The 141,879-nt window shown below is 45.5% G+C and overlaps 4 protein-coding genes and 2 long non-coding RNA genes across 10 annotated transcripts in view; 3 read left to right on the top strand and 3 right to left on the bottom strand.

Moving 5' to 3' along the window:
* The window catches only part of EIF5 (eukaryotic translation initiation factor 5), a 7,296-nt gene extending 4,726 nt beyond the window's left edge, over positions 1-2,570 (bottom strand). The window contains exons 1-3 of the mRNA XM_015865659.1: positions 2,444-2,570; positions 2,072-2,265; positions 1-185 (exon numbers count right to left, since the gene is read on the bottom strand). The exon at positions 1-185 is cut by the window's left edge and continues 95 nt beyond it. The gene's annotated coding sequence lies outside the window, so the exon portion shown is untranslated. The remainder of the gene's footprint in view (positions 186-2,071; positions 2,266-2,443) is intronic.
* Positions 2,571-23,376: 20,806 nt separating this feature from the next.
* On the top strand, positions 23,377-42,833 carry LOC107315372 (exocyst complex component 3-like). Of its 5 annotated transcripts, none has more exons than XM_015865698.2 (13): positions 24,322-25,495; positions 26,349-26,657; positions 27,675-28,269; positions 29,235-29,343; positions 31,907-31,978; positions 32,853-32,953; positions 33,594-33,686; positions 34,808-34,940; positions 35,464-35,574; positions 36,724-36,879; positions 38,820-38,941; positions 39,812-39,994; positions 41,455-42,833. In XM_015865698.2, the coding sequence occupies exons 1-12, from the start codon at positions 25,363-25,365 to the stop codon at positions 39,987-39,989; spliced, it is 2,112 nt and encodes a 703-aa protein (XP_015721184.1). In that variant the 5' UTR covers positions 24,322-25,362; the 3' UTR covers positions 39,990-39,994; positions 41,455-42,833. The 5 variants fall into 5 exon arrangements, with proteins under 5 accessions (XP_015721186.1, XP_015721184.1, XP_015721183.1 ...); XM_015865697.2 differs by having other exon boundaries at positions 31,904-31,978; positions 41,459-42,833; XM_015865696.2 differs by having other exon boundaries at positions 24,325-25,495; positions 31,904-31,978.
* A 5,014-nt stretch (positions 42,834-47,847) lies between these two features.
* On the top strand, positions 47,848-54,642 carry LOC107315366. The gene is made up of 4 exons (XR_001555876.2): positions 47,848-48,401; positions 52,082-52,159; positions 52,509-52,856; positions 53,770-54,642. It is a non-coding gene; the product is annotated as an uncharacterized LOC107315366 (long non-coding RNA).
* Positions 54,643-55,134: 492 nt separating this feature from the next.
* Positions 55,135-70,982, bottom strand: TNFAIP2 (TNF alpha induced protein 2). The gene is made up of 12 exons (XM_015865684.2): positions 70,856-70,982; positions 65,334-65,679; positions 62,905-63,532; positions 62,180-62,294; positions 60,701-60,826; positions 60,304-60,404; positions 60,119-60,217; positions 59,862-59,985; positions 59,089-59,211; positions 58,358-58,513; positions 57,563-57,684; positions 55,135-57,070 (listed from the first exon to the last, which is right to left on the bottom strand). Exons 2-12 carry the CDS (start codon positions 65,665-65,667, stop codon positions 56,929-56,931), a joined length of 2,070 nt encoding a protein of 689 aa, XP_015721170.1. The 5' UTR covers positions 65,668-65,679; positions 70,856-70,982; the 3' UTR covers positions 55,135-56,928.
* Positions 70,983-78,153: 7,171 nt separating this feature from the next.
* Positions 78,154-98,102, bottom strand: EXOC3L4 (exocyst complex component 3 like 4). The gene is made up of 12 exons (XM_015865626.2): positions 97,768-98,102; positions 96,362-96,755; positions 91,541-92,192; positions 89,002-89,119; positions 87,265-87,390; positions 86,389-86,489; positions 85,078-85,173; positions 83,474-83,588; positions 82,156-82,278; positions 81,591-81,743; positions 80,741-80,862; positions 78,154-79,303 (listed from the first exon to the last, which is right to left on the bottom strand). Exons 2-12 carry the CDS (start codon positions 96,708-96,710, stop codon positions 79,138-79,140), a joined length of 2,121 nt encoding a protein of 706 aa, XP_015721112.1. The 5' UTR covers positions 96,711-96,755; positions 97,768-98,102; the 3' UTR covers positions 78,154-79,137.
* On the top strand, positions 79,266-139,402 carry LOC107315341. The gene is made up of 9 exons (XR_004307357.1): positions 79,266-79,361; positions 79,963-80,092; positions 109,062-109,240; positions 109,827-112,050; positions 125,573-125,780; positions 127,682-128,911; positions 132,273-133,178; positions 133,508-133,599; positions 136,803-139,402. It is a non-coding gene; the product is annotated as an uncharacterized LOC107315341 (long non-coding RNA).
* The last annotated feature ends 2,477 nt before the right edge of the window (positions 139,403-141,879 follow it).

Raw genomic sequence — 141,879 nt, 5'->3', positions numbered from 1 at the left:
AATAAGATGAAGAGATCTTTGATTGCAGTTTTTTGGTATCTTCTGTCTGGAGAAGACGGGATGACATAAACGACTGCAAGAGTTCTCGGTCTCTGACATGAAAAAATTTTCGCCACTGAGGCTGTAAGGTTCTTGCTTGTATGCTATGTTTCCCCAATACAGGTACCAGTGGCTGCGCAACAGCTCTGCAAACATCAACAGACAGAAAAGCAATAAGTTCATTGTAACATACACCAATAAAATCTTGCAATGCAGCTATACAAGGAACTATATTTATGGGTAGGGAAACTAAGTTCATTATTATATACCATTCTTCAGCCTGTGAAGCTGAAGACAATAGCCCTGAACTGCACTGCTGAATAGCTTTTCCTCACCTACACTACAGAACTTTAAGTTCTCTTCTACCTTACTCCCTAAAAAACAATGGGTAAATGAACAGTATTTTCTGTACAATTAACTCGCAAGACAGCTGTGATCAGTAAGAAAAGGAACACTGGCCGATTAATGAAGTCCAAGGGCTCTTACACTAAGGTCATGTGGTACGGTCCACGCTAAAGTGGAAAGGGAAGTGGGAGAAGAACACCAGACTCAATTTCTGCATCATCACATGAACCTATTAAATAAACTGCGGATTGTCAGAAAGCTGAGAAATATCCCTAAGTTGAAGCAGCAGCAATCCACAGTCCAATAGTACTATTACGTGGCTTACCAGTTTTCTGGCTCGGAGAGGAAAATTAGGTGATACTCCCTCTCACTTACAGGTTCTCATAGCAGCTTCTGTGGAGTTTTGACTTAATAATAAGCCTGATAAATCCTGACATAAACTGCTTCACTATAGAAAGCCTAGCAGCGCAGAGAGGTACAGAGCAGTGCAACAGCTTCTCCAGTTCATTTTTTTTCTCGGGGGAAGGAGGATGAATCCTGTTATTAAAGTTGCCTTAAGCAGTATTTACATATTTAAATAAACATGCGCCCCTGTAATCAGATCTAAGGTTACGTAAGCCACAACTGGTTGACTAGGCTGGCAGCCCAGCCTGCAGCGTGCTCACTTTGACACGTCACCGTGTTATCGTTAATGACACACGAGTGTTGACACATTAAAACAGACTCCTCCATGTTCCTGTGTAAGAGTGCCATTCTGTGCTCTGTTCAGGTTTACAAATCCTTCCACGAGGAGCAAACAGATTATGTGTACACTATGTATTATGTATTAGTCCCAACACAGCTTTACCCTTCTTCAGCACAAGCCGTCCTTCCTCAGAGTGGCTAAAAAAGAGCCCCCATGTGACCCGACCATGTGCCTGAGAAGCGCTGAGGAAGCAGTATGAGGAAGCAGTACCTCTGTGAGCTCGCAGAGCTAACGTGTCGCTTCCCCTCCTTCCAGCTCACGGCTTCTATCTGCGGGCTGCAGCTCCCTCCCCTGCTCCCTGGGACTCCTCCTCCCAAGCAAGCAACCCTCCCCCCCCCCAATATGCCGCACACAGAGTGGGGGAAAAAAAAAAAGAAGAGGGAGGGCAGAGCGCTCAGCAACACTCCCCGCCCCAATCGGGCCCGTGATGAGTCATAAATGCAGCAATTAAGCACTGACTCAGCCCCGGAATAGACCGGGGGGAACCTCCAACTGCGCATGCGTTCCCCAGCTCTAAAGTGGGGGGGGGGGGGATGCTCCTGTTGCTCTTCTCCCCCCATTTCCCCCCATTCCCCCCCGCTGTGGATCATTGTCCCCCTCCCCCCTCAGCCTGTATCTGCGCCACAGCTCCAACCCCCACAACCGCCCACAGCGCGGGGAGGCGCGGCCCGGCCGCCGCCATCTTGTCTCGTCGCATGGCGCAGGGGGGGGGGGGAAATATCGAGTGAAAAATAAAAAATAACGCTAAACAGCCACCGGGAACATCAAACCAACGATGGTAAGAGGTTAATGTGTCAACTCTTATCTCCTTCTCCTTCCTGGCGGGTCCCTGGTACGGCTCCTCACAGCCGCCCGTCCACCAACGGCCGCCCCAGCCCAGCCCAGCCCGCTCGCCCCTTCCCAAGGCCCAACCACCCGCTCCACCTCCACCCCCACACTCACCGTTTTCGTCCAATAAAGACATAAACCCAACGCTGCTCGCCCTGGGCTGCGATGAAGCCGAGTGTGCGATGAGAACGAGGCCGTGCGGCGCTTATAATCCGGCCGGGGGGAGGAGGCGGAGGCGGACGCCGCAGCCTCCGTGTCCGGGCGTCCTGTGACGGGCTTTATGAGCAGGGACAGCAATGCCGGACAATCTGAGGAGGAGACACAACCAGGGGCATCGTCAGCGCCGGATCCTGAGAGGAAAGGGAGGAGGAGGAGGAGGAAGGGGGAGAAGAGGGAAGGGGGGGGAGGGAGCTGCGGCGGCGGGCGCGCAGCTCGGGCAGAAGGGGGCGGTTGATGGGACCCCAGCAATGGCCGCCCCGTACTCACCTCTAGAATGTTCTCGCTCTGACTGAACAACGCCAAAGCTGGGATCAATCAGCCAGCGGCACGCCCCGCCTCCCCAGTCTTTCCATTGGCTCGCCGCTCGCCCTGGGATGAATCTATTGGCTCAGGGCCCTCCGTTCCTCTCTTTTATTGGTCAAAGCCGCTATCGATCAATCCACCCCTCGTCTCGCTTCCCTCCCCCCCCCACCCCCCCAGTGCCCCAAAGGACATCGCGTCTACAGCGGCCGGGTCTCGCGAGACTGCGCGGGATGGCGCTGCGGGGAGCGGCGGGCGCGGGGCTCAGTCAGGGCGGGGGGTCGGGGCTGAGGGGGGTGGCCGCTTCGCTCTCCTGCTGCTGAGGGGCCAACCCTGCCCTCAGCCCCTCTGCTGGGACCCTACCTGGCCTTGTGTATACCTCGAAGCTATGAGCTTTTGGGGCCTTCCCCTTTATTATTTTCCAGTCTTCTGCCTTCCCATACAATGAGAATTACGTATTTTGGATGGTTCCAAACATTCAAGGGGCAAAAAGCTTCTGAAAACTCAATCATTAAGGTTGGAAAAGGCCACTAAGATCATCTAAATCAGCCCTGCCCCATCACCTACTAAGTGTCCTTCACAACCAACCCTCCATCAGCTCTTAGTGCTTTAAGGACTGCCAGGCAGCGCCACAAGGCCCCAGTTCCTATGGCTGTGTCTTACAGCAGATATACAGCTGAGGAATATGATTTAGCCTGGAAGTATTGGTGATGGTTGGACTAGATGATCTTCTTTTCCAAACTTGATAATTCTGTGATTCTGTGATATTCTTCACCATCTTCCTACAAGACCCTCCTACATCATCTGCATCATCACTGCTGCCCTACTTATAGGTTTCCTTTCAGCCCATGCGATAGCACATCCTTGTAGGCAGGATGATGTCCTGTAAAACACTTTGTAAGCCTGGTTTGGACTTGGAGCTACTGAAAAATGTAACAGGTTATTTTAAATGCTTCCTTGAGAAACACACAGCAGCGCCTCTTTAAACATGAGAAAGAGGGTTAGTGCGAAACAAGGGAATAACTCTCCCAAGGATATGAGGTTTGGCAGTTATCACGAGGGGAAAAAATCATCATAAAGATGTGGGAGGCAAGAAAAGCACAGCAGGAACTCCTTAGCTGTAAAAATATGCAGCGTGCATAACTTACTAAATGCCTCCTTTCTGTGGCTTTACTGACATGCTACTACACCTCTGAGGTTAATAAATTGCAAGTGTTAAAGCATATTGCTGCCAACACCACTTTATTGAACAGCAGAAGGGAAACGAGCCCCTGGAACTGGTGCTGCTTGACACCATGAATAACTGAGCAGTTATGATTAGTAGCGTAAAGAGGGATTTCTACAATTTGATGGTGCATAATCTGACATCAAGTTAAGAGTTACCTTTTCAGATGGTATCCGTACTGCCAAAAGCAGAACCCATGCAGGAAAGTTAGAATATACTCTCTTGCATTATAGAAAACAGACTACAATGGTAGATTATTGTCTCCTTGGTACCTAGCTTTTCCTTCCTGTTTGAAGGAAGTTTTCAGCAGTGGATATTAATTAGAGTGTGTGTTTCCTTATCACAGAAATGCTTTGTTGTAGCTCAGTTCAGCCTTGAGCTATGCAAGTTTGTTCTGTGCTGCCTTAGGTTTTATTAAAAATAGCAGAGCATCAATGCCTGTGATACAGCAGAACCATGATTCTATCCAAGAATTAATATCGTTACATGGTTGGCTATAAGCATAGCCTCTTTTCAGTACTCACTTGGTAACCTTGATCATGAAGAATAAGAGAGAGACATAGCCATTATTTACTAGCAGTTATTTTTGTTACTTCTGTATCTATGCAGAAGCACTAAAATATCCCAGCGTTTGGGTCTGTAAAAGGGCTCAGTGTTGTTCAGCTGATAGCAGAAGGCAAGCTCTGCCCCACATCTGCTTTCATCATCTCAGAAAACACCACAAAGCTCCCACTGCCCTCCTTTCTTTTGCAGTGTGTCTGTCTGTAAGAGAAGCGCCTCAGGAAAGAGAAGCAACCAGCTTTCTGCACAGAATATAAACTAGTGATTGATAGCTGTACATTTTAAGGGAGCTGGATATATTTTATATTTCTCATGGTGTTTCCTATCAGTTTGCACTGAGGGGGGTGAGTACAAGCTGAATGCAGGGTAGGAGGTATTGCTAAGGGGTTGGATGTTGAGACATCCATGATGACAGTATGAGATCCATGTGTTGGGTTACCTGCAGAACCTTATGCAGAACTATCTAACAGCTCACTGTGATGTTTTGAAGAGTAGGGGCGGCTTCTGAGGGCGTTGTTCCATCCAAATCTAAGGTGGGCAGAGCATCCTAACTCCATCTTGTTTGCTTGCTGGGATGCTCTTTCCTAAGCAAAAGTTTTCTATGACATACTGATATATCTGGAAAAACTAGCAAGCTTCTGAAACAGATGAGCAATACTCATTCATGTGTACTGCGAGAAGGGCTAACGTCTATTACCATGTGGTGCTGTCAGATTCCTGACCAGTGAATGTTCCTCAGTGACAGCCTGTTTTAAGTATGAATATTCTAACAAACCACTGAGAAACTGTACAACTCTTTGGGGTTGGCAGCTCCCCCGTGTCATCAGGCACACGTCTCTGGGTTTTAAGCAGTGCATGTCTTCAGCAGTGCATTAGAAAAGTGGTCTCACTCTCTTTGCTGTCTGGAATAACGTGATATTTCACCATGGTGAAAATTTCAAGATACTTTTTAACATGAGTGTGTGATTTGCTTGTTATTTTCACTCTTCTTGATCTCTCAATACTGTACTTCTACTTTTGGCATGGCACTTGTTTGGTCTGTGGGAGAAGTCTGTTGGGAATTTTACAATTAGTAGTTGTTTGGATGGAAGGATAAAATAAAGTATTCTTTTGAGCAAATCAAACCAGACTGTCTGTGTTGAAATTGGCATATAAACAAAGGCCAACTCACATGAATGAAAAGTGCAAATGGGATGGAAGTTCAGTCAGGAGCTGAAATCAACACGGTTTGGAGGTCTGTGATAAAGAGGTGCCCCCAACTTGTTGAGCTTTCTTTGTGTGTCAGCAGTGTTGTGTGATAGGGATTGGAGAAACCAGGTACTCCCGGTTTGGCCACGTAGCAGCTTTGGCTGCAGGCATAACTGGCAAACACCGGCATTATCCAGCAGTTGCATGCTTGTGGTTGACAAATCTGGCTGCTGACAGAATTGGATGTGGAAGATAAGGAGTCCTTAAGGAAAAGAGCTGCCAGCTGAAAACATGCTGTCAGAGCTGCCTGCCTTGTTCACTGTGCCCAGTAGCAAGCACTGCGTTTATCTTTCTGTGCTACTTGTCACAGTCAGCCTGCAGACATCAAAATCTATGCATGTGAGTTAATTCTCTCTTCCAGTAGCATTTCGGTGATTTACACTTTCATTTCCATTTCATAAAAAGAATTGCCAGGTCCTCTCCAGATGTTGTGTGCTTTGCCAGCATCTCCATATACATATTGTTGGTTGTGCTTTTTTTTTGGCTTGTGAAGGTCTGACAACCAGTGCTGTGATTATCAGCAGATAGAATCATAGAATCATTAAGGATGGAAAAGACCTCTAAATTCATCTACTTCAACCCCAACCCATCCCCACCATGCCCACTGATCATGTCCATGTTCCACGTCTCCATCCATGGTTCTCGAACATCTCCATGGGTGGTGATTCCACCACCTCCCTGGGCAGCTGTACCAATGCATCACCACTCTTTCTGAGAAGTTGTTCCTAATATCCAACCTGAACCTCCCCTGGCACAACTTAAGGCTGTTACCTCTCACCCTATCGCTATTGCATGGGGGAAGAGGCTGACCCCCACCTCATTACAGCCTCCTGTCAAGGAGTTGTAGAGCATGATAAGGTCTCCTCTGACCCTGCTTTTCTCCAGACTGAACAATCCCAGTTCCCTCAGCCCCTCCCCATAAGACTTGTGCTCCAGGCCCATCACAGCTTTGTTGTTCCTCTCTGGATGCACTCCAGAGCTTTGATATCTTTCTTGTAGTGAGGGGCCCAAAATGTTGACTCTTAAGTAGCAAAGAAAATATAGAGTGTTTAGAGTTTCCTACTGGCTTTCCACCATTCCTTGGAGGTGTGTGTTGTTGCCTCTGATTTTCAGATTCTATCTCCAGAACATCTTTCTTTGGAGACCTTAAGGTTCTCAATTCCTTTCTCTTGTGTGCAAAAACATGTGGCTACTGAACTGTTTTTAGGGGTCTGCACTACAGCTAGCATCTTGCTTTGCTGATCTCTTCTTCTCATTCAAGCATGGAGGAGTGTCTTGAAAAACAACACGAGGACATTGCTGGGAGAGCTGGAGTTTGGAGGCAGCACTGTGGCCCTGCTAGTGATTGTGTGTGTGCTTTTGCTGACAGATCTAGCAGAGGAGGAGGTGTCCCTGGTGTTTGTGCTGTAAGCAAAAGAAGGTTCTGCTTTAAAGGCAAAGGAGAGCTTTACTTTCTAGAACCAAACCTTTTGTTTGGCAAGGGGAGCAGTCATGTATTTGGGAACAAACAGCTAGAGAGACATGACAGACATTTTTTGGTCTCCAATGTCTGATTTTATTTCCCTTAAAGATTTACGTGTATTGTAACGTCAAAGGTATTTGCAGGGCACTGCAGGCTGGATAATGCTGAATTTGTGGGTTGCAATTTAGAATTTGCTGTTTGTTTGGTGTGTTTTGCCTTGAGTTTGAGTACAGCTGGTGCAGCTGCTTAATAAAAATACAGGGATTACCTTTTGTCAGGGAGCAATTAATGCATGACTACCATGAGGTGCCAAAGTCTTGAATGCTCCAGTGGTTTGCAGCTCTAATATTTATATTATGAATGCACATTATTTGCCAAACAGAAAAAAAATAAGAAAAAAAGAAAAGAAAGAAAACAGAAGCAGAAACTTTGTTCTGCAGTTTGTACATGCCAAGTATTTTGTATGCCTGGGCTATTACATAAACTAGTAACAATACCAAAAGAGATGATAACACACACTGTCACCAACCGTGTCTCACCATGCCCAGCCACCCACGTCTCACATACCTGAGTGTTGCTGGACTTGGAAGTACCCAATGGCTTCAGGAACAGATAGATGGAACTGAAGGTGCTCACAGACATCTTGCTTGTTTAAGAAACCAGGCTGAAAATACCCTTGAATACCTACTTCAAACATGGTGTTGATTGTAGAGCTCAGTGTGATTTTATTAACATAATGTAGGTTTTTCTTTTTGAAAACAAGCCAGGGGACACACCGAAAGCAGGACTTTCATACGGGAATGATACTGCCTTGAACTGTTTTTCACAGTCAGGTTTGGAAAGCTCTTAGAACACTGTTACGTCAGTGAATGTTCAAATGCACAATATAAGTGGAATTTTGCCTTGAAGAAATAGGAAAATAAAAATAAAAATCTTGTCTATATTGCTCATTTGGGAGCTTTTAACCCCAAGTAGTTATAGGAAATGATCTTCCAAAACATTTCCTGAAATGGGTGTTCTCATTCTCACAGAGCTGAAGGGATATGAAATAAATGCTTGTTAAATGGTTTGAGATTTGTATCTTTGTCCACATTCACATCTAGGAAACTGTAGCATCAACAGCTCGGTTCGGGTCGGTGGTGACTGTGAACATTTTGGTGCTGTAATTCTATCAGGACCTGATTTTAGGATTCCAGAATCATTGTGCACATATTAGAGAGCTCATTAGAGTAAGGCATTATTCATCCCTAGGGAGTCTGGTTTATTCTCTCCCTAGTGCCCTTGATGTGCCAGCTAAGCATTTTTTGCATTAGTAGTTTTAAGCACAGTAATATTTCTGCATCAGTGCCTGACGTAGCCATGGAGCAATTGAATAAACTGTAATTTGCTGCTGTGCTGTTCTCCCTGGATTTCTGTATTTGTTACACCTTCCTTGCACTAGCCTTGGAAAATGGCATTTATGAAAGCCACCCACTCTACCTCCTGTAAATGAAGAGATGCTCAGGTGGAACACACTGGCTGTTTTCAGTGTTGTTTTGCTGCACTGCAACCGGAGTTTGTTTTTAATCATTCTCATGAATGATTTACCGCTCTCTTTCTATCATGTTACTTTTTCATTGTTGCCTCCAGCAGGCAAAAGGCTTTCAAAGTGTTCTTTGGGGCTTAATGTATTGTTTGTCCTAGATATTGGGCATGACTTATTCAGAAATGTGTAATAAATACACAGCTCCACTCGTTGCTGCTTGTTTGCTCAGTAGACAGATTAATGGATGACTCGGTGATGGCTGAATACTCAGCTCAGAATGGTTCCCCATTCTGGATTAAGTTGTGGAGTGTGTGTGAATTCAGGTGGGATCTCTAAGGTCAGTTATCAATGTGAGCTTTTTCAGGTCCACGGAGTTGAACTGGTTTATACCATGGGATGATTTCCCTATTTAACTCAGCGTTTTTACTAGCAGTCTCTTTGTTCACTCACCCTCATAAGATACAACTTTTGTATCTGAAGATAAATACTTGTGAATGCTTATTTTTACCTTGTGAGTGGCTAGTTCTCTTGGCTACTAGTGCCTGCTGTGGCTAAAGAAGGCTTTTATTTTCCCTGCCTATTTGTTTTCCTGGTGTGCTGAGACAAGGAGTGCAGTGACACGGAGTTTTGATAGTTCAGCCTATCTGCTGTGATGGCAACTGCCGGTGAGAATTTGCACTCTGGATAATGTTTAGTAGCATTCACTTGATAAAACTCCTTTCTGCTTTATAGATAACTAATGCTGAATCTCAGCAGCAGTGCTGTTCCCATAGAATCCTGCAGTGAGCAGCTGATTCATCCACATGAAGCTTCCAGTGCCATCCTTTGCAGATCCAACAGTCCCATTGCTTTCTCTGCAGAGCCCTGAGCAGCGAGTCCCGCTGCATTCTGTAACCTGGGACGTGTTCAGGTGGAACAAGTGTTCAGGAGTGAACAATTTGGCCCATGCAGCTGCTCTGACAGTGTGCTAATTCTGGTGCATGGTGCGGCATATGCTATGACGCGTGCAGACAGATCGCTCACAGTTTGCTCAATTCCTGGAGCAGCAGGGAAACAGGCAAAGTGGCAGTGGGTGCCAAGTCACAATCTGCTAGCTAGATTGCTTGAGAATCAGCCCAGACCTCCTTGTCCACTGCTACAGAGTGAACTGCTCTCTAACATTCTCTGTTTCCTTACCAAAGGTCCTAAAGAGGCAGCTCTGTAGCTTTGGGTTGTGCCAGATTTGCCTGCTGTGATCCAGATCCACGGTGTTGTGTTTTCTGTAGTGACTCTAACCTACACACAGCTGCTTAGAGGTCTTTGGAAAACATAGCACTGGGGAGGTCAGTCTCCGTGCATACATGGACTTCGGGCAGGACTATTGCACCACAGGCTGTGCAATATATTCTTCCAACAAAGCCGTTAACAAGAATGAGTGAAGCAAAGGAGAGCTATTAGTCATGGGTTTCCCATAGCAATCTCTTCAATGGGCTGTTGGCTGCTGCGTCGAAAGAAAGAAGGAAAAATATTTGATTAAATAAAGTCATTTTACTGAGCCTTTACTCAGAACCAGCTAAACATGATCCATTCACTCTTACTGCTTTGGAAAGCTTAGCATGCATCAGTTGTACAAAAGAGCTATGCCAGAGCTGTGAAAAACCCTGCATGTCTTAACTACTCTCCTTCTTGCACCCTTCTTATTTCCCACTTATGTTAATCGTCTCAATCTTTTTATTGGTTCTGTCAGTGCTCACAGTCCAGGCTAAAGCATTAAGGACAGACAGCAGGGTTCTGTTCTTAAATCCTGCTTTGAAAACCAAACCTCTTTATAATACAGCTCTGGAAGAAACCCCTCTGTTGTTTATTTTGATTTGCCTTTTGGCTGTCCCTGGATGTCCAGTCATTGGTCAGGACCTCACTGGCTGAGTCCCAGCACACAGCAATTTGCAGCTACGTGTAAGTGACTTCAGTTCATTTTGGCCATATCTCTGCAGCATTCCCCAGAGCCAGCCATCTGCGTTTCAGCTGATCAGGGTGCAAGCTGAACTCTGACTTGTCTAGCTGAGCCTGCCAAGAAAAGCATTAGCTAAGCAGAAACAGCGTGTAGCTGAGGGCAAAGGTGAGAATGTATTAAGTATTCACATCTTGACACAGAAAGGATGCAGCTACAATCAAAATAGGGGAAAGGGGACCGGGCATACGCACAGCCACCTTATGTGACCCAGGAGTGTGTGCCACACTGCTTACTGAGAAAGGCTTCTTTGTGTATTGCACCTGCCTGCTTTGGCTGAGATGCAGAACAAATGCAAGAAACCCATCTATGTGGCCTTGATGACATTTTTCTGCTTCTTGGCACTGCTTTGCTGTGCTCAGAAAGGCCTTGAATGTGTTAGATTACATGTACCTCTCTGCTCCAGCCAGAGATGTTTGTGCAGCTGACTTTGCAGTTCCCCTTTCCCCAGCATGTAGCCTAGAGGGTAGGGAGGGTGTCTGAATGCTGCAGCACCTTTCTGAAAAGAGAATTCACTGTCAAATCACAGCTGGGAAACAGAATAAAGGGGCTGAAATTCTTCAACTGTTTTTATGAAGGGCTGGGAAGCAGAGGTGGGAGGGAGACCGGCTGCCTGATTCCTTATCGGGTAGCCTGACACTCTTTTTCTTGCTGACCTCTTCCTTTTTAGATTAGAGTTTGGCCACATGACCTGCATTTCTGGATGCTACCTTGAACATCACTGATGCAAGCCTTGCTCAAGCAGAAATCCTGCTGTGTCCATGAGTAGCCCTGAAAGAGACAGGACATCATTTCTTATCAGTCTTACAGGGAATGGTCTTATCAGAGTTCTTCAACTTCAGCTGGATTTGCACAGTCATTTCCTGTTCTGATGAAGTTTTGCCACTTAGATATATTCTGATATATTCTGTCTATTGCATACCCCCTCAATGCACTCTGTGGGCTGTTCAAATGGTCTTGGCTTCCAGTAACAAATAGACTTCTTTTCATACTGTTTTTCATATCTGTTTCTGCAGTGGCAAAGTGATTGGACTACACTCCTTGAGGCTGTGGGTCTGAACATTAGAGATGGTACTGGTCCTACAGATCCTTACATTTTGACAGCATTGGAAAGACTGAATTTACAGCTTGACTTCTATATCTACCAAATGTCCATTGCACAAAGCAGTTTTCTGGAGTGACTGGCCCCGATTATTGATTCAGCTGTATTTGGTGGGGTTGTTTTGTGGGAAAAAGTCTCTTCCTGGTCCTGCAGTGAACACAGGTCCAGCCAGGAAACAGCTTGAGCTTTGGCATAAGGTACTGCAGTCCTTCAGCAGTCCTGGCTGCTGATAGCGAGAGACAGTTCTAGCAACAGAGACTATTTGGAGTATAATGTTTATTTCCTTTAGTTACCCCTTGCTTTGGCGTCTATCAAAGACAACATCTGAGCCTGCTGACATGGCAGTAGCTTTGGTCACTTGAAAATTTGGGACTCGGTGGGCTTAAAACAACTCCCTTTGCTTGGGAAGACTGAGATGAGCCCCATGTGTCAGCTCCAGTCCCTTGTCTTAGTGGTTCTGACTGCGGAGTTTTAAAAGTTAAACAAGTCTTTTCTCTTTAGATCCTCTTCTTTCTTTCTTTTTCTTTGCTATCACATTCATTCTCATTCCAGCTTCCTAAGGGGAAAACCAAATGCTATTTGCAGTTCACGGCTGCACACTACATTTATTTTCTCGGTGCTTTTTTTTCAGTCTATGAACCCAGCCAACTAACTTCTTATCAGTATGACAGGCTGGGACTGTTGTCCTGGTGACCAGACTAGTTGCACTATCATCACGTACAGAAGGCAGCATACCTGTGGGTGTAGCTGTGTGTGCACATGATATGATAGTAAAGTTACTTGGATACATGAAATAAGATCCAGGTTGTGGTTTATCTATGTGAAAGATGAAGCAAAACCAAAATGGAGAACCATGCAAAGTTAATAACTGCAAAAGATGAAATGAGAATGTGAGTAGGAGTTGCAAATGCTCAGTTCTTCTCGGCATCTGGTCTGTGTACCAGCCATGTAGTGCATTTGTATTTGAGAGCTGCTTGCCCGCCAGCCTGCTGTCTCTTTGCCTTTTTGTCTTTTTCTACCCCTCCCACATTTCTCTCATTTCTTAGGTTTATGGATGTGTAAAAGAATAATGCTAGTAACACCTCTGAGTCACGCTTTTCACCCAAGCACACTATTCTTAATCCATTCGTATACACATTCCTGAAGAACATCAACTCCAACTCACCAGTTACTGATCTAGGTGAGTTATCAGATTGATTTGGTGGTGCGCTGTCATAGATGAGCTCCTAGAGTGCTAGAAAAAAGACCTGCTTTGAATGGCATACAATCCAAATGGAAGACAGAGGACAACAGATGGAAGGAGACAGATAAGGGAGCACAAAGAGACAGTGAGACGTCATTACTCAGCACATAGGCAATGGTGTCAGCACACCAGCTGCCTCACAATTTGGAAAGTTTTGCAGGCTACGCAGCATGTTCTTGTATTAGTGTAGTGGTACCTTCTGGTTCACTTAGATACTGGCAGCTTTCAGTCTTCACAGATAATGTGGGTTGGGGCAACCAACATTAAACCAGGTTCTGGCTTGGAGCTTACTAGGGGATAAGAGCATGTTCAGGTCCTTTGCCTGCTGGTTTCTGTGCAAAGGAAGGGCAGCCTTGTTGGACTCCCAGGTGGGACTTGGCCTTGAGGCTCGTGCACCCTATGTTGTATGTCACTGTGTTGTAGCTGTGGTTGCTGCAGGGAGAAAGTTTCCAGTTAATCCCAAACCCAGTTAATCTCCCATGGCTAATTGAGAGCTGAATAGGGTTGGTTTACTGTAAAAGCTTGCCTTTCTGAATACTTATTACCAGGTATACCTCCACAGACGCCATCAGAGTCCCGCACTAAACCCAAGGGGTATGTTAGTCAACAACATGACTCAGCCCCATGGCAGGGCTCCCAGTGGGAGATAGCACATCTGCTGGCTGCAGGATCACAGCCCTGCTGACTAAAAGGGAGAGGTTTAAGGATGCTGTGGGATGGAGCTTCTGCCATGTAAAATTCACGGTGCTCGCGGGGCATCTTAAATAAAACATTACTCTCCCTGAAAAAGACATGAAGTCTTCATTTTGTGCTTTAAAAAAAAGCAAAGAGAGGATATTTAAAGAATGAGAAGAAGGGAATATAGGGCTGTCTTGTGTGTGTTCCAGTCTGACACGACCCTGAATCTGCTCTTACAATAATTCTGCACTGGAATGACCCACACATATTGCCCATGAGGAACTGTAGTAGCAAGGGCAGTGTTGCTTTGGCTTAGAAGAGGACTCATGCTTTCTGATGAGCAGAAAAAAATCAGCTGCATTTCTCACCTCTGCAGTAGTTACTTCTTCTGAAGTACCTCCTTGAACTTCAGTAGCATAGTGCATGGTGCTGCTGGGTAACAGAGCAGAAGTGGACCAGCTCTCTTGCCATGGGACAGCTGATAACATGGTTCACCTTACACTTCTGCTTTTTGTTTACCTGCCCGTCTATGCCCATTGCCCTGCACTCTTTAGTATTTCTTCTGTTACTCAAATCAGCAGTTTTCCTTGTGGTGCTCATAACTTCCCCAGGTATTGTGTATTACTGAAAGTTCAAAGGGACTTGTGAAATTCCTGTGTGCCTTGAGGTAGTAAGGCACGATGATATGGCCCTTCCTCTGTAACATGAGTTCTTCTTTTCATGCCAAGCCTGATTAAGAAGAAGCTATTGTTTGTTCTTGGTACAAAAGGCTCTTGAGATAAATGGGAATCTGGCATCAATAACAAGCTGCGTAATTTCAGGAGGGGAACTGAAATAACTGGAAAGCAGGTTTTGCTATTAATGAGAGCAATGAATAATTGTGGCCTGCAGTTCTTTTTCAAGGCAGGATTAATCCACTGGTTTTAACACTGAGGTATAAAGTAATGTGTTAGTGGCTGAAAAAGTACGTTTTCTTTTTGTACGTATTAATCCCAAAAGAGCAGAGTTACAGAAAATTCAATGCAACTTATGTTTGTATCCTGTAAGGTTATTGCCCGAATCACACAATTGCTCTGGCTAAGGAAGATAAGCATATGGCTTGAAGAAATAAAAGCTGAGTTTGTCAACTGATTGGTTTCATCTGGTGCACTGGCCAGTTTCAGACGCATTTGACAGGTGGAATAATATGAAATATGAAAGTTCTGAAAAAGTTTGTCAAAATTGGAAGAGAGAGAGACAATTCACTGCCCACAATTAGGAAATGCCTGATTCAGAAGACAGCAGCCAGCAAGCACTTCTGTTCTGCTCAGCCATTCAGCCTGCTCCTAGCTCCGCATCACATACAACATGTTACAGGTGATAGGTAGTGGAAGTGACCCACATGTGAGTCTTATGTGAGAGCGCAGGGAAAAGGAATGGAAAGTCTGATGTAAAAGAAGTCAAGTTTATGATTTTTATCCAAACCCATTGGTTTTCCTGGGATTAGTGTTAGAATGATATGGCATTGCAGCGTGATGCATAGACAGCCAACCAGCCAGCTTGTGCTGGCCAGGCCTTTTCAGCAAGTTTGCAGGATATGTCCCATGTTCTTAAAACACCCCAGAGCACCCTGCGTGTGATTCTTACTCACCACTCCTGAAACACAGATCTGAGTTCCCAAGCTGTGCTGTGCTCAGGATGGCATAGCCACACGTCTGCATTTTCTCATTCATCGTGTGGAGGGCGAAGCTTTTGCGACCTTATCTACAGTGCATGCCTAATGCTCCGTGACAGCTTGGTCTTTACTTGAGAAGGAAATGTTATTTGTAGTTTAGAATTTGAATTGGATCTGGCCCATTCATCTTTCATCCTACATCATTTCTTTTGAAGTTGTTTCTTTTTGGAGGAGTCACCACAACAGGACTGCCAGCTCGCTCAGGAAGGCAGGCTGCCTATGATGCAAGCACCAGAGCTTGGGATGAATTAGAAAGGACAGATGAAAGCAGTTTTTCCAAAGCTGAGTGTATGCAGCGTGTTGGTGGAAGTGTCTAACTGTGGGGCCTGCAGTACTCTGTTGGCTATGTTCATCATGTGGTTTCTGCCTTGTAGGCGTATGTGCCGACTGGTTGTTGCATGATGATTCCTCACTTAGAGAATCTGGGGAAATTCAGAGCTTTAATTTTGAAAGCAGTGTTGGAAACATCCTGGTAATAGAAATAGCTACCTGAATCCCCTCACTTTCATTCCAACACCAGGCAGTTTTTCTTATTTATTCTATGTTTCCATGAAAATTAGAGTGACTTTTGTTTCCAAGGAAGAAAGTAGTTTTGAATGCTTGTGGATGAATGGTCCAGCATATAATGCAAGAAGGCAGTGATTGATACCTGCCTCTGCAAGTCACTGCAGAGCAAGATGCCAGCCCTTGGGTCGCCATGTCTGTGGTGTCCCTGCCATGGAAACTTCCCATCTGAGCGACTGCTGCATGCAAAAATGACCTGGGCAGTTCTAAAAAGGTACACACAGGAATTTCCTAGTTCCAAACATGTCATAACCTTTCCTGTATTGTATTACTTTAGGCTGATGAAGAGGCACTGAAGTATGGCGGTTACATAAATGCAGGTGCTTATTATGGTTACAACATGTAAACAAGCTACATGTGAACAAAGGCCAGTGCACAGGACTGCATAGTCTTGATATTTTAATTAGCTGTTTTCCTGATGATGAAAACATGTTTGAGATGATTCAGGTGACAGGAAGACCTTTAAGTGTAAATAGGCATGAAAAGCAAGAGCTGACTCAGAATGTTTTAGTTTATAGTCAAAAAGCAACAAAGCTCAGGGAGGGTTGTGCTGATTTTAATTCAGTCAGGCTACGTGGAGTGAAAGCAGTAACAAAGAATAAAGCAAAAGCAAATTCTTATTCATAAAGAATAGGGAAAAAAAAAAAGAAAAAGATGTTAGTACTGAATATAAAGCAATTGCCCAAAGTGCGAAAGGTCAGAAAGTCAAGCCAAACCAAAAGACCTGCCAATAAATGTTTGGTCCATAGAATTAGGAGCAGCAAGGGTAATGGTCAAAGTATATTAGATTAGCAACGGCTCTGAGAAATGATAACATTTCCAGATATCATCACCAGATGGAACTGTCAATAGACATTTCAATACTGCAGGGAAAAAAAAACAACACACCCAAACCAAAAGTGTTAAATAAAACTTAATATTTCTTAATGAGAGAAAAATCGTAGACTCCCAGAGTCATAGAATCATTAAGGGTGGAAAAGACCTCCCAGCTCATCCAGTCCAACCCCAGCCCATCCCACCGTGCCCACTGACCACATCCCTCAGTGCCACATCTTCATGGTTCTTCAACACCTCCAGGGATGGTGACTCTACCACCTCCCTGGGCAGCCTGTGCCAATGCATTAAGAAAAAAGCCAGAGAACAGAGGCATATAGCAATGCACTAAAATCCTCTCCATCTAACAGCAGTTCAGGATATGCTAAATAATGCCTGCTAAAGCCAGATGCCTTAAATTAGCAATAATAATAGATTACATCAACAGTGTTTGGAAGACTAACCAGGTTTCTGAGCTGTTAAGCCAGGCGTTTTAAATGCCTTGAGACACTTGTAAATTGTGCAGGAGCTGGAGAATCCTTTTTAAAAGTATTGACAGGACACTGGGGTAATTTGGTGATTGATCTCAGATACAGCTAGACAGTCCATACAGACCTGATTAATAAAGAATTCAAGAGAATGTGAGAGAAGCAGTGCCAATTAATATAGGATTGCAAGGTTGGATGGTAAAGCAATCAGTAGGTTGGCACAAAAGACCTCCTGTTTCTGCTCCATCTCCTTGTCTCTCACTGCCTGCATCCCTCCCTTGCCTTTCGTAGCCTCTCAGTGCACTTGTCTGCTTTGCTTTGCTCATGTGCTTTGTTGCAGAGCCTGCTCAGGCACGTGAACTGCAAGGTCTCCTGATTTAGTCTGACTTTGCCTTTTAAAAAAGAGGCCAGAGATCTCAGCAACAAACCCAAAGAACAGCAAACCACTCCAAATATGACAGACAGGAAAACACACAGTGGACCTTTCGGTGCTTTCAGAAATAAAAGTCAGACGATCACATGGTCCTCTAAAAATAACACCCGTAGTGAGTGTTTCGGTAGGAATAATACTGACCTAGTTTGCATGTCAGCTGCGTGCGAAAAATAAGATGGGGAGGGAAACCGAATTGCCTCGTGATATTTGCAATTGTTGAACCAGATCTGATTGGAGAGGTGGTTAATTAGATGCTACATTCTCATCTCCATCGCTCCTCTGGGGTCTCTGGGAAGAGGGGGAAGGGGGTGTCTGCTGTCAGGATGGTCTGTCTGATGCTGATGATCCCTTAACATATCCACTATTTTTCCCTTCTCTCATGATGAGCGATACGTGAATTTCTGACTCTCTGAACAGCCTCAGTGCAGGAAAAGACTTCCATTCAAGCAGAGAATCTAGGTCAGCTGTTCATAAGAACAGATCAAGCCCTCACTGAGCAGAGTGGATGGGCCTTGAGCAGGACTTGCTTGGTTTCTGGGCTGCTTTTGTGCACAAGCAGCTCCTCACATTGACAGGCGTTTTGTGGGCAGCAGCTCTAGCTCCCTGTCAGCAAGTGAGGTGCAGGCAGGACTGATTCAGTGCACCACAGTGGAAAATCGATAGTATGAAATATTAATGGTGATATTAAAAAAAAACAACAATAAAAATCTAAGATGAGGTACTCAGTAATAAAGATCTGTACCCGTGTCCGAGAGGATCTGGCTTATGAGATAATGCATTACAAGGACTGGGCTTAAATTTGGTCCCTGATTCTGCACCTATAAATAACTGCTCTTACATATGGCATCTAATTACTCAATTGTATATGCAGATTAGATAGTCATTTACATGCTGTCGTCAGTGACAGCAACTAATAGCACTGGCAGTTATTTCCAGGCTCATATGGGAATGCCAAAGGTTTTAAATATCAGTTGGTACCTGCTATACATACCAATATCTCTCCCCATCTCTTCCCTTCAAATAGGTTGGAATAAATATCACAAGGTATATCTGTTCCCTAGAAGAAGTTGTACTGCTCTATTATGCTCTATATTTTGTGTATGAATACAGTCCAGCTTGGAATTCTGATACATCTGTATTATGTCTTCTCTGAAGCAGTGAAGCAAGAATAGAGAAGATGTTAATATGCCTTTTCTCAGTCATGCTAATACATGCAAAGGTGGGAGGCAATTGAATGCATGAAGGATTCATGTCCCACTTGCCTCTGTGCAGTGTGATTCACTGCTGTTTTGATCCAGAAGATATCCAACAGTGCTTTGGTTTTCCCTTTGTACAGATCTCAATGGCTGTACCCAGGGTAGGGTTAGTAGGAATCAGATCTAGGGCCCTGTTCATCTTCTCCCCACCAACAAATCAGTGCCATCTTCTTTTTCCTGATGTAAAACAGTTTCTGAGCATGAAAGCTTATATTTTGCTGGCATTTTGTCCACTGTTGTTATATTTAACTGTGAACAGTGTGGTAACAACCAAGGACACCTCAGTGAGCATGTAACCACTATTGGGCCTGGAACCTCAACATTAAAAACTTAGGAAGAAAATACCACTTAAACAACATTCATTCAAGCAAACAAGCTCCTCACATCTGCCTTAAAATGCAACGATTTTATGCTGCATCAAGATTGGGTGCATTAATTTCTTTAATGCAATTTCTGCAACTTTCAGATGTCAAAGGCTCTGAGATATTTATTGTTAATTGTTATGTAGCCATGGAGCACATAAACACCACTCCAGCTTGACTTCCTGCTCACCAAACAGATGGGCTAACAGGCAAAATTTTTTCTTTGAAACTAAAGGAAATGGTCATGTCCTTAAAATGCTTTGTTGGAATGCGGCCTTGATGCTGTTTTATTCACTGAATACCAGGAGTCCAATAACATGTGCTGGAGATCTAAGGTCACAGCACTACAGACTACATTTCTTCAGGATAGATTAAAAATGCTGATTCTTTTCAAAATGTTCTCGATAGTTTAGAAGGATCCTTGCAACTTATCAGACTGTGGTTCCTTGAGGACCCCTCTAGCAAGCAATGGATGCTGGTGGTGCTTTTGCAGTGAGTGCTGCTCGTGTGGGTTCGTGTTTATGGATCTTTATACTGCACTCTCTCTGCTTTGCTGAGAAGTAAGAAGCACAGAAGGATGGGATACACTCTGACACTGGCAGCATCATAAACGCCTTTCCTTTTCCTTTCCTGAGCCTGTATCTCCTGCCCCTTTCTGCCCCCAAATTCTTGCCCACCCCTTGTTGTGTCCGTATTTCTTTCTTTCCTGTGGGAGGAGAAGGGGTCAGAAAAAGTTGAGGACTCACAGAGGCTCCACCTCATGTAGCAATGCTGAATTTTCTAAGGCCGTGGCTCTAAATGCTTTTCTGTTTTTGGAAGGAACACTGTGGTGCAGTGTAAATGTTTTATCACAGTGCATTTGGGAGGCCTGCTTTATTCAGCCTGAACTCATGCTGATGAAAATTTAATGCTCCTCTTTGTGCTCATGCAGACTTCATCCACAGTGTATTTTACTGAAATGATATCAGAGGATGATTAGCTCTCTCTTAGGACCCTCATGGGCTTCTGCTGCCTTTGCAAACCCATTGCTATATCTTGCCTAAGTTCAGTAGCATAGAGCTGTAAGAAGAGATTGCAGAAATCTTTTAGAGCTGATGTTTTTGCAATGTGACATGCCATCTTGGTTGTTATGATGAGCTAGTAGATAAACAAGCTCTGTGCCCAGTGTGGGATAGGAATGGAATTCTTATACAGACTGCCCAGGAGGGGAAATGAGAAATGCTAGATGCTGAACAGCTCTGAAAACATGAAAATCAAACAACTCCTTTGGCAAGATAGAGACATCCATATTCTGTAGTCGGTGCAGGTGTGTGGGGTGTTCCTGTCTCTGCAGCCAGGGATGCTTGATGAATGTTAAGGATGGAGGAAGAGATGGATGAGATTTGATCCTGAGTTAATATGAAGTTGCGCACATCTCCTATGTGACAGGCTTCAGGATGTTCAGGAAACTAGTCTGTAGTTATGATTTTTAGCCTCCAGATGGTGTCTAACAGATGTTCCTGTGGAGCCGTGTCAGTGCAATGCTGGTGAAACACTGGAGTCTGGAAATAATAGAATCACTGGCCTCTTGTGGCAGCAGGAAAAACAGGCGAATGAGTTTGGAGTGTGGAAAGTGAATTTTCAGTCCCCAACCTCTGCTCATGCTGCTCTGCACAGGGCTGTGGGTGAGCATCCCTGAATCATTTACTGCTGGCGTGAATCTGTGGATCTATACAAAAAATGCACAGAGGAAGCCTGTCAGTCAAAGCCGAATAAAAAGGTTCAAATAAAGTCATTTTAGGATTGCTTCTGTCCAAATGGAGGCGGAATATTCATACTCCAAACTTCTAGAAAGAGAAACACCTCTGGATAGAATCATGGAAGTTATTGTGAGATTCTATAATAGACCACCCAGCCAGAATGTTGACACCAATGAATTATTCTTTAAGGAACTATGAGAGACATCTAGATCTACTCCCCTTATCCTTATGAAGGACTTCAACCCCTTAAGGGGGACTTGCTGGGTGTTAAATGGGAACATCACACAGCTGACACAAACAGGTCCAGGAGATTCCTAAAACACTCTGATGGCAACTTCCTGATAAAGGTACTAAGGGAGCCAACGAGGAAAGGTGCCCTCCTACATCCATTGCCTAGGAGCATCTGGTGTGTGGGGTGGCAATTGGTGGCCATCTTGGCCACAGTGACCATGAAGTGGTCAAATTTAACATCTTTGGTAATAGGAGAAAAACTGGCACCAAAACCTCAACCCTGGATATGAGGAGAGCAGATTTTAATCTGTTCAGGGAACAGCTGTAAGGTGGGAAACTGCTTTTGAAGGCATTTCTGTCAGTGCTGGTTGCTTTCTAAGTACCATCTTCTGAGAACACAGGAGCAATTCCAAAATGCTGAAAGCATAGACTGAAGTGTGTTTGTGCCCTTCAGGCTGATGCTAACACTGGCCTTCTCTGACCAGATCTGTTGGCCCTCTCCTCTCCCCACGTCCCTGCAGGTGTTGGTGCCACTCTAAGGGTGACAGCCTTCCATCTTTCCACGCTAGTAATGCAAAACCAGCCACTGGCCTCTGCACAAGAGGTGTAAGGGAACATGGAATCTGCACCACGCTCCTCCCTGTACCTGCTATTTCTGCACAGCCAAATATAACCAAACTGCAAACAGAGCCTGAAGGTCTGTCTTAGGGTAAGAAAGCTAGCAAGTTTGCTTTGAAATGTGCTGTTATCCCAGCATTTGTTTGAACCTAGGCACTCATTTCATGGTCTTCAGGAACAAACTGTTTTTAACCCAGCATTTATTCTGCCCTATGCATAAATCTTTCTCCTTCTTTCACTGAAGAAAAGCAAAAGGAAGTTGCAATCACTGCAGTGTTTTACTTCTTGCTGGAGTCTGTGGGGAAAAAGTCAGGGTATAAGAATTCCCAGCTTGGTACCAGTTTCTTTACTGAAAAGGAAATTAGCACCTCTGGAAGCACTGCTTTATTATTCTCCTGCTGTGTGCATTGGGTATTATTAATGCAGAGATTTTTAGGGTCCTAGACCTATTGCTAGGCTTTCTATAGTTCATCTTTAAAATCTGAAAGATTGTGAGATTTATCATTATATGTCAAAAGGGGAAACATCTTCCATAAAACAACACTTGTTTCATTCTAATAAAAAACAGAATGAGGCAAAATCCCCAGGAATTAGATGAAAATGTTTCAAATGAACTGCAAATGAGGTTACTAATTAAGTAAAAATCAAGGTCGGTTTGGAATCAAGTCCTCACCATAATGAGTAAAATACATGCAGTGCAAACTGTATGTCAAAAGTGTTTTATTTCAGTGTTATGGGCAGAGGAAAGTGCTGCTTTCAGTTCTCTGGGTTGAACTTATTCTCAGGCCCTCAACAGTTTTTCTTAAGAGCACAAAATTGCTGAGACCATGGAGCTTTCCTGTTTGCCAGTCAGTTCATCCATCTCTCCCCTCCTGACAAAATGAACACATCTAATTTCAGTCCAGTCTGAAGCCGGAGAGAATCTGCGACTGACTTCTGAAAAACGTGATGAAAATCAGTGGCTGAGCTGGGAAGAGAAATGCAGGTGGATGCCCTCAGTAAAAGGAAGGAAGAATGTTTGTCCTTTCCCTTTGACCAGCAGCTCTTCTGCTTCCTAGGGGTACCCCAAACCTCATGGAAGAAGGGGGTCCAGCCTGTGGGAAGGAAGCACTGCAGAAAGCAGCTTTGTTCCATCTGTTGCTATGGGGAAGGTTGCTTGTATTAAATATTTCCGTTGCTTTGTTTACTTGAGCATATATACAAGTTAGCTAGGGAGTAAACAGAGAATGTAGTGAGCAACCAAGTCAAGGAAACCATGGCCATGAACCTTCAGATGGAGCTGCTGGGTGGAGCCTCCGATGTCTTGTAAAGGCCGTGTCCATGATGTGCTTTTTTTCCTTAGCAGGATCATTAAGGGTATCTCCTCAGCCATGCGTTGTCAAGAAGGGTGTAAAGATGTGCTAGTTGTGCCAGCCACTCTCTCATTAGGTCGCATTCAGCATTGTTGCTGCTGAAATCAAAGATGCAGTGTGTGTGTGGTGGAGCACACTGTCGGGCTACAGCACCTTCAGGAAGTGCTTTTGCATGAATTTATGCCCTATGGAGCCACCATGTTTTTATTATCACCATTAATATTCTTTTGGGCCATCTTTAATGCCTTTGGTTTAGGATGGTGGACAGTACCAGCATATTCTGGAAACAAAGAGATGAAATCAGTTGGATTTCTCTCTCTCTCTCTTTCAATACTGCAGATCCAGCTTGCCTGTCAGGACTCAAGTGTACTTTATACAACAGATGCTACTGAGCACAAAGTTACCATTGTATTTGCCTCACTGAGGTCATGTGGAATCCTTACAAAGTGAGCAGGAACATCATTACATTGCTGGGACTGTGATAGGAATGTAACTCTTGCAAAGCAGTTTCACTTGAAGTGCTAATAGCCTGACTTCATCTGATCAGCTTATAGACCAAACAGCGATTGTTCAAATCAGGAACACAGACCACATATTATAAGGAAGTTGCATCTATATAGGCAAAAACAATGGGAAGCAGCAAGATAAGGAGCTAAGTCAACAGAGAAACTATGTAAGAGTTTATCTGAGATATTCACTTGTTTGGGGAAGGCTCCTGAAGACAAAAGAGTTACAGATCTTCCAAGATAGAAAGACTCACTAATGTGGGCTTTTCCAGGAACCCCACACAAAGGGGAGGAATCCTGAATACTGGGGACTTTTCCAGAGGACAAATTTGTTCTCTTTAACAGTGAGCAATGCAAGAGGAAGGGCAAGAGAATGACTCCTCTAGAGAACATCGTGCTGTGGATAAATAGAGGCACTGAGAACCTGGAACAAAGAAAGGGAGTGCTGGCTTTTGAGGAAGAAGAAGGTCACGTAGTGCACCTGACAAAGGAGATTGTTCAGAAGCAGAACTGTGCTAGTTACATCGCTGTGTCCTTGTGGTTTACTCTTCCCAGCCCTTCTGCTTTGAAGGCCTTCCCTTTGGTGGGCAGGTTAGATGCCCATGAAATAGAGAATGAAGGGAGAAGTGAAATGCAGAGTGCCTGGATTCCCTTGTCAAAAACAATTGCTTTGAACAGCAAGCAGTTTCTTTGCATTATGTTAACGCTTATTGAAAGACCTCTTGTTCCAGTGTTATGTTGACAAGTTTCAGCTCCTCTGCTGTAAACATGGAGCTTCCCCAAGGTTCTGCACTGTATTCACCATTTGTGCACTGCAGAGAATCATGCCTGCAGGACTGGCACTTTGACATTCAATTTCCTTCTATAAAGGAATCAAAGGCAACGATTTCTGTTAGAGCTGGTCCTGTTGGAAAAGGCCAGTGAAGTGGAAAATAAACACATTGTGTTGGAATTTTCATGGGAAAATATTGCTGAAGGGTTTCAGCATGCTTGGAATGCTTCTTTTCTGTACTAACACTGATTGCGTCTTGCGTTAGTATACATTGCAGCTCTAACATTACAAAGGAAACACTTTAACTTCATTGAAATAAAAAGCAAGATCCAAATGGAAAATGTCAAATCAGAATGTAGATAAAACTGCCAGTTTCTGACTTATTCACCATCAGGGAAACACTGCATTTTGCAACCTCGATATTTCCTACTGGCAACACTTCAAACGTATGACCACTACATGATTTTCTGTTTATTCTTCTAAATGAAGTATGTCTGTTTCCTCCTCCCTAATGCTGCTAATGACTCTGTGATAACATGCTGGTGGAATTAAGTGCTGACCAGAACAACATAATATTTACTTGGTTTCCAAGTAGAAAACTGGTAGAACTTTACAGTCATGAAAATGTAGAAAATCTTGGAAGAAGCTGCAGATGTTAAACCCAGAAGGACAGCTGCATATATTCTGATTCATCTGGATGCTGTGTGGAATATATAGCCCTTAAATTCACACCCTCCAAAAATCATTCTTGAGCAGTGTTTGGTTTCCACTGCAAACTGCTTGTAGTAGCTAAGACAAGACTCTGTCCTCAGCTAATGAAAATCTTCAAGTTCTCAGTTCCATTTTTACAATAATGGAATGGAAAAATAAAACCAATTTGCAATGATCTAGCAAACAGAGCGTGGGAAGGATAGCATTTCTGCTTACAGCTAAGTGTATTGTCTTTCACGCAGCAGTGCTGAGGCTTTTAAAAAGCTGTTTTGAACACGAACTCCTGGAGTTAAATGACCTTTTCCTTGCAGGAATTTGTTCTGAGGATTATGGATCAGAACCTCCAACAGCACAGGACCTGGCAATATGAACCTTGTAGTGAGCGGGCATATATCTGCTTTGTCTTCTCTGCAGGTTGCCATAATGGTATGCAAGTTATATCATAGAATCATTAAATATATCACCAATAAAAAGACTTCCAAGGTCACCCAGCCCACCCCCACCATGCCCACTAACCACATCCCTCAGTGCCAATGCATCTCCATGAATGCTTCCCTGGGCAGCCTATGCCAATGCATTACCACTCCTTCTGAGAAGAAGCTTTTCCTAATATCCACCCTGAAAGTTATATATGTGCATATATAAATGCAAATATGTGCAGTCGCTGGAAAACTGTTAAATCCAGAAGCTTGAGATCACTCTTATCTTCTCCAAATAGTGCTGCTGAAACAAGAATATCTTCACATCCCCTCTATGAGTTTGCACCTCTCTTGGCTAACACTGGGTTTTTTGAGAGTTGGGGAAGATCCTGGCTCCAATGCAAGGAGGGATTTCCTCACTGCAGAACAATTCAGGCACAGCCGGTGCATGCAGTGTGTGTGAAATGTGATGCATGCCTCACAGAAACTTAATAATAAACTCTATTAAGCTGATAAGGTTGTCATTGGCATCATTGTAGCAATGCAGGGGTATTTTAATCATTCAGAACATGGTGAAAATTCCACCGGCTTTTCCCCATCGTTTTGGTTAGATTGTGTACGGGGTTTTTGACATAATTTTCCCGAGGCAGAGAGATTACATAACAGGGCTGGCAGCCTGTAAACATTCCCTCAGTCATCGCAGGCAGGAAACAGGTTCCATTTCTTAGAAATCAAGTGGAGGTTGTAACCGCCCAGAAGAAAATCAGTAGATAAATGGCTTCGCTGGGAAATCAGTGCTGAATTTGTACCTGAAACATCTCCATGCTCAGAAGAGTTTTAACATCTTTTTTTTCTGATAGTATTTCCAGTATCCAAATCTGTCTGCGTCATGAAGAAGATAAATCATTCCTACAGAGCCTTGGTGGGAAGAGGCCACAAGCGGGAGAAAGGGGCTGGGGAGAAGGCAAAGATGCTTCCCAAGGCCAAGGAGAGAGAGAAGCAGGAAACAAAGTTGGTAGAAAAACTGAAAAGCTTGGTTGGCAACGTGGTAGAGACTGTTCCTAATGGGCAAAAGGCAGCTGTAAAGAAGGATAAAAGCAAAAATGAGGCAGAAAAATTGCTGGAAATGGAAACAAACAGGAAAGAAGAGGAGAGAGAGATGCCTGCAGGTAACCTTGAAGTTTGCTCTCATCCCAGTCCCAGACCTTCTCAGCTTCCTCCAGCCCCGCAGACTTTTTGTTACTTTCTGGAACAGGGCCTTTAAGTTTTCCTTCTCACTATCCTTCACTTTAATTGATTGTCCTTTATGAGCTGTACACTTTGAGAAGGTTTTGTGACTCACTTTCCCTAAGCTTCATGCACACGTCTCTTTGCTGCTCTTATTTTATCTCTACAAAGACTCCTGATATATCTTGGGGAAAAAAAAGGATGATGTACGTTTGACTTATACCCTGTAGGGTGTGACTGTGCTGCTCTTCCACAGAGTTGTGCATGGATTTTAACTGGATGAAGGAAACTTTTCCTATTTGCTGTGTGTACTGAGGGCAGGAGTGCAGCTTGCCCATTGCTTTGCTGGAGATCCTTGCATTAACCTTTCCCCATTTTGTGTCATGTTCTTCCCTTCAGACGTTTGATTTAACCCTAACTCCATAAAGGAGTTATTTCATAGAGGAAAATTAGTATACATGCAAAAGACTGTTAAGCAAATACTCTTTCATTTTTCACTTGACACACACCCAAAGCAGTTTTCTGATTCCAGTGACTGCAGTGCTTCATCCTGCTAGGCTTTCTATGCAGAAGGCAGAGGATTCCTACTAGCCTTGACTTTGAGCTCTGTGCTCTTTCAGATGTTCTTTCTGTAATTCCTTTGCTCCGTACAAAAAAGGTGCTTCCCTTAGAGAAGGGTTATCATGAATAAACCTGTATTGCCCACAAAAGCAGGTCTGCTGGGATGGCCATGGCAAGCTGCTGCAGACAGCAGCTCAGTGAGCCTAAGGGAGAAAAGAAGAGATAAAAAGGAAAGAGCTTGAAAGTGAGAGCTGCTTGTGCTGAACCTGAAATGAGGACATTTTAAGTAGAGTGAGGAATTTCGGGGTAGCCATAAACTCCATACTTCAATATGTGGGTGTTAAAGTGATAGAGGTGTGAACAAGCATCAAGCTGAGCTGTTATTCTCTCTATTGCAGAGGAAATAATCTGTGGATTCATTGAGCAAGGAAATTTTTCTCAAGCTTGCTGTCATATTTCTCATCTGGAGCAGTCTGGAAATGGTGATGTGGGAAACTCTGAGTCACTTTACACTCTCCTGGCTGAACGAATGTGGTCTGCTGTGAGAAAAGCACTTGGTGGGAGTGATGGGATGCTCCTGCAGCCTTTGCAGTCAGTGGGTGAATCGCTGCAGTGGCAGAAGCAGAAGAAAGAGGAGAGGCTTAGCAGTAAGCAAGGGATGGAGCCGGCTTCCACCTGGCACCCAAACTTCTGGGAGAAAGATCTGGAGAAAGAACTAACGCAGTACTGGACAGCCCAGATTTCCCCCTTTATTCCCACTGGTGATGCAGATGAGTCTGCACTAAAACAGCATCTGAGTCAGCTGGAAACAACATTCCTCCTCAACCTGGAGCATAGAAGTGGTGCCTTCAAAGAAGCAGGACTGCTCATCCCCTACACACGGTGCTGCCATGCTTCCTTGTCCTCTCACCTTTCTGCCCTTACTGACAGTGAGCACTGTACCTTCAGCCAAGGGCTCTTAGTTTATGAATGGTGCCTGGAAGCATACAAAAGGTATGTCTGGAGGACATTCTGTGGACTACTGTTGTTTGCTGGGCCCTCTCATTGCTTATCTGGCTTGCGGGCTGACAAATTGTTTCCATTTTTCCTTCATTAGTTTTCAGGCCATGTGAAAAAATACAGCAGAAGAGCTGCATACCTGGCCCAGTGTGAACTCAAAGCCTTGCCCTGAGAATGCTTTGTAGCTGTCACTGAAGCCTGAACCTACTTAGCTTTTCCGCTATTTCTTTGTGTATGGTGATGGTAGAGGAGATGTTTGATTTTCTGTATTCATGTTTGCTTTGCTACTTAACAGCATTAGTCTAGAAACACAATCACAGAATGGGTTGGGTTGGAAAGGTCCTTAAAGCCCACTCAGTTACAAACCCCTGCTGTGGGCTGGCTGCCCCCTACCAGCTCAGGCTGCCCAGGGCCCCATCCAATCCAGCTTTGGGCACCTCCAGAGATGGTGCACCCAGAGAATCTAATTATGTCCCATTAGTTTTCAGACTTTTTGGCTTATTTGGTTGCTTCCATGCAAACCTAGAGTTTCTCTGTTCTTTGTATAATTGCTCTCATAATGGTCAGCTGCTAATCAGTTCCTCAGCTGGGCTCCTGAAGGAGGGAGGTGGTGTGATGGGTCATATATATGGGAGATGTGAGGTCAGGACGCATCCCTCTTGCTGCTGCTTGTTTTTCAGTAAGATTAATGGGTTGCTGAAATGATAAAAACATGCGTTCTGAGTTTCTTCTGCAAGAGGTCTAATTGAATAGCAAGTGTAGGAAGGAGGAAAATTAAAAAAAATAAATAATAGGAAAAGGGCATGAAAAGGATCATTGAACATGTTGGGGCTGTGCCAGTATTAATGAGCACTGCTGGGTGTTTGTTGCATGCCCTATGAGTCCCCAGCATAGAGGAGGGAGTGCCAGGTAGGAGGTTGAATCAGATGGGAGACTCAACTCTTGCCTTCTACATGCAGGGGCAGTGGGACGCAGCTGGGACCCAGGCAGAGCTTCCAGCACAGTGATGTGCAGAGTCTCATGTGGATTATTCTGAAGACAGAAGAAAAGTTACTTGCAGTCGCCCGGGTAAGGACTCAGTTATTGAGGATACTAGATTTGCTTGATATGTGGACCCCCTCACAGCCCTCTCCAGCCTTCTGGATTGACACTGCTGAGGCTAGAACAAAGATTACTTCCAGACCCCAGTGCCTTTTTGACTCAGCTAATGCCCAAATGCAGGACCAGAAGTTACTGCCCTCCTCTTCCCCCTCCCCATGAGCAGAGTGTTGTATCACACTAGGGATAGTGCTCTATATTGCAGTTTTCCTTAAGTGCCATTCCCCCTGTAGCCCTAAGGTAGTAATAAACATGGGAGCAGAGGCACCAGCTGGTGATAATATCCTTAAAAGCTACTGATTTCAGTGCTTGAATCTGAGCCTCTTCATGGGCTGTTTTAAATCGTCACCCTGGGGAAGACCATGTGATCCTAAGGGCTTATTTTAGCACTCATTTCAAGGAAGGAAATGACTACAGACATGGTAGTGCTAATGAAGTTGTCTCAGAGCGTGACATTGAGTCACTGACAAACTCTCAGAGCTGCTAACAGTGACGGAGAATTGAACTCTTTATTTTTTTCCCCCTAGTGTCGTGACTGGGGGAAGCTCTATAAGCACAGGCATTCTGCCTTCTGGGCACACCATCCACTGAGCAGGCTCACCTAGATCTGGCAGTGGCTATAAATGCTTGTGCCATGATGCTCCAAGCTGGCTGCATTTTTTGCACGTCTTACAGGTCTGCCCAGAGAGATGGTGGGTGCCCCATCCCTGGAGACAGCCAAGGTCAGGCTGGACGGGGCTCTGGGCACCTGATGGCGCTGTGGGTGTCCCTGTTCATTGCAGGGGCTTGGACTGGATGCCATGTAAAGGTCTCTTCCAGATCAAACAATTTTATGACTTTACTATCTGTGAATTATCTATGTAACTGTGACTGTAAGTCCTTCAACTCTGGTTTTGCCATTTCAGTGGATGGCTATATATTTCTGAATGAGAAGAAGCAGAACAGAATGAGCAATAGCCTGCTTCACCTGTCACTTACCTTTGTCACGGGGAGTGCCAGCCTCACACCTCTGCAAACTCAAAGCATTTTCAAAAGAAGTGAGTGATGAGAGCTGTGACCACATCACAGGCTTCTGTGATCTCAGATGTCACACGGGGTTCAAAGCAGCTCCCAAATGTCACTGTGGGGAACGTGGCCAGCTCTGGGTATGGGCAGTGGTACCTCAGTACTGACATGTCCAGGGCAAGAGGCCTTTGTGCCTTTTGAGGTTGAGAAATTGGTGAGCTGGTAATTATGGTGTCATTGATGTGGTTATTGATGGGTCGTCCCTATCCTTGCTGCACTGGAGTATTTGACATGAGTGCAGGGGAAGCTAGAGGTTATTTATGGCTCTGCTTGTTACATCAGAAACTCATGTGCTCTGTCTGTTGGTGCATGGGGTGCTGGTGTCACCGCAAGGGGTACAGAGGGCGGGCTCACATCACCTGGTCCAGAGCAACCAAGTGCTCTGGTTCAACGAGTTACTGCCCTGCAGAGAGTTACTGTGTGCTTTGTCCCATTGTGCAGCAAGACCTTTGTGTTGGTTAAAGTTACTTTGCAGCTGGGGCAGGCCAGAGATTTTGGTGCAGCTCAGCTTGGATCTGTTGTCTCAGCACATCCTGCTCAGCGATTGCTTGCAGTCAGGTGATGGCACTCTGAAAGGAATTTGTTCTTGAGTTGTTTATAACCACTTATTTGCCTTTGTTTAACACCTTTAAATGAAAGTGTCAGAGCAGTTTTGGGAACACTTTTGATGAAATTCTTCAGTGACAGCCATAAATTTTGTAATTCATCAGCCAGAAGAGAATGAAGACAAAAATAGAAGATCAGGCTTTACATTCTTTCTATTCCTTTGGTGAAAGATGCAGAAATAAACAAATAACTAAGCCAGGCTTTTGAATTTAAAGCTTCTGTAAAGGTCAGATCATGTTTTAAGCAACGAGCCCTTTCTCTACAGTGTTAGTTTTGTTTTCATAGTCAAATGAAAATAGCACAAGCCAGCCAAGCCTTGGGAAATTTCCCATCACACCGCCTCATGGGGCTCATCATGCTGTGACAGTAGCTCTAAACACGAGCCCGACTCTATTGGTACTCACATGTCCCTGGCTCGAGTGAGGGAATGCTTTTCATTAGAGCTGGCTGGTTTATGTGGTGCTGGTTGGAGTTGGGAAGGGTGGAAAATCTCAGCTACAGTCTCTGGCAGGCTTTGTGCCTATGTGTTGTTTTGCTGTGTGGGCACCGTCACTGGAGCTAAGCTAGCTAGGGAAGGCTGTAGATAACCCGAGCTGACACCGGGATGAAAGGACTCTGTAAATCTCTTAAACTCAAGCAAACAATGTAGAACAAAGCAGGACAATGTTATTAGGTCAGCTGGAAAATTGCCAGGTTTTGGGTTAAATGAGATGGCCAAAAAACAGAGGCAGAAATTCATCTAGCCTAAATGTATAATGAAAGGCTGGGAAACTTAACTCATCACAAATGCCATCACATCTCAACTGTTCTTCTTTCTTTGTTATAATTTTTTTTTTTTTTTTTTTTTTTTTTTTTAAAGAAGGAAGTAGGGAAAGCCCTGAATGAAGCCTTTGATACTGGGGAAACCCCTTGTGCAGATGCTGCAATCATTCAGGTAAACTGGGAAGGGAGCTGAAAAGCTCACATCCTTTGTTGGAGTCGCATCGTTGCACACAGCTACTTAGGTAATTGGCAAGATCCAGTTTTGCATATTTTAGGCTTAGCTCAGTGCATTACAAGCTTGCAAGTCAGCTGCCACATTCTGACTGCTTCTCTTGGCCCTCAGACCTGCCTTTTTCTCGAGTTTTTGGATCAAGATCTGCAGAAGCACCAAAATAAATCCTGGAGATTACACCTGGCAGAAGCTGGGTAGAGATAGAGGACAGCTGACAGGGCCCTCACATCAGCTGAGATGCTGTAGATATGGTGGTCTTATCTCCAACATCTGGTCATGTCTCAGCCCTGAGGGTTTGGCTGTGCTGTGCACACAGCTGGTAGGTTTGAGTGTTCTGTGGTGGGTGATAAAGAGCCCAGATAAAATACAACCCTTAAGAAATTGTCACTTCCTCAATTTTCTCAGGCTGACCCCTGAAGTTCAAGTAGCATATGAGCACCATGCTGTGGAAACTCATCAGCTGTGGTTTCCTGACACTCTGACATAGTGTGTTTTATCCTGTCACCCTTCTGGTGATCTTTCACATCTGTTCTGAGCAGTGGAAAATGTGGAATGTCACGCTTTGTGTCTTGCTGACTCTTCCCAGAGCACTGAGATAACACAGCACACACGTCCATCTATCTCCTTTTATCCATCTGCCTCCCTCCCCCTTGCAAGCTTTTGTTTCCATAGGGCAGTGTTAAGTTGTCACCAGCTCAAGCCTGCCCCAAGTGGGCTGGGTTTTATCTGTCTGGCACAGCTCACCTGCTTGTAGACACCTGAGCTGTATTCCTATTTACTGCAAAAAGAAAAAAAATGGCTTTGGAATCCACAGATATTAACAGAGAAGACAAAAGCAGCCCAGCACATCAGTGAGAGCCTAAGGGAGAAGGTGGAAGCTGTATGCCTGGAGGAGTACCTGACCTTCCTGAACAGGTAAGGGGGATGCTGTTTTCCCTGTTGGCATGACCTCAGTGCTCAGCAGAATGAAATACTGGTGTAGCTACTGGCAATCCTGTTTTCAGATCCTAACCACAGCCAGAAAGAGGCTTCATGGCTTAATGGCCAGGACTGGCTCTTTCTGCACTGCTTGTGTTTCCCAGGCCTGGTGCTGCTTCCTGGCTCCCTGTAGGCTGAGAGCTCTGCTCTGTTGTTCTTCTTGGTGCATGATGAATACTGTGTTCTCATCTTTTGCCCTCTCACCATTTCTTTGGACTTTCTTCATCTACATGTTGACGCAAAGTATCTCCCTCCATTTCTATCCTGCACAGCAGAAAATGGTAGTGCTGCTGGTTGTAGATGATGTAACTCAGAAAGAGACATGATTTAAGATCCTTAGCTTCTCACATTATAAAAAGAAGGAAGTTCCTGTAATAGACAATTGTTCAGGAGCCACTTGTGAGATCGAAGCTGCGATGAAGCGGTCAATAGACTTTGTGGGTTGTTTCTGCACGTCAAGGCTTTTAGTGTTCTGCAATTTCATCAGCAAAGCCAAGTTGCTTCCCAGAAGCAAGTGTTGCAGTGTTGTGTTACAGAACACACCAGCTTAAAAATATGTCACCCCATTCTGATTTAGCTATGAAAACAAGGTCAGAAGCTTTCTCCAGCATGATTGCTTCCATGAGATCTCCAGCAGCTTGCGAATCATTGAGAACTTCTGCATTCTCAGGTAAGGAACCAGACCCTGGTAGCATCTGAAGTGATGGGAACTTCCTACTTTCTGATTCTCTTCTAACTCTGCTGAGGGGTTGGCTGTGCCTCCAGCTGGATCTGGAGCTCCACGCACACCATGTAGTGAATGTTAAGTGTGGGAGGAGCTGGCTGTGGCCTTTATCCTGGCCAACTCTGCTGTGTGTTGATTAGTGGTTCCCTTCCCTGGCCTGATTATCTCTCAATAGGAAAATTCCATAGATGTTGCACTTTGATGCATGTGCTTATGTACTTCATGGTAAGCCCATGCTCAAGTGCTTTGCTGAATGAAACCCTGTTGAACATGCCAGGATTTTCCTGAGGCTGTTTGTAAGGAAGGAAGGAAGCAATAAAGCACAGAAGGGTGGGGGAGGCTTTTTGCACCTCCAGACTAATTTCAGAAGTGTTTACAGCAATAGAAAAAATGAGGCTGCTTCTGTTCTTTCTCTGTAAAAGCATCTGAGGATCTCCAGAGTCAGCAAAATCCACCTTATGCACAGTGCTTGTTTGACACCAGGAACTTGCAATGAGCCTGTAGCTGTTTTGTTTCTTGTATGTGTATGTTGCTACTGCTGGATCCTAAACTGAATACTAATGAGACTCCTTTATGTAATCCTTTCCAGTGATACTAAAAGCGAAGATACACACTGAGCTTTTCCAGAAAGTAAAATGTCTGGTTTCAAACCAGTGATCATTTTAACATGGTTTTGCTGTCTTGAAGACTATTCTGATGGAATATAATTGTTCGCCTTGTATTTGTTGAGTGTCAGAGGCTCACAGAATGCTCACCAAGCCTCCATTTGTCAAGGCCTCTTCAGGCCTTTTCATTTTTGGAAATAGTAGCTTTTTCAGTCATTTAAGCTCACTTAATGGAGCTGTCCAAGAGATGGAAGCACCCATGTGGGTCATTGAGGTTACCCTGTGGTAACCCTATAGACCCCCATATTCCCCCCTCAAGCCCCATAGACCCCCATACCCCATCATAACCCCATTACCCCTTCATACCCCAAGCTATTTCCCTGGGGAAAGAGCTTTGATATGAGAGAACACCCTGATTTGATCTGATCAATTTTTTCAATGTCCTTTTTTGTTTCTATGCAGAAATGTCTGGTATAAGTTAACGTACCTTTGTAGTGCCAGCACTGATCAGGATGTTAAGATAAAAAGAATTATAGACAGGACAGAAGACGACATTATGGAGCATTTTCTGCAGACAGTCACTTCTGAAGTCAAGGTATGGGAGACCCATGTTAATACTGAATGTTTTCATGATGTCAGGCAGGCACCCACTTCAGGGGCGTATATTAATACTTGGTGTTGTGCTAGAAATAAGTATCCCATACCACCTGTGGGGACCCAGACCCCAAGGGCTGAGCTCCACTTGAGCGGAGTGCTGTATGTTCTTAGTAGTTGGGTATCTTCATTTGGCAGTGATAATCCACAAAACCCAAGATGGAGGTGGGTAGTCAGGAATTAGACCCCGAGAAGCTGTGGATGCTCCATCCCTGGAAGGCATTCAAGGCCCATTTCTCATAGTTTTATATCTTCTAGGTTTGGGTTTAAGAACTTAATATATCCTTCCTGATTTTGAATTGTTTCTGTCTTCCATGTTTTGCTTTTATTTGAAATAAATGTACAGGATGCTGCAGCTTGTGGTGGAGTCTTCCTTTTATTTTCCTGAGGGCAGAAAGAGCAAAAGCACAGCAACCCACACGATGTCTCCACATGTGCACTCTGACTCTGCCTCTTTTCCTCAGGGAACACTGAAGGATCATTTCAGAAAGAGTGACAGTGGTTTCAGACGCACCCTTGAAGTCTTAAAGCAAAGCTTTTTGGTGTTTAAGAGGAAAAAAACAGACAAATATCAGGTAAGAAATAAGGAAGAAAGAACAAGATATTCAGAAGTTGCTAAAAGTAGTCCATGAACCTCTACATGTGCAGCATTCCAACATTAAACTGAACTTCCATTTTTTTCAATAGAAAGTTTGTTACAGATCTAGTGGTCTCAGTCCAGTTCCTCATAGTTGGGCATCTACTTCCCCATGACAGCTATGACCTTTCTGTAATCTCTCAGAGAAACCAAGAAGAGTAGAAATGAGAAAACCAAAACCAAAACTCTCCAGACAGAGTGGGAACGTTGAGCTGTCTCTGTTACTGCAGTTGCCCCAGTACCACTTTATTGGTATGCTAAGCGTTGGACTCCCTTTCTCATTCCTTCAAGTTCTGCAGGCTTTTTGTTGCTGGAAACAAAAGTGGAAAACAGTAATGGAACAGAAAAATTAGCAGTTATTCTGCTGTTGTTCAGAGCCTGTCACTGGGTGTTATGTCACATCAGTGCTGGGGTAAGCTGTGGCTCAGTGGTCAGCCAGAGCTGTCTGTCTCTTGCTTTGTCTCTTTTGGACAGGGCTGGGGATTTCCTGTACTTTTGGACTGCAGCCTAAAACTGGGCTGATTTCTCTACTAATGAAAATGGGTTTTCACCGCAGCAGACCATTTCCCCTTAGAAATGTTCACTCTTCCTCCTTCTTCAAGCACTGCTTGGTCTTAGCACTGATGTTTCTTAGCAGGTTGTGCATGGCTTAGAAGTACTCATGTGAGCTTTGCCCAGCCACAACGGTGTGCCCATGGTTATGGCCATGGGATGTGTCTAGCAGGAATGTTCCAAGGAGACTGGACCTTGCATTGTCTGTAATCCAAGATCTCCCAAAGCTATGCTGGTTGCTAGCTTGGTGCTATGCCAAGCATTACCTTGCCACTCCAAAGCATGAGTGGAGCTCAGCCAACTGGTCCCATTGCTTTTGGTTGGATGTTTCCACACTTACTATCACTGTTATCCACATACAGCTTGTAGTCATCCACATACGGCTTGTACTATACCAGGGATGCTTAAGCAGAGAAATGGGACATCCTTCTGCATAGGCCTACACTGGTCAGAATCCTATATGTATGGTCTGCTCCTTGTTCATTATTCTGCTGAGTATAGAGGAATTAATTTAGTCTTCTTTGCTCTTGAATAGGACCTAGTGAAGTCTGTGAACAACATAATTACTAAGGAATATGTGCAAGCTTTTCTGGCCACTTGCAGGAAATTGTCTGTGAAGAGGAGGTGGCAGATGGTCAGCAAGATGGAAGAAGATCATAGGATGCTGTATACCATCTTTAAAGAGTGCTTAGTAAGTCTTTGATATGGTTATGGTTTTGCTCTGTCATGAAGAAGAGAGAAAGGCTCCGAAAGCAAGAGACGAGCTTAAGAGATCTTAACCACAATGGTATCTAGCTTCATAGAAATGTAAATCAGGGGCTGGAAGACAGCTTTTCCTATCTGCCAGAAGCTTTTAGTTTGTAGTTTTGAAATGTGTGACTAGAGTAGGCGAGATTCACATTCCTGCCACTGAAATAAGAATGAAGTACATTCCTCTAAACTGGTAAGACAGCTCTAAGGCTGTCAGCTCCCCCAGGCAAGACTTTGTGCCTTAGAATGTGTACACAGATGAGGAAGGGGTGTCTGAAGAGCTGTGCTCCTGCCTTGCGCTTTCCCTCCAGGCTCTGGAACGAAGAATCAGCTGCTCCACATCTTCACCTTCTCCATGGGTTGCCCCATATGGCTGCTCATCGTTTGCCTTGGGATATAGCTGTTGTTGCCCTCCCATCTAACCTCTTCCTTCCCTGCAGACCCTGCCATGGCTGCTGCTGGCTGCCTGTGCTTTTAGCTGAAGACCTGCCTTCCCTAGAGTGATCAGTCACTGATGTGCCAGTGCTTCGAGAAATCGGGGTGTTGGGAAGAGTGAGGGGATTCTCTAGTGTTAACCCTGAGGCTTACCAGTAATGCTGTGCTCAGCATCAGCTTTGGCTGCAATGTGCAAGGACAGCTGGTTTCGTAGTACAAACGAGATATGAGAAATCTAATTATCTGTCAAAGCTCTACGTTCCGCTTGGGTGAAAAAAGCCTGCATCTCGTTAGTACAGTTTCCCTCACATCCCTACTCTATTCTCTTTCTTACTTGATGCGGATGCACTGAAAACCTGGGGGAGGAAATGCATAAGCAGCTTGCAGGGGGCAGCCTGATACTCAGTCAGATGAGGTACATGGTTGTGCATGCAAAGTATGTGCTGTACTGCTGACTGAATTTATTGTGCAGTTGCTGCTCAGGCTTCACCTGCTCCTTGCCCAACTGTGCCATCCGTTCAGGCTCTTCCTTCCATTCTGTTTCAGAACACACTAGGAAATACTTTCTTTCCTCAGAGCAATACCTGTCCTAAACAATACAAGCATCCAAACACTGCTGACAAGCCGCCTCTTCTTTGTCTTTTTAGATTGCAGGCTGTTTACCTCCAACGTTTCCTGTCTATATAGCACTCAACAAGATCTGACACCTTCTAATTAATTAGCATTTTGTAATAATGAGCTTGCCAAGTACGAAGCTTTGCAGTATTGGTGCATTAGGAGCTGAGTACAGCATGTGCGCTGTGCAGAGCTGAACATGTTGTGTGTCTGCAGTGCGGAGGAGGAGAGAGAAGGCTGTCTGCAAGTATTACTATTGCTTTTGATTTATGTTCAGTGCAGAGATGAATTGCGCAGAAGATCTGGCCTGCTGTTTCTAATGCCCCATGGAGAACCTGGCCTGGTTTGGCAGCCTGCTTCCCAAGTGTGCTTTGTCACAGAGTCTCTGTTGACATGATGGCATCAATAATTCAGAAAGGCAATTTAATTGCACTACAGCACCAATGAGAAATGTGGACAACACCCCTCACTCAGCAGCTCATCCACATTCTGCTTCCCTCAACTTCTCTAAAAATGCTGTGTGTGCCTTGCTAGATTTTTAAGGCTTCTTTCTTTTGTGTGCTCCAGTTCAGAGAGAGCTGGTCAGGCACAGCACAGTGCTCAGATCCTTTACAGTACCCAGCCCTGCTTCCCTTTGTCTGATACAGCATCTGTGTTCCTTCACCTGCTGTGTTTTCTCCTAACTAGGAGGGTCAATGTGCTTCTTGTGCATGCACAGGCAGCCACACGAAGCTCCTAACCCATGGAGTGAGAACCAGAATGTGATGGGAGGCCACATCCTAACATACATCACTTCCCTTGCCCTGAACACCCCTTTGCTTCTCCTCCCAGGGTCCCACAGCTGGTGCTCTCAAGGATCCCATTCAAGCAATTTTAACACTTATTCAAGCTCCTGATGCTGAGGGGATGAAAATAGCCCTGCTGCCCATACCCAGCGAATTTCCTGATCTAAGGTAATTTTTTTTACATAGTATCTGCACAAATACTTGCCACTAGAACAACATTAGCCCTGTGAGATATTCTCTTTGCAGTGCGCTGGCTATTTCCACATAATCCAGTGAGAGCACACACTTCAGTTTTTCATAGGAAGCTGTTGCTCTGAAGGCCAAAAGCGTGAATAGCTTCAAACAGGGAGCAGACAGTTTGTGGTATATAATTGTCGTAGTTCCTATTCAATGTGACAGTCATGATACAAATCCTAGCGAAGGAAGTCCCTTAACTGCAGACTGCCAGAAGCGAAAAAGAAAGACAAAGAGATCATGTTATGCTTGGCCTGGATTCCATATTCTTTTCCTAAGCATTTGCCTCTTTTAAAGAAGCAGTACTGAGCTATAAAGATGTTTATGATACAGCATAAGGGTTCTTATTCTCTTATTACACACACATATAGATAGATAGATAGATAGATAGATAGATAGATAGATAGATAGATACACACACCATATATATATATGATCAGCAAAGCAGTGCTAGGTAATTCCATGTGAGGAGAGGAAAGAAACGATAGATGCTTTAAAATGATCCAGTGTAGAGTTGCCCCAAACCCATTATGGAAGATGTCAGTTTTTTTCCAGGAGAAAACTGAGCTGATGATTTTCACAGCTCCATGTGCACAGATTGACATGACTTTGAGCTCAGTCATGTCATGCACAGCCCTGGTGTTATGGCCTCTTCCTTTCTTGGTGGCCAAAGCATGTCAAAAAACAGGTTCTGAACCTAGAGTAGTAGAACCAGCAGTGCCTGGCCCAGCAATGTGGGGTGGTGAGAAGCAAATCTTTCCCCTTGGTTCTTTCACTGACCCGTCCTCTTATCCTTTTGAAAAGGGAAGAACATCTGAACGCAGTGTTGGACATCAAGGAGCCACTCCGCCGAGAAGATAGAGATGCTCTCCTGAAGATATTTCGTGATAATTGTAGGAAAACTGAAACAGAAAACAACCTGCTTTTTGAAGATATAGAAGTAAAGCCTGGAATGTATAAATGCTGTTGCTTTTGTTGTTAGGGAAGGTAAGTGTGTGTGTGTGTGTGCTTCAGAGTGATGTGTACATGCATGGGCCTGCCTGCTTCCAGGGGCATGGAATGCCTGTGGCTGTAACATCACCTCTCTGAGCATCTTGTTGCTGTACACTCCATGTATGCTTTCCTTGCTCTGGGTGCAAATTTCCACACCGTGAGGCATCACATTGTAGGTGGTGAAGGGAACTGAATGCTGAGAAGTGTGATTCAGCTTACAGCAGCAATAAAGGAGAAGACAGGGCTTTTCCTCCCTGTTCTTTCCTCCTGTCTGTGCATCCCTGCAGCAAGGCTCCTCTGCAGCATCCTCCCCCTCCTGGACCATTACGTTATGTGCACCTGCAACCAGGCAAATGCTTGTGCCTCTTTTCAGGTCCTCTCTGTTTAAAATTATCTTGCAGTGGAGAGCATGGAGCCGTTTGCTTCACTTGAAATAATCTGTAACATCTTTTCTGTCTGAATTTGTCCAGCTGAATTTTGTTTCATCTGTGCCATCCCAGAGCCCGCTGCTATCAGAAAGCTCAGTTAATATTTACAGACTGTCACCAGTCACCTTCTGTTGGTTAAGCTGAATAGATTGAGTGTCTCAGGTTGAAAAGTACTGTCCCTTTGCACCGCCTCTTCCTCTGCTCTCCCATGTCACTGTGTATTTATAGTTCCCCATGTTAGCAGAGCAAGGATGAGTTACGCAGAGCTCTGACCTGGGGCTCCAGGCACAAGCAGACAGGTTGCTCTGTTATAAAGAAGAGAAAGCAATGAGAGAAATAATTAATAAGCAAGCACACTTCCTCCTTACAATGAAAACTGATTCAGATATAATGTTTGGGTTATCAGTAAGCTCTTTAAAGTAGTTATCTAATACACCACTTTTGCCTTAGAAGAGATGTCCAGGAATATGCTTTTAAAATACTGCAAATCACTTAATCTCCTATTTGCTGAAATCCCTTGTGAAAGTAGGCTCCCAAATCCCAGAACTGGCTGGGCTGCAGTGTGGCGGAAACATTTGCACTACAGATTGGTAGTCTCATTCCAGCTCATATGTAGCAGTGAAACTGGTTGTGAGATCAAGGAAAGGTCGCCTTGATTTACAATAAAGGCAGTGAGGCACTGGCACAGGTTGCCCAGAGAGATGGTGGATGCTCCATTCTCAAAGACAGTCAAGGTCAGGTTGGACAGAGCTCTGAGCACCTGATGGAGCTGTGGTGTCCCTGCTCAGTGCAGGGAGGTTGGACTGTGTGGGAGATGCAGCAGTCAGCTTGGCCTCACTGAACACTGACTTGTTGGTAATGAGGCTCTGGAAAGTAGACAGATGGTTTGAATAAGCAGGGATGTTTTGTAACTAGGCATAAAATAAGCTCTCTGCTGTTATGAAGACTTGTTATGGAATTTGCTTGCTTTCTAGCCAATGGATTGTTAGTGGAAATGTACAAAATGCACATGTTTCTTGCTTTCAGTCAGACCTACTGTGAGAAACATGAAGTTCTCTCTCCTACGTGGCAGAATCTGCAGTCACAGCTCCTGGAAAGCTTCATGGACTTGTGCAGTTGGATGCATGAAGAAGCATGGCAGCTATGGAAGCCAGAATTCCTGCACTCCTGCAGGAAAACCACATGGCCCAGATCCTAATGTTCTATGCAGTGACCAAGCAGAAGTTGATTGGGATATGGTTGAAAAACTTTCCTTTAAAAGTGCTTAGAGAATGCTGCTCAGCTGCGTCCTGGTGGTTATCCCCAGGATGTGCTATGATGGTGTGAAGGAGAAGGTTCCCCTCTGCCAGATTTCTGTTTCACACAGTCTCATGCATAACAAGGGACTGCTGCACCATACAGTGTCCTAGCAGGTGATACAGTATGCCTACCCCAGGGCAATCTGTAGAGCCTAGCCACGGGAGCATGGGGCTGCCATGGGCATGGTGCAGGATCCAGCCCCTGTAAGCCTGACCTTTCCCTTGTCACACCAAGGTCACAAGCCCCAAGAGTGGGAGCAGAAGATGGTACTTGTCCTCGTGTCTCTTTACAGGATGGGGACATCTCCTTGTGGGATGGCGAGCTCTCCATGTACAACTTTCTCAGCTGGTGCTGGAGCACTTTTGCATTCATTTTTGTACCTCAGTTACTGGAACTTTCCTCTTGCTGTGTAAAGTAGCTCCTTTGGAGAGGGAGTGGAAGGCCTTGAGGGAAGTAGGCAGTGAAAGGAGCTGTTTGTCCCAGCCTCTGGGCAAGGTCTGTGCTGTTTTCAGATGTAAATAGGCAGTTCCGCTGAGGGAAGCACTAACTTTCTAGTTATCTATGGACTGTTCACACTCTCAAGCTGGATTTCATTCAAGGCCCTCCTTTAATTTAGGTCATTACAGACCTGCTCCTCTCTGGCCGTGTAAACAAGAAAAAGCTCTGCTACTTCAGGTCTACTGGTGCTGCTGCTGAACACAGGCTCTTCTCTAATAGGAAAAGGGGCAACTTGTACATAATGTGCAAGCTTGCATGGCTGGGGCTCCTGGGTGCAGGTCTGAATGGGTGCCACCATGCTTTGCAGCACCATGCCATGCAAACAGCCCCTTTGGAAGTGCCAGCGATGAAGCCACATCTTGGGGTGGCTCTGCAGGGTGATGGACTCCTGTCACAGCGTGCAGTGCTGTGCTGGAAGTGCTGACAGCCCTGCAGGCACACCGGGTCATTTGTCCTCCCATGCTGCCTAATAGCACATTTTTTCAGTGGCAGGAAATGATTACAGCCCCAAATCTGTGACAGCGGGATTAGAGGCAGCCTCTGTTTATTGGAATTTCAATCAACGAACCTTCCAGAGAACGTAAATAAAAACCCCTTTGACATTTTGATCGTGCCTGCTCTAAAAATAATTCCACCGCACTTGAGAGATCCCTGCCACAGACATTTTGATTGCTACATCCATCTCTTCCATTTGACATTCACGGGCAGACAAGGGTATGTTCTACTCACCGGCAGAGCCAGGGAGCCCTAGGGGATGGATTTGACCTGTGGTGAAATGGCTGGGCCATGCTGGGCATGCAGTCGTCATCTGCTCTGGGTGCTTGTGTAGGATAAGCACTGCTTTCAGTAATGCCTCTTAATGGCCCATGTGTGGCATCAGATCGTGGGCAGGGCAAGTAAAGACTTGGCTTCAGGAGGTAACCTCGGCTGAGGAGCTTTGTCCACCAGGTTGAGTGCTGGTGGCATGTGGGAGGCTTCCTTGATCTGGGGTGTTCTCTGGAAAGGGAATGGGAGGACAGGCAGATGGCATGGGAGGAACATCCTTGGCCACCCACAAGCCTGCTGGGGCGAGCAGATGGTGTGTGGGGGCCTGCTGGGGGCTCCCGGGAGGGGAGGTGGTGGGGTCCTGTGTCACACAGGAGGGGTGAGCAGTGGGGAGGCTGTCTGGGCTGGTCAGGCAGGGAAGGTGAGGCTGTGAGCATGGGGACTGGGTGATTTCCCTTGTTTTGGGGGGATTTAATCCACTTCATTGCGAGTCCTGTTGTTCCTATACGACCCCTTTCTAGGCTTCACCCCAGGTTGGGGTTAAGGCGCTTGGGTGGGATTTGTGTTGCACTCAGCGGAGGGCAGGAAAGCAGAGCTGCATTCAGGATCTTCCTGTAGGATTATGCCATGGCCTAGGGAACTAAGCACTGCCCTTGCTGTCTGTTTTGTTGCCATCCCAGAGCTGCACTGAGCATTCCCCAGGTACCCGTCATCTCCACCAAAGCACAGAGCTGCTCAGAGCTCAGCATCTCTTTGCAAGGCGCCCTCTCCTACTACACAGGGACCATTTGGTTGTGCCATTGCCTTGCTCACCCGTGTTAGGAAGAAATTCAGAGGGCACTGAGGCCCTGGCACTGGAGGGCTGTGGTGCCCCATCCCTGGAGGTGCCCAAGGTTGGGTCAGGCCCTGGGCAGCCTGAGCTGGTGGGGCTTTAAGGCCCTTTCCAACTCGACCATCCTGTGATTGTAAAGCCGCACACAGACCTTTGCTGAGGTCTCTACTCTGCACAAAGGGGCTGGGCCGGCTCCCCATCCTCCCCGGACAGCCAGCGCTGCGAAGGGTCGCGCAGCTGGTGCCACCTGGTGGCTCTGGGATCCCCTTCGGTCTCATATATATTTGCAAGGGGCCGCGGCTGTGCGCATCGCTTTGTTCCATCCCCGAATCACCCATGGCAGAGCCTCGCAGGGTGCTGTAACAAACACAAAGCAAAGCTCCGCGCACAAACAGCGTCCCCCAGAGCCGGGCTCTGTCCCGTCCCTCCTCCTGCGGCCCCGGGTGCCGCCGCCAGGTGGGGGTACGGCCGCGACAACGCGCCGCTCGGGAGCGCCCAGCGCGGGGCTGACGGCCGCCAGGGGACACCGCTCCCGATGCTGACAGCTGGAGCTGCCGAGTTGCTTTCCATGCTGGGCAGGTGTCAACTCGTTTTTGCAAATCCCAGCGAGAGATTTCCTTTTTCACAGCGACGTGTTGACACAGCCCGTTCGTGGCCCTTCATTACCCCGCAGTGTTTGGCTTTTTGTAGTTATTGCTGGACGGGCAGTTTCCTCCCTGTATTTGTGCAGTTGTTTACTTCTGTGCCATCGTGTTATAACCCATTCTGCATCCTATTGATCTTTTTTCCTAGATAGCTGCAAGATCAAACCCTATGCTCTGTCTCCCTGCTTGCAGCCTCTGAAGGTCCCATGAGCATCCTTTGCATTTTAGCATCCAAAACCTTAATGAACCCGTTTAATTCCTGTCTGGGACAAACCAAGCGGGTGAAATCCATCTTTAGAAGCCTCCAGTTTATTTAGGCTGCAGTTGGATGCACAGTTTGTTATCATTCTCGTATTTCATTTTGGTTTTGGCAGTGTAGCTGTATAAACATCCCCCACAGCACCTCGCAGAGCTCAGGGCTGGGCATAAACCAGGGGGACAGCGGGGATGGGGGTGGCACATACTGCTCAACCAGGGCTGCTGCTGGAGCAGATGCATCTCTGAGCACTGCAGTTATGTCCCGTGGTGCTTTTCATGCCTTGGCACTGGCATCTGCGCTTTGGCTTTTACTTGTTCCGCAGTGCCTGTGCCTCAGCTTGACGTGAATCCGCTGGAATTTGAGTAAGTGTTGTTTCTGTCTGTAATTCCCCCTCAAAGTTCAGAGGATTAAGGAATTCATGAGTAAGCTAAATTCCCAACACTCTCCACATCCCCCCTTCCTCACTGGGAGATGTCTTCGTGCCTTCAATATTACATCCTGAGTTGCTGCCAACTCCTCCAGATTCCACGTTCTCCTTAGGTTGACCTGCCTCGGGTCTCTCCTACTGCATCTCACCTGCCCCTGCTGACTGTGTTTTTCCCAGCTCCTTTTCTGCTGAGATCCAATGTCTCTCCACTTTCCCCATCCCTGGGTTCGTCTCCCACCATCACTCATCTCACCTTCAGAATGATGGCAGGAAGGGGGTGCTGAGCCCCATGGCCCTGCTGCTCATGCAATGCCATATCCTATGTTTGTCCAAGCATTAGGAACTGACATTTTTTTTCTGTCATGTCTTTCCCCAAGGCCATGTATATAGTTAACCCCACGCTGTTGTTTCACTCATATGCATCCTGACCTTCAGTGCAGGCTGAGCTGCCAAACTCTGTGTTTAGGACTTTCCATCTCTGACCCTGACACAGAGCAGTGGGTTGTAATGTAGGGCTCATGAGGCTGGAAGGGTACAGGAAAAGCAGCGATTCTGGGAAATCACGTGTCACTCCCAGCAATTGGAAACAGTCGAGGCTGCCAGCCATGATGTAAGCTCACAGTTGTGCATGCTTTAGGGGGCTGCGCCAAGGCAAGGCTGTAGCTACTGCAGAAGGCAGAGCATGGCCTGAGTCATTTGTTTGGAAAGCCATGCCCTTCCCAAAGGAGCTCCTCCATCTATGGGGAAATGACAGGCAGCTGCCTTGAGGGAACTGTACTCTGGTTTTACCCAGACGCTGTCTGATTTTCATTTTTCTGAGTACAGAGATGTTCATGTTTGCTTCAGATGTTTTGCACAAGGCCAGACTCCTGAGGATTCAGCATTGCTGAAATTCTCCTTACGCCTCAGGAGTGCTGCAGCTGGTTTATGGGGGGAGAGCAGTGGATGTAGTCTACCTTGATTTCAGACCGGCATTCAGGATCTACCATCTTCAGGGGAGGCAACCAGAGAGCAAGCTGACAGCTGGAGTCTTGCCTTGGCCAAGGTTGCACATCTGCATGGCTAACAGAGCAGCAGCTCCTGGCCATAGCCAGCGCTGGGGTGTAACTGAAAGGTACAAGCACTTTAGGTCACATTTGGCTTGTTTTAAAGCAGCTGTTGCTTGAAGAAAGCGAGCTGAATCTGTGAGCTCTGTTTATAACTTTTCCCATTAGTGAACAGTCACTGTAGGTCAATGACAGCAGCTTTCTTCTCCAAATGTTACAACATCTCCTGCTGTACCATAATGTGTCTCTCCTTTGCTTCTGGAAAGGCATGAAGCTCCCTGAAGACACCCACAGCAAAGGCTGTCCTCCCCCATGTACTTCCAGATTCTCCAATGTGCTGAGCTGATATGAGGGACTTGCAGACAGTGGCAGCAGCCTTTCCTCTTGGAAAACCACAGCTGTTGGCCAGAGGGATCTCCACTGAAGTCACAGAATCATCAAGACTGGAAAAGACCCTTAAGATCATGTAGTCCAACCATCATTCTACCACCAACACTGCCCACTAAGCCATGTCTCCCACTGCCACATCTCCATGTTTCTAGAACACCTCCAGGGATGTTGTCTCCACTACCTCACTGAGTGGCCTGTTCCAGTGCCAGGCAGCTCCTTCAGAGAAGTTTTTTCTAATATCCAGCCTGAATCCAGTACTTTCTAGCTCATTTGCTGACAACACATGCAGAAGAGAGTTCCCCCAGTGATGGATGTGCTGCCAGTGAGATGGTTCAGTGGAGGGGCCTGCTGAGCCTGGCAGAAGAGGATAAAGCAACCTATGCTAGGAGTGGTTGCAATGGTGACAGAACTTAATGCTTCTCAGTAGTAGCCAATGGTACACCATAGGGAAATGGGCACTGGTTGTGCCTCCCTAACTTGCATGACTTTCTTCACACAGAGCAAAGCTTTACCAGGCAAAAGCACTGGCATCCTGTGAGCCCTATGGCCAGGCTGGGCTCACTACAGCTTGTCTGAGTGGTGATGTGCAAAGATCGTTATTTCTCACCCACTGGAAAGAAAGAGAAGGAAAAGTCTCTACAGCCTTTGAAGAGCTGTTTCCCCAAGCATGATGTAGCAAGTGCGTCAATGGAGCCGAGAGCAAGGAGTCAAAACCACTGCTATTCTTCAGTAATCTTTAAACATTGACCTGTTGTACTAAGAGAAAGGGCAAAGAGAGGGAAAAGTAATTAAGGGTAGAGTAGAAAGGTTTGCATCTCCTCAGAGTCATGCTTTTATTTTCTTCACCACCCACCATGGTCTTGCTCCTTGGGAATTGAGCCTGTGTAAGGGTGGGATTTCCTGCAGGGCCTGGCTTTCTTGTGGTATTTCACCAAGAAATGATGCTCGCTGAGGATGTTTGTTCTTGATACTGGAGAATAAACACACGTCCCAGCTGCAAGCAGAGACATGAGGCAGGGCTCCAGGCTCACAGTATACTGGAGCACTGTGTGAAAAGACTTGGGAGTTTTTAGTGAGTTATTGTTGACTTGAATTGTAAGTTGCTTTCTTGGAAATGTATTTTCAATATTTAACATAATATCAGTTTCATTTCTTCCACTGTGTGACAAGTAGGAAGAGCAGAAGATAGTTCTGCTATCTCAGAGCACTGATTTGCCAACCTGTCTTCCCAGGCTGCTTTGGAGCATGAAGCTGAGTTCAGCAGAGGTCCAGCTGGGTCTGAGGGTGACCTTCCACAGAGGCACTCACTGCTCTACCTGAACCTCTGACACCACATCATCTCTATTAAACTAACCACAGAATGCAGACCACACGGAGCAAGATGCTTCAACCCATGATCCCCAGCATGGGGCAGTGCATTGTTCAGGACAAAGATCTTTCCAACCCAGTGTTGTCTCCCTAACAGTGACAAAAATAGATGCCCAGGGAAAACAGAAAGTATGGGAAAAAAACTGATACACCCCCAATACTCTCCCAGTCATCTGGGATTGATGTCTTGCATGTTTCTTGAGCCAGAGCAGTGCCTGTATTTGAGAGTGTATGGGAACTGCTAAATCATGGCCTGAAGCAATGATTGAGCACCTGATGAAGGGACACAGCCAGCCCTGGGAGCACAGGTGAAAGCAATTCACCTGTGTGGACAGGTTCCACCCCTCCCTAAGCCTCATTTAAGGGCTGGCTGCTGCAAGGGATGGCTCTCCTCTTTGAGATGCCTGTTTTTGGAGTATTTAGTGAGCCCTGATCTTTGGGATAGGTAAGTAAATCTTTCTCTCTTTAACTAGATTGTGAACAGGACCTCAGTTTCTTCTTCTTTATATGTAGTCTGAATCTATCTCCTTTAGTTTAATGCTGTTCCTCGTTGGTCTATTGGATGCTCTTCTGGGGTTACTTAATGGTAAAAATAGTTTTTCTGGTTGCTATAGGGAAATGACCCAGTTGTGAGTAGGAGGTGGTGTATGTGGCTGGGGACATCACTCATGTGGCAGTCATCCTCTGCCCTGTGTGCAGATGACCTCTGGGAGCTGATGGGGCCACTGGTCAATTAAGACCTCTTCCCTCAAATATATTAGTTGGCTGGATCTAGAATTATGAGAAAGAAAATTATTTCAAGACCTAGTGGGCTTCTATGTCTTTGTCCTTTTCTGGGATAGACTGATGTTTGGTCCATGTTGTCAGTTAATGCATTAATTGTGTTGCATTTTCAGCTTGTGGTATCTGTAAAGACATGCTTGGAAAGGCAGCATCTCCTGGATAAGCCTGGGTAGAAGCCTATGGAGCATGGACTGGGGTCTTTCTTGCTTCATGTTGCTGGCTGGAGGCTGCTCAATCCATAGGACTGAAGTGTTATTCCTCCCTTCCAGATGTTGCACAGAGTAACACAGACCAGAGTAGTCATAGGCATGGGCTGAAATGTTAAGGAGCACGTGTGTGCCTCAGACAGCCCAGACCAACATGAAAAGAAGAGGGGAGAACAGATGTCAGGGAAAACAGGAACCTTGCATCTAGGTCCTGTGATGTTAGCTCACTGGCTTTGCTTGAGGTCAGAGGATTGCAAATAGAGAACTGTGTGTGTGGGAAGGGGAAAAAGTGAAATGGGTCAATGCAGCAAATAGGGAAACTCAGAACTAACAGCAGGGTGGTCAGTGACAGTGACACAGGGAAGGGGAAGTAAGTTGCTGTGGGAGAGCTGTGGACTTGCTAGAGGAGCGTGATGCTATGAGGCTTTTATGTGGCCTCTGATGTCTGCATCTATCATTCCTGTTATTCTTTGGACCCAGCTGTTTCTGAGGGTGAGGAGCAGCTCATTGTGGGGGCTGCAGGCAGGGCAGAAAGAAAGATCCTCTGTGCTGTGACTCTGGGTACAAGGGTCCACCTAAGCAGATGGCTGTTCCAAGGGAACAAGGTTAAATGCCTCTTCCCTCAGTGAATCATAATGCAGTGTCTGCAGTGGTATTGCTAAGCATCTGGCTTGGCCTGGAAAAAGAAAATGCAAACCACTTCTTCAAGAATTTTTTGGCTTGGCTCAGTTCCACTTCAGTTATGAAATGAAGCATATTTTAATGTGCCTTGTGCTGGACGTATAAAGTAGATAGCTTTATAGAAATACAGCTTATCTACGTGCTTAAATCTGTGCAGAACATGACTTGAAATCACTTCTGTGATTACAGACAGGTATAGCTGTAGCAATACGGGCTGTATTAATGTTAACTCAGTACGTTTTTGATTGTTTAGGGCTGATTTTTCTTAGCTGGTGACAGCTGAATGGGACTCGAGATGGCTGGAAGTTTTCTTGCCAATACTTTACTGTAATGAGGGAAAAATTAAAGCAAACAAACACAAAGCAATTCAAACACAATTCAGCTGTGTGGAGGAAGGCCAATAAAAATAAGCCTTGATGTTCTAGTTTTTTGCTGGCTGCAGACTGACCCCATGGATGCACATTGCATGCCAGCAGGATGGCAGCATGGGGAACCTATGTATGCCACTCTATGCTGCTGCACAGTTGCCTCATGCATGGCCACCCCTTCCAACAAAGAGTTACAGGCTGAGACCTGTGTTGGAGAGCAAGGGAGAAAGGACAGAAGAAATACGAGATGCAGACTGTGTGCATTCCTAGGCTGATGGAATTGCCATCTGTCTTTCATCTGTGCTCTGGCACTTTTCATACAGTTCATGGTAGAGATGGCTGCAATCAGCTCTCAGAGACAAAGAGCTGGTTTTGTTTCCCATCAAATACCCTGCACTCTGTAAGAAATAACGGGGCAGTGCTGCATGCAGTGGCTGGATGCTGCTGCACCACATTCTCTCAGGCCAACACCATGTTTCCCTGACATCTGGCTTCAGTACAGCTTGGTGCAAATGGTGCAAGTATTGGCACAGGCTGCCCAGGGAGGTGGTAGAGTTATTGTCACTGGTGGTGTTTGAGAACTGTGGAGATGTGGTATAGAGATACGTGGTCAGTAGGCACAGTGGGGTGGGATGGGGTTGGTCTAGATGATCTTAGTGATCTCTTCAGAAGTCAAGGGATTCAGGACTTTGGAAGTCCCAAATTCCAGTCTTGAATACAGGAAGAAGAGGTAAGACTGTGAAATTGTGCCATGTTTTCTGGTTATTAAATTCACTTGTACACTGAGAATTGCATAACTGAAACATAGGTTCCTAAAGGCTCATAAGCCTGGAGAATAACAAGGAGTTGTCTGCACCCTGTGTTTCATCCACAATGTGACAGAGCTCTTACAGCACTGTGAACAGGCTCTGTCTGTGATGCCTTAATTGACAGCAAAGTTAACAGAACGAATAATGACCAGGAGACACAGTGTGCGCACTATGGCAGAGCGTGGAGAGAGGAAAGAGGTCTCATAATTCATGACCATCTATCAAATCCCAGATGCTGAGAGTTGGCCAAACAAAATACCCTGATGTAGCCTCTTTCCATGGAGGGGAAAAAAATTCATTGTCCATAGAAATGTTCTTTGAAGGTCTCAAACCAGACAAAAGGCTGGATATAGAATGCTTGGGTTCTATGTACATGTGTGATTCAAGGATGGTAGACCAAGGAATTATGTAAATATCAAGTATTACTTCTCTTACTCAAAGCCTGTAGGTTTTATTGCCTTCATTTCTGTCTTGAAAGCATCCCCATTAAGGATTTGTTTTCCTTTACATAAAGGGATATAAGCAGATTGCAGAAATCTGCTGTGTGTTGATTTTCCTAATGCTGATTTGCCTATTCGCATGGAAACATTGCTTGGATGCTCCTGAAAGCAGAAATTTGTTTTTCTAGTCAACCTATATAGAAATGTATGAAAATAGGCTATTAGTGTCATTGTAGATAATGAACTGAAGTTTGTGGTAGTGAGTTGCTCATGTGAGATAGTAGAAACTTACACTGGGAAGAAGTACTTGGTCAGAAACAGTGCAATCTCATGCAGAATTAGTTGATTTGGACAGAAATTGGGTTACATGGAGGGCAGGGCTGTGTCCCTTGCCCACAGGGGACACGGAGACTGAAGTTCAGAGGGAGGTAGAATGAAGGTGGAGACTTTATTATTTTTCACTGTAAGTTGTGGTTTCTACCCAAGAAAAGTTGGCTTCAGACGTTGTTCTGGATGACAGATGACTCTTGTCTGTCTTTTAAAAGCTCCTATTGATTTTGTGCTGTACGTGCTACTCTGACAAAATGTTCCCCAAGTAAATGCAATCTGAGCTCCTCGGGAGAGGCTTCTGAGAGAAATCAAATCAAACAAAACTGGAACTTGGGCAGTCCATGCAATCCCCTGTAATACCTCAGTCTTTATGATATTATAATGGATCAGAAGGAGATCCTGAGCTGAAAAGTTAAACAAAGGCCAACAAAAGACTTTTGAGTGCAGCTGCATGTGCAGCAAGTACTTGGAGGCTGCTCTCCAGTCCTCACTGTCTGTATTTCTGCAGTCTTGTTTCTCTAGGGCACCTCCTCTGTTTTCCTTACTGCAGTACGGCAAAGGTTATCTGGATTACTGCTTGTGTCAGGTAGGATTAATAGAGTTACCCAAAAGAATAGCTTTCATTGTCTTATTTTCTTCTCTGGAGGTGTGGTAATGCATTGGCACAGGTACCCCACAGAGGTGGTGGAATCGCTGTTCTTGGAGATGTTTGAGAACTGTAGAGATGTGGCACTGAGGGATGTGGTCAGTGGGTGTATTGGGATGGGTTGGGAATAAAGGATCCCGAGGTCGTTTCCAACCTTTATGATTCTGTGATTGTGTGATCTCTGAAAGCTGTTAAGGTCCCTTCAGGAGTAGGTTTAACCCACTCAGAGTGTTCAGGAGTTACCCTTGTTTGATTTCCCACCCTTGTTTTTCTGGTCTCTTTGCTCCAGTGATATCACCACATCAGTGTGTGGGTCCTGCCCCTCTTGAATTACCCTGAACCCTGTGGTGTTCTGGAGGTGGAGTGGGTGCCCCTTACTGAGCATCCTGTGATGCTCCCAGAAAACTGCCTGCATTGGGTAGGACAGCCATGGCCCTTCCATCATCTCCAGATGACATTCCCTTCACATCTGCCTCCTCACCAAGAGATGTCAAGGCCAGTGTGGTTCAGTAGTGCCTGCAGGAGCTTGTCTCAAGCAGGGAAAAAGCAAGTCTGGATAGCCTCGTGCAGGGTACCAAGGGGCAGCACGTATGGTTGGGGTTTGGACTATGCCAAGAACAAGGGATCTGCTATGCAGGTGAGTGAAGATGATATAACCTACCGCTATTTCATGTTGCTGTGGTGTAGGATAGAGGGAATGGTAGTAAAGCCAAAGATCAGAAACTTTTAACAAGGACATTGCACTATTACCTTTGTCCTAATCTGTACTGTTGGTTGAGCACTGAGGCTGTGCTGTTCTTGCCAGTGGGGCTTAGGGGTTGGCCTCTAGCCTCTGTGACAGGGCTTGAGAGCTCTTGAAGGCTCCAGGACCAATATTGTTCTACCCGAAATGCTGTTATTGCCTCCTCCCTTTCAGAGTTCATCTCTCCCCATCACAGCTGTTCCAACGTTAATGAACATTTTTGAGAGCTCAGCTTTTTTTGCTGAACGATAATAATTAAGTTAATAGGGATAAGTTTTCCTCTTCTAGTCCACTAGGAGTGTTACTGCAGTTCAAGAGCTCTGTCCTGTTTGGATGAAAATGACTTGGAGGAATGCACTGCTATTTGTCTTCCTCAGTGATGGCCTTTCTGGGTGCTCAGTGTGCCCTGCTGGGTCCCATCTGCTGGGCAGGGAGTTGAAGTGTAATGAGAACACAGCTGAAGGCCACAACTGGGTGGTATTTGGCAAGGAGCTGGGGTGAACCTCTGAGAGTCACAGAGAGGTGAAAGAAGTAAATGGAAATCTCCAAGGGGACAAGACCCAGAGGAAAGATGAAAAATGGGTTTGTAGGGAGAGCTTCAAGCTGGTCAGCTCAAAAGGGATTTTTAAACTCAATTTCCAGAGGAGAAAGCTCTGGGTAGCAAACAGAAATGATGTCCATCAATGAGAACATTCACTTCACAGTAGCACATTGCCTGAGGAAATACAGTCAGTCCTCCTCCAGCTAAGTGCACTTGGGCACCCTGATACGCAGCTGCTGTAGTGTGTGTACTCTGATTTTCCTGCAGGTGTGATGTGTTTCTTTCCCAGCCATGTGGATTTGCAGCTTTGCTAAAGGGGAAATCTGTGGTTGCTGCAGTGCTGAGTAATTCCTAAATCCCTTGATGGAAGCTGCCCTGTATTCATGTGGCTACAGGAGAGCTGGTTTGTATTTTAAGGAATCATTGTGGGTGATGCAGCCACATCCTCTTTTAAGTCATGCAGGAAGTCAGCAATTACTCTCATGGATTTCAACCTGAAGTGTGACAGTGCTTTGTGCAAATGGGGTTTTGCTGGTGTCACACCCAGGCTACCACCATCCAACCTGCTCCCCAGACCATAGAATCAAACATAGAATCATGAAATATCCCGAGCTGGAAGGGATCCATAAGGATCACTGAGTCCAATTCTTGACTGATCTCCTTCCTCAGCCATGCTCATTCCTGGTTAATACTAGCTGGACTAAATGCAAGCTGGTTTAATTTGTATCAATCTGCCTCTGCCTCTAAAGTGGGGTCAAAAGCAGTACCAACAGAAACTGCGTGATAAAACCCAGCCACCCTGACCACAGTTAGTTTTATTTAATTAGTTTGTAGGAGTGCTATTTGTCAGTGTTAATCTACCATTGTCATTGGAAGACATTCGTGCAAACTCCTGTCAGTAGCTGGCCACATGTGAATAAATGCCATTGTGGATGTTGAGTCATTCAGGAAGGTAAATAAATTGGTTTCCTGGGCTCTGAATGCCAAGGCTTTTATAGCAGGATGAAGAGAATTGCACGACATGGTTCCATACAGCTTATAAAATGTATATGAAAGCTATTTTGTCCTACCCATCCTAGTTATGATGTATAAATAGATACACCATTTTTTTTCCCAAGCATAGAGTTAGTTGGAATTATTTCTTCTTTTCTTTTTTAAAGGCCAATGTAATCACTTACATGATGCTTTTCTCAAGGCCCTTAACAGAGCTCTAAATCAAAACACAATTATTTATAGCAATAGCATGACCTTTCACTTAACTGGGGAAAGAAAATGTTGCACAATAGGTGATGTTCGTCACGAGTGCTCAGTGTTGGTAGAAGTCGTTTTAACGTTTGACTATAAACTGTATTTGGGATAAAAGTTCAACTAACATGAAGTTAAGTGTTGAGCTTATGTGTATAAGGGGTTTTTGTGAGCGGAGTTACAGAAGGAAAGCAGCGCACTTCCCAACTGCAGATAGAAACCTAAGTGCTCTTTCACACTGAATATAAATAGCAAGTGCTAAGGGAGCCGACCTGGGCCACCAGTGCCAGCTGGGGCTGAACTCTGCCTTCCCTACACTTCTTGTGCTAACAGGAGCAGAAAACTGACGGAGGAATGGGGGTGCCAGAGCAGGAAGGAGAAGATGCATTTCATATACAAATCTTTTTATTATTCAACATCATGACTGGTAGCACATCAAGGCTGATCTTTTGGACCTTGCTGCCATAAACTCAAACATTAAGGCTGGAAAAGACCACTGTGATCATCTAGTTTGACTATTACCACCACACCCACCAAACTGTGCTCATAACTTTCACATTGTATGGCTGTCCTGGCTCCAGGGAGCAAGGAGAGCAGGGCTGTGGGACCAATAAGCGCTCACCCTGCCTGGCAGCAGTGATGTCCACTGAGGATGCGTTGGCCTTTGGAGGAGTAGGTGAGACTATATGTGGCAGCACAGCAAACAACAGCCAGATACAGAATAAATGAGTCAGTTTCCTAGCATATCTGAATACTGTTTAAATATAAACATTGGAAATGAGTATCTCTAACTGAGAAAAAAATAATAAAATTGGATGCAAAAATACACCAATAGTATACTGCATATGCATATAAATACACTGTATGGTCTGTAGAGTCATTATGTCTTCCTTCCGGACTGGCTTTCTACAGGCTAGAAGTTGAAATAAAGGAAAATTGAAGGGAAAGGTTTTCAACCAAACACATTGTTGTTTTGGCAGGGGATTCATTTCCCAGAAAAATGGGTTGTAAAAACAGTGCGGAGTTTCAAAATAGACCCATTTGTGTTTTCCCATCTAATCTATTCTGCAACATGAGGGGAAAGAGCAAGTGAGGAAGTGGTGATGCAGATGGGGAGCTTAAGATATTTTAATGGTATTTGAAGTCAGCTCCACCACCCATTCAAAACCCATAATGTTAACAGGGTCAGGAGCCCTTTCCTCCAGAGGGAGGGCTTAAGCAATACCTAATGTGCCTTACCTACAGGATTTATTACAGTGCACAGTTTCAGCCTAAGCCCTGTTAGTGGGGTGGGGATTTGTTGGAAGGAGTAACTGTAGTGGGGAAGAAGACTGCCAGTGGGCCAGGTGCTCCCACCTCACAGAGGTGAAGGAAGCACTGCCCAGATCACCACCATGAGGGTAGTCGTAGTTCCTCAGGCTGATTTGGAAACCCCAAAGCTCCTGGACAGCACTGTTTGAAAGGACAGAGTATACAGCTGGGACCACCCCAAACCACTGGGGATGCTGCAGCACGGTGGGAGGCAGGAATCAGCCTCAAGATGGTTGAGGTTGGAAGAGACCCCTGGGTTCATCTGATCCAACCTTCTGCAGGGACACCTACTGGAGGTGGTCCAGGGCAATGCCCAGATGGCTTCTGACTATCTCCAGGAAGGGAGACTCCACAACAGGAGTTCCAGAATGCATAAGCATGTCTTATTCTGACCTCAAGTCTCCCACCAGTCTAATGCAGATGTCTCTAAGTGGCTCAGGGGGCTACAGATGGAGAGCAAACACGCTCTCATGGGACTTTTCCAAAATCTCTGCTGTCTGGCTTCAATTTTTCTTCTCTTTCCTTATCAGACAAAAAGCTTCATAGGAGGTGTCTGCTTGGTCTGGGAAATCAGTGGCATGGCTTCACAGCACCCGGTGAGGTAGACAGAGCTCAGAGCACCAGGGCAGTGATGTGATGACATCAGTGAGACTGTGGAGGAAGCAGTGTCTGGTTCAAGGAGCATCTCTGGTCCTTTTGCAGGCGCAATTCTTCAATGGGTGTCCCTTTCTCATGGCCATGCATGATGAAGGGTGCTTCCCACAGGGACACTGAGCACCAGACGGGGACAGTTTTCTGTAGGAAAAGGCAGCAGTGCTGTGCATTGCTGCAGGGGACAATCCTGGCTTCATCCACACAAGGTATGTTGGCCTAGGACACATTAATACTGGAGAAGAGTGGGGTGCTGGGTGGTGTGGATGCTGTGCCATCTGCCAGGTAGCCCAGGATGCTTTTGAGTTCTCCACGTGACAGATTAGCTTTGATGTGCAGGAATGCTTCCAAGTGTCTTTTGCTGTGGAAGAGAAATGGTCAGATTGTCAGCTCCTCTGCACCAGCCTGTAAAGCTGATCAGCCCCCAGGTGGTACCAGATCGAGTGATCCTACACAGGACCCTAAACAGCACCCCAGGGGAGGTGTGAGGAATCCCCAGGGCAAAGGAGATGATCAGACATATTTATATATTCCAGGTTATGGCCTTTCTTAATAGATTCCTTTTTTGTCCAATGGCATTGGATGGCCATGAAATGACTGCTGCCTTCACCTGCTCTGCCCTTGTCAAATTCAGACTTTTCTAAGTTTTGATTTCTAGGGAAAACACAGCTCAGGCTGCGTGCAAAGAGAGATATCCAGCTACCTGGGCACCATTTACCCTCTTGATTCTTTATCTGACAGAGGTCAGCACTGCCCGAGGTGTATGAGCCTCACCCATGCTAATACATGGCTACTTCATAGCTCAATTAGAATTCCACATGTGTATTTGCAAATCTCATTCAGCTTCTCTTACCGGATATCTGGGTATGCCGTGGCGAGTGTCGCAACTTCAATTTTAATAGCACCTGTATCTTGAAGCCGGATTATTTCAGCCAGTTTGGGGAGTACTGAATTCAGCCAGGTGGCTTTAGATCCCTGTGGAAAAGGAAGTGGTCAGACCCTGGCACAGCCCTTCCTCCCACTTCTCCAGTCACCACCAAACCCTTTTCCTGGCCACTCAGATGAACCTGTGCTCTGGTTTCTAACTGCTCAATACCTCAAGGGCACTTGGCCTCCTGCCCATGCTGAGCACTGCTCAGACTCGCTCCGTCTCCTCTCAGACATGGGTGGGGTGATAGAGATGTGGATTGAGTTGTATTTTTTTTTTCTTTTTTCTTTTTTTCTAGAGATGTGGAAGGATGGAGGTGACCTCAGAAGACTGAGAGGGAAGTTGTGGCCATGCAGTAATGCAGCAGTGAAAGCCAGAGCATCCTGGGAGAAGCCCCCTGACTGCCCTTGCCAGCCCCAAAGGCACAGGAGCAAAGGGGAAATCAGGCTCCATGCAAGTTGTACTGCAACCAGAGCAGTGCCATATTTAGCTGAACCTCTTGTCCCTACTGATATAAATCTGCAAAGGAAACAACTGATTACAGGACGAAGAAGGCTGAAATCATTTCTCGCTGTCTGGGAAGGACAGGCTGGCACTTGCAAAGCTCTCTCTGCCTGAGGTCTTTCCAGAAAGTTAAGCTGTGCTGGGGCCACAAAAAGGGCATTCTCCTGTTTCTCAGCATGCTCTGCACTGACATGGATGAGGTGAATGCTCACATACATTGCTGGTGCAGAAGGCTTCTAGGTCAGCAGCATTCTTGGAGATGCTTTGGGCCAGGTTCTGCTGCTGCGTTGGGCTTTTCATGCTGACCTTCTTCTTCAGCAGCCTCGCAATGTAATCTTTCACCAAACGGATGTGGATCTTCTCAATGATGGACTGTTGGGAAGGAGAGTGGTATCACCCATCTGTCATTTGTTTGACATCGAGGGATGTGGTTAGAGGGTGAGGTGGGAATAGGCTGATAGTTGGACTAGATGGTCTCAGTGGTCTTTTAAAATTGTGGTGATACAGTAATGTGTGTGGATGAAGGACAAAGACACCTCAAGTGCTACAAAGCGTGTCCCCCCCCAAGCGTACACTGCTGCTTAAACACAAGGAGCAGTGCTGGCTGCCAACCTCCTTGCAACCTGCAACGTGGCATCCTAGATACCAAGAATCTCTTTGTACTTTAATTAATGAGATGTGGGAACTTCTCAAAGTTGCTTCCTTCTGGGAAGACTTCAATGCTTAGAAAACATCTCCAAGTGTTAGATAAGAGGTAGCGGTACTCCAGAGAAACAGGAACTCACCCCCCCTCCTCCTGTTCCTCTCTCTTATACACAAAACTTCATAATTTTGTTTTAACTACTAAAAAGACAAAGGCAGGAAATCAAGGATTTTTTATATGGCAAGTTTCATGTATACTCCTGCACCACTGATCATGTGGTTGTGGCTATTTCTCTTCAACTTACAAGGTAAAATGGGTCCTTCAGGGTCCGTAACTCTGAAATATGATTGCTGGTCGTTTTAATGATCTCATTCATAATTTCATTGCTGCATTCCCACTTATTTTCTGTGAATTTCTTATAAATTGGCTGAAAAATAAAGGAACAACTACTTAGTTTCTATGCAGATACGTATTTACGTTCCTATATGCATAACATCCTCTACAGTGACAGCAAGGTGTGAGGTCCTATTAGGGAAATGCGAAGATGACCCACAAGGACACGGGAAGAAGGGCTGCATTGGATTTCACAGAATTATAGGAGTTGGAAGGCATCTCTGGAGATCATCAAGTCGAAGCCCCTGCTACAGCAGGTTCCCAGACTTGTTTTGGATGTCTCCATAGAAGGAGACTCTGCAGCCTCTTGGTTCCTTGCAATAAAGGAGGCAGAGAGATTGAGATTCTAATCTCAAGGGTGCCTTTCTTATTTCTACCTTGTCAATGTGTTATCCACCCAATCTTATCTGAGTAGAGAATTGTGGCATCATCAGAAAAGGAAGGAAAAAAGGGAAATAAGTAAATGAAAGAACCAGAAATATCTCACAGGTCACCTTTATGGAGAAGCCAAACGCTGTCATCATTTGTGATTGCTTCCCACAGCTCAGAGTGTAACCACACACGTGTTCAGACTCTTCCCCCTACAGCACTTCTCTTGGATGCTATCAGCACTTTGCACTTCCCCATGCACAGCCAAGCCTACACGCTTTGCCTGGAGTTTGAAGATATCAGCTTCATGCATACCTTCAGTTGGGCAAAGAGCTGCTGAAGCAGGACATCCCCACTGCTGGTCTCAATGTCCCGAAGGGTGCTAAGTATCCTCTCTTTGTTGTCATCCTTTTCTGCTATGTTCTTCTCTGTGTAGTCTCTAAAAGGAAATGCTGCCAAGGTCAGAATAACCTGCCCCCAAAGAGAGGTTCCCAAGCCTTCCTCTGCCTACTCTGGGGCATCTTCCCTTTATCTCACTATTTCCCACTGTTGGTAGTGGAAGGAACTCTTACCTAAAATTGCAGCAGTTGTTAATATTTGCAATCAGAACAGGCCTGTAGTGTCTGTGCTTCTTGCCTCTCTCCTTGAAGTCTTCAAAAGCCTCCTTGTAGCTGGAGGGGAGATGGGAAGACAGGCAGATGAGTGATGGCACCAGGACACTCGGGAAGCACTGCTGCTCATTGGGGCCTTACCACACCTTCTGAGGAAGGCAGCCAGCTCTGTTGACAGTTGGCACAACAGCTCCTCACCCAGCACGGTGCTGATGTCCCTGGCTCGCATCTGGCTGTTGTAGATACTCTAGCAATCAAAGTGAAAAAAGAAACACCGCAGGTGAAGAAAACACACAAAACACTTGAGAAAGTGGGGAAAGAGGGTTTTTTTTCTCTCCTTTTTTTCTATTTTCTGGTGTGAAAAGGATCGTCCCAGCACCTGTTATACCAGTAGTATGGGTTTGGACTCTCTCAAGCCACCCACTTGTGCAACGGCTCTACATGTGCAACTTGGCCCTTTACCTTCCTGCACTGACTATAGTTAATCTCAGATGTTAAGTACAAACAAGATGCTGTCATTTTTAAATATATATCTGTTATTACCTGGATAACAATTATCGCTAGTAGTTCACTCTGAAAATGCCCATTGAGTTTCTCTGGTTCTTTGTCTTCTCTCCATCTTTGGATTTCCTTTTCTAAGCATTTGCTCAGCACATTTTTGATGGTAGCCTTCAGAGAACAAAGAACAACAGCATTTACCACAAAGCAGATATCACAGTTGCTGCCCTCTTCTAGGGTAGTTTTCTTTGCCCACCTTCCCACTGGCTCAGCAGTTTTTGTCTACCATGGCTGAGAAATAAAGTCTCTTTGTTACAAGACTCCCTTCCCAAAACTACCCAGCAGCAAGGACATCCTCTCACAACATTCCCCTACTCAGTAAAAACTGAAATATTTCAAGGGAAGAATGGGAGGCCCTGGCACTGCTGCCCACAGCTGTGGATGCCCCATCCCCAGAGATGCTCAAAGCCAGGTTGGATGGGGCCCTGGGCAGCCAGATCCAATGGGAGGCAACCAGCCCACGGTAGGGAGTTGGAGCTGGATGGACTTTAAGGTCCCTTCTAACCTAAGCTGTTCTATGACTCTATGAAGATCAGGACCCACCACCCCAATATGTCAGCACTGGGTCAGAAGGGCACAGGCAAGAATACATGCTGAAACCCCAGTTCCCAGAGAGATGTGTTACATGTAGTCTGTAACACTCAGTGCCACCCACTGAGCTAATTTTGCAATCCTTTATCATAAGCACTCCTGACGTCTTACCAACTCTGGAGTGAATCAAAATGTCCCAGGTTTCCCCTGCTCTGACCCTTCCTGCGTGCTCGCTGTGCAGCACAGCTGCTGTGCAATAGCTGGCACACACCTCTGCTCACTGCCCTATCTGTGCATGTCACAGCCCATCTGCAATCCATCATGGACTGCAGCAAAGCCTGTAACTTCTCATTTCCCAGGAACTCCAGCCCAAAGTGCCAAAAGCAGTAAGTTAAGGGAGGGATACGAAAGTTGCTCTTTGTGTCCATTAAGGAGAGAGCGATCCAAAAATCAGAGCAACTGTTGTTTCCTCCAGACCACTTGACTCTCTGTCAAGGAGGCAGATTTTCCCAGACTGGACCTGTGTGCTTTGTGCTCACTCAAGGTCTGGCACTGCTGCAGAAGCCAGAAATAGTGCTGGGAGGATCACCTGCAAGTGAGACTATAGGCTCCTCCCTGTGATGATTTAGCAAAGGACTGGAAAGTTACCAGCAAAGCCCTGTGGTTGAACTTCTTCCCATCTCCCTAGCACCAGTTTTACAAGAACACAGCAGTAATTTCTGGCCTCCTCCCAGGGAAGAGGGATAAGCAAACCAGGAGGTAGTGGGAAGTTTACTCTTAAAGTCCCATTCAGCAGCAGCCCACCTACAAGGAGGTGGGTGCTTCTTCTTCTCTTTTGGAGGGTGTGTGGGAAGTGGGTACCCAGGATAAGTCAGAGCTCCTCAGAGGAGCTATGCACAGCAAGGGATGAGAAGGAAATGAGCAGATTCTCACCTCTTCACTCTGAAGGTATTTCTTTTCGAGCTCTTTGCTCAGACTTAAAGGCAAAAGGCTTCCGAGCTCAAGCTTTTCCAGCTCCTCTGCTAAAACATGATCTTTTCTCATATCTCTGGAATGACAAAGCCAAATGATCACATTTTCCAAGACCAGCATAATTCAAGACAGCTGCTAATGCAAATTGCTAACAGTCCTTGAGGATACCAGTGAGAAACCAGATGTAAATACATCCTGTCCTTAGCATAGGCCACTGCACTGTGTTAGGGACAGGGTCCCCTGAGCAACAGTATGAATGAGCTCTCTCCATCCATACAGCAAGATATCTAATGAAATAATTACTTTGGGTAGTCCCTGGACAACATCCTCCATGCCAAGGGTGCTCAGGTTGTCCTGTTTACTGGCTGCCTTCTGCTCCAGTAGGCCACAGGCTGGAGTTCCCAGATTTTCCATGAATGAGATGAGGGCCACAAGCGAAGCCCGATATATATCTGTGTGGACATCTACTGCCTGTGTGGTGTAGTGACAATTGGTTACAGCCTAGCAGCCCTGAGGATGCTCCTTCAGGTTAGCCTGGTAAGCACAGTATCACTGACTCCAAAACTTAACCATGGGTTGGAGTGCATCAAAATGATACCAACCCATGAATCAAGCAAACGTCTGGTTTGTCAGCCAGAGAACCTGTTGGTTCTCCAGTACAAAATGTGTGTGAAAGCATCACTTACTTTGGGTAAATGTAGTGCACCCAAGAGAGGAGAAGGTAGACATCCTTGTCATCCAGCTGAGACTCAGCAGCTTTCTTCGCCAGAGAGGCAAAGTGGTGGTGATAGAGCTCTGCATACGTGCGGAACACATCGAACTCAGGGGGATAAAGCTGTTTAATGTACTGTGCAACTACCATCAAATCTTCTTTCATTGTCTTCCCCATGTGCAGGAGGTTTTGTCCAACTGCAGAGAGGTTCTCAGTTCTAGGAGTACGACTCGTGTCCTTCATTCGAGTATCTACTGACTCCTTTACTGTGGCCATCCAAAGATCTTTCCATTTTTTAGGTCTAAATTGCATGCTTTGTCCAGGCAGATTTTCTGACATGCAGTTCTGGTCCTCTTTCTCCTGTTCTTTCAGCGCTTCTACAGCCTGCTGCAGCAGTTCTGGGTTTGTTTTCGCTAGAAGCACAGAGTCTTTCAAGACACTGAAGACTTTGTGTTTCAGGACCTCGCAGAGGGACTCGATGTCTTGCTGGGTGATGGTCAGTTCTTCCTCGCTTTTGCCACACATGCTCTTCTCCAGGGCAATCAGATGCTGGGCAGCATCACAGAGCTTCTGCTTTTCAAGGAGATCCATGACTTGTTTGACTGAGGAGAAAAAAACAGCCCTTCTTTACCCAACAGGAAAAATCTTCATTCCTGTTTTGTATTTCAAGGCTTTCAAATACCATTTTTATAATGCTCCCATTTCTATAATGTTAAGCTTTACCACACAGAAATTCTTTCTTTAGTTAAAGATCAGGTTACTCCTAGTCCCCTGCTGAGTAGCATAATGCTAATCTGAATGCTTATCCCTACTCTGTTACATATCAGCAGATGTTCATGTGCTACCCATGACTTTGTTTCCAAAATTCAGAATTGTGATTTTTGTTGTTGTTGCTTCTTGTTTGCTCGGTTTGCTATGCAAGGTTCTGAGAGTCTCTTGAATACTTCAACAGCCTCGAGGATACACTGAGAGTTTCCCAAGGAACAAAAAGAATCAGGGAGCAAAAGCTGTATACATAAGTATGTAATTTTTCCTCTGAAAGGAGCTGGAGTAGAGGAATAGGCACAAGGCAACATGCCCTGGCATCAGAGCTGCTCAAAGGGCATATTAAGATGGTGTGTTTTCCTGCACAATGTGGTTATTTGGCTCAAGGACTGGCCACACAGACCAAGGGACAACTGGGGCTTGGGGATCAAAGCCAGGAAATCAGAGCAAAGCAGCTAAAACGTCTGCCATGTGGATGCCCAGTCTTGAAAGTGAAGTCAACTTCCTATGGGTTTTGTAAGAGTAATTCTGGCACAGAAGTCAGTTTTATGGGGTTATAATTAAAGAAATAGCTAAGTAGCGCTGATAAACTCCACAGCATGATGCTGAAGTTGTGAGCATAGTTTAAAAAAAAATCAAGCCTTATCTTTTATCATATCTATCTGCTAGAGAGTGAGTCTGAATAACATACAATTTTCCCAAAACGATGAAAGAAATCACACTTTCATATCAAGTCCAGAGCTCTCAAAGTGAAGAGGATATTCTGCTTAAGCGGGAGGCAACCTTCAGAAAGAATGAGCTGAGGGAGAGGTCCATCCAATTCATTCCCATTAATATGACCTCAAGCAGGAAGCAAGGCTTTAGAAAAAGTATAGATGGAAAGATGTAGTTAAATAGGAAGAGCTGGAGGAAATGCTATGTGGGATTTCCAGAAATATGCTGGATGACACATCTAGCAGGTGAGATAAATACAGTTAAGCTATCCTGTCCGAACTGCTACCAGTTGCTTGATATGGTGCAACCTGGGAAATCATGAAGCTGCAAAAGTTATATTCCAAAATAAGTTCTCTTAGATACATGAGGTTTTTACTGAAAAAACTCTGGGCGGAGAAAGCTTATGTTATTCATGAACCTCATTTCACTTAATGCTCTCCTTAGTGACTTCACACAAAAGCTGGGAGTGCCCAATTGTCATCTGCTGATTACACAAAGGCATTATCGAAACTGAGGGCTGGGTGCATGATACAGGAACAACGGGATTATTTCAATAGTTGGTGGGCAGAAACTCAATAGCACAAAGCATAAGGCACAAATCTAATAGAACAAAAAGTTACTTAGCAACAAATAGGATTTTCTGCTGCAAGCTGGATGTGCATCAGCCTGAAATAAAGGAGGAAGGAGATGTCTGGAGAATTAATAAATTGCTACTGTGGGATGATGGTAAAAATGTCAGACTTGATCTCAGGATGTATCTGGAGTGAGATTTCCTGTACAACAGGAAAATGGTAATGTATTGTTCCAGGTATCAGTGGTAACTCAGTTGGAGTAATATCTACAGACATGACTGATTCATTTCAAAAGAAGGCATTGGAAATGGGGCAATGCAGAGGTGAGCTGAGGAGCGAGCTGAGCACTTACTGCTGGGCGGCCTGGCCTTCCTCATTTTCTTAAGTGCAGTTGTGAGTATCCCCTTTATTCCTTTCTTCCCCTTCTCCGGACTCTCCCCAGCAGAGGCACAGCTCTCGTTGCTGGTGATGGAAGAAGCCCGCGAGGTTCTGCAGGCTGCCTCCGGCCTCTCACTCATTTTCTCCTGGTCCTTGGACCAGATCTCGTCTCCAGAAGGACACACAGGGACGTGCTCAGCCACTGAAGCCAAAGGGTTTTCCAGCTTCCCATTTACACCATTGCAACCTGCTGTTCCATTGCGTATTCCAATGGGACCACTTTGGAAAAAAGGTAACATTTTCATCATTTTTCTCCTAGCCTGTAAATTTCAGGGGAAAAAAAATAAAATACCAGTCAGGTTGTAACAGTTTGCATAAAAATTACCACAGCCCAACATGTCAAGATATACTGCCATCAAAAGAAAAGCATTTCTGTAATGAGCTCTCCCTGCATAGAATCATAGAATGGCTTGGGTTGGAAGGGACCTCAAGCATCATCAAGCTCCAAACCCCCACCACAGTCAGGTCCACCAACCTCCATATCTAATACCAGACCAGGCTGCCCAGGGCCCCATCCAACATGGCCTTGAACACTTTCAGAGATGGGGCATCCACAACCTCCCCGGGCAACCTGTTCCAGCACCTCACCACTCTCTCTGTGAAGAATTTCCCCCCCAGTATCCAACCTAAATTATCCTCCTCCAACTAAAAACCATTTCCACTTGTCCTGCCATTATCTACCCTTGTAAAGAGTTAGGCTGTGTGGTGGGACAAGCGTCCTGCCATTATTCAAAGCAATTTACATCCCCCTTACTTTCATACAGGATCAGGACTGATTCCAGCCTTTCCTGGGAAAGTTCCAGCACTTTTTCTAAGTGATTTTCTGGGAGACCAATATAATTATGTATGAAGAACTCTCAGGCACATTTTGGCTTACATTTACCTTGCAAGAGCAGAGGAATTAGACTGTAAATAAAGGACAAATTTGGCTTCAGTCACAAGGCAATCTTCAAATACCCTTACAAGTTTATGCTGCTGGTATGTATTATGCTGATACTAAGTATGATACTCATTTCTGGGCAAACCGGTTGGAAGCATGTGGCTTTTTTTGTTTTAGCTGCAATTCCTCCTTTGTGTCCCCACAGGTTGGAGACCTTTAAAGCACCACATCGGAGGGAGCAAGCAAGCGTGTATTGCTGAAATGCTTTTCTTCTCCCTGCTTTGCTGCTTGGTCACTTTCAGTGTCCATAAAGCTTCTAAAGCAAAGGCAGTATGAAGCTGAGAGCTCCTTTGGGAAGCAGAGGAAGGAGTGCAGCCATACAGTTGGCAGGCTTTCCATTGAGCACGTGCCCAGTGACCTTGGGTGCAGCACAATGCAACCCTGGGCTGCTGCTATGGCTGGGACACCAGGACCCTGCAGCCATGCACACATCCCTTCCGTGTGGGAAATCCTAAGGGAGAAAGGGTTGCTGTGCTGCACTGGGGCTACTCCAGTCACAAATATTAGAATATTCCATTAGAATAGGGAAAAAAAGAGAGCAGAAAAGGGCTAGCTCATATTTCTCAGTACTATGCTGGAGCTGGACTAGATGATCCTTAGAGGTCCTTTCCAACTCAAACAACTCTAGGATTCCACGACTTAAATTAATTCTGCCAAATTCCATCCTTCCTGTTTGTGCAAGCACAGAAATCAACTGAGCCTTCTCATCCCAAACAAAGCATGCTCTTGTTTGTTTCTACAAAAATAAGGCACTACTCCCCTCCATACAGCCAAAGGTGGCTTTCAGGTAGCAGTCACTTCTGCCTTTTGTTTCGAGGAATGATGATCAGAAAAAAAGAATTTCAGAATCGTTTTGCTGCTTCTTCAATAGGAAAAGGAATAAAAATAATTTATCTTTGAGAAATACTGACATAAGAATGTGCAGGAAAGAGTCCTGGTATGTTTTTTCAGCTTGAACTAATAAAAGCCAAGGTAGCCATGTATCTGAGGAAGGCTGTAAGTGCGCTTATGCTTGACCAGATCGAGCACTCACCCACACTTTATCAGTTTGGCACTTCTGCTTTGCATTTCTTTGTGCCTCTCCAGCAGCACTGCAATAAGATGCGAGGGAATGGGCTCAAGTTGCACGAGGGGAAATTCAGGTTGAATAGTAGGAAATATTTCTTCTCAGAAGGAGTGGCAAGGCACTGGCACAGGCTCCCCAGGGAGCTGGTGGAGTCACTGTCCCTGGATGCATTCAGTAATGGGGAGATGTGGCACTGAGGGATGTGGTCAATGGGCAGTATTGATGGTAGGTGGACAGTTGGACTAGATGATCTTAGAGGTCTTTTCCAACCTCAACGATTCTGTGATTCTACAGTCCACTCTTGGCTGCCATGGCAGAGCAGACACACTGCAGGCTCAGCTGAGGGCTATCTGTGCATACTGCTCTCTGCCCACAGTTCTGGTCAGAACTACAGTGGCTCCTAATCACTTCAGCAGGCATTTCCCAAGTGATCTGTCATTTCCCAAAGCAAGGAGTTCATAATTGAGTTTTGGGAAATGTAATGGTTTAAGATCATATCTCTACATTGATTCCCAAGTCATCATTACTGACAATTTTCTATTTAATAATAGCTTTTACTATCATCATCATTCTCACTATTGTTTTGTGGCATGAGTCTCCAGAACGATACATTTAGTGTTATGGTTTCTATCCAGAAGAGCTGCACAGCTCACACAGCATCCTCTGCTATCCCACACTTGTGCTTGTGCCACTGGGATGATGGTGGTGCTGACTGCCAGCATGGCTGCACTGGGACCAGCTGGGTGCCGAGCTGCTGCCTTCACAGAATCAGAATTGCTTGGGTTGGAAGGAACGCTTAAAGAACATCTAGTCCAACTCCCCTGTAATGAATGGGGACACCTACAGCTCCATCAGGTGCTCAGATCCTTTACAGAAGCTCAGCATTTAGGATGAGCTCATTGATGAGGGGCAGCTTGTCCCGTATCGGCAGAGACCATCTAATTAACTCTGTTCTGAATTTTTTGTTTGACTGCTTTTTCCTGAGCTGCTGCCAATGTAGCAGGCATTTGTATGGACTTGCTGCCTTTTCCACCCTCCTGATCACATTATTGTCTGGTTTTACTGGAAAGCCCCTCTATCCCACAGAAGTTATTCAGCAAAGTTTGTTCCCTGTATCTCCCCTTCTCCCCATGGAAGTGGGATCACAACCCACATGAGAGCACTGCAGTGGATCAAATCATTACTCAGACCATGCAGCAGCACCTAAATAAGCTGCCAAGAAACCAAAGCAAAGAGCCTACTGAGTCACCAGCTCCAATCTTTGCAAAGTGAGAAGCCGTCTTAAGAAGTATTTTTCTTTTTCCTACCTATTTTTGTTGTCTGGATTGGTACCGAACAAATACACTGTGAAGCTGGGAGCTGGCACTTGGTTCTGTCTGGGAGATGTAATCCATAGATGAACCAGGACACCAGTACCCCAAGGGGTAGCATTGATGAGGGACCGAAGGAAGGAGGAGAATGGCCCCAGGCATCTCATCTAGCATGAGGTGCCCTGAGTTGCCTTCAAACTATCTCCTGCCCAGGGAACAACACATAGAGAACCAAACAATGCCTCTGTCATTCTTAAAGGAGGGTCTCGGCTCCCTAAAGTACTGTAGCACAATTGGAAACAGTCCTGCAACCCAGTGTAGGGAGTGAAAACATTTCAAGCAGCACATGATAAAATTTACACAGATACATTGGCACTACATAAATAAAAAAGGGGAAATTCAGTGTAATTGGATCTTTTCACTTCTTGCTTTGGAAGCAGGCAGGATCATTTTAAACTACTGCTGCTGAAAGGCAAACTAGATGCTGCTCTCCAGGATTTTGTTTTTCCTATTACTATTCGTGAAGATGAATCTCACTCTCATGCTTAGAGCTTGCCACGTTTGCTGGTAGGGATAAACAGACCAAGAAGACACAGGGATTCCAGTGGCTATTCCAGAGCTCCTGCAGCAACCTCTCTTACAATCATTTTCAGTCTCTTTGGCTTTCCAGGCTTCTTTTTATAGAAAGGGCACTGAAGCTTCAGCAAACTCAAACCATTTCTCCAAAGCTCTCTGTTCCCATTTTATCATCTCCATCAGAAGTAGCAAGCCCCAAAGTCCCATAGTGGGAGTCGGCAATTGGATATTTTGATGAACAACTGTTTCTTCACATTTTCAGCTCTGAAAGTGGATGGCAAAGAACCATGGCTCCTAGATCAGCTCCAGCCACATCCTTAATTTGTAGCAGCCTCAGGAAGGGGTTCTACACTGAGACACACGAGGATCTTAACCCTGAACCACCCTTCACCTGGGGCTGAGAAGCTAATGCAATGAATGTGGGGTGGTTGCCCAGGGAATTTCAGGCAGGTTCCTCAGTGCCCTGGGGAAAGGTGGGTGCTAAGCACAGTGGCACTTTTCTGGCTCACACTTCACAGAACCATAGAATGGCTTGTGTTGGATAGGAAGTTAAAGACCATCCACTCCCAACCTCCTGGCATGGGCAGGACACCATCGACCAGCTCAGGCTGCCCAGGGCCCCATCCAATCTGGCCTCGAGCACCTCCAGGGATGAGGAACACGCTGCTTTTCTAGGCAGCAGTGCCAGGGCCTTACTACCTTCTGAGCAGAGAATTTCCTCCAGAGATCTAACTTAAGTCACCCATGTTTTACTTGGAAATCATTCTCCCTCACCCATATAAAAAGTTGGTCTCTCACCATTTACAAGCTCTCTTTAAGTACTGGAAGATTGCACTGATGTCTCCTCCACAGTTACAAAGCTGTGAGCATGGCATTGCAGAAGTTTGTCAGCTCAAAACCACGACACAGGGCATGACAGCTGCCTGGGACAACACATTTTCATACACTGAAACTGGGCATTTCAGCACAGCTGTTTTGACTGAATCATAAACCCATTATTTTCCTGGAATCTGGGAGGAAACCACTTCCTTTTGAAAGAAACAAAAGCAGGAGGGGGTGGGAAGCACCACACGATCTGGATGCAGACGTGCAATGGAGTTTGAGGATGCTTTGGTGCCCAAGATCTATATCTGGGTGAGTGCATTAACAAGAGCCATTGCTTACTTCCTGTACTGATGCTCTGACACCTGTGCAGTGAGCAACAGCAATCACACAACTGTCATGATGCTGAGGACATGCAGCCCAGTGGTCCCCAGCCCTGGGATGCACCTGGAGCCATCACCCTTCTGACTGCTGCTGGAACAGCCGTCTGCTCTATTCAGGCCATAACAAAGTAGGGTCTCCTGGGTGGGGAGTCCCCTTTGAGCACTTTCCACCTAACTCCGCTGTCCCGAACGCAAGCAAGAGCCGCGTGCCCGCTAACCCGGCAATTAGAGAGGAGGAGAGGCGTGGGTCCTGCGGGGGTGGACGAGGGGGTGGGAGCCCCGAGCTGCGGCGAAAGGACGGACAGACAGACAAACTATAGGACATACAGACGGACTTACCGTGCGGCGACTCCCTGCAGCGGCACTGGCTGCGCAGCACGGGAGCAACTCGACTATAAAGGCAGGGCACAGAGGCGGAGACCCGGTCTCGCAGGGAACCCGCTGCTTGGGAAACTCCGCCCCAACCCGATTCTAAAGGGAAGCAAGAAATCCCCTTGCATGGGGAAGAAGTTCCAGTGGGAGGATCTGGGTAGTTCGGGAAAGTGTTGGTTGCACCGCCCCAGCATCCTGATGGAGCGGTGAATGGGACACGGGGGTTGTGTCTATGCATGGCAATACACTTAAGTTGTGCTAAGGAGGTTCAGGTGAATTAAGGTGTTATTAAGAAAAATCTCTTCTCTGAAAGAGTGGCAAGGCATTGGTACACACTGCTCAGGGACGTGGTGGATTCACCGTCTCTGAAGGTATTGAAGGTTCCCCCCTGGGACTCCCTGAGGCTGGTTCCCCTGCTTGGCAATCAGTGTCATCACCATGGGACCAAAATGCATGGTGCCATGTCAGCCTAAAAATCATTGGGAAGATGAAATGGGGCAAGATTTGCTGCCTGCAGGCAGAGGGTGCTCTTGTGAATGTCATCCTTCAAGTGCCACACTTACTTGAAACAGATCCATCTCTGCACTTAATCTCTTGTTGATCCACAGAATCATTGCACTGCTTGTCTGAGTGTTGATTTCCCAGACAGGCATCTTGTGGTGACTGATGTGATATTTAGAGGCTAACCAAGATACACATATTGTAGCACTGCATGGGAATTGTTCCATGTTTCATGCTACTCAGAATGCAATCCATAGGGCTACACTGATATTCATAGAATCATAGAATGGCCTGGGTTGAAAAGGACCGCAATGATCATCCAATTTCAACCGAAAACAAATAATAATAAAAAGAATTATTAACTCCTGGCCCTTGAGAGTAAATGATTAATTTCATCCACAAGAAAAGAAGAGAATCAAACAAAATGTGTTGAAGGGAAGTCTGAATTTCTTTCAGAGTGCTGGGGAAGCTGCTGCCCTTCTCCGCCAGCTAAAGGTGTGTTGAGATACAGATCACGGTGATGGTAAGGGTTTCCTTCCTGGAACCTGCTAATTCAACTTGATTATTCATTGAATGGAATTTAAGATTTTGTTTGAGCTTGGTTTAATTACCTTTATTAGCAGCAAGGGGAACTGTTAATTGCCCTGTGGGATTTTCCATCAGCTAAACTAATTAATCCTAAGTAAATCCAGCTGTGCATACATCAGTATTAGGGCATTAACAGGTCTGGGTGCAGGTGGCTGGTAGTAGCTCTATAGGAGAGCAGGTATCACCTTGTTATCCCCCACTTAGAATGTGGCTATGAAGCTGGTGGGGCACTCAGTGAGGTTGGCACTTGGGAGAGTCAGAAGTACCTCTGCTAGTTCTGCTCACTCTGGGCTATTTTCATAGAAGAAAGGCATGCACAAACAGAAATTTGGATGCTTATTAAATTGTGGGATGAAAGACCATGAGGTCACACTGATAGTATCTACCTAGCACTGCCCAGGAGTTTATATGGCTTGGGGTAAGCACAAGAGCTGAGAGTTCTGAAGAATTAATAAGGTCTGGAGCCCCAGATCTAAGTAGAGGCACGTGGAGACTCAGCAAGCTCTGTGGTAGCTTGCTGGCTCAGTAGGCACAGCCTCTGCTCAGCAGCTGAGGCAGAGCAGCTGGTAACTGATGGGAGAAGTGGATCAAGCCCTCAAGACTGCTGTACATTTTAACTCAAACCACCCAGATCTTAAAAAGATTGCTTGGATTACGAGCTCACAAAAATACATTGCTTGTGAATGACTGAAGTGCTTTTCAGCATTTGTGGCTGCAAGTAATGGAAGCAAGAATTCTTTTTCTCCATCAGCAACCAAACCCAGATCTGTGGTGATATGCCCAAATAATGAATGCAGAGCACAGCAATAGGGAGGTTTGGGGGGCAGGAACAGAAGTGGGGGTGGGGACAGAAAGGTTTGGGTGCCAATGTTCTCCATGCAGGTTGTGTCATGTAGTGCTAACCGCTAAGGGAAAAGTTCCTGCTGTACTCAATGAATGTTTCCCATTAGCAAGCAATAGAGATGGTGGATCCACAACTTCCCCTCTCAGTAAGATCCCCAAAATTACCAGGATGAAGTTATACTTCCTCTTGGGTTTCCTCTGTGTTGTACCAAACTGCAACTTGGCTGCAGCTATCTGGATAACTTAAAGATGATGTAGGGCCTGTCTTTAATGAGTGATGGAGATACCTCCTGGGAAGGACAGTCCTGCTGGCCTTCACTGAAGAACTCCCTGTGCAGGTTATTTTTTGCTCAGTCTGAGGTTAAAGGGGACCATCAGGTTGGCTATTAACAGAGATAATGCCTTACAAACTAAAGACTGTCCTTGTGCTGGGTAGATCAATCAACTGAATGTAGATGTGAGAGCCAGGCAGGGTGGCTTCCACCAATATGTGCAGCAGCAACTACTGCTGCAGGGTACCTTCACCCCTAAACTGAGAGTACAGGATGCTTTCATCCAGGTCTGTTTGAGGCTGGCTGACGTTTGTGGTTTGACCTGTGGCAGAATTATGATCTGTCAGCTGTGGAAGCGTGAGCCCTTTTTGAGAACCTGGCTACCAGTGGCACAAGCTTCACGAGGTTCTGCTGTCTTTAGGTACATCTGAATTGAATCAACCATACAGAGCTTTCCTGATTTTGATTTATACAGGTATCAAAGATGCTACATGTCAGGGCATTGAATCAGGAATTCAAATCTGGCTGGAATGCCATAAATCTTTTTTGAAGGAGGGGCTTGTGTGCAAGTCTGGGTCTGCAGCCCCACTTCATTTCTGCTCAAGGAGTGGCCCACAGCTGAGGCTGATGACACCTTTGCCATGATATTTCTGGTGGGGGAGGCATCCATGGCTGAGGCTACACTGGTATCTGTGGGAGGAGGACATGCATTTCTGAGGCAGCCCTGGTACCCTCCCACAGTATGGACTGGGGGAGGGCTCCCTGCTTGAGGTTTCTGTGCCCAGCTGTCTCTGACATGCTCACAGCTCATAGGAGATGTGCTGGAAGCATGGTCAGCTTGCTGTGATATCCTCACGTGTGGGATGAGTCTCAGCCATCTGCACACAACATCTCTGCAGGAGCTCTGGGGTGGGAAGCCCAGGGTCACAATTGCTGGTGCTACAGATGGGTGAGAGGAGCTGCTTGAGTAGTACCCACTGCCCATGACTCCAGGGGAAATGCTCTGGTATGTGTTGAAAAGCCAGGCTGGGGCCTGGCTGTGCTCACTGTTGTTCAGCCTCTCACTCCCCTGCAAAGGATGTGGGCTGTGCCTAATTTTAGATCAGGGAATGTAACACTGATCCCAAAGGTTGTTGTGTGGCATTGGATCCTGCCTGGCCTTCGTTATTATGTCAGCGCTGTGTTGGGACTTGGTGGACCGGTTAGGGTATTTTGTGACCGTGGAGTGTCCCACAAGGGACCCATAAGGACCATTGACTCCAACCTCTGGCTCTACTCAGGACCACCCAAATCCAAGCCCTATATCTGGCAGTATTGTCCCAGCACTTCTTGAACCAGACTTCAAGTTCAGCTCAGGGCCGTGCCCACTTCCCTGTGCGGGCTGTTCCATGCTCACAGCCCTCTGGTGCAGAACCATTCCCTGACCCCCAGCAAACCAGAGACCTCAGCTACCCCTCATATGTCTTCCCCTCCAGACCCTCTATGGCCTCTTCTTGCAGAAAGTTCCCATCACTGCAAAGGGGAAATTATGCAGGGAAAGTAAGTGAGAAACCGCAGAAGCAGTGCCTCTTTCTGAGGGCTACAGAAGAAGCAGGGGGTTCTTCTGTTCTGTGTTCCTGTTGTGTCCCTGGGGCTCAATCATTTCTCCTCATAGTTGTCCTCCTGCTGGGATCTCCTCTCATGTCCAAGCCAATTCAGAATTGGCAAGGGCCACAGATGGAAGTTTCCAGGGGAAATCCAAGTATCTGTGATTAGCCTGTGTCTCAAGGCCTCTGAGTCAGTAAGGAATTCATCCTGCACTGTGTAAACCAACAGTTTTTGCTATGGTATTTACTGGCAGAAACATTCTTTATTTCTTCATAAATACAGCCATATTCCCGAGTGAGATCTGAGCATCTCCTGAGGACTGAAATTCCCACTGATCTTTCAGAAAATACTCCTGTTTCCTCTGCAAACATCCAAAGAGCCCTACTAGCTCTTCAGGATGGTAATGTTTGTTTTTGCTCTCGTATGTTCAGCAGAGCCCATGCCATGGGGAGGGCAGGGTGCTATGAGTATATTTGCTCTCATGGGAGTTGCCCCAGTGGTGCAGACATGGAGCCTTCCTCACTGCCTTGGCATCGTCTGTGGTTATCATAGCAGTTGTAAGACCCTTTAGTGCAGTAAAGCATGAAGAATTAGTGATGGGGAAGGAAAATAGTATTCCTTAGTACAGTATGCCTGCCTGTAGGCAGTTTAGTTACACTGAGATTGTTTTCCTGCTCTAGAAGTCTAATAGCACAAAACTAGGAACTCATTCAAGTATTCTGGCCTTAGTGTGAGCAAAACAAGTCTTTCCATTCATCTGCTCAGGACATACGGATTCTTAAACTGTTTCAGTATTTAATCACTTGTAAAAGGCATCTAGATGGAAATAGAGACACCCAAACAAAGCACCAGGGCCAAGAGCTGAGGGCATCGTGTGTTCGTGTTCAAACAGGAAGGCAAGCACCCTGAAACATGGTGGGACTGTGTGGTGTGGGCTGCTGAATGGTGAATCTTGCCGTGGTGTGAAATCAATGAGCAAAAGTAATTTGGTTAAAATAAAGGTGATTTTATCCCCAGATAAAATAGACCAAAAGGGATGTTATTTCATGTAATGCTGCAAAGCTTTACATTTAGTTGTAGGACCTAGGAGCAGTGTTGGAGCAGGAGGGGAAGTAAGACCAGAACAGTAGGTTGTTCTTTATCCCTGTGCATCCCACTGGAGACAGCAGACACATCTTCCCAAGGATGGTCTTTCTTTAGGACAGTGACTGACAGCTGCTTAGCAAGAGAGAGCACTGCATGGCCTCATCCTTGAGATTGCCTATGGAAGGAGGCACTGAGGGCTCTGGAGAGCTCTTGGCCTATTGGCTTGAAGGGCTCTCCACCTGAAGGCATGTGTAAGGCACTCACACATTGCAACCTGGGAAGATGATGGTCCACGTGTTCAAGTGAAGTGCTTTTGGAATCATAAACCACTGGCTTTTTTTAGCCTTGCTTCTCTCCTAATGATGATTAATTCCCTTAATGATGATTAATTGCCTCTTATCTACTCTGTCAGATTGTGTTTGTGGCACAGCTCCTTCAGGAAGTGTTTTCCCCAGTGCTTTCGGAAGAAGTGCTGTACAAGTCATGAGCTTTCTTACTCCAGAATTGGTTCCCAGCATTTTGTCCCTTGTTCACAGTGCCGGACCGTTACGACTACTTTGATTTCCTTGATTTCAGCTGTAGGATTAGCCATGGAGTTGGGGTCACCATGAGCAAGCAGCCAGGTGCCATGTATAGCTAAGTGCTCTCCCCACTGTGTCCACAGGGTGATGCAGAGCTGCTAAAAGGGACTGGGCACATCTGTCCCCATCACAGGGCTGGACCATTTGTCCCTTGTGATAGGATGAGAGATAATAGGCTTAGTTTCAGCCAGGGGAGGTCCAGGTTGGATATTAGGCAACATTTATTCTCAGAGAGTGGTCAAGCAGTGGCACAGGCTGCCCAGGGAGGTGGGGGAGTCACCATCCCTAGAAGTGTTCAAGAACTGTGGAGATGTGGGACATGGTCAGTGAGCATGGGTTGATGCTTAGACTGGGTGATCTTAGAGCTCCTTTCCAATCTTCATGATTCTATGAATGGCTTGACATGAGTTTACACTTACAAACATCCAGTCCTACACTGGCAGCATGTCAGGGGGTAATTGCTCTGACTGACAAAGGTTAATGCAAGGAGTCAAAATCCACTTTTGTTTGGTGCCCTCAGGCAAATAGTCGCATTTTTTGTGGTCATAGGACTACAAGAAGTTCTTCACAACTTCTCACCATTCTTCCTTAAAACTTAATCCAGTTTTGCCACAAGTTGCTGTTTACGTCAGTACTGATGTCTTATAATTGCTAAAGTAAATAGTTTAGATATGCTGCGGGTCATTCTGTTGTTTTTCATGTCACATTTAGCATCATTACTTGAAAATGTCTCAAAGAGATGAAAGCTCAGAGCAGCGCCAAGCAGAGCACAGCTCTACCTGCCATTGCTCACCGTGTGACTGCACCAGCACACAGGGAACCCAAGTGACCAGATTTGCGGCTGTGAATCCCACTGTGACAAGATTTCCTGGAGAAATTTGCAAAATACACAAGATAAACATTTACTGTGCACTCTGTGCTACAGTTTCTAATGTTGTGAAGCTACAAACAAATACAGCTTTACTTTTCACCCGCCCCTGAGATAATAATGTTTTCTTCCCATTCATGTTTGCTAGGTGGTGTTAGGTCATGTTTCCCAGCGCACAGTATGGCTGTGATACTGAAATCCTGCTCTCAATCCATATCCTTATTGCATTAACCCAACGGAGAGCTCTACTGAAAAGCATCGCTCTGCAGGGAGCTCAATATTGGAGTTCTGCTGCATTAAAGAACATCTGGAATATGTCAGGGAATTGGTTCAGACCCCCTAGCTTGGAGCAGCCTCCTGTATTTTCACTGTTTCGTCTCAGTTTATCCCCTCCTTACTTGCTGGGAGCTGCCTTTTCCCAGCCTGGATGAGGCTGGTTGAGAGTGGGGGCTTGTCCAGGGATGGGGAGAACTTGAGTACCCCAAAGCCTGTCTCAGATGATAAATCACAGCCCATGGGTCACCCTAGCTGCCAGTTCTGGTGTCTGCAATGCAGAGGACTGAAAACATTACTTTTTACCTCAAACCAGAAACAAACTGAATTGCAAAACAGCAAAGAGCTCCAAAACAAAAATATCTGTCACCTTCCACATGGCACTGTGAAATGTGCCAGATCTCCCCCACAAAGCTAAACCGGGCCAGAGCTTGCCTATTCTGTCTACTTTGATACTTTTAAGGAAGCCTTATGCTCCTTGGGCACACCCAGGGTGGGAGTGAGCTGTGTCTGCCCTGGCTGAGAACAAAGCTGTGCTCTGAGGTAGGAAGAAGACTCATGGTGGAAAGGACAGGCTGCAACAGGCGGAGGAAGTTAACAGGGTTAAACTGAGTTCCTTGGCACTTTCCTACAAGAGCAGCGTGTTTCACAATAAAAGCCCTGGGAGATCTTTCTTCTGTTTTATTGGAATGCAAAATATGGTCCTAATGAAAAGGGGATGGTTCACAGATCGAGGATGAATAGCCGCAGCTTCAATGGGGTGATGCTGGTTCATGCCAGAGGCGGATCCCATCCCATTCCTGTCTAACTCGCATGAAGTTTCACACAACAATCAGACTGAACCAGGTTAAAATACATCTGAACATGCTAAAGTGTGGCCCTTCTCCCGCTGGCCTGGAGGACTTGCAGATTCACTTCATATGGCACATCCAATCACGACACATCTGCCTACACTTGGAGGTTGTAAAGGAATGATCAGGCTTCGGGTCCAGTGTGAGTTTTGCAAGGCAAGCAAGTGAAGAAAATCTGCTGGAACACAAGGGGGACAAAGGCTGTGGGGTCCATCCTGGAGGGCAGTAGTCTGTGCACCACGTGTCTGAAGCAGAGTGTTTGATTGCCCTCCCAGGCTGCCACCCTCAGTCAGGTGTATGGTATCAGAGCACAACACCCCTGACCTTGTATTATGTCAGCTCACTCAGTTGGTTCACTAGGGACACATTAAGGTTTTGGCAGTGCCACATCACTGCCCAAGCTCTGCTCTGGGGTTGCTCTGGGACGCTAACTGTGAAGGAGGCTGTTGCTATTCTGCTGTGTAATTATACACCATGCAGTCCAAGCCTTAATATAGCTCTGCTTAAAGTCCTTTCGGTTCTCTTTACAGAAGAGAGATTCAGCCTTGGATCAAACGAGCCTTCCAGCAGTAAAATCCATATGTTGAGCATGGGGTGGGTGCTGCTGTCCTGGGGCTCTTGCAGCAGGTCAGGTGCTTGGTGTATCTGTTGCCTCCAGTTTCTGCACCCCCAGGTCCCTTTTCCCACAGCAGTTAAAAGTTGTTTTTACAGAGGAGTGAGGAGAGGTAGCAGCTTTTAGATTATGCTGTAGAGGCAGCGTAGGAGGAGGGAGGCTGCTGGCTTCTGTGCTGGTTGTACTTTAGAAGCAGCTGATGATTGCCGGCACATCGATTTCAGCAAAGAGCGTGTTACCATCCTCACTGTCAGGGCTCTCCAATGCGTGGTGAAAGCCTTGCTGCAAAATCATCCTTCTGCTGGTGAAGCCCAGGCCTCGGACTGCGAGGATGGCCATGATGTGCTCCTTCCTGCAGGGAACAAGCAGTACCAGAAGCCTGTGACCATCATGTTATGGCAGGGTGACAGGTAGGTGTGCCCTTGCCGTGCTAGAGAACTGAGTGTGGTGTAAGCAGGACCACCAGGATGGGGTCTGCATCTGCCAGATGTACCAGTGAGTATTGGCTTAGGGGCTCACGCTTAAGGGAATTCCTTCTGTCTCCTCCCACACGTGACGTCTTTTGCAAGTTTTCCCAAGAGGCTGCAGACCTTTTATTTAATGATTATTTTGAGTTAAGTAATGGAAGTGCTAATATTTAGGAAGCTGACAGGCATTAATTAGATTACAGCTAGGAAACTGAACTTGGAAACTTACCCTGTTCTAGTAATCTCAGTATATACCTTTCTGAGAGCTCAGGGGAAGAATTAACAAAGGCACAAGCAGGAAACCATGCAGGACTGGCTGGTTCCACCTAGTTTTCCAGAGTTAATTGTTAAAAATATTACTCAATAATGGAATGCCAGGAAATAGGTCAACCAAGAGGACAAATCTTAAAACTTGGCTTGAGTCTAGGGCTAATGATGAAAAAGTACCACAAATCTCAGCCTTGCAAATGGTTTTTCTGCATGGAAAATTGTTTTCAAATAGCTAATTCTGATCAGTTCTCATTTACATTCCCATCCTTCCCAGAATGAGCACTGCCTCCTGTTCAGCATACTGGCATTAAGGCATTTCTTTGTGGAACAGATGCCTTCATCAAGGAAATCACTTAGGAACAGATGTCCTTTTTCAAATCCATGTCCTGGATTTTCCAACTCAGGTAAGCTCAAGATATGTCTTAATATGACATATTTCAACTGCTGCTGGAAAAACTGTAGAAGAAGAGATAGTTTCTGATATGCAGTTGTCCATCCATGGACAGAGCTGGTAAGTTAGATTGTTTACTTTTCCAGTAGTATTAAATTTTGCAGATGCTGTTTTGGAAAAGCAAATGGAAAGTACAAAAGAAAGAATCTGAAATCTGTTCCAAGACTTAGTGGTTGTGCTGAGCCCCTTTCAGAAACTGCAGATGAACTGTATCAATGTCTATGGCAACTGGAGGCCTGGTCCTGGGAGCAGGAGACAAACCATTTGCTTCAGAGTTGGAGCCAGCAAATTGGCGAGCTGTGCAAATGCTGCCAAAAGCAACCTGGAGCTTTACAGTGCAACAAATTTGGAGTGATAAAATAGAAAAGGTGTTTGAGGTTACTTGTGTGTATCATGAGATCCATCAAACAGGGGAAAAGGAAAGTAGGAAGCCACCAGAAAGAAAAATAACCAGGGATTCCCCCTGATTGCTGGCAGCTTGGCATGTAAGGAGGAGTGATGCTGAAGAGCTTGGCTGAAGTATGGGGTGAGAAGGTGTTGTTGGGATGGAGCCCAGATCTCGACTGTTGTGCATTACTCCAGCTTCTGCCATTTCTCCTACCTGATGTCCGGGTAATCCTGAGTCAGCTCCTTGACGTACTCCTTGATCCTGTCTTTTCTCTTCTCCCCAATGATATTGGCGATGTGACTTATAGCGGGAAGGAGCCAACTGGAGTCAGAGCCCTATGAGCAAGAAGATGCAGCAGGATGCATGTGGGAATGCCTTTGTCACCACTGAGAGAAACCTGCCTGGCCAGGGAACAATCCCAGTGGGATTTAGCACCCCCCATACCTGACATTCTGCAGAACCCAGTGAGTTGAACTTTGGCTTTCCTGAAAATCTCAGGCCAATATTAGCTAGCCACAAAACACATAAACTACTCTTATTCCATTCTGTTATCCCCTCCCCTTCCCTCCCCTTCCATACTCTATCCCATCCCATCCCATCCTATCCTACCCATCCCATCCCATCCCATCCCATCCCATCCCATCCCATCCCATCCCATCCCATCCCATCCCATTCTATCCAGATTCCTTCTCCCTGTCACATTCCATATGCAAGCTCTGCTGGAATGGACTCCCACTGGTATCACTTCCATAAGCTGTACCCAAGGCAGGGATCCTTCAGAGATAAGTAGCAACCCATGGCCCAGTAGAACATAAACAATGTGCCACAGGGTGAGTATGGTCCTACAGCATGAGAACCACTCTGAGAAGTTTAGAGCTACACTCAGAGTAACCTCTAGGATAGAAATCCACACTGTTAACCTGCACTGAACACCTTGTTTGTTCTGTTTAAATCACTTTAACAAGCTTCCCTTCCCTGAGAGCCTCCAATATTGGTTCCCAGGGGCCAAGTAAGGACATTGGGAATGGGGCAGCCAGGGGATGCCACGAGGGAGCTGACGTACATGATCAATGAGAGCATTATTAAGGATTTTGGCTTCCTGGTTTATCCTTTCTCTCACTTGCAGCCGTTTCTCTCCATTCATTTTCTTCTTGGGTCTGATGATCTGCACAATATACTCCCTTACCACATACTTATGAACATGGCATAGAAGTTCCTGTTTTAAGAAAAAACAAATAGAATATTTTCCATGGTTCCTTTGCAGGGTCATGGCATTGAGTGAGAGAGGGTAGGGGAATCCACGGATCTTTAACTGCAGCTGAGGATGTATAGGAAATGCTCACATATAAGTTTGTGATTCATGCAGTTACAGTGTTCAGTGCTGATGCTCACCATGCATCTTATTCTTCTTTAAAGAAATCAATTCCCACATTTAACCCACAGAAAGGAAGGATGTTGCATATTCTCACATGGATGTTGGATGACAGCTGGACGCCCCTATTCCAGCAATGCCCACGGCTCTAAACAGCCCCTGCTGCTGAAAAGAAAGCTGCAGGTTGGGCCACAACCTGCAAGAGAAAGCAGTGCCCCACAGTATCACAGTACCTGGTGTGGGAGCAGTCACATACCTTTCCTAGGGGCTGCCTTGTGTGCTGCAGGTGCTCTGAGAACTGTGAGACTGCTACTGCCAGTGAGTCTGGCTTCTCTATTGCCAAAATCCAGTCCTTGGTTAGGATTTTCTTGAGCAGTGGCTGAAAAAAGACCAACTCAATAGTATCACTGGAAATATTCAGGATAGTTGGTTCCCTAACTAGACACGAGCCAGTGGGAAATGCTTTGGGTTGTAATCTGGACACTCATCCTGTGTTCTTATTTCAGGCTCAAAGATTGCTTCAAGCAAAAGCCCAGATGGTTTCTTGTTGCTGGCTATCTCCTTGCCCACTACTGTTCCCATTAACTTAGTGATCTGCCCAGCTTTTCATGGGGAGTGAGCCACAGCTATGCTTCCACAATGAATGACAGCAGGCCCTTGCTCAATGGACTGTAGGGGCTGTCTGCACTCCCTGAATCTCTGCAAGGTCCCACTGGGATCTTCCTTCTGCTCACAGCTCTGATGTGGCTGTGGAAGGATGGTGCTGAGAGCATCCTGCACTTAACACATTGTGGTCAGTAATGCTGTAGGCATCATCTGTCCTGGGTACAAGGTGCACTGACCAAATGTGCCCAGAAGGCTTTTTTTTGCCCTGGAATTAATATGACTATATGCTGAAACATATAAATATCTGCTAGAGGATTCTGGTGGTACCCAAAAGAGATTCCTGTATGGGACAAGTCTAAAGAATCCCTTCTCATTGTCCTTTTCTCTACTTAGCACTTAGGATCTCTGTCTTCAGTCTGCTGCCTGTGCTGCTGGCCATCTCATTCCCAATTATTTCCACCCCACTGTGCTCCCAGCCTGCTGAAGGACTGTTTAGAAATGCTGTGCCACAGCAGCTCTCAGTTCTCACGGCATTTCATCTCTCTTGCTCAATGCCTTGGCTTGGCTCCTTCCTTGCCTGTCCCTAAGGCTCTGAAACAAATGCTGTAATCACTGGAAAGTCCCCTTGGCAGTCTTGGCTTTGGTCAGAGGCTTCTTGTTGCGTGTCTGCCTTGGTTTCTGAAAGTTATGCTTATTAATTTAGAAAGCGATTTAGGATGAGTGAAAAGTAATGGCACGAAGGGCCTTGTTTTCCCCATTTCTCCCATTGTTCCGGGTGGAGCCAGTGGCTCCCAACCAGCTGAGAGAAGAAAGCACCTAGAAAGCGCAATCTACATCACAGCATTGTGCCTTTTAGGCCTCTTAATGTGAGTTTGGTGATGTGTCAAGTAAAGGGCAATGGTGCTCAGCTTCTGCATTGGTCCTGACCATACCACTCATGTTTAGGGAATTATGTGGCTGAGACTTACCTGTGTTTTTGTTCTTAATTTATCTAAAAACACATTTCTGAAGTTCTCTGTCACAGCTGCCAAAATCTTTTGCAGTTCTTCAGTGTTGACTTTAAACACTGTTTCTAAGCCTGACCTGAAGAGAGAGCAACACCAGGGGGTTAGTGTTTAGGTATAAACTAACTAAGAATTTCAGCCAGATCGGTATCTTGGGCATTTTATCAACCTCTCTAACTCCAGTACTTCCTCTTGGAAACTCTTAAGGGGTCAAAATACTGAATTGTTTTGCACAATCCAATTTAATCACAAATGAGTAACTGTACTTTAAAAAACACCTATTTCCTCATCAGGTATAACAGTTCAAACACGCAGAACAATTACTCAAGCCTGTTACTTTTTCACTTAAGTGAAATGATATCCAGATACTTGAGAGAGCACCAAGGAGCTATGGTAGGAAAAGCTGTTAGCCTTCCTATTAGGGCCATACTGACTTTCTCCATACAGTGAACTGGGGCAGTAAACTACAGAGGTGGAAATCTGTGGAGGTTTTGAGGGAAAGTGTGTAATTTTGGAAGGCTACGTAATGTCTCACGAGGAAGAAGATAGGAGTTCTGAGAGGTTAATGAAATACGTGTAGGCTTTGGGGGCATTGTAAGCTCCTTGCCTTTGTTCTCTCTCTGTCATTGCTTTGTTGCAATACACCTCATAGAATCGTGGAATCATAGAATGGTTTGGGTCCAGGATATGGTTGGCTTTCTGGGCCATGGGAACCAAGGTGGCACCACCAAAATACTTGTGATCCCATGCACACCCTGGATGTGCCATGTTCGCTTCTGGGTCTCAGAGTACACCAGGTTGTTTCTATGTGACTGCCCAGACAGGGATTTCACAGCAAAACAACCCAAATGGGAGGAATAGGAGCCCCATCACTGGGCACCCAGCAGATGAGTTTTGGAATCCCAGGTTCTGATGTCGGGACACATGCATCCCAACAACTGCCAGCTCCTGCCAAGGTCGTGCTTCTTGCCGGCTTCTCTTCCTGCCAAGCGGGGGAACTGGAGAGAACGGGGACCGGCAGAGGAGAGCATCGCTGGGGACGCCGTGCCACCTAGAGCCCGCCCGGCGATACTGTCGGCTTGTTTGCATGCTGTGCTTTCGCACGATTTCCTCCAGCCTAGCGCCGAAGTTAGCCGTCAGGTTGGGTTTGTGTTACTAATCTTAAGAGTAAAATATATGTTTTAAGCAATCTTTCCCTAGGCTAGAATGGCAGGCTGAAAATGAGTCTAACAATCAAGCGCCAGATTCATTCCTGCTTCTCTCTCCAGCCTTCTGCCCAAGTGAGCTGACTTTGCATCCGCATCTCTTAGCGAACATCCCCCCCGTGAGGTGGACAGCGGACGAGAGGCAGAGTTCCCAGCTTCCGTGCCCAGGCTGGAGGAGGGCATTAGCCTAGGGCACCCCAGCACAGCTTCCCCAAATCCAATGCATCCCTGCATCTCCAGCCTGTCCTGCCGTGCCCCTTGGGCATCCTTTTTGGCTGACCCCATCCTGACACTGCTTGGTTCTTCCTCTCCATCCCGCCCCTCCCCTCCCCATCCCTACGTGGAGAGGAGACGAAGACTTACAAGAGGTCGTGGAAGCTGTTGATGTAGGCAGCAAAGTAGGGTGCAAACATGGGGCTGTCATGGACTGTGTTCCACTCCAGGAACTCCTTCCTGAACCTGCAGGAGAAACGCAGGGGATGCTGTTGGTAATGGGAACAGAGAGAGCAGCTCACATTGCATGTAGGATGTCAGTGAGGGTTGTACCCTCTTAAGCATGTTTTACAACAGAAGCTGAAGCTGAACAAGGCAGCATATCAGTGCTGGGAACCCAGTTCCTGGGCTCTGACACCCAGGACCCCACAGTGCAGGAGGCTGCAGGTCAGGGCAATTTTGCATGGGCTTGCACAGGCTCCATTCCTTTGGCAGCCCAAAGCAAGCTGCGTGGAGCAGCCTGAACACTTGCTCCTTGTGTCTGTTTAAGAAAAAGCGTAAGTTTCAGTGAGCCTTTCATCTGGGAGCCTTTGCTGCCCTGGCTTGCACTTTACATCAATAAGTACTGCATTTCTTCTATACAACCAGGCAGACTCAAATAGCTGGTTTGAACTGCTCTGCTCACTCAAGATATCAGAAGCAAGTTGGGATATGAGAGTTTAAAAGAGAAAGCATTGCCTTTAGCATAATCTGAACACCTGCCATGCCCCGAGTTCACGATCTAAGCAGGCAGTGCTTGCTCTCCCCCACATGCACTTCAGCAAAGCGTCTATTAGCAAACTACCCACTCAGCGCCTGCCAGAGGTGTGAAACTCTAAAGGTTAATGCACAATTATTTTTAGTCTCGCTCGGAGTTGATTCATGCTGAACGTCCTTTCTTTCCCACTCTGGTGAGTATCTATGGCCTCTTCGAAATGCGGCCCTCCCAGCACGGAGGATGGATCTGATGATCTCCAAGAAGGAGAGCCCACAGCTTCTCTGAGCAACCTATGTCTTCATTTAGTCAATAACCCTCTTGGCAGGAGCTTCCTCATCTCAGGGATTATTAGGGAATTGAATATTTGGGGCAAGCAGCCTTTGGGGCTGGGATTCTTTAGATGCTACTTGCTGGTAGCTGCTGCTGCCAGTGACCTGCGTCCAGCAAAGGTCCTGAGTGGATGGAACTACAATCCTTTTCCAGGCTCTTTGCTGGAGCATCGGCCTCAAATTTGGGGACTTAAAAGAGTCCCACCGAGCTCTATTTATGACACCCCCCAAGTTGTTTGTAGCTTGCTCATTGTCAGGCTCCCAAGTGCAGACCTATGTTTGCTCCAAGCCAGCATTCAGCTCAGTGCATGAACTTTTTCCCTTGGCTTTTACAAACTAATTTGAAAGGAATGCACTGCCCAGAGCAGGTATGACCTTGGTATGAATTCATGCAGCTCAGCCAGGCACAGCTCAAGAGTTTTTCTTTTCAGCTTTTTACTGATGGCTTCAGATAACTTCATGTGCTCCCCGATGATCTAAAAACAGCAAGGAAAAGCTCCAATGAATGGGACAGACAAAACACAAGACAACACTCGGGGAGCTAAGCCATGCCCCCCTCCTCTGTTCCAGCCTTCACTGATTCCTATTGCATTGGCTTTGCCTGCCTCAACAGAGTTCAGCTGCATCCCACCCATCTGCTGATCCAACTCAGATCTGCCTTCCTGGTGATCAACGAACATGCAATAGTACTCCATGGAAATGAGTCACGGTAGCAGCCAACTCTTTGATTTTCTTTCTTTCTTTCTCTCTCTCTGTCTTTTTTTTAAGTATTATTATTTAATTGAAATGACTAAACCCTATCTAAAATGAGGGAAATTAATCTAAACCCCTCCTGGATTCATTACCCTACGGGCCCTGGAGCTAGCATGAGCTTTTGTTTTTCTTTTTCATGCTGTTTAAATTGAAGTGGCTGTCCCTGCCTACAAAGCCATGTGGCAGCCCTGGGACAAAGTTGCTCTTTCAGTACCGGGGTTTTTCTAACAACCCTTTTCTTTTTGCCTTTCTTTTCCCCTTCTTTCTTTTTCCTAATCAAAGAGATTTAAGGACTTTAAAATCAGTTGCCTATTATGTTGCTGACACAATTGACAGCAGGTTTAATTTGCAGCTAGAAGGCAAGTGGCAGAGCTAGAAGTTGTAATAAATGGCATTTTCTTCTCTAATGTATTCTGTGAGTGTGTGACTCACATCCATTATGGCAGCACCGGGAGGCACCACCATGCACCCCGTGCTGTGCCCATGCTCATTAAGTACCGTCTGAATGTCAAAGGAAACTGAGGACTGGTACAGGTTATCCTTCACTTCTGGGGGATCTTCCTTCTCCCACTTTTCCGTCACTTCCAGCGTCAGGATTTTTCCAAAATAGCTCTTGATTTTACCCTAAATGGCAAATGTGGGAAGGAAGAATGCATATTAGAAGATAAAGTTAAGTATGGGTGAAGCAGCTGGTGGGTACATGGGGGTAGGCGGGGCTGAGGCTTGTCCCACCATGGCAGTAGCAATAGAAGGGACCAACATGGCACAATTCTCAAGCCCTGCACTCCCCAGGGCACATCCCTCCCTCCCTTTGGCTCCCCTCAGTGGCTGCTTTGCAGGAGGCAAATGAGGGCTCCTAGCACAGAGCTGCCATATGATGTTTTACTTATCAGCATACGTGAGCTATCCTTGAGCTGTGTGCAAAGATAAGCATGTCTTGGTCCAGAACATTTCAGTCTACACAGGATCTCAGGAAAAACCTGAAGATGCCCACAATAATGAATTCCCAAACTGAGATGCAGTGATGCCCCTGGCAGGAAGATTTACGCTATTCCTTTGCAGGAAAGGTATTTAAACCTCCAGATCATTTACTTAGGCTGCAGTGTTTGCTTGGAAAAAGTCCCAACTGCCTGCCCTCGTGGTAGCTCAGTCAGCTGCTTTACTGCTCAGTGCAAAGTCCTCCAGCACATGTTAGGCACAAGGTCAGACTGAAGGATCAGACCAGTCCTTTCTGGCTCACTGCACTTGCGTAAGTGCTCGGTCCTGGCTGATAAATCAGCCTTGTTGCTGGTGAAACAAAAGGGTCGTCACTGAAACAACAGAGCAAAACTGATTTTATTCAGTTGGCACCTTGAGCTCACCTTGAGAAAATTCTTAAGTGAAACCTATCTCAGAAATGGTTTGTAAGAAAAGAAAATGTCTGAGTCGACCAAAAAGTAATACAAAAGGATGGCAGAGGGATGTCTGCCATGGGGCCTTCTTACAAGGAGCTGAATCACAGAGAAGTCCTCTGCTGGGGGCATGCCCGAAGTTGCATATGGTTCAGCATCATTCAGCCATGCTGGAGGAGCTCACACACTCTAAAGCTAGCAGCTGACATGTTTAACTTTGCAATGCCGTTCCTGCAACGCAGCACAGCAGTGTGCCCCTGCCATACTTTGTGGGCCTGGTACCGTCATGGTGGGTCTACACCTGTCATTATCCAGGTCCAGGCCTGGATTTAAGTGGCCTGTTTTGGCCCTAGCATTACTGAGGGCACTTTGGCACTTTTGCTGTTGACTAAAGGGTTGTTCTCAAGTGGTGCCGAGAGAACTCAACACCATGGTACATCATAAATGGGGGTTGTAAGAAAGAAGGGGACAGACTCTTTAGCAGGGTCTGCTGCGATAGAACTAGGGGAAATTATTTCAGACTAAAAGAGGGGAGATTTAGACTGAATATAAGGAAGAAATTTTCTACAGTAAGGGTGGTGGAACTCTGGAATAGGTTGCTCAGAGAGGTGATAGATGCCCTGTCCCTGCAGACAGCCAAGGTCAGGCCTGATGGGGCTCATGACGGAGCTATAGGTGTCCCTGTTTACTGCAGGGGAGTTGGACTGGATGACCTTTAGGGGTCCTTTCCGACTCAAATGATTCTATGATTCTGTAATGATATAGCAATGAGAAACTTCTGCCTGGAGGCCAGAGTCCCCATTCCCACCCAAGAGACAGGTGGAGACAAAGGAAAGGACCTTACCTTTACAGAAGAGATGTAATCATCATTCAGTCTATCCCAGTCCGCTGTTGTTAGCAGCAGGGACAGATTTCCTGTCTGAACTTCTGGTTTGAGATCTGAGTGACCAAGACACAGTTCACTGGAAAGATTCAAAGGAACAAATTATGCTGCTTTGGAGCATGAGTAAACCAATGGAATATTCATGTGGCATGAGCTGCGTAATTATTGAGCTGTGAGAAATATACTTAAAGCTTAAATTGTGATACTTGTTTTCAAGCTTTAATGAGAAAATCTTTCCTTGCTATTGAAAATCTTAATTATTCAAAATCAAAATGATCTAAAGTTGCAGCCCACCTTAGAGATCACGAGACTTCTGAGTTGTTTGGACATGAAAAGTACTATGAGAATTTACGTTTTAAAATAAACAACGTGAAGCTGATTCATTTGCTTATGGTCCTTTACGGCTTATGAAGCTGATTCTATGAAATGCCTTTCAGGGCAGTTCTTGCAGCAGTGTGCTGAGTGCTGATGTCCCTCGCTGGTGCCACACCATGGCAAACATCAGCCAGTTCCTATTCACTGTGGGTTACACATAGGAAAGGGAGATGGCAGAGCAGGGCTGGCTGTGAGGGACAGCCTCTGGGAAGCCCACACGTGCCTGCAATACAGGCAGTCCCAGCACTGCATGTCCTCTGCACACGGTGGCAGTGGGTGGACACTGATCTGCAGCAGCTGAGTGCCAAGTGAGACAGGTGACACGTGTCTCCTCTGGTCAGTTCCCTCTGCAGTGCTGAGGACGCAGGGCAGCTGGGGCAGGGGAAGGGAGGCAGTGCCTGCTTTCCACTCTGCATGGCAAGAAACCTGTTATTAGCCTGTGCAACTGAGCGTGCTGCCCCTGTGATCTGCCAGCAGACCACACTGCATCTTTCACTGTGATGACTGCGGAGAAGAAGGGGAAAATATTCATTATCATTCAACTTGATTAATGCCAGGCATAAATTGCAAGCAACCACCTGTTAGCAAGGAAGAAAGATGCAAAGGCATTATTCTGTATGCTGCCTGTGCACTTGCTTGACTACAAAAAAGGGGTTCCTGTAGCCAAACCACAGAGCTGGGTTTGGATCCAAGGCAAACGAGAACTGTACTGTACAAGGTCAAACCACTGCAGAGTGACTGCTCAGCAGAAAAATCTCAGCCTACTGATAGCAAACTGGAGTCAATATTCCTGTGGTCACATAGTGCCCAGTACACTGGGGCACTGGCACTCCTTAATTCCCGGTGCACTGCATGATACAATGATGTGGAATACTGATCATGAAACCATGACACTGGCCCAGCTGCTGCAGGAATCTGCTGCTCCTTCACAAGGGCACAATGGAAATAAGCAATAACTTTCTGCAATGACCAAGAAGGTTGGTTCAAATATGCACTGAAGAAGCATATTCCCCCCCATTTTTTTTCTCCTTTTTTCATTTGCTTGAGCTGTAGCAGTAATAATGAGCTTGGGCCAGGTAATTCCTCCTAATTTGGGATGAGTCCAAAAGAGGATGAAGTTCTTTTAGAATGAGAAAGTGAAATGGAAACCATCCAACACAACAAAATGATTGCAAGCAGTGCTCTAAATAGCTGCAAGCTCCCAGTATGTTTTTTACATCAAGTTAGACAAATATGGTGAGGAAACTGCACTGGGGTGCCGACACCCACTTCTTCCCACAACTCCTGCAAGCATTATTCCCACAGCATTCCTGTCCAAAGAGTTGATCATCCAATGCCGTGCTGCTGAAAGGGTTGCACGCATGTCATCAGGCTCACCTCAACAGAAACAATGCTCTCAGCATATTTTAGGCACTGCTGAATTATAGAAAGCTCTTAGAGGTCCTAAAATCATGGACATCTCACCCAACCAACCCGAGACACCTGAGCCACAGCCTTGGAGACATTCAAGGTCAGGCTGGATGGGGCTCTGAGCACCTGACTGAGCTGTAGGTGTCCCCGTTGACTGCAGTGGAGTTGGACTAGATGACCTTTAAGGGTCCCTTCCATCTCAAATGATTCTACAGTTTGTTTTAATGTGTCTAACTCCTCATAGCCGTATCTTGGCAACTCCTCAATCTGGCTAGGACCCCTGAGCATAGGGGTAATAAGGATTATTTCCAAATGCATGACGATTTTAATTAAACAGGAAGAAGGCAGAGTTCCCCCACGGGTCCTTTCCTGTGCCTGGAAAAGTCACTGAGCAGCTGCTGGACCTGGCAAAACATTTCCAGAAAGTGAGGAGGTTTATCAGAGCTGTAAGGCAGCTCTTGAAGGGGGAGCTTCCTGATGTACGAGAACAGTAGTTTGGAGAAGGAGGAGGAACTGAGACGTGTGAGAAACAGTGAGTGTTTTATACTCAAACCTTTGTGCCCATCTATTAGTAGACTAGTTAGTTGTCTCTACTAAATAAGCAATTATATCTCTGCTTGCTTAGGAAACCATAAATAACTCTGTGTTTTGAAGCTTCCTGACAGCTTGTCCCTCTGGAAGGAGGCTGAGATGTGTGGTGAAAGCAGCAGCTTACCTGTGGTAGGTGTTGGCCACCCAGTCAAGCAAGGAGTAGAGCTCATTGAACTCCAGTGGCCTCTGGGAGAGATCCTGCAAGTGTGAAGCGATGGCATTGTGAAAAGCCTCCACATACACTTCACACACCCGGTACTCCTCTGGATAGCACTTTTTAACCGATGACTTGATTTTCAGTAAGTCTGTGAGCAGGCATTTCTGGAGAAAATTTAAGTGGAGATCAAGCCAGGCTTTCTCTTCTTCCTTTGATGCCAGGGGTATGCCCAGAACTCTCTTTCTAGTGCCCTCTTTAACAGCTTCCCTCCATACCTCCCTCCACTTTCTGGGTGCCCCAAGCAAGTCTGACCCAGGATCAGGAGCACTGCCTGTATTAGGATGAGCTGCCTCTTCACGGGCAATTAATGTCACCAGGGAGGTCAGTGTGGACTCCTCCACTGTGTGGTTCTCCAGTGTTCCTACCACAATGGACCGGATCATGCTCGTGATAGAACTGTAAAGTAAATCCACATCCTTGGTTTTCCTCAAAAACTCCTGGGGGTTATCCTTGTATTTGTCTGCATCCCGTTCTGCTATCATCTCATCTTCCATGTACTTGATGCTTGCAAATGCTTCCAGAAGTTGCTTTCTCTGAATAAGTTCATTGATTTCCATTACTGCAGAAAGAAGAGGGGAAAGAGGTTGGGGCAAAGCAGGTGTTAGATAATGGACAGGCCAGTAGAAAGACAAGATATGCCACAGAAAGATGTGCAGGACTGTTCTGAGCAGCCACTTATTGCACAGTCAGAACCATATCGTTAAACTGGTTTCATACACAGGAAATACCAGAAAAACTGATGGTAGCCCTGCAGGTGAACCTCAAGCAGCGGCTAACAAGGCTGCACTGGGATCTCATACTGCATAAGACTGCCTCTGGCTCTGCTAATTTGAAGCTGAAGTGGGACTGTCAGCAGGAACAGTTCTTGATATACACTCCCAGCAGGATTCCTGTTAGCAGAGACGCTCTTCTTTCCCACAATATCAATACTCTGGCCTGGGGGATGATCCTGATATTTTGGGAACGTTCCAGTTAAGATGTAACCTTGGGCTAAACCAGGGCTCCCTCCTGTCCTGACTTCTTTGTGTCTTCCACAATATATAAGCTTTCCTGAATCACAGCATCACAGAATCTCAGAATGGTCTGGGTTGGAAGGGACCTCAAGGATAATGAATCTCCAACCGCCCTGCCATAAGCAGGGCCACCAACTTCCACATTTAGTACTAAACCAGGCTGCACAGGGCCCCATCCAACCTGGCCCTGAACACCTCCAGGGACTGGGCATCCACCACCTCTCTGGGCAGCCTGTTTCAGGACCTCACCACTCTCATAGTAAAGAACAGAGATATCCCTAACTGCCATCATGGCTAAACTGGCTCATGCATTTCTGAGGGCTGAGCTTTTCATGTCCAGCGTTTTGGCTTGCCTGGGCTGCACTGAGTGAAGAAGAATTGTCTTGTGTCACATAAACATAAAACTAGTGAGAAGTTCAACCTTGTTTTTTGTGAAACTAATGCATCAATTTGAAAATTTACAGGCAATGTATTTATGATGACAGAAAATGGAATCCCAAGTATACCAAAAAATGATGATTTTTGGGGGAAATCTTGAAACTTATTCGCAGACTCCTTTATACAAACAGAAAACATGGCTGCATATTTTTCACTGTTCACAGGACTGTGTTTAGCCAGTGTATCAAAATGAATGAAATTATTTGTCATAACTTGAGCTTGCCATAATTTAAGTTTTATTTCAAATGCTGTTATGGCTTGAAACATAGGATAGATAAGTTGATTTTCACCTTGAAGATGCACATTGAACTGATTTAAATGAGTGGTCAAATCCACCAGAAATTAGTGAGTCATTTGTAATCTTCATGTTCTGGCACAAATCTTCCTTTTGATTCCATAAAGGATTCGATTTCACTTCGGCAATCATAAAGTCTTTTTAGCATTTTACTCTAACATAGCCACCTTCCTTCACAAAAGTAAATGATGACCCCAATAATCAGCATCCATACTTTTAAGGGTCTCTTAGAATTGGTGATGATTCAGTCCTTTGGACTTGATGAAATTCACAGCTTTGATGACAATTTGCATCACATTATCCTAAAACTTGAATGCAGGGTGTTCAGTACTAACATACAGAAGAACTTATTTATGGTAAGGGTGAGAGAACACTGGAACAGGTTGCCCAGAGAGGTTATGGAGTCTTCTATGGAGATATTTAAGACTCACCTGGACAACTACTTATGCAGCCTATTGTAGTGAACCTGCTTTAGCAGAGGGGTTGGCCTCGATGAGCTCTTGAGGTCCCTTCCAACCCCTGCAGTTCTGTGATTCTGTGATCCCTTGTTAAAGCTTTCACTTCTAAATTTTCTTGATGTCTGATGCAGTGATATTTTATGAAACATGAGCTGCCAATGGTAGTTGCATCATCTTCTATTAATTTTATAAGTCCCTCTTTTTTACCAGCCATCACTGGGGCACCATCAGTAGCTATACCAGATATGTTGACAAAGGTTAAAGAAAATCTCTTTAGTGCTGGCTGTCCTGTGCCTAACACAGCAAACAGCCTCTGAAAAATGCCCCTCATCCACTCCAGACATTGAGAAGGAAATGGAAAAAAAACAACAAAGTACGTTTGGTATGTGGAGCTCACACTCCTGGAGCCCTGCAGGTTCCAGTGACCTGGTCATTCAATGTAGGTACAGTCAGGTGCCAGGCATTGCCTCTCACCAGTAACATGTGATTTCCCAGCACTGCTGGCCCTGCAGCTTGGGGAGGTGTGTACATTGGGAGGGGCATCCCAAAATGATGCAGGTGATTTCTCCTAGATTTCAGGCCTTGTCTGGGTTTTCCACACCTCCTTGCTATAAGTAGGGAAAGCATCAAATACTGCTACCATCACACTGCCTGAGGTCTACTGATTTTCCCACTTCTTGCTCCAAACTGAGCTTGAGTAAGAACCGCAGCCTATTTGCCACTAATGCGAGGTTTTTTGCTGTGGGCTGTGGAAATCCAAGAGCACTGCTGAGATGCCATGAGAAGTTCTCACCACATCCAGCATCATAACAGGTGCTCTGAACAGGAGCAGTTGCTGGGCACAGGGTGAATTTTAAAGAGCAAGAAGGAAAAGGTGTTATTTAGACATGAGTGGCTACTGCTTCTGCTGTGTACATATATGAAGTGATAGGGAAAAATTAGAAAGCACTCAAAGAAGAGATGAAGGACTGGCCCATAACTCGTAATTTATGCCCCATGGTTCTTCTGCACACAGATTTTATAACAAATGCACCAAATAACATGTGCAGTGTGGAAGTAGCTTTATGGAGACAGGAATACACTAAATAACCAAACTAATGATGCAGCATATAACACACAGAAACTGGAGGAGTGCCTGTAAGTAGCTACAGCTACTTCTGGGCTCAGAAGGGTGGAAGATTGTGCCAATTAACTTACTCTCATCTAGAAAAATTAATATAAAACCTATGTTTGCACAAGATCCTGCAGCGAGAGACTAAAGGAAGACATTCTGTTCTGTTTAGCAAAGTGAGAAAACACCATTTAATCATTATCAAGGATAATTATTCAGGGAGGTGATACTGGGTGCTAAATGGATCTTTAATTCAGGAATACAAGATCAGCCAGCTGGTAGCTGGAGGAAGACAACTGAAAGACAATTAACCATTGTGCAGCTTGATGGTGCACGTGGTGGATTCTTCACCACCTCCCCTATTTATCTCGGGATGGGATGTGTTTCAGACAGAGCTGCTTTAGTCAGTGCCAGTGGTGAGTTGTTGGGCACAAGCCTAGTTTTACTTCTGCAGCTCCTCAGGCTGTGTACTGCAGGAGTTGAGAATGCTTTCTGGTAAGATCTCCTGTAATTCCTCCTCTGTGACCTTCTGAAAACAGCCTGGCAAAGCTTATGAGCTGGGCTTAGATCCAGTTTGCCAACGTCACAACCTATCAGTGCAGAGCAGGAAATAACTTTACGGCACAGTGGAGCATGTTGCAGTTGGGACAGAACTTCAGCCCTTCCTTCTGATCCCTGTGACATCTGATGCAGTTCCCCAAGGATTTCTATCTAGAAATTTAGGCTGAGGAAGGATCAAGCCTGGGTGCTGAACTTTTGCTAAGACAAGTCTAGGACCAATCTATCTAACACTGACAAAGCACATGAGAGTAACACTTATTTCTGAAGTACTCAGTGTTCAGCAACAGTGGAAACTTCTCGGACCTGTGAATGTTGTTGAGTCATTGCATTTCTGATGGTCAGCCACATGTGCCTATCACCCATTTGTTTATTTTACAGCCTTACTCAATGGGGCCATTTATCAAAGCTTCACAGTAACCTGCCAAGTGCAGCCCAAAAGATACATAGCAGAAATTGTCCGCAAGAGCAATGCAGGCAATAGAAGGAATAGGAACAGCCCACACTGCACTTTCAGATGCTGTCATATAAACACATCCCAAACTGTGCTCGGCAGATTGGTGACTGATATAGATGATGTGTGCTGCATCCACTGGTACGTGAACAGTCAGACAGATGTGTTGATCATAAGAAGGTGATCAATATGGTTAAACTATGATAGTGGAGAGCACAGAGCAGCCTGTCCAGTGACAGGTGGCCTGCCCAGGCTGAGCCAGATAATGCACCAATGAGTTTGTGCAAGGTATGACAGCTGTCTCTGCCCCATAATGGGATGCTAGTTTCCTTATCATCTCTGTTGGGCCAAAGACTTGGAAAGTTAAATTGCTTGAAGGTTGCATGTATTTCACTACATACCTGAAAGAGGTTTTCCTTCAGTGGGGTCTGTTTCTGTTTTGTCAACAATCTCTTCCAAACCATCAAGGATTTCAGTTCTGTTCTCATCAGAGCTCTTGGGGAATTGAAAAGAAAGCAGTCTTCTTCTCCAGGTGCCAGTGCCTTCCTGTTCTTTCTCATTCTTTCGTTTTGATCTCCGGATGCTTAACATTGTTTTAATACCTCTTTCAATAAATCCTGTGTTCTCATCATTCAAAGTTGGGCTGCCCAGCTCTGAAGCAACCTCCATCTTTTCCTTCTCTGCATCATTTGTTGAAGGATCTGGTTCTGAGGCTGATCTCCTTAGATGTACCTTAGTATCTGTACTCATCTTGTCTTTCAATGAAGGCCTTTCCAAAAAGGTTGCTGGTAATCACTAAAGTAAATGAAAACACAGAGTGAGATGAGAGGATTCTGCGTTTCCAAAGGATTCAAAATCTGGTCCATCCTTTTTCTGTGCCTAATCCAAGGACAGAGAGTGTTGTTTCAGCCTGACATTACTAAAATGGTTTCTCTAACCTCCTTGTGCATGTGCTACTGGAAGGCTCTACCTAACTCCTTAAATCAGGCAAATGGCAGCTAGTTGCCCAGCACCAATGAATTGCTGGATGTCAAGGATACCAAAGCCTGTTAAACATATCATTTTTATCTGGTAGCAAGGCATGTTTTTACCTCCCTAGGTGCATTTCCAGCCATGTAGGCTGAATGTCAACAAGGTATTCTCACTTTCTGATGCAGACATGGCAACTGCGGGTCACGCTGCTGCTCCTGCCCTGCTCAGTCCCCATCTGGCTGCTGCTGAATGCCCATGGTGAGTGGTCCCTGCAGCCTTCTTGACTCTCCCTGGCTTCCAGCTCACCAGCCAGTGTGACCCAGTCACAGAGATGCTGCTGGTCTGAGGATGGGCAATGGTGCATTTCCCCACAGCAAACTCAAGGCAGCTTAGCAATCAGTTTAAATCATTAGAAGCAGCAATTCTTTGAAGTCATCCCGGCCTGTCTCAGTTCTGTCCAGCTCACAGGAGACAGAGATTGAAACATGGTTATGGCCATGTGTTAGGACGCTGCAATTACATTTCAGCCTTCCCTATCTGAGCCTGGCTATATTCCCACTCCCCTGTGTACAGTTATTTCACAGGTTATGAGCTGCAAGTACTGCATTGTCCCATGGGTGGGCTGAGCTCATAGTACAGTAGGGCCTGGACCCTGCCCTGCTCTTTCCCAGAGGAAATAACCATCAGGGTTAGAGAGGGGGGCATCCCATTCCCAGGGGGTCAGCAGGCAGGGGACCAAAGGCTCAAAACCTGCCTGGTAGGCTGGCTATGGTGGTGTGGAGCAGGGAGACATGGCAGGAGAAACCCACAGGCAAGGGGAAGGAGGGATACGCACCCTGGCACTGATCCTGTCTGCTGAGATAATCCAGCTGTGGTCCAGGAGAATGGAGAGCAGCTTCATGCAGGAGAATGGAGAGGTGTGGTGGTGGTGGTAGTCAGGCTGCTGGCAGTGCAGGCATTGGGACGGGTCTCCTTGCTTGCTCACAGCAGCACATGCACTGGCTGAGGGGCTGTTGCATGCATGGGGCCTCCTGCCATCCTCCTCTGTCTTCTGGAAAAGCACAGATGGAAGTGGAAGGAGAGTCAGGACCCTCCTGCCCAGCACCTCTAGCAGCTTCACCTCAGTTGTGTTTCACTTTCGCTATGACACGTGCAGTTAGAAGGAATGAGAAAGAGGAGGAGAAATGCTGGACAAGCTCCAGATTAATAGGAGCTCCAGGTTAATATTTCCTCTAGGATGGGAGTGGAGAGGCTGGCTCTGTGCTGGGGGTGAGATGAAAGGCTCAGGCAGCTGGGATTGATGGGGCAGCAGAGGGAGAACCAACCTGGAACCTGGTCCTGCCCTGTGTGGGGTGAAGTCCCTGGGGATTTGGGGGTGAGGGCTCCAGTGTAGCCTGGAGCTGATACATGGGCATGGCTCCATTTCACCTTGTGCTGCCCCACTCCTGGAGGTCACAAGTGGCCCAATCTGAGTAATAATTGACAGGTGCAGGTGAAGGACCAGGAGAAATGTGCCTGCAGCTATGCATTTGTACACTCAGCCCCACATTCCTTTCTTTGCTTTGGAGACTAATATCCATGGGGTTGCTGGCCCTGGATTCTTCCTTCCTAGCAGCTTTTGGGCTTTTGGGTAGCTGGGGGTCAGGGAAAGGGTCTGCATCAGAGGGCTGTGAGCATGGAACAGCTTGCACAGGGCAGTGGGCACAGCCACAAGCTGCTGGAGTTCAGGGAGTGTTGGGACAATGCTCTCAGACATTGGGTTTGGATTTGGATGGTCCTTTGTGGAGCCGATGTTGGATTCCATGATCCTTATGGATCTATTCCATTGTGGGATATCCTATGATTCTATGGACATTCTGCTGTCTGGGAGGTTTTAACGGTGTTGAACAGTGCAGGGCAGGCTGGTGGCAGGATGACTTGTGAGAAAGTTGGGACTAAGCATAGCATCATTTGGGTGCAGGAGATCCTGCCTGGAATCCCCCTCATCCACACAGCTCAGCACTGAACTTCTTATTTTCAGCCACTTTTGAGCCACATTTCAGGTGGAGGCAGCCTTGTCAGGTTAGGGAAGGTTGTAATGAGCAGCACTTCTGCTCTGGCAAAGTGACAACGGGAACAAAGGGAGAGCGCTCTTTAGTCAACACATGACAAGGTGTGGAAAGCCCCTTCTTTCACAAAGTCCAAATAAATGCCTTTCTGTTCAGACTGGTCATCTCCTCCTCTGCCAAACTCCTTGTTCCAGCAGGGGGTTTCAAAGAAAAAAAAGCACCTATTGCCATGAAGTTACAAAAAATAGTGAATCTGGGTAATGGTATAATACATGTAATCCTGCCTGCTCTCTGTTGTCCTTGTGGAGTGAAGCCTTCAAGAAAGCCTTCGTGCTTACAAGGCACCATTAGCAGCCCTTCATTATCAGGAGCATGTTTTCTGGGCAGAATCATGGTGGCACTGTTGAACATTCAGAGGACTTTGTACTAAAAACCCTGCAGTTCTTAGTTCAGTGGGCACCACATGGACAGCACCTTGTCCCCAATGAGGTGTGGGACATCTCAGCAAGGACACGAGGCTCTTCCTAAATAAACCCATGCTCTCAATTAAATGTGAACAAAGAAAGAAAAGCGAATCCTTTCAGGGAACGCCTTGTTTTGTTCTTTCCCCAGCAGTGCCTTAGGCCATCTCTGTCTCAGTCTTTGCTGATCCATCTCCTGGTACAGCAACAGTCATGCAGCATCGTGGCTGTGCCAGCCTTCATGCCGAGCCGGCACGCTTGGTTCTGTTGTTCAGCCCTGCCATCAACAGGAACACATGTTCCTGAAAAGATCTTGCCATCTGGAGGAAGCACTGTGAAATTACCTTCCACCAAGCAGCACCAGCCTCATTTCCTTCTGGGCCTCCCAGCACAGTCGTGAGAACAGATGAATCACCAGCACAACCTGGGGGCTTACAGCAGGCTGGGAGACAAGGCGAGGCTGGGACCTTCCCATCAGGAAACTCAGCCAGGGAGGAGAAAACAGAAAAGATGCCAAACTAATGGATTGGGAATAAAGAGACAACCTGACAAATTCAGGTGACAGAACAAATACTGCAGGACTGTGGTCAGGAATTCTGTGACAAGCACCTGCTGTAGTCCAGTAGCCAATTCTTCCATGCTATAGTCAATGAGAGATTTGCAGCCTGGCTTTAATGGGAAGCCAATCTCGTTCTTAGCTGCTTCACTACAAGAACTTGGCTTCTTTTTCCTCAGATGTGTCTCCTAATTCATAACAAAGTGGTATCAAAGTGTTTTCACTCTATCTTACCAAGATTAGCCCTATTGGTGATAGATTTTAATGGCAAGGAGGTGCTAGTGTCCAGATGCCAGGCTGATGGGGATGCAGAAATGGAAGGGAAGATGTAGGCATGATATATAGATCTGGGAGTGATGTACAAGCTCTGTGTCCCTAAATACCTGGATATTTCTGGAAATGTTGGCAAAGGGTGGGAGCCAGCCCAAGATGGGGGCAGAATGAAAGTTCTTTGTGTGCATTCTGAAGGGCTCTGTACATATAGCCTGAGCTCCCACTTCACAGGCTTTCAAACACTTATGTTTTTCCCCTCACAAAACATGGTGCCATTGCAAAAAGTGACAACCAAGCTGCCCCAGGGGTTTCCATGGCGACCCAGCCTCATTCCTCATCTAATTTGTTCAGTTGAGAGAAAAGTGATTTTTCTTTTTTCCTTCTCACTGCAAACTGACCCTCAAACCCAATCCATTTCTCCTCAGTTCCCATGGCCGTGGTGTGGTTGAAGCAGAGGCACTGCGTCCCTGCTTCCTCTTTCTCCTCTTCCTCTTTTAGTGTGAAGTTACTGAGGAGGGAAAGTACAAGGATTCATCCCACCAGTTTGTTTCCAGAGCTTGAAATAAATAAACCCCATACCCAGTGAGGGAGCTGTGGTAAGCGCCAGGGCTTGCAGTGAGCCCCAGGTGTGAACAGCAATGCTGCCATGGGAAAGTCAAGCACAAGGAATGTGCAATACTAAAAGAAAAGAGAGAACATGATTTAAGCCAGTCCTGCACTTATAATGAAGAAAGTCCTGGCAGGTGTTTGGAAGCTGCATTTCTGCAAAGCAAGGAAGTGCTGCAGCCCAGGGAATGGGTGTGTGATGGGGCCCTGCACAGCTATGGAAAGAACTCAGCAAATACCACATCTCAGATGCTGTGAGGAATGAATAAATGAGTGCTCATTTCATTACAGAAGGGAGGGCCTGGAGGATTTTCCATGACAGCTCCCAGTGCTGCAGAAACCCATCCTCAGAGCTTTAGCAGGATAAAAACCAAACTTTTCCTTCCTCTGCTGTTGAAGATCTGAAATTGGCCTGCAGGATCAGGATCTCTCAGTGACAGAGAGGTCTCTGAACCTCAGTGACACAGCCTGTGGCTTCCAACAAGTAAATGCTACCCTCCTCAACAGGATGTCCTGATCACTTCCAACTTGGGAGTTGCCAAAACACATGTAAGAGTGGAAGCACTTTGAGCATGGCAGAAACTGAGGATGAATGCAAGTGTTATGCTTCCCTTAGCAATTCACTCTAGGATGTGCAAAATAAAAACAGATAGAGGGCATGCCCAGTGCCCTGGAGCACCTGTTCCATGCCCACTGCCATCTGGTAAAGAGCCTTTTCCTGATATCTAAGCTGAGTTAATATTTATTTGTATTCTATGCCATGCTGTCTTATGGGGTTTGTAGACTGGATCTGTAGTTTTGCTTTGTATGAAAACAGAAATGAAGGGATTAGCCAGTACCCATTCCTGGGCTCAGCTTGTTGCTGCACAGCTGCAGGATGGTCTCAAGCGTGGACTTTGAGAAATACCAGCAGAGCTTAAAGTTGCCTTAAAAGAAACCTCTTTTTGGTTTGGTTTGATACAGTGAGAAGAATCATAGAATCATGGAATCACAGGGTTGGAAAGGACCTACAAGATCATCCAGTCCAACCATCCTCCCATTACTGTAGCTACAACAAACCACTAAACCATATCTCATAGCTGAAAGGGACAGGCTGGTTCTTAATTGCACAACGCTACAAGCCAGTCGATTTCTCTCAATGCCAAAGGGTGCAGGTATCACCCCTCAGTGTTACCCATGCCAATGGAAGCTGTGATGCCCAGCATAACCACAGCTGTACTGTTCTCCCTCTGTACTCTACGTTGGTGAGGACATATTTTGAGTACTGTATTCAGTATTGGGCTCCTCACTACAGGAAATGTATCAAAGCCCTGATGTGTGACCAGAGAAGGACAATGAAGCTGTGAGGGGTCTGGATGAAGCCTGAATGTCTATCCCCAGGGCTGAGGCTCTGGAAAGCTGTGTTTTCTTTAACTTGGTGCTTGGGGAAACCTGAGAACTAGCTCTTTATTTAAATATATATTTCTGTACCTTTCTTTTTCTTCTTTTTTTTTTTTTTCTTTTTTAAATAAGTGTTTTTGAAGTTTCATTGAAGATGTTGTCACTGGAATCATTATATTTCTATAGAGATTATAATGACTCCTTTTGAAGAGTTAGTCTCAGTCAGTCAGTGCTTAATTCACATATCAATGACTTCATAAACCCTAAATCCACAACTCTTCTGAAACTGCACTCATCTGCTGTACCAGTGAGTACCTATTTCTTGGTGCCAGATTGTTTCCCTATAGGGTCATCTCAGTGGCAGTGGGGCCTTGGCCATGCAAGGCAGTTCTTTTTCTTTTGTAGTCAGAGAGGATTTACACAACCATGTTTTGAAACCTCCTAATGTGTGGGGCTATACAGGAGTCCTAATTGCAGTAGCATAGCAGGTGCTGCTGTAAAAATGCTGCTTTCTTTTTTGTGGAATTTAATTTGATTTAAAGTGCTGACAGGGAGACAATGAATTGCTCACACGTGCTGGTGGATTTTGCCCCTCCTCCCTGTATCTCTTGCAAAAATGGGTACAAAAACAGCATAGGCAGAAGGACAATTCCTCTAGCACTGCTTGGTTGGCAAGCACTCATCAGATCTCTTGGACTTCACCTGAATTTGCATCCCTGGTCATGTTTCTGCATCCCTGATCCTGCCTATTTATCCCTGGTTCTGTCTCTGCATCCCTGGCCCTGCTTTCTTCCAGCAATTTGGAGGCTGTAGACCCATTGTAGTACAGCAGCTCAAGGGAAATCGCTGTTGCTGCACTGTGATGGGTCCCCAGGTGTTTTGGTGCTGTCGCATGAAATCAAGCTCCAGTTCACACTGATACTTGCATGTGCTGTGCAGCCCATGTAAAAAGAGTATAGATCAGATTTTCCCAGGGGATAAGAAAAAGAAAAAGCAAAGGAGTTGAGTGGAGCAGATGCAGTCCTACAGTACTTGAGGCTGAATCTGTGCCCACGATTTATCAGGGTGAGACTGCATGGGGCTGCATGGGGCTGTTGCCATAGGAGTGCCAGGGCTGATGCTGGGGTGTGTAGGGGCCATCAGTATCCAAAGTGCTCTTGCAGAATCCTCACTGCACTGGAGCCAGAAGCAGAGAGAAAGTGATCTGAATTGTCTCTATCTGCTCCAGCATAAAAAAAACTCAGATGGTGCTGGATCTGAAGAGACAAACCTGTATTTCTTCCAACTTTGGAAACAAAGGCATCAGGCTCACTGGCTTTTTGCTCAACTCTGCCCCTGCATGCACCTCTTGCTGCATAATACAGCTGCAAAAATGATGTATCTTGGATGAAAAATTGATATCCTCTACTTTCACTGTAGACCATCAGCAAGAGGAGTGCGCTCATCAGCTGCATGTCTGTGTGGGTGCAAAAGGGCTGTGGGGGAGGCAGCTGGAAGGAGGCTCTGATTTAGTAACACAGAGAGGTATTCCTCATCTGGAGCTGCAACTATGTTATCCCAGTGGGTGCTGCAATCTCAGTCTGTCTGCATGCATTTACATGGTCAGGTAGGTGTGTCCACACACATGCATATATGTAGGGTACAGCAGATTTGCTCCCTTCCTTTGGAGTTCTGTAGTAAATATTTTGTCCTCCTATAGTGTTTTCCTCTGCTTTCTTTCTTCTTCAAGGCTCTGCTGCTGACAGAGTGAGAGGATTAAAGCACATCATCGTTTTTGTTTTACTCTCTGAATCATGTCACTGAGAAACCATCTACTTCTCAATCTGAAACTCACTCTGCCCCTGCCCTGTAAACCTTACACGAATAGGAATGAATGATGGCATAGCCTGAGTACCCAGCTTTCCTCTCTGATCAGCGGGAAGCAGAGGAGTCCAGTGTTTGCAGAGGCAGGACAGGATAGACTGGAGGTCCCTGTGTCCTGCTAGCCCAGAGCAGACTGTTGTCTTGCTGATGCTCAGCAGCATAGCTTGAATTACTTTGTGCCCCTCACTGCTGGAAAGGAGGCAGCTCACAGGGAACTCATCCTCGTGCTTTGTGCAGCACCAAACATGTCATGTGTGAGTCTCAGCAACCTGTTTCAGCCTGTTCTCCCTCCAAGCTGTGTAAGTCTTGCCAACCTCTTCTATTTTTTAACAATAGAAGTGCTTTAACTTGAACTAATGCAATTGTTGTAATACTGAGAACATGAAATGCTCTGCAAGCCAGAGCATAACCTGGGTCATGTCCTTCTTAGGACCAAGCCAAGCTCTTGCATCCAGAAAGCTGGAGATCTATTGGAAAGCTGAGCATTAGTTGGAAGTTGGACAACAGATGATGCTCTCAGTGCTGTGCCCTCATCACTTGTGCTGCTGCTGAGCTGGGCTCCCTGGGGAACAGTGCTCACCAAGCCTGGCTGGGGCCATGTCCTGCAAATCACAGAGCCAGGAACAATGCTGGGAGACATCCTCAGCTTTGCAAAGCAACCCAATCTCCTCTGGGCAAGAGGGATGGGAATGCAGCCCCAGGGCTCCCACTCAGCCATCCCTGTTGGTACCCAATAGGACTGGTGCTGCAGCTGCGAACACCTCCATTTGTAGCAGTGCTTGTATTGCTGCAAGTCCCAGGGAGGCTCCAGCACATGGCTGAGCCCCAGGGATGAGGTCCCTGTATGGGAGCCTGGAACCCTCACTGCTTCTTGATACAGCCAGCACTGAGTGGGCTTCCTTCTGATGCTGCTGGGAAAGAAAGGGAAAACAAAACAAAACCAACGTTGAAGTCAGCAGATGGGAGGGAGCTGAGCTTTCTGACTGTTTCTATGGAACCCCTCCCAGCTTTATGTGGCTCTGAGCTCCATCCCTTTCCAGAGGGATGCCTCTTCCCATCCCCCTGTAGGACAGACTGTTCTGATAATAGGTTGGTGCCACACCACCAGGCAGCCTGCTTACCTGGCTACCCAGCAAGAGATTTGGAGAACAATCCATTTCTGACTCAACCAAATCAAATATTTTTTTCATTTGTTCTTTTTCTTCCTCCTCTCTCTCTTTTTTTTAATGTTTTGTGTGAAATGTTGCCTGATCATCCTGAACCCCTCTCTGTTCTGCTTTCAGCTATCTGTGGGTAGAAGTGGAGGGCAGGAGGTGATGATAAGTGATGAAGCCAGAGAGATGATTAAAATGCAGGAGGGAACATCACCAGACTCAGCTGTAAAATGAAATTGTTTCATTTCATTCACAGCCCTCATCTGTGATCAGATTCAGATGGGAAGGATAAACCCATCGTTGGTTGCTGCTCTCTGAGGATACCCCCATGTGCCACTGACACCTGCACAGGCAGACATGGCATTCCCACTCTGCAGTCTTTGTTTTGCTGCTCTGTGCCATTCAGGTTTTTCAGAAATCCATAGGTGCTGTAACCATGCAGCTTAAGGCTAACCAGGGCTCCAGCTCTCTTACACAGGAACTTGGAGTTCAGACCATTTCTAGCATAGAAAAGTTAGATATGCTTGAATTAACAAAACTCCAAGGACATTCTTCCATCTTTCTGCATTCTTCGTGTTCTAATCAACCATTTGGGAATCCTTTACTCAGAAGGGGAAAATAAGGATAAGAGACATAACACTGAGGGAGAAAGGTGTATAAACCCTTTCTCTCTACAACTGCAAAATAGCAATTGGACTGATAGATCTCATTTGAAATGCAAACACAGATTTCTTCCCCAGCCGGCTAAAGAATCAAAGGACAAACACTGAAGCCAAATTTGTATTGCTTCTGTGACTATCTCGCATTTTGTCTCCTGCATTTTAATTTTCTCTCCGGCTTCATCTGCTAAACTGATGCTGAAATGTGTTTGGCCTCATGGTGATTATCTTTGCACCACATCACAGAGAAACATCAGTCATTTCCTCTTCTTTGACCTATTAAACAATTCTTTCTAGCATGTGGCTGACTTTGATCAGATTGAAAGAATATAGCCCACAAGCCTTTTCAAGCTTCCACATTAAACTTCTCTGTGTTTTTGTTGTTTTCTTTTCAACATCATATTCTGAAATACAAGTCACCCTCTTCTCAAGCTGTGATTGCTCTGAGTTATTCAGCGCAGGGGCAGTTTGTTTTCAGATCTACTTCCCACTACATCATGTCATCCACTCCACCATGTGAGGGAACTGCATGGAGATGAAGGTAAACCCCAAGCAATGATTCAGGTCATTATGTGCAAACCAGTACCTGTACTTGTGTAATTTCTTGAATTACCTCTAATCTCCTCATCTCTTGAGCACAACTTGTGTGTGAGGGTAGTTCTCATTCCTGTGAACAACCTCGATTAATTCTAAGGATTATTCTTGCTTGACCTTAGTAATTCTAATACATTTCTTGTATTCTGGGGTAACAGAAGGTGGGAAGTTGATGTGAGTTTATCTCACACCCACCAGCCTCAGTGGGAGCAGAGCTATGGCCACCAGGCACTATTGGGAAACCCCAATACACATCCTTACTTGGGGTTTCTATGTGTTAGAAGGTCTGATGGTAACAGGTGAAATGGAGGTGGGAAATCTGATCGCAAAAAGCATCAACACACAGTGCATGATGTTAGAGCTGTGTTTAATCGTTCACAGTGACTGCTGTTCTATTTGTGAAAAACCACGGAACACCTCTGGATGGGCTGCCCACACTGTGCGTGGTGATGTTTGAATACAATGGCCAGCAATAAGACTGTTAGCGAGATAAGGAGCAGGACTTGGCCTTGAATGCTGATCAGTAGAAATTAATGTATCCTGTTTGGTGCTGACCATGGCCAGCTCCTGAGTCACAACCCATATCACATCCTTGAACTTTCGTGACCAGGTCTGAGAACAGATAAGCAGGGTAAAATGCTGCAAGGCGAGTCCTGAAAGGACTTTTACTTCAGACAAAGGTCTGTGCTGCATTATTTTTTGTTTCACACGAAGGTCTTAAAGAAAATGCAGTGCAAACCTAATGCAGGCACCTGTTTTCCTTCTTAGGAGGCAGAGCTTACTTGTACAGATGTTGGTAGATCCTAGATCCAAGCAGCAAGGGATGTGGCATGCAAGGTGGCAGTGCCTCTGTGCTGCAGGAGCAGTGTGCAATGGGAGGCCATATTCCTCTCACTGCTCCCCTGCAGCTGCACAGCCTCTGCCGGGTGTCCTCACCCTGTCACCGCTGTGTCATCCAAACAAGTGGCAGTGTTGGCACAACCAGCTGCAGTTGTATGGGCACAAGTGGCTCCCGTGCTGCTCCAGCTGAGCGCTGTGCCAAGAACGCATGGGCTGCTGCCAGGAGGCAGTGCCAGCAGTGACTGCATTTCACTCAGTGCACCTTTTTTCCCCCATAAACCCTGTATGCAGTTCTTGTTCTGGTTGCGGTGGCATCTCCTGCACCCACAGGTTGAAGGGACATGGAGCCACCTGATGTCCATGTGACGGGAAGAGACATTGCTGGCATCTGCCTTGACGCTTCCCCATCCCCATCTCACCACAAATCCCCATTGCACAAGTCCCATGACAGGAGTAAACCAAGGTGATGTTTGGGTGCAGCTCAGGCTGGCAAGCAGGTCTAGCTGCTGGAGGGCACTCTGAGAAGCAACCGCTATGTGGGACTGCAGGGTCAGCCCTCCACCCCCAGTCTCTTCTCCACACCCCCTCTCTGTACGGACATCCTGCACAACCTCATTTCCCCAGGAGAGGCTGCAGCACCGCATTTCCTGAGCTGGTGGCTTTTAGTCTCAAGGGAGAAAGCAAAGTGCACAAAATTCAGGCAGCCTTTTGGTTCTGCCTCCAGCAAGGTTGGGCACAGCAGCACTTCTGCATTCATCCTGAGCTGTTTCCAACCTGAAACTGTTAGAATCATAGAATCACAGAATATCCTAAATTGGAAGGGATCCACAAAGATTACCAAGTTCAACTCCTGGCTTCACATAGGACCACACAAAAACCAAACCCTATGTCTGAGAGCACTGTCCAAACACACCTTGAATTCTGGCAGCTTGGGCCATGCCCTGGGGAGCCTGTTCCAGTGCCTGCCTACCTTCCCAGTGAAGAATCTTTTCCTGATATACAACCTGAGTGTGTCACTGGTGTGGAAAATTGTCTTGGCATGGTGCAGGAGGCACCAGCATTTATTGGCTCTGTGTCCTTGTGGTGCCAGAGAGTCCTGGAGGATAAGAGTGGGGAAAGAGACAGGAATATAAACAGTTCTGAGAAGGAAAACAAGTAAAGACAACACTGGGGGGAAAAAAAGAAGGTAACTGGCAGAAAGAAAAGTCTTTTCAACAGAGGGAAAGGAGACAGATGGAAAGAGAGGAGTGAAAGAGAGAAAAAAGAATGAAATGTTGGGAAATCAAGGAGAGGTTGAGGGAAGGCTGCACAATAATTTGGCACCAGTTCCTTGCATTAGTTCCCTGAAAACTGTGCAAAGCGGGGGCAGAGAGCTGTGGATTACTGAAGTGTAGCACCACAATACCGTGGGTTGGCCACTAAATTACCATTCTGAGAGTCTCTTGGCTTAGCCTCACTGCGGCTGTGAGGAGGGCGATGTGTGCTGAAAAGCAGACCTATGAGGAAGAGGGTTGAGACTAGAAATTCCATTATATTCTTGGCACTTTGACACTTTTCCTCCCCTTTTGTGAAATCTCAAGGGAGCGCTGCCTACTCTTGCAATAATAATAATAAAAAAAAATAGGTAGCATATGAGTTGGCATGGTAACTTCACCTACTAAGTAACTAACACGTAGGATTTGATTCTTGATCTAGAATAATAATGTCAACAGCCCCCAGGAAGGTGCTTACTTGTGACTGACTGCCTGTTCCAGACTGGATTTCATGCTTCTTTTACGCTTGGTGGCCTTGGCCTCACCACAGCACAGGGACAGACCTGAGCCACTCTGATGCTGGAGTGAATGTTTGCTGGCTTCCTCCACTACACCCTTCAGGTCAGTACAATTTGATCATGTCCAAGCACCGGTTTGCATTAATTACTGTTGTTGCCTGGGTTTTCTTAAAGATCTGTAGAGAGGATCAAAGGTCTGAAGACTGAGCAGACTGGTCCTGATGTAGCCTTGCTGCAGCACAAAGCTCCCTTCATGCCTCCAATTGGGGTTGGTAAGTACTCTCCCACCTGGCAGGGCCCCACAGGACAGATCAGCTGTGCCAAGGAAGCTTTATTTTGTTAGCATTTATGGCTGAGGAGTATCTGTATGGTTAGAATCCATGTATCTCCTTCATCCATGCTGCTGATCCAAGAGAAACAAGTGCATGCAAACAAGGCTCCCATGAGGAGAAGGAACAGTGGGCTCACAACCCCAACAACAATTAGTCCTTTTCTATCTCTATTTTTACATCCCTGCTGATAAGTCTGCCACTGGAGTTCTTAGTGTACATTGTCCATCTTGCTCCAAGAGCTGGTCAGCTGCAGCCATCCTCATCAAGGTACAGGGGAAAGAGACAGCCCAGGTTGGGTTTTTGGTTTTTCTTTCTTTCTTTCTTCATTTTTTTTTCATTATTTTTTTTTTTCTCCAGGAACTTCTCCAGGATCCTCTTGAATGCATCCAAAACATGCAGCAGATAGTCGCATGTAGCCACCTGCTGTCTGAAGAACAACTTTCTTCTGCTAGTTTTGAAGCTGGATGCTACAGACTTTATTTTCTGCACCTAATGACTGTACTGGGAGAGGCTGAGGATGCTTCCTGTACAAGAGGAAGCTGTTTCAAAGGGCAGCTTTTAGTCACTGTGTGGCCTGATGAGAGGATACCCTCATGTAGTGACAGTGTGTTTAATGGAGAACATACAGCTCAGCAGCCCTGTGGATACCAACCCTCTGTGCTCTCTGCAGGATCCATCCTCTTGAGTTCATCCTCAACTGAAAAAATGAAGTCCTTTTGAGCCTGATTTTGTCTACTTCTTCCAATGCATCGGGTGCTACAGTGACATGTATCTTCCTGCACGCTTTACCCTTCTTGTAACCTTACCTGCTGTTAACTTCTTCTTGCAGTGGATACAGAGGTACCAGAGCTCTTTTTGTACCAGTGAGCTCCTGGCTAACAGTCTTGAGAGCTACACCATGGCTCCAGCCCCAGAAAGACACTGGGGACCATGCAGCTGAGTCTGTTGGTGATGCTCAACCAGGAGAACAATTCCAAACCAAGTGGCCCCTGTCCTCCCTACAGGCATCTTCTAAATGCCAACAGTGGCTGCTTTAAAGATAATCACATCACACAAAGTTATTTAAAATGGCTGAGTGATAACCTCCTCAAAGGAAGATTTATGAACATTTGCATCCAGTCCTCAGTGGCACAATAAAAATATATTAGACGTTAGGTACAAACTGCTTTGCCTAGGGGAATCCCAATAAAATCAATGATCCATTTTTTTTCCCCTTTAAAGTGAGCAAGAAGCTCCAAGGCCCTTTATTTCCTTTGCTGATCAGTGACTCAGAAATATTCTTCAGCACACATCTCTTCCCCATAGAGTTCCCTTTATCCTTGCCGCCTGTGCTGCAGAAACCAGCCATCAAAAGGCAAAAGCAGTGACTGCCTGAACTTCCTTCATGCTTTATCTACTCTCTAAAGAAGGTCTGAGCCCAACAGCGTTTTCTGAGAGCTGTTTCAGGGCTTCTAGACAAGCACTGTAAGCATAGGGTTAGACTCCACTTGCAGCCTTGTATCCTTTGCAAAACCTGAGTGGTTTGGTTCCTCAGCAGATGCATCAGGGTGAGAGGTGTGTTGCCAGGAGGTGCTGCTGCCTGGTCATCACCCCACTGAGCAGTACGCCAAGGGCCCAGCCCCATTGGGATGGGGAATGGTGAGCAGTGTGGCCTCCTAAAGAAAAATGTGGGCTTGAAAAGGAAAGACAGAGAATGCATATGGCATTGCTTTTACAAGGATCAGATAATGAACCAAGACAAACTCAGGACTATGTGAGCAGTGCAGCCTCTTACCACCAAACATAGGCCCTGGTTGGTGCCTATTGACAAGACAGCTGCATCCAAAGCCATCAGGACATGAACAAGGTTTTACACCTCAGAGTGTGGTCTGTGACACAGACTTCTGGTGTGAAACAGCCCCACCAAGAGACCTCACACCTTCTTACTCCTCAGCTGGGAACCATTATCCTCATTACATGGGGCAACTGTGAAAGAGCACAGTGAAAATCCATGCTCAGCAAATGCCTGCACAGCACTGGGTTCCTAGAAGCCCTATTGCTTTTGGAAAGTGAGAAGCAACACAGAGTAGGTGAAATCCTTTCACAACTTTCTGTTTGTGTCATTGAGAGATTCATGGGGTTATTGGTTTAAACTGATATTAACAATAAGAAAATAATACTGATGGTTGACAATTTCCAGCTGTGAGCTAACAAAACTTCTTAAAGATGTGCCCAGATTACTTGCTTCCTTCTCAGCTGTGGGTAGTATTGTTAAGCCAAACTGACCAAGAGGTCTTTCTGAAGCCCTGAATTTGTGCTTTGGGTATGTGAGGGAAGCTGTGGGATCCCTTTGCTCTCCCTGGTGAGTGATGTGCCTCTGTAGAAGCAGGGAAAGCTGAATGTATAAAGTACAAGTGTGCAAAGCTGCTTAAAAATTTAAGAGTGAGAGGGCAGCTGGAGCAGAGTGCCTTGGGGTGAGAATATGACTACAGCCTGAGCTGTGTGCAGACCTGCGAACGTGATGCTCCTGCAGGACCCTCTCTGACTTGCGAAGCATCTTCCCTAAGGCAACCTGAAGCTAGAAGAGGTCTAAAGTTATTAGGTGAGTCTACTGGAAGCTTACTTTTACTCTTTAATCTTCTAGCTTTCTGAGAGCTTATGACTTTTGCACCCCATGGGGCTGGCACTGCTGGGACTGCAGTATGTGAGGCATAGAAATGCTTCAAAGACAGCCCTGAGCCTCATTCCCTAACTGGAAGGTTGCTGGAGATGAACTCATGTGGTGTGATCGCTGCTACAAGTGTTTGTTTGCTGCCCTGGTGGATCTGCTGGGCCTTTCATGTCAGACCACGAAAGGAGGCCTTTGCCTTATGGAACTGGGTTTTGAGACCTCCCTCTGAGAAGCTTTTGCTCTAGAGTCTACAGCAATTATTTCTCTCTGTCTTATATATGTAGAGATATTGAGAGAATATTTGGCCCACACCAAATGCACCTTGCGCTTATTTTAGAGTGAGGTCATAGCTCTTAGAAAATGAAAACAAAACCCAAGAACTTGTTTTGAAATTGCCCTGGAATTTTCATGACTGCTGCTTATTGTTGAGTTTTGCAGAGTATCTTCTGTGCCAAAACTGATGTTTTGCCAGAGATGCTCAAAATGTTCTGTGAATGAGTGCAAGGAACTGATTTCCTGTCTGTTACAAACAGGAAAGGCTCCTTCACAGCCTGGAGGTATTAAGAGACAATAATTTTGGATTGTTATTGAAAGCCTGTGAACTACTACACGAGGCTGTCTAGCAGTGTTACTCTGTTAGCTTGTGTAATTCCCCAGTAGAAGATGTTTTAGGACTTGTAAGCTGTTGTTTTCCTAATGCTGTATCATGCAACGCAAATCAAAGTAAAAACATCATTAGAATACTGACTCAAATGTGGAAGGGTTGTTGTTCAAGATTACATTTTGTATGCTTTCAGCTTTTGTCTTTTTTTTTCCTAAGCTTTTATAAAATGAGGTGTTTCTGACTATGTGGGTTAAGTAGCTGCGTGAACAGTGAGACCCTTCTGATGTAGTGTCACTAATAGTGAGTGTCATGAGAAGGGAAACAAGTCTGGGAAATGCTGAAGTCCAAAAACCTGGAGTAAAGAGACCACAGTAAGCCAGAACATTCAGGCAGTATCCAAAGGCCTTGCTCATACTCTGGGGATTGTGATATTTGGTACTGATGCTTGTGGTAAGTTTCAGTCCTCCCTGGTCATCCTGATACGTCTCACCTGCCAGGTACAAAAGACAAAGTTTATTTCTTTCATCCAGTGTTGTAATAAGCCAATGATTTTAATTTTCATTACATGTTCCCTTTTAAAATGACTGTTGTCATTGCTATAAGGACCATACAAGGTTCCTTTGTGTTTGCCTATAACTGAGTTGATCTAGAGATCCTGTTGTCCAGCTTTTTTTAGGATATACCCAAGACAATTTTCTCTTCTGCTGTTTGCACAGCTGTGGAGTACTTATGCACCCCAGGATCTCAGCAGTTTTCATTATGCCTGGTCATTTTATTCTGGATGTCTGCTGCAGGCACTCTCAGTAAAAGTTATTTAATGACTGTTGGCTAGAATTCTATTCTAAGACTCACCTATTACTAGTGCACTATTGCTGAAAAGCTGTAGCTTGGTCCTGGGGCTGCTGCAATTCTATGGGGACCAGGGAGGGGAAGTGCTATCCTCTAGTGTGAACAAAGCCATCAGATTTAGGGAAGTTTCTATTGAAATAAACCTGTTAGAAATTCTCAAGGACTTTGTTTTTATATGATGTTATTTGAGGATGCATTGATACTTCTGATTTTAAGATCCTTTGGCTACTAACTGTCTCAAATTAGCTTTTCTGCCTGCTGTGTAGCATTCTCTTTGTCACTAAGGATATAAAAGTTATTAGATAAGCCCAGAGTACTGACCATGCGCTCTAAACCTGGCACCGTAATAGCTGTGAAAAAGCCAGAGATCAAAGTAACGATTCCAGTTGAGGGAAGGAGAAACTTTTGATTTTTATCCCTAGTGGTAGTACTGAGTGCCCATTCATAAACTGAGGCCACTTTTGGCATTTGGATGACTTCTCTCATTTTATATACAGGTCTATGAAATTCTGAGAGGCAATGCAGGAGTTGAATACTGTACAATCAAACCCCTTTTCTCTTAGTACAAAATTATCAACTGTAATTATCAGGAAATTGGCTCGGAACGTTGGAGAGGTTAATTTTTCCCACATCACTCAGTAGAGCTGTAAATTGCTTTGCTAGAGGATGCTGGAGGTGATAGAACCTTGAGTAGATAGCCATGAAAAATGAATACCTATTGGCACTAATTAGATGCAAAGATGATCATGTGAGTCAAGAAGACCTTGATCTGCTCTTGCTTGGGATTGTGAATGAGGAAAGTACACCTGGTGGGAAGGGAAAATCACCATATAACTGTTCCATTCCCGTGTTCTTCTCCTAACATCTGTTAGCTGCTGCTGGGGCTAAGAAGTAGGGCTAGATGGACCTTCAGTGTGATACAATTTGTTCTGGAGTTACAGAATGTCTGCTGTAGAAAGACTTCAGCTTGACTGTCAATGACTTTCTAGAAGCCAATAAAATTTGTGCACAAAATAGTTGCTATTCTTCCATTCGTTTGAATGATGTGGAAAATATGGTCAATGCAAGAAAAGGACAAAACCCAAGCTGTACTGGGAGCCTGTTCTTGACAAAGTTGTGGGCTCTGTTCAGTACTGTTATACAAAAAGAATTGCTTTGGAACAGGCAATATTATGTTTCCATCCTGATTGTTGCAGTCATTTAAATCTCTTTAGTGAGGAAACTCAGAACATATTTTTCCCCATTCTGAGGGGCTGATTCCTTTCCTAGGCTCAGCTGTGGGCACTTAGCTTTGTTTTGAAGCTTTTCTTACAGAGCTGCTGGAAGAAAATGGCAGGAATTTTATCCTGGTGTGCTTCCCTGAATCTTTCCTTCATTGGAAATGTCTTTGAAATCCTCTAAGATGATTCTTGCTTGTGATGTACACCAAATTCTATCATTATGCCGATAAAGGCAAGATTTCTTTCAAGTGTCGTCTAGTCAACATAATAAGTAAAAGATCTATTTAATGTTTTCATTGTCCTTCACAGCTAGAGAGACTATTTCATGTCAGTTTTGATTGAGTCATTGTAGTTGTAGCTCATTCACCTGTAGGTCTCTGAGGTCTGGAAGAGATCTTGCATGCCCTTTTGTGCTTGCAACCTCCGGCTCCTGGGCAAACCTGTCAATAGCGTTCAGCTCTTCTCAACCTGATCTTCTGCAGGTTCAGTTTGATGCATGTTTTTTGTTGATGGTTTGTCCTTTTTAAATAAGATTACTTGGGTGGGGGGAGAAGCTTTTGTATTGCAGTGTTGTTCATGGAGTCCTTGTATGCTTATACAAGCTCTTTATAATTAAGAGAAACTTTACTCTGTAATATGAATGTTTCACTTCTAACTTGGGGGAAGAAGGGCAAGAATTGATTTTTAACATAGTGACTTGTTATTTTTTTTGGCAAAGCATCCGTCTTTATTTTTAATACATGAAACAATTCCTTGTGGTCCAGTGATGTTACTCATTTCATCCTTATCTGTACTTGCATAGTTACTTTGACTATGAAAGGTTTAATATTATGACCTTTCTGTAATAATGTATTTGTGGACATAACACCTGTTTCTAGTTTTCTTTTGTTGTTGTTGCACCCTTTTTTGTTTGGGGATAGTACTGAATGAGTTTTGACAGCACCATCCATGTCTTGTATCTATTTCTGGTTTTCTTGCATGGTGTCACTCAGTGTCTCCTTTTTCCAGCCATGGTTCTCTGGAGGTTCATCACTTTCTTGTTCTTCAGTTGGAAGCAGCTTGTTCTTGGTTGTGCTTATGCTGTGCTCTCCATCTCTCCTGCTGCTCAAGCTGCTTTTCCTGCTGGTGTTTCTACAGGTACATTCTGTAAGCTTGTCTGAACCCTTCTGGAGTCTGAATTCAATGCTTCAGAATTGCTCTTCAAGGTCCTGACTTCTAGTCAAGACATCCTGGTTAGGACTAGGCAATATATGCCCATTACCTGGTCCAATGGAAACAGAAACAGCTGTCAACATGCTGCTTTCCCTACCTCAGAAGAACTTTCTGATGACTTGAGTTGTCAGCCTCCATCTAAGAGGCTTCAAACCTCCCCTCTGTTTCTAGAGCTGAGAAACTAGTTTTAATAGGACTGTATGCTTGCATCTTCTAGCTGCCTGTCTGTCAAGGTCAGGAATTCCCATGGTGCTGCATCCTGAGAGTACTTGCCCCGTAAGGTGGAAGTTGCATCTTTATGGCAAAAGAAAGAAGTAGCAGAGAATGTGGGAAACTAAGGAGAAATGGGCACTTAGTCAACATCTTTGTGTGAGAATGATGCAATTTTTGTCTTTTTAATTATTGTTGGCTTTCCTGTTTTACATTAGCAATTCATGGCTTGTCTACCCTGTTTGTTTTTTCTTCACTGGAGAACTAATATTATTATGACAGAGGAAGTAAAAGCTGACGGATGTCAAGTAGAATTGCTTTTCCTACAAAATGTTTGAAGCAGTCTGTATTTAGCTAACATTTATCTATCTCCACTCCTAACCAACAGTTGGAAGAGGAATCTTTGCAGTTCAGCACCTCCTCCTCTCCCCCCTTTCACTAGAAGCTGCAAAACCTCCCACTCTGTGTCTCTAGATCTTCTTAGAAGACCTCTGCCAGAACAAAACTTGATGTTTCTTATTTTTTTATATAAGGAAAAAGTAGAAAACAAAACACTTCCAGCCTCTCGTACACAAAGTATCAGAACGGGGCATGAGTCCAATTTGTCTCCTTTCCCATGTTTCCTGCACATCTACTCTTGCAGAGGCAAGAAAAGCCATCTGCTACATGGTCTACCCAACAACCTTGTGATGTCTCTGTGGCTGGAGCACTAGCAAGGCTGTCTCCCATGTGTTCCTGTTCTTCAAGGCAGGATCCAAAGCAGGGACTTTACCCAGCCCCTCAGCATTTAGCAGCAAACAAGATCCTGTCTTTGACAGCTTGGAATGAACACTACCAGCTCACAGTGAAGGCTTTGGATCTCCTTATAGTTATTTCTGTAGTCATTAACTGTTTCTCATGCAATTTAGGGACACAAAGGCTTTTCTCCAAAGAAGCCTTGAAGGCTTGTAGATGCAGATGCTGAGAGAGTGGTAATGCATAAAGAAGACCCTGACTCTAGTGCTTTTTGGTACGCAGGTGGAAGAGGTTTACTTGATTCAGCTAAATTCCAGTGCTTCTGGAAACTGCTGGGGAGGCAGAGGGTGAGGTTGTGGTGGACAGTGTGGGGTGTGGGTGCTCACTGTGCTGATGGCTGGGAGCTCATGCAGTTCTCTGGTGCATAAGCAGGGAGTGAGTGGAAGCAGTGAGATGATTTTTACCTGTGTTTGCCAATGGTGCAGTTGTTGTTTGTTGTATCCAGCCCTCAGGTGCTCAGGTTTCCTCCTTTGTCCTCCCTGTCTAGGGAAAAGGGGAAGATAGGGAAATGGCCTCATATACAGCCTGGGATCATCTTGCTTAATACTAGGCACCTAAACAAGGTCTGAAAGGTAGGAGTGGGGCTACATTGTACATTTGACTCTGGGAGGGTCCCTTTGGGAGCAGCTCAGCCTCTCAGAGAAGGTACAGGGCAGATAGACCACTGAGTGGGGCACCCCACTGAGCGCCTTACCCAAAGTGCTCCAAGAGTGGCCAAGGGAAAATGGCATTGCACCACTCACAGCTACACTGGAGCAGGATGTTTGGGGGAGGAGGTGACAGATAAGTGCATGCCTGTATCAGTTCATTTGCCATTACACTGCCCGTGCTGTACTGTGAATTGCATTGCCATTAACCTTTGTGCTATTAACTGCCTCTCATCCATCCTAATTACAAGTGGAAGTGATGATGGGAGAAGGGAAGCAATCCACGTAATAGTTCAGGAGCACAGAGCTGATTTGCACGAAATCCAACCTGAATCATGAAAGCGAATGTGATTCCATTCTGAAACAAAATAATGCATTTAAAGGCAGATAGTACTGGAAAGCTCAAAGGGGCCATCTCCAAGCATTCAGACACGTGGCTGCAGGGAAGATATCCTTGTGGAGGTCCAAACACTTGCTCTGCCAAAGATGGGGTGCACATTTGTTACAGAGCTGCGTGCTGGTTTTAGGGATGATTCTGTCCTCAGCTGCCAGAGAAGTTCACTGATAAACTTCAGCAGCCTCAACTGGTGCTGGAGAACTTGCTGGGAAGGTGATGCTTCATGAGAATATAAATGCTTTGTCAGCTTTTGATAACAAAAAAAACTTTTAATGGGTAACTAAGACTCCCTTCTCCCTCCTGCACAGTGATGTAGTATGAAGACAGAAGGAGGGAGGGAAACTTCTGTTTGTGTTGTGCTTGTTCACCTGTTGACTTTCAAGTGCGCATGTAGAACTTAAGCAGTCAGTTTCAAACTAAAAATGCCCTGTGGATGCTTTTTGTTGTAAATGCTGACGTGGGCTTTATTAAAGTACTTTTAGCCATCTGAAACAGTTGATCGAACTCAGTGTTTGTGTTTGGACCAGCATGATATGTCAAACTTCCAACACTGAGTGTTGTTTTTCTGACCCTCTCTGACTAGCCTGCCCTGTACATGAGGCTAGTGGGAATGGTGAGCATTGCTGCCCCCAGGATGATGGGGAAAAGTGTGCAGCAAGGCTGGGCACACAGCCAGCACCAGCGGTTGCTGCTTGGGATGACAGAAGAGGGAGAGCGAGTGCCGCAGTGCTTCGTGTTCATCACATTGATCAGTGACCTACAAGAGAGGGTGAGGACTTGAGCCAGCTGAGCACTGTGCTTCAGTTAGCTGGGCTCCAAATAGGGCTCTGATGAAGTTCAGTGTTGACAGAGGCTAACTAATGGCTCTTTGGAAGATTAATTCAAAACGTTTATTTTTTTTTATTGAGTTTCCCAATTAACTGTGACTGCCTGGGGAGCAAACAAGCCAGCAGATTGCTGTGGGTAGCTGGCTCTCTGAGCAGGAGTGACAAGGATGCAGAGAGTAGAGTGCTGGACAGCCAAGATGTGGAAAATGAGGCTGGGGAAAAAAATGCCAGGCTGCAGGATTTATAATGGCTTTGATCAAGTAGGTCTGTGATCTTTAGTCACTGACCAAGAGGGGTGATGGATGCACTGAGTGCCTCTGTCACCTCTGAAAGGCAATGCTGGCACTTTGGGTGGCTGAAAGCAGCAGCAGGCACAGCCCTGTGGTGGGAGCCTGGTGCAGTGCAGCATTGAGTGGTAGGGCTTTCCTCTAGGGCTGCAGAGCAAGGACAGAGGCATTAATTAGTCCTGGTCTTGTGGCACTGAGGAAGATGAGAAGCAGATGTAGCACTTCTGCTGCCCATCATGGCTGGAGCTTGTTGGAAGCCAGACTTACTGGTGGGATGCAGAGCCAGGCAGCAGAAACTTGTACTCCTATGGCATCTTGGCATCCAATCTGGTGTCCTTTCTAAATGCTCAGTGGACACTCTCTTCAGATCCGACAGAGCTGAGATACAAGCAGCAGGGTCACCTAACTGGGGCCTGGGGGTGCTGGGAGGCAGTAGCTTCCACTTAAGCAGCTTTAAGCTGCCATGGAAAACAGCACCTCTGTTACTGTTATTGTCTGTTCTGCTCTTCCATGCTTGACAAAGCAAGGCTTTGTACTCAGTTGCCATTCATAAGCAGAACTGCACATGGGACATGACATGATCTTGTAGGTCCTTTCCAACCTTGTGATTCTATGATTCTATTAATTGAATTCTCAGTTTTTCCTATGAAAAAAACAATTTTGTGGATTCCTGACTGACTTCTAACAAACAGTTCACTCCAAGAGAGTAAGACTATAATACTGCTATTAAATAATGTTCTTTTGGTGTTTGCCTGCAGCTATGAGCACAGTTTCATCACCATGCTTTCTGCAGGAGTATCTCAAACAGACACCTGGAGGTAAATGAGGTGATCCCAGGCTGTGCATCAGAGCAGACTCCCCTCTGTGTTCACATGTCTGTGGGCTTTGGTGAAAGCAGATGATATCTCTGGAGGTGCTTAGAAACAGTCCCATCTTCCTGCCTTGGAAGACGGGGGTTAAAAGGGGGTCAGGAGTGCAAATCAGGACAGACAGTCTGTGTGAATGCCAACCTGCTGTTACACAGGCAGCACGTTAGAAAAAGGTAACCATATGTAATGAGGCTGAAAAGCAGGACTCAAAACTGTTGGGTGGAAACAATCCTTCCCCAGTACATTGGCTGCAGAAGTCATTAGGTGGGATCTGTGATGTTAGGTCAGAGCAGGTAGGTGCTGCCACTTAGCCCTGCCAGAGTGGGCATGTTCAGGCTAGGTTACCTTAGACACTGTTTGAAAGCATTGCTTTATTTTTATTCTATATCCTACAGACTGATACAAGACAAATGCTCAATGCTGAACGTTTGCATTCCAAGCTGGCCACAATGATCTCAGTTGCTCTAGTCCAGGTATTGGCCAGGGACTGATGCTTCCACTGCAGCTCAGGCTGCAACAGTTATCTCCTGATACCCACTGTGGCCCACCTGGAGCAGGAACTGGTGCCAGGTTGGGGATGTGGTGCTACAAGTTTGACACAGTTGGGGTTACCTCGTCCCTCACAAGCACTGTAGTGTTTGGGTCTGTTTTATTTTCTTTTGTTTAATACCGCACCATCCTTTCTGCATAATGTGATGGGACTTTTACAGCATGTGGAGCAGAGCCTGTGTATGGCTTGTTCACAGGGAAATGGCTTAAATAATTTGAGGTAAATCGGGCTTGTGAAATTCAAGGTTTCATTTAAAAAAGAAGGAAAATAAAGAAGTGAGTTTGCAAACAATGTAGTTAGCTTTAAAAAGACTTGAGGGTGTTTTGGTCTTCAAAATAGCACAACCAGATGGTAATAGACTATTTTTTAATTTCTGTTACGTAATTTTGCTGAATGTTTTTCTTCCCTCTGTGATTTGGAAATATCTGTAATTCAGCCTATGCTGCTTCTGGAGGTGGGGGGACTCCTGATATAAAGACATTCACAATATGCAGTGCCAGGAGTTGAGGTGGCTCCAGCATGGGATGTGTCCTCGCTGCAGTAGAGTTCTTGGGGACCAAAAGCACGGGGTGGGTGCTTAGCAGTGCTCATGGGTGGTCCCAGGTGCAGTGAGCATTGAACCAGGTCTATGCAAGGTATGTGTGGTTCTCAGGGGAGATGGTGACAGCCAGGAGGGGGTTTTGGTGTCTGGGAAGAAGATGTGTGGCCTGTCCAAGGTGTATCAGGAGAACTGCAGCACTTGGGAGAAGAGGGGAAGAGGCACCTGAAATTGGGAAGAGGTGCCTGCAGGATCTAATGCAAAGGGACTATAAGTGCCACTTTCAAGGAGTGAAGTTGCTTGTCCACTACACCAGAATGTGGCATCATTTGTAAGAGAAGTCTTAAGTGACCATTGCCATCACTTAAATGCTGAAAGAAGTTGTTGTTTGATCACAGAATCACCCAGGTTGGAAAAGACCCACAAGACCATCCACCTATCAACCAATAATTCTCAATTCTCTCTGCTCTTAAGTGACATGACTGTACAGCTCCACCTGAACCAAGGCTTAGTAAGGACATGAGTACTCGCTAGCAAGACAGAAATTGTCCCTTCTCTGAAAACAGTAAAAATAGCTTTTATAGGGCTTTTTTTTTTTCCTTGAGAGAACTCAAGCTTTATGAAAGAGGTCAGTGTTTTTCTTTTTTTCTTGTTTCAGCCTTTAGTGTGACTAGAACTGAGAAGCCATTTCAGATGAAGGTGGTTTTCCTCTTTTCCAGTCTGTTTTTAGCACACAGCTGCAGCCAGTGTGCGGTCTGCATCCCTGCCTCAAGGGGCAGCGGGTTACCAACTTGGTTTCTCCAATCTGAAGATGCTTTTGTGGAGCTGTAGAGGAGTGGAGAACTGCCAGCACACCAGTTAGAGGATGCATTCTGAAATACTCAATTTTGTTTTAATATAAAAGCATCAGGTTGTCACTGTGCTTTTACATCATACAATTGACCACAATTCCTGAGAATGCAAATCAAACATCTGCTTTTCCCTCTTCCTTGGAATATTCTCCTATGGACGAGGTCATATGCGTGCATTTGTCATGGGCTCCCAGTTGTGCTGTACATTCATCACGTAGGACAGAAAATAGCTTGTAGCACTATGCTGAGCTGAAATAATGCCAATAGACAATTTTCCACCAGGAAAAAGTGGAATTTTTGTTAGGAATACTTTTCTTTAATGTCATTATTTTAATAGTCTGTCTAATATCACTGGAATGGAATTGCTGAGGAAGCTGAACAGCTCAGAAAATGCTGCTCTCCATTTCATTTTTATCAGAATGTAGGCCCTAAAATTATTTCTTAAAAAATTACTCGAATTTCTGAGTGAAATACGATCCATTCTTGAGATTTTTTAAATAGGAACTTTGTTACAAAGCAGAGGTTTGGTTTCCTGTTCAGTACTGACAATCTCTGTTCTTTAAGTGGCCCAATTTTGACCTCCCCATACCACCACCCAGCCATGCACCATGAGGGGATGTTCCTGCAGTTATCTGCAGCAAAGGAAAAGACAGCTTGCTTATTTTTCTTTTTTTTTTCCTCCCCAAGTGGCCCAAAATAAATGTGTCCTTAAGTGAATATTTCTGCAGTACTGCTCAAGTGAAGGGAAAAGATCCATGACTCAAACTGGTCTACATGGTTCGAAAGAATAACAAAAAAATGCTTTTTGCAGGTTGCTCAGATTCTGATTTCCTAAAATATTTGATTTGGGATCAAATCTGGAAAAAACAACAACGCAGGTATTTGAGCTCTGGAGTGCTGTGTTGGCTCAGGCCGGTGGAAAGAGGCAATTCCACCAAGCCACAAATGTCTCATTGTTCAAATCACCCCCAAAATGTCTCTGCTGTTGCCTACACTTAACTGTAATGTTTCCCCACAACACACGTCATGTGTCAGTCTGCTGGGTCCCTCCAAGCTTTGTGCTTTCTTGGCACTACGGAGTCTGTACAAGTTGATCTGCTTTCATGTCTGAATGTTGCTCACCTTGTGAGAGCTGAGCGTGTGATACAGTAGCAGTGCAGCTGTGAAAATCTCATCTGGATTTCTATCTGTCTTTCCTTCCAGCTCTTTCTGTGAAGCAGATGAATCAATGTGCTTTCCTGTTTTTCCTTGCTCGTTTGAAGCTGAGAAGAGAGCATGGTTGCATCTCCTCCTGGCACTGACTGCAAGCATTTCACCCTCCATAGCATTCAGGCTGGGAGTTCCTCCTCTTCCTGCTTCATTTTTATGCCACGAGTGGACTGAAGTCTTAAACCAAAATAACAGGGCTTGTAATTACAGCAGAAAATTTAGAAGCAAAGGTTAAAAAAAGAAACTATCCCTGTGTCTCATCTAGAAGCTGTTTGTGGCTTCAGGAAACCATGCCTGCTCTGTGGCTCTGCTTCCTTCTCTGTTAAATAAGCCCAAAGGCTGGTTTATTTGTGTACACTTCTGATGCTTACAGCATGAGAAACTAAGTTGTCTTGTATTCTGGCTATGCTTGGCTAATAGAGCCAACAGGAGGCTCTAAATCTGTGCTGCTTGTGCCCAGTGCCTAGCCTGTTGTGTCCCAGCCTTGAAAAAGGCTCCTGTGATGTGCCTCGTCTTTGTCTAAATGTATGGGGGAACTTGTTACTGCTGGTTGAGAAACAAGCAGTGAGAACATAGGGATCCAAAATAATGTGGAAGGACCATGAATGTTCATTCATTCTTTCCTCCCTGATCCCATTGCCTGTTCCATCACTCAGGTACCCCTGGGCAGTTACAAGTGACCTGTGCTGGGCTTGCGGTTGTGAACTGGGGATGGACTTCCTCCAACAAATACACACAATTTTGGCTTTTCTCAGTAGATGATTTTTCTATTTTTGTCAGGGTGAAGTTCTTACTTTTTTCCTGCTTGTGTTTAAAGCTCTAAGTGACAAAACTGAGGGACATGGTTTAGTGGGCATAGTAGGGATGGGTTGTTGATTGGACTAGGTGTCCTTTAATCTTAAAGATTCTGTGATTCTAAAACTGCTTATTTTTTAGCTGGGAGAGGCAACTGCCTCCAATCTGGAGTGTAAGAGTGAGTGGCAACAGCAGTCAATGTCATTTTCTGTAAGGTCAGCAAGAAACCAAGCTACATTTTGAAGGTTATGACTAGGCAAGGGCTTAAACTTAATCTATCCATTTGCTTTCACCACCAAAACACAGGTGTCAGTCAGTTCTTCATGGAGAACAGGCCAGAAGTACTGGAGACCTGCAGCCCTGAGTCAACAGAAACACATTTTAAGCCCTGCTTGCTTCCTTTCCTGGGTGAGAGGAATTGCTGTCTTTAGTTTCCTGTATTCCCAGCTTGACTCTCGGAGCGACTCCTTGGAAAATCAGCAGGGCACAGGGGACACTTACGATCAATCTCAGGCCCAGGGGTTGCCATGTCCTTATTAGAAGTGATAATATTCTCACATTTATGCTGTTATCTGATCTTCCGTGGCTCCATCAGCAGCACCTCCCATCCCATTTGAGTTTAGTGGCCTGGAGAAGAGTGTGTGTAAAGGTGAGGTCAAGTTAATAGGTGCTAAAAGAAAAAGCAAGGGCAGGTTTGCACCCAGGAGAGGAAAAATTGGCCTCATTGTCAAAAGAAGAAAAGAAAAATCAGAGGGCTTTTTAAAATGTCAGGAGTGGTGTTTCGCTGTGTGCCCTGTGCTGATTGAGTATAGTTTGGGGGAGGTTTGCCTTAAGTATACCTTCCATACAAATAGACAGAAACATGTTTCTTTTAGCGAACTTTAAACATCAGCTATAATAGTCTTTGGAGAAAAAGGCAGTCATTATTTCTTCGAGCACACTCTCCAGTGCCGAGCAAACGTTCCGTGTGGCAGGATGGTGGCTTTAAAAATAGCTGTTTGCTCCAGAGCCTCCTGGAGCGACTGGGAGAGAAATGAGACGTTGGGCTGGGAGCAATCATTGATGTGGTCAAAGAGCTGCAGCCGGCAAAGCCTTCATTTCACTGAAGCCAGTGGAAATACGAGGCAGTGGGAAAGGCGTGCAGAGAGAGAGGAGGTTTGGGCATCTTTGGGAAGTGCTGAGCCTTTCCGGAGCTATTTTTAAGTCATAATTTGCTGAGCTGTTAGAGTAAACTGACACCCACCATCAAAATCTCAGCAAACTTAGCTGAAATGGGCAGTGACAGCGAGTTATTTCGGGTGATGTGGCTGTGCCACCTCTTTTGGTACTTGTGCAGCCTCTTCTTCAATGTCCACAAGCACATACCCATGTGTCCCAGCTTAGGGCTCCTGTGCTTTGCTATTCTCACTGTTTGAGGTTTTCTTTTGTCTCCCTTTCTGTAATTTTAGCACTTGTTTTAGTGTTCTTTGAATTTATCCTCCCTTCTCTAAGCTGAACAGACCTAGTTCTTCTATATGCCTGTCCCTTCCTACATGTGAATTTGTACATACTGTATTTTACCCTACCTTTTTTTTTTTTTTTTTTTTTTTTCAGGATACATCTCTGCTTTTTTGAGACTACTTTATATTCAGTGATGGTCCAGCATGGAGCAGCCTACCCATGCTAATGCTATTTGTGAATATCATAAACATCTTTTCTATCCCATTTATAAAATTGCTGAGGAAGATATTGAAGGGTGAAGAACCCTACAAGGTTCTGCAGAGTAAAGACCTGCAGTCTTGCTGTGAGAAAGTGCTACAAGGTGCGTACATAATGTGCAAGTGTATTTCCACAAGGTGAGAGGGGGAATATGCCCAGCTGCCCCTCTCCTCTCATGCAGGCATAGCAGCAGCTCAGCCCTTCCCTGGGCACAGTGCTCCAGTGTGATTTTGTTCTTCAGGCTTCGCTTAATGCATACATTATCAAATGGGAATGTTTTTCTATGACAAGAGAGGAGGAAGTCATGGGAAGTTTAATTGTTGGCAAAGCAGCGATTTTGTTTGGAATTTCAGGAACCATGAAAATATTGATTTTTGATTTTTTTTTTTTTCATCTCCAATTGTTGATTTTCAAAGTTAGATTTTTTTCTTTTCTTGCCCTTAAATCTTTCCTTTCCACTCCCTCCTTTCATAACCTCCCCTCAACTTTTTCCCTCATCTGCTTGCCAGGGATATTATATTTAGATATTACTTCCAAATCTTCCATTTTCCATTGTCTAAGCTTTGAAAACTTTGATTTGGAGAAGATAGTGGGTAGAATTCAAAAAGAAATAAAAGCCAACAACTGTGGAAACCAAAATGGTGAATTTGCTGGGCTGTCTGTGGAGCCATGCCTGTGTACGGACACGTAGGAGGGTGCTGGTTAGGGAAAAAAGAGTAATAATAATGTCACTCAGTGGCCAAGAGGAAGCAACAGGAAAGTAAGGAAACCAGAACAAAAGCTTCCTTGGTTTGCAGAAAGCACTCATTAAATGGTGGGAAAGAGGAGCTATTCTGCTCTTACCTAGCAATATATACTCTACTGCACATCTCTTAGGCCTAAATATGTCGTTTTCATGCCACTAAGACTTCTTAGTGGCCAAACCACAGCATAAAGGTCTCTCTTAAACCCTTTTACCTGTATTCTAAGAGCAGTGGGTTTGCTAATCTCAACCTCCCCCATAAGCCTGCTCCCTGCCAAAGGTGATGATGTGATGGTTAAGGACCCTCTTTTCAGCAGTCCTACACAAATAGGCTGCTGACTACTTGTTTGACAGCAGAAACTGGGCGGATTATGGCATCCATAAGTAGCACCGTGTCACAAGTGCTGGTTTCTCACATGGTTTTGTGTGCAACCACCATCTCAGCAGTGAGCATTCACTGTGCAAATTGAGCTGCAGGGTTTTCTGTAGGGGTTGGTGGGGTTTGGGGGCTCTCCTCATCACCTCAAAGGAGAGGCTGAACTTTGCAAAGTCCCAGTTTGCACTACTGCCCATGTGCTGGGACAAGTTGCACTGCATTGTGCATTAGTGAGAATGGTGTCTCCAAAGATCATTTTTCCGTATTCCTGTGCTCTCTACTCTCCTGTGTGCTCAGATAGAGGTTTATATGGGTTAATTTTTATTCTTTTTTTCTTCCTTTCTTTTTCCTTAGATGGTGTTTTTAATTAGAAATATTTTCTGGATAAAAATATAGGGTGGATGTGAGCTGAGAAGCTACAGCCCAAGCTTCTTGAAATGTATGCTGGTTTGGGTTGAGGTTTGTCTCTTAAAAAGCAAACAAAGGCAGCCCTATCCTCCCAGTGAATGGAAATGCCTTCCAGGTTCTGCAAAACTGGAAGTGAGGAGGCAGCTCCTTTCATGCGGGGGTGAGGACGGAAGAGGGAAGAGAACATCACATGGATTTTCTGCTCTGACTCACTGGCAGCATCTTTGAAGACACCTTTTTGCTCAGATGGGAGTGCATAAGCATGGTGGCTTTTCTCTTCAAGCCCTGTGAATGCTGAAGCACTGAGTTGCTTGTTTGGGTGTATGAAGGCTGAGTTAGGCCATGGTCTCAGATGTTGGTCCCAAGTGAGCTCTGCTGGTAGTGAAGTTCTCTGAGAATCACAACACACTATTTGTGTTAGACTTGCTACTGCATTTTATGTGCTTATTTCTGCTTCCATCTTCTGCCTCTTCCACAGAACAGAATAAATGAATCGGGGAAAGCTTATTGCACCAAAGCTATTGCAGTTCACTGCAAAAATGTACAAGACGACAGAAGATAACTGATTCTACTTGGCCAAATCTTGCTGTTATTACACTGGTGTAAATCACTATCCAGTCACTGGTCTTTGAGAGGCTTTATGCCACTAGAAATGACTTCCTAGCTAAAGTATGCGCCTATCCTGGATTCATTTGTCTTCTGACTTAACCAAGTAACTGACACTTCAGCAGCCTCTCAGAAATCCCTAGGCCGTGGCTGAAAGGGGCTGCTGATCTTTCTTGACCCCAGAAGACAGATCATGTCTAAACCTTCTGGATTTCTTCCCATGTCACTTCTCTGTAATATGTGTATTCAGCCGTGCTAGGATTGAACCTCCTGCCTAGGTACATGTAGCTTTGTTTTGCTGCCCTACTGTATTTTTGAATGATTCTTTAAGAATGTTCTGCCTGATGAAATGTATAGCTGGAAAACTTAACACAAATGGAAGAGATAAGTTAAGTCTGTCTTTCCCGATATTAAGTAAAATTACGTTAATGCATTTCTATGTTATTTTCTTTCTGCACATAATTTTTTCTTCTTTAGAATCTGTCCTAAAGACTATTATTCATTTATTTATTCATTTATTTTTACCATCCTGTTATGTATGTGCTTGTTTTTGTCTCGTCGTGTACAACTGCCCTGGCTTCCTTGAGGATCCTTGGTACCAGAACCATGACTTTACATGTTCCAATCGAGATCATTTGTTCTTCTCTGCACTTGTTGGCTCTGAAACAACGTCTCAGACCTTTACTTTATGCGCAATTCTCCTTCTGCTGTCTTTGTCCACTGTCCAGCTTGCCTCCTCTGTTATCTGCAGAGCCAATTTCTCACTCAAACAAAGTATTTGCTTGGTTTTGGGGAGACACCTCAGTTGCCTTTATTCTCTGCCATGTTCTTACCACATAACAGAACCTCTCTGTTCTTATTCTGCTTTCATTTATGTAACTGAACAACCTCTGTATTATTATTTCCTGTGCAAAGTTTAAGTCAGCCTGATTCTTGGCAGTCCATGTTGGTTTCTGAGCCATGATAGTCAGGAATATCATCACCAGCTGCACTTATTTTCCAGGCTGTTCCTGGGGCGGTAAAGACTCCCATAGTGATATGATTCTTCCAGCACGTCTCTGCCCAGTATCACTGCAGTGGTATTTGTCCTTGACCAGGTGAGGTTACAGTAGGGTCCCAACAAAGTCCTAGTAGACAATTGTTCCCCCGAAATAGCATGACTCAATCAGTTCTCAGTCTGTTTTTTATATTCTGCTAAATTATTTCTCTACGATCTGTGACAGTGTGTGCAGAAGCTCTACCTTGCAGCATCCCGTATGCCAGATTTCCTCCAGTGAGACTTGTTTCAGGGAGCCTATTCCTCTTGGTATTGACTATTGTTTTGGGAGTATTTCTCTTCTTGTTTAATGAAGATCTCTCTCCCTCATCTCTCAGCCTTGCATAGCTGGAGACTCAAGGTAGGTGCTTGTATGGTAATTACACAAGACAGTGTTGACTGAATAACCTGAGGCATGGCGAGGTGGGTTTACTGCAGATGCCTCTATCACCTGCAACTAATTGGCACACCTGTTGCACAGACCTGTCATACCATGGGATGTAACAGTAACAAATGAAATCTTGGTAATTGCAATCTTCCTTCAAGCTATCATTCAATTTACATTTTAATTAATTTTATAAGTCTTGTAGTTGTGAAATATTGAAGCAATTAAAGGTATGAAGGAAGGAACGTGTCAGTGTCAGTCGAGGATAGTGAGTTGAAGAGGAGAATTTGGTTCAAGGCAAAGTTGATACAAACAATGATGCTTTGCGATTTCTAATTCTGGCATGTGACATTTTCTAAGCTCTTCGGAAACTTGAACAAAATAAGCCACAGTCTTAGAGACTTCAACATTCTGAGAGACAACAACTTTGCTTAGTATTCAAAGAGAAAAGCTGAAGCAGAGGCAGTTGAGAAATGTCAGTTTATCTGTAGCAGAGCTGGGAATTAAGTCCAGACCTCTTGAGCAATCCAGGCAGATATCTTCTTTACGAGAGCATTCTTTTTACCTGAAAGCAAAAAGTAATCATATAAATACTTGTGTGCTGTTGTGAGCGTGGTCATGCTCTCATTACATAGAACTCATAATCTGGCCTCTGGCTACCAACTATTTGGAGTACTCAGAAAATGGCTGTTTCTTTAGTAACTGTTGTTAATTCTTGTGGTTGTCATATTTACTTTTAAGTCCCAGTTCCTCAATGCAGAAGCTTTACTTCTTAAGTAAAATCTTCTGGCTTGATCTGTGCTGAGATGCAGCAAAGATGTGACATCATGATTCTGTGATTCCATGATTACGTTTGGACAAGATGAGTAATATCACCAAGTCTAACCATGAATCCATTCCCACTAAGCCAAATCCCTTAGTGTCACATCTTCATGTTTCTTGAACACCTCAGTCTCCGCTTTCTACGGGCAGCTCTCTGTTCCTATGTGTGTTCTTATAAAACCTATAAGGAATGACATGGGGCAGGAAGCTTCACTTGTTCTGGGCAGCTGTGCCCAAGGAGAGCAGGGGTGGCGCAGCCTGGCTGTGACTGATGGAGGGAGCTACTCCTTGTATAGATCTGGTCTCAGAGCAGGGAGGCACTGAGCTGCTGGGCTGAGCAAACCCAGGGAGGAAAATGCCCTTTCAAGAGCAGAATTGCCAGGAGCAGAGTGATTTGTGAACACCATTTATTTTTATTCTGACTTAATTTGATTCTTCTGTACATCAATGTGTTCTTTGTTCTTTGCTGTTAACAAAATGTGGCTCTTGAATTTTACATGGTTTTACATGGCAGCTGCTGGCTGAGAAAGGATGGAAACTGACCTGAGTTTCCAGCAGGGTTTTCGGGTTCTGTCCCATGGAAAACAGGGACTGTGGTGGCTGCTGCTGCACTTGGGAATACATGCATGGCACCAGCTGCAGTGGGGCTGGTGAGGCGTAACCAGAGTGACAGATTATTCTGGAGGGAAGAGGCCTTGTGGAAAAAGGAGGAGAGGTGGGATGAAAATCGATCAGGGAGTACGGCCTGCAGGCCAAGTGTGCTGCAGCTGCCAATGTCATCAACTGCAGGCCCACGGTGCGGCGGGAGCCACCCTTTCCAAACACGGCAGAGGACATTGGATGCTCTCCCAGAAACAGGGCTGCAAACCCACCCAGAAAGGCACAGGCAAACAGAAATATTATTCTCCTGTTTAAAAAAAAGTAAAGTGATAAGATATCCAGAAAACGTCTCCTCCCTGTGCCTGCTATGAGGAGGTAGAGTGAGGCTGCAGTGAGCACACATCCCAGGCTCCAGACACCATGAGAACACTTGCTCAGATCTGATGCTATACATTAGCAAAATGGGAGAGTGGTGTGATGAGGAGCAGAGAAAATTAATATATGCTCTTTTGGTGTTGAAATTGTACTTCTGCTCCATAGGTTGAGCAACAAAAGAGAACAGCTGTGTCAATAGTTCATTATGAGTTGGGGGGGGGAGGGGGAGGGAAAAGGGTTGTTTAAAGCTATATTGGCTCATAGAAAAGGTTTAAAGGCTTTGTTTGAAGCAGTGCATGGCTCCAGCATCAAAGGAGCAGGGAGCTGCAGATGTGCTTAGAGCACCCTCTGAGCACCATGAACTCAGAGCAGCAGGAGAGTTCTGAGAGGTAAGAACAAGTGCTGGCCATTCTCAGAGCCTCAGTGCCAACAAAGATTTTCTGTCTGGGGTTTGATATGGGATCTGAAATTTGCTGACTTATACTGCTGATAGGGCGCTGATTTGGAGGAGCAGAACAAGGCAGATGTCACTGAAAGAGTCAGAAACAATATATTTGGAAACTTCAAGCTTGAGTATTTCACTTGTGGTGGCTAGGAGGTCCTTGGGTCATTTGTACTCGGCAGAGGAGAAGAGTAGTGACTGTTCACCACCCCTTTGGGACTGCAGCATGCAGAAGGGGTTGCCATTTGTCCTGTGCTAGGGAAACATCCAAGTGGAGACTTCACTGATGGCTACAACTCAGGGAGCTGGGTTGTATTTCTGAGCAGCCAAGCTCATACTGGGGCACCACTGCTGCTCCTTCTACCATTTTTTCCACTGAATGCTAACCCTTTCAGTAGCACTTTTTGTTTATTTTCTCCTGCAATCTCATGTGAATATGAATTGCTTACCTCAGAGTTCATGTTGTCTATTCTATGCTCTCCTTAGGAGATGAAGCCTTAGATGTATTTCTATAGGGAAAATGCTGAAGCTGTACATTTTATAGGTAAGATGCCAGCTGATGCAGCAAGTTTTATTCTGAAAGTTAGAGGTGCCCAATTGAAAAATGGCATCTCTCTGTCATTGATGTGAATATTTGTGTCGTACCCAAAGTGATTACTCCAGAGAGAAAATACTTCTGTCTTTTCATTTGTCTTGGAAATCTCTAAAGACCCCTGATATCACAGGTTTTGCATGTTGTTTTCTTTTGTGTCCTGTGTGGTGAGCCCTTTTCTCTTAATTTTAAGCATCTCTATGCGGGTGAGACAGATTGCTCTTTACAAACATCTCTCTCCATTGATTACAAAGGGAACAGCTCAGAGTATGCAAGCTACTGAAGTTAATATGGCCAGAAGTGTTCAGCAGCCTGGGTTTTCCTGCATGTTGCACTGCAGAGTTACCTGCCTGCCTTCTCTGTGCTCCTCTATAGGGGCTTGCCAAGGCTTTATCTGTATCTGAACCACTGATCTCACCGAACTCATTAAAGGAAGATTGATTGATTCAATCTGTGTGTATCTGAGGGCTGTTTCTCTTGGAAGATCATGGTGTTTGGCAATGGCAGAGCTCAAGGTTTCTACCAGCCCATTTCTGTTGCTCTCTAGGCAGTTGCTGAAGGCATAGTTCTCACTAGCTTATTTCCAGTTCTCCGTGTGCATCCCCTTGGTGTCTGAGCAGTGGACCTCACAGCAGTCCCTTGTCATAGGCTGCTTCTGCACAGCTCATGAGCAGAGACATGTCCACATAGCTAATTCTCTCCCAGGACTAGAGTTGAACTGAGAGAAAGGCAGCATTCCTTCAGAGCAGAGTGGCAGAAAGGAAGATTGCCTGAGATGGCACTTGATTAGCAGCATCCTTCATGCCCTATCCTCCACATCTGATGTGGGCAATCAGGAGGAGGTGTTGCCAAGGCTACAGAATCTTGTCAGTCTGTTCCAGGTCCTCTGTGACTTCCCTCTCCCCTCTTCCTTCCCTAACCCTGCCCAGACTTTCTGTTTAAATACCATCTGTTTCAGCTGCAATTTGCACAAGTGTCCCCAAGGGCTTTACTCTCAGCTCTCTGTAATCTGCCCTTTGTATGCAAACCCTCTTCGAGATGGTCTTGTCATGCAGAACATACACTTGTCTTTGAGAAGCGATAAAATAGGGATGTGAAGCAACAGAAGACAAAGCAGGTCAGGTCTGATGTTGTTGCTGTCAGCGCCTGATTCACCTGCAGATAGTTCCTGAGATCAACTTGCCAACAAAGCAAGACAAGATTTTGCCTTAGCTGGTGAAAGTGTTAATGGAAGATCCTCAGTAATGAACTCTCTGCTGTGTATCCCTGCTCATATTTTGCAAGCAAAATACTTATTGGTGTCAGCAGGGATTTCAGGCGTGGAGTAATGACTTTGCCATGGTGATCCACATCACTGATGCAGATCAAACCAGGTTTAAAATTGGCTCAGTTTCAAAGATCGGATGCTAATTCTCCTCTGCTTTCACCCCATGTTTTCTTTTGTAGAAAAACAAATTTGAGGTAGATAAGCAGGAATGTTGCTGGCAAAGAACATCCCCCAGTCAGTCAGGCTGATGCTGTTCTAAAGAAATTCAAAGGTAAGATGAGTCTTTTCCCAGCAGATTCACAGTAGAGCGTTTTTCAGTGTCTGACCAACATATGTGCTTCTTGCAGTATTGCTGGAGGTGCAAGTACTATCAGAATCCCTAGGATTTACACATGTAATCACCTTCCTTCTTTCACTGTTTCATGTGTACACCAAACTTTGCAATACTTTTGCTGCCAGCATCACTTTTGGTAAAACCTGTTGCTGTTCTGTTGCAGGCTGCCCTTCCAGAGCTACTTGCAAGCAAAGCTCCTCACCTGGTGCTTCTCGTTAGGAGACACTTTTCCCACTGTTTTTCAGTCTGTGGTCTTTTACAGTCTGGGCTGAAGTCATGGAATGGCTTAGGTTGGAATGGATCTTAAAGATCATTGAGTTCCAACCCCCTTCCAAGGGCTGGTTACCTCTCACCACATCCAACCTGGGCTTGAACATCTCTAGGGATGGGGTACCCACAGCTCTCTGAGCAGCAGTGCCATGGCCTCACCCCACCCTCTGAGTAATGAGTTTTCTCTTAACCTGAGAAATATAATATTAGAACATATTCTGATGTAGCCAAGTGATTTGATATTTGCTGCATATATAAAGATGTTGACCTAAAACAGCAGTTTCTGCGGATAAAGCATAAAAAAAGTGTATTGTTTTGCCCATGTTATGAAATGCTTGAAGGAATGATTTAAAATTTGATGAGGGTGTTGTAGCAAGGGCATCTTTGTCCGTGAAAATTCCAATTAATGGAGTTTAATGTGTGAGCCTTAGTGATAATCACAGTTTGCATGGGAACGCTTGCAGGATTTCACAGGTGAATTCTCCACACATCTCTCCTTTCCATGAGCTCTGTGTACTGTAAGGAAGAGAACTGTGGAGCTATCAAAGCAGCATTGCGCTCTCTTTTCCCCTCTGTCTGCACCCCATAGAACTCTGGGCCTGGTGCTGGCTGGAGCTTCCCTTAAGTTCTAGCGCTAGCAGATGTTTCCTTCAACCCAGCAATGAACTTTTCTGCTGATGTCTTATCTTGTTTTTCATCTTGCAAATGAAGCAGTGTGCTCTGAGGCAAGGAAGAGTGCCTAGGGACATGATGGAGCTGCTTCTCACAAGGTCTGTCTTCTGAGACTTTATTCCAGTCCCATGGGGTCTCACCTACCTCCTGGGCTTGTCCAACAGTGGTCCCAGGGGTCAAGGCACCAAGAGATCCTGATGAAGGAGAACATGAGCACTTTCCTCCAGCTATCACCTACACTCATTCTTGATGTCTCCATGTGTCAGCTCCCTAACTTAAGAGGAGCCTTCACTCCTTTGTGTTCTGAGGACTTTCAGTTAAATGGGAGACAGGAGAAGGGCAAGAAGGAGAAATTACAGACAGGAGATGCTGCAAAGGAGCAAGGAGGGGGTGGAAAGATATGTCACAGTCATCTGCATGGCTGAGGAAGGGCAACTGATGCTAAGATGGTCATCAAATGGGGTAGAGCAGGTACTATCACAGTCCTCTGTTCCTGGGAGAACAGAAAGTCTTCCCTGTGGGGCTGACACTGCAGTCCCCTCTGCACACTGCTCAAGGGACTGAGAGCAAACAAGAATGGATCCAAGCTTAACAGGACTCACATGGAAAAGATGAGAGGAAGGCGTTTTGCTCTGCACGCCCAGAGCACAGGGATTTCTGCCTTGGCTGTTTCTGCTGGGTGTGCTGAAAGGTCAGCAATATTTGAAGCCAACCAGCCAATAGCTATTTTTGGCTCCTACTTTGCAAACACCACATCTGAAACAACGAGTTATTTTTGTCCGTCAGGATTTCTCTGATAACTTTGCTCAGTACAATGTTAAATAATCAAATCCTGCAGGAATAACAGTGCTGTATTATAATCCCCTATTATCAGATATGCAGAGGCACACAGGGGCGTGTGTGTATGAAGGGAGAGCTTAAATCTTTTAGCAAATACAAAGGAATATTTATATTATTCATAGCATCTGAGTCCCCATATTGCAGTGATTTGGAGTATCGCGTAGGTGTGCATAGAGGTGTGTGGATTTTTAAACAAGGGATACTTGTCCCAACAGGAGACAATATTAAGAGCTATTGTCCTCTGCTGCTTTTTAGCAATACGGGAGCAGAACGTGGCTGGTGTGACAAGGAGCAGCTGAGGCGCCTGCAGAGCCCAACTCCTACACATGCACTGTCACTGCAGCTTCCTCCGCAGCTGTGCTGTGGTAACACCTCCCTTTGCCCATGAAAAGCCTGGTGGAAATGGAGCGCACTGATTTGTGAGTCACTGGTAGCACTGCTGCAGCAGCCACAATGGAGAGAAGTTCCCAGCTGCTGGCTTACTGTGGTCTGTGTCACACAGACAGAACGGGACAAGAGGTGTCCTTTGCTAAACGCTAAATAGACTCAGGAAAGACAGAAAGCGAAAAATGACTCTAGAGAATACAGATGTGGATAAGAATTTTGTAATACCTAACTCATTACTAGAGGGGTTAAGCATGAAAATCTCACAGGCCATCTGCCCCTGCACAAAGAGCATTTTTTTTAAACATCCTATTTAGATGCCAAAAAAACATCTGGTTTTCAAGCACGTTCTTCGTTGCAGGTGAGGATCTGTTATGATAGGACAAGGGGAAATGGTTTCAGAATAAAAGAGGAGATTAGAAGGGGTGTGAGGACAAAGTGTTTTAAGTATGGGTGATGAGGCACTGGAACAGATTGTCCAGAGAGGTGGTGGATGCTTCATCCTTGGAGACAGCCAAGGTCTGACTGAATGGGGCTCCCTCTTTTAATCTGAATCTCCCCTCTTTTAATATTTCAGCGTGCTTAGTAGGGTATCTCAGTGTCTGCTTTGGTGAGCCTCCTGATCTGCAAGATGCACAGGATTCTGGCCCTGGAGTTTATGTCCTCAGATTAAGTTCTTACTATGAGAGTGGTGAGGTGCTGGAACAGGCTGCTCAGAGAGGTTGTAGATGCCTTGTCCCTGGAGGTGTTCAAGGTGTTGAATAGGGCCCTGGGCAACCTGGTCTAGCATTAAACATGGAGATTGGTGGCCCTGCCTGTGGCAGGGGCGGCGGGTTGGGGATTCATTATCCTTGAGGTCATTTCCAACCCAGGCCATTCTGTGATGGGTCTGGCCCAGCAGCGGAAAGTAGGCTTGATATGGTGAGAGATCTTGGAGCCTTTTTATCTGACTTATGTTTTTTTTTCCTCTCTAGACCATGTTCTTTCATGACTCCAACATCCAGAGTCCAGGACGCTATCATCAAATCTCAATATGTTTTTTTTTCTGAGGATTGTTCTTAGCCTTTTGTACTACAGAGAACTGATTGAAAATGCAGTATGTCTTTTCTTTCTGCTGCAAAGAGCAACCAGGGAGCCCAGATCTATCTGCTTTATATCTTGCAATTAAAATCAATTACAGATTTTTTTGCACACCTGGAGCTGTCAGTGCTACAGCTCAGAGGTCCCTGTGCCTGGACCACCCAGCTTTGCAAATATCTGCACAGATACACGCGTCTCCAATTGGTAATGCATTTTGCAATAGCTGTCTCAGTGTCTTTAAACAAGTACTCAATACTCTGAACATTCACGTTGCAAAGCACTGGCCTCTTTTGGAGTATTTGTCTGCTTTTTGTGTGTGTGATGGAGAGGCTGCTTTCACTCTGTCAGAAGGAAGATTACATATGCAGTTGCATATTTGGGTTGCTCATCTTATGGAGTGCTGAACAGGCTTCCTAAGCAATGCTTCAGGCCTTTGCTTAACACTCAAAATGAGCTCTGCATTTTCTGGCTCAAAAAGACTTTTGAGCACAATGAATCAAAAAGGGGATGATTTTTGAAGCACTCGTATGGGAAATTTATGGCTTTGCTTCTTTCCAAGATGAAAAACCTGATGTAGGCTATAAATTTACTTAGAGGTTTGCCTTTATAACTGAGCTTGCGACTTCTCATGGGAAACAGAAAATGGGTAGGTATAAATCAACCTGCTCTAAATGGAATGGCTGGGACTTCAGAAAGAGAAATCTAGTCCAAAGGACACGCTCTTTGTTGTGGAATTAGGCAGAGATCAAATCCTTTGTTATCATTTCATGCACAAAGATCCTCTGGTATGAATCCTATGGCACTTTTGGCCAGGTGAGCTGGTGTGAGTAGGAGCAGAGCCAGGGAGGATGCAGGCTATAAAACCCTTCTTGAGCCCTCTAACATTTTCCTCTTGTTCCAAGAAAGACAGAGATGTTCTCCCACTACTGGCAAGGAGAAAGAATGGGATAGGTTGAATTGGGGCAGCACAAGGAGCTGTAGGATAAATTCCTTGGAGCCCTGGGGCTACAGTGTGTGGTGGTGCCAGCAGGAGCCCAGCGGGGCCTCATGCTGCAGCTCTGCTTGGTGATCCCACACACCTACAGCCAGTCTTGGCTACCGACATGCACAGGCTGTGCTGGTCATCCCACACAGCAATGTGAAAGCAGATCCCAAACTGCTCTGCTGGGACAGAGGGAAATAAAATTGAACTACAACAGGGAACCAAACCCGTGTTTAATCCTGATCAGTTTACATTGAAACATGGCTGCTGACAGGTTATTTTGGTTAAAAAAGAAAGCAAGGGCTCATTGTGTCCCTCGTTCTGCTGCCTACTTCCTATGGGTGGAGTTGTGCTGAAATCAGCTGGAGCCCTTCCACATACGGCCAACGGCAGGATTAGCAGCAATGTTTTGCAAATATCTCTCTTACTCAAATAACGTATTAACTAAAATGCTCCACTGAGCTGCAATCATTACTAGAGTTGTTTTAGCTTATGGTTTCTATGGTGAGTAGTATGTTTTTGGAAGCAGGTCGAGGCTTTTTTTTTTCCTCCACTTGGAAACGCTGCATTGAAGAAAGAGGAGATTGTTCAAGGATTTCAAACATGTTTTTCTGAAATATGCTTTCCTTTTCAGTGTTTGGTAATACAACTTCATTTGCATGATGCTACAGGCTGTAGGCTAAAGTGCTCGGCTGGATGATTTTTTAACAAGATACAGAGATGCCACAGAATTAGGTGCACATTCAGCGAAAAGCCAAGCGATGCTCCAGTTTGCAACTCCAGAGAAGCACTGGAGATGCTTGTGGCATCACACAGGGTGCAGTGCAGTGCTTGGGGCTGAACACAACATGGAACAAATCTCTGCATTAGAGCACAGGACACAGAGAGGCGAGTCCCACCATTCACTCTGCAAAAAGTTGTTGACCATCCCTCCACTCTGTAGTCTGGGGACGTGGCTCCTCAGCCCAGCTCCCTCTGGCCTGTTTGCATCCAACAGAGGCAGCTGCGTCCTGGACAAGAGAGGTGGGTGTGTAGCAACATCAGGCGACTGCTGATAGGAATGTGGAATATTTGAACTATTTCATTTTTCATGTAGAAAGCTCAGTGTCGGCACAAGAAATGCAACACAAAAGCAAACATCTAAAAAGGAGAAGAGGCAAAGACTGAACAGTAACAGGTTTTGGTAACTGTGTGCACATTTCCACACATTAATCAGAAGATGAAATTCTTAAATCATGGCAATATCACCACTAGATTCTATGTAAACTCTTATATAGCGTATGATTACTCTTGTCTGATTTGCTAAGCAGCAATGGTCAATGTCACGTTGTGTAGGTATCAGAAGAATTATTTGGTAGGCTTTTTAAAGATTTCTGAAAAACTAGAGATATAAATTACTGCTGTTAAGTTTGGAACGAAAAGAGGAAAAATGCAAAGATTGTCAATGCTCTTAATCAGTTCATCATAGAGTGTGGTGAGGCACTGGCACAGGCTGCCCAGAGAAGCTGTGAATGCCCCATTACTGAAGATGTTCAAGGCCAGACTGGATGGGGCCTTGGACAACCTGATCTAGTGCCTGATTTAGTGGTTGGTAACCCTGTCTGTGGCAGGTGGATTGAAATGCATGGACCTTGGGGTCCCAACTGTGAGGATATTCATAAATCCCACAGGTGTATATGGGATATGGAAGTCAGATGTGACAATGCAGAGTATTGAACTCAGGAAAAGCAGATGTCTCCAGAAAGCAAAGATGGAAAGGATGAAAATCTGGGGACCGAACACAAAAACCTCCATATGTGACTTCATCTCAATTAAATGAAATGGCTATGCTGATGGATGGGATGAAACCAGAACCAGAGCAGCAGCCTAGGGACTCCTACAGCCCAGCAACGCTTTACCCCTGATTAATACGCCTACCTCTGAATCATTTATGGATACTTGGAGATTGCTTGCGAAGTTCAGAGGCAAGAGGCAGGAGGAGGAAGTGCAGTGCAGCACAGCGCGTGCATTGGCTCCCAGCAGTGTGTCCATCTGCTCGCGTGTGCTAACGAAGGCCTGCTGCGCTGTGCCTTTCAGAGAGCTCCCATCTTTGGGGCCTGCTGCATTAATCTTTAATAGGTGCTTTGTGTGCTTGTCATGTAGGAGTGCAAAGGCTGAAAATAAACTTCCTAGCCAATTTGGTGCACATTAGCTAACTTTTGCTCTGGGCTGTGGGACAAATGTAGCAGCCTCTGGGGCAGTAGAGACTGGGTTGTGTTGCACCATAAGGAATCACAACTTCTCTTTTTTAATCCTTCCTTTGTTTGAGCAACCTGAGTTTTTCAGTAAGACACAGCTCACGGGGAAAGCCATGGATTCAGAAGGAGGCGCCAAGTGGTCCAAATCATACAATCCTGAATATTACAAAGACCATTAAGGTAATCTAGTCCAACCATCCACCCATCCCACCATGCCCAGTAAAACATGTCCCTCAGTGCCACATCTCTACAACTCTTGAATACCTCCAGGGACAGTGAATCTACCACCTCCCTGAGCAGCCTGTGCCAATGCATTCCCACTCACTGAGAAGACAGTTTTCCCAATGTCTAACCTGAACCTTTGCTGGTACAGCTTGAAGCCATTACCACTTGTCTTATCCAATGCCCACGTTCAATGCATTACTCACCTTGATGCAGATCCACAGCCAGGGGAATTACCTCTGTGCACACTTGATCACAGAAGAACATTGGGTTGAAGTTTTGTGAGCACAGCTGCATGGACAAAGTTGGGGTTATTTTAAGCTTTTGTGTTATGAATTGAGCTACTTTAATACAGCTTCATTAGCTGTTTTTGTACATCAGAGATTCCTGCCCTTTGGTGTATATTGTATCTTTCTCTGCAGAGCTGATGTTCACTTGAGGAGTGTTAGAGATTTGATATTTAGTGTCACGTGCTCTGTGCCTCCATCTCATTCTGTGTATGTTTAACTCCTGTAGACTGTGGTTCACCATGGTAGAGTACTCACATATCTACCCGCTGCTATGTGTCGTCTACTATAGATGTTACAGAAACTCTGCTGTCTGTGAATGCTCCAGGTGGGATCATGTTATAGTGACAGCCATATTCTGCTCTGATGTAAAACATGGTCTCATCCTGCCACCTGCATCACACTTCTACCACGATCTTGTAAGAACTTGCAGCATTTTGAATTCAAAACATAAAAATATGCAGTGTGTGGAAATGTCCTCGTAAGTAGGCATGGCTCCATATGCAGGAAGGTTTTACTAAAGCTCAGCAGCATCTGGTTCTCATTTTGGAAATCAGTCATGTATCCAGTTTTATGGGGCTGAAACACAAGAGGTCAAATGACTTCAAGTCAGGCACCAAGTTGGTGGACCAGGTTGATTTATACCTCCAGATGCTCTTATTTCTCTCCTTTTGCCTCTCAGTTTTACAAATGCATATGAAATATACTTTCCAGCATTAATCAGGTATTGCTTCTCTCTCCTCCCATGACCTACACACATTCATGTGTTAGAACTCCATAAGATCACATAACGGTGTTCTCCCAAGCTCTCTGGTTAGCTGTGTATAGTGGACTTTGCCAAAACCCCACGTAAGTGCTGTGCTTTATATACCTAGGTCATTTGTATGCAATTTTTATTGTAAATCTGGAATAGCAAGCACAGCTCTTGGCAGAGTTCTGCATGGCAGAACGAGTTTATATCTTCATAGAAATGCATGAGAGCTTTTCTGGGGAAAAAAAGATAAGTTAACTTATCTCAGGTTTTTCTAGCAATGCAAGAGTACTCTGGGCAGGTATCTGCGGAGTCACTGAATTGCTGCTTTTACATTGTTTGTAGGCAGCTCTCGTACCACTTCAACTACAGTACATTAAGAACGTTTCTGTAAAGCGAGGTTTCAAACACCCTTTTTCTGTTCTTTCTTCCCTCCCCTCAGTGTCCAATGGCATCTCAATGCAGTCGGCCCAAAGCAATGCCACCAGATCT

This window comes from Coturnix japonica, chromosome 5, assembly GCF_001577835.2.
Source record: "Coturnix japonica isolate 7356 chromosome 5, Coturnix japonica 2.1, whole genome shotgun sequence".
NCBI lineage: Eukaryota > Metazoa > Chordata > Aves > Galliformes > Phasianidae > Coturnix > Coturnix japonica.
Note: the sequence above shows the minus strand (reverse complement) of the source record. Positions and strands in the feature narration are given on the sequence as shown.

Excerpts from the sequence above, each read along its gene's own strand:
- LOC107315372 (XM_015865697.2), top strand. The coding sequence starts at position 25,363 with ATGACCTTTTCCTTGCAGGAATTTGTTCTGAGGATTATGGATCAGAAC. Across the intron at positions 25,496-26,348 it reads CTCTGCAGGTTGCCATAATG|TATTTCCAGTATCCAAATCT; the intron begins GTATGCAAGTTA and ends TTTTTCTGATAG. Across the intron at positions 33,687-34,807 it reads GAGAACTTCTGCATTCTCAG|AAATGTCTGGTATAAGTTAA; the intron begins GTAAGGAACCAG and ends GTTTCTATGCAG.
- TNFAIP2 (XM_015865684.2), bottom strand. The coding sequence starts at position 65,667 with ATGATGAAAATGTTACCTTTTTTCCAAAGTGGTCCCATTGGAATACGC. Across the intron at positions 59,986-60,118 it reads AACAACTGCTGCAATTTTAG|AGACTACACAGAGAAGAACA; the intron begins GTAAGAGTTCCT and ends ATTTCCTTTTAG. Across the intron at positions 57,685-58,357 it reads AAGCCTTCTGCACCAGCAAT|GGATCTAAAGCCACCTGGCT; the intron begins GTATGTGAGCAT and ends CCTTTTCCACAG.
- EXOC3L4 (XM_015865626.2), bottom strand. The coding sequence starts at position 96,710 with ATGAGTACAGATACTAAGGTACATCTAAGGAGATCAGCCTCAGAACCA. Across the intron at positions 85,174-86,388 it reads CTGCATGAATTCATACCAAG|GTTCAGGAAGGAGTTCCTGG; the intron begins GTCATACCTGCT and ends TTTCTCCTGCAG. Across the intron at positions 83,589-85,077 it reads AACAGCTTCCACGACCTCTT|GTCAGGCTTAGAAACAGTGT; the intron begins GTAAGTCTTCGT and ends CTCTCTCTTCAG.